Consider the following 144,179-nt stretch of genomic DNA (forward strand, 5'->3'; position numbering starts at 1 on the left):
ACGATGAGTTGGGTAGCTTTACCTACACACGTATATACAAACCACTGGTTGACATTTACCTTAACTTACTCACCTGATATATTTCTCTATAACAGCAATTCAAACTATCAAGCTCAGGATATACGTTTAAAATTTTTCTCATCGTTATTGTGTAGCGTTAAAAGTAAAAAATCTACCAGGGGGGCACCAATTATAAGTCATGAAACCCTGTTCCGTTCTATTCAGTAAGGTGAGGTGAGGTGAAATTGGGTTTAACGTCGCGTCCAAGATTATTGCACTTATATAGCGACGTGCATGTGTGTGTGTGTGTGTATGTGTGTGTGTGTGTGTGTGTGTGTGTATTTGTGTGTGTGTGTGTGTGTGTGTGTCTGCTTGTACTAGTCCGGACTGATGCCGATTTATAGTGCTAGCCCACTGAGATACCATGCCGCAATTTAACATAAATACCCCACTCAGACACAGTATACTGACTCCGAGCCGACCAGTCCTTGTTTTAGCCCCTTAATGCCGAGCTCCAGACAGGGTAACAACAAGTACCATCTTTTAACGTCTTTTGGTATGAGGCGGCCGGGAATCGAACCCCGCACCTTCCGCTCTCCGGGCGGACGCTCTACCTCTAGACCACGGAGGCGGTCTTGAGGTGAAACTGTCGCCATGTTGAAACTCCAAGTTACATTTCCGACATGGGTACAATATGTGAAGCCCCAATGTCCCCCACCGTGATACTGCTGGATTATTGGTAAAAGCGGCGTTAAACAATATTCACCCACTCTTCTTTTTTTAAGTGGTGGGCAGGGTGGTTGGTTCAGTTGTTTAATGCGTCCACCACTCAAGCTGAATACCCGGGTTCGATTTCCTACACCGGAACGTGTACACCTTTCCCTGCCTCCCGTCGTGGTAGATTATTACAAAAGGCGGCGTAAAACACCACTCACTCAAGCTACGAAATGGTATATGACCTACTGGCTCGAGACACCATTAAAAGTCTAATGACCTCAGTGCTTTTCTGGGTCAGCAGGTGTAAATCAGGGACATTGATATACAGTAGCATCAATAGGGACCTAACATAATCACTACCAGCCCCTACCAAGCATAATAAAACACTTTAACCTCGTCGCGGTCATGGGCACAAGCTAATAGCGCTATTTAGCATCAAGTCCACGGATCACGTTGTACGCGGGTTGAATCAAGGCGTCAAATACCTACGGGGCTAAGCTTGTCTGTACATGACAAAGCTGAACGCCAGGTGATGTTCAGACAGACTGTGTCCTGGCTTCAAAGGATGGAGATATACTTTGTCGCTCACATCCTTTGTGTCGTCTTGCCCAGCACCTGCTTCGTTTTGTATCCGTTTCAAGTTTTGCAAACACGTGTTGGTGCAGGTATATTTTTTAATGTTTCATCAAAAGTATGGGCACGTTTCTGTGGAATACATGAATGCGTTAATCTCGTAGGTAATGCCTAATGTGATCACATCTACAAAAAACAATGTTGATGATTTGAATACATTTTGTGACCAAAAAAACTCAAAACGAATGGCCATTGGTAATGTGTGTAAGAGTTCCAGAGGACACACGTATACCAATAAAATATTCAAGTTTCCAACAAGGCAAAAATTTAACAAATTTTATCATCTGTCCATCAAACAAATGTAAAGCATATATCTGTGTTCATTGTTAAAGCCATGTGTCTTAGACAGTCTTTGTTAAACATGTTAATGTGATCGTTGAACTTCAACAGTGCAGTGTATTATGAGCCAGTGGCCGGTTATTGGTCGGGAAAGCCTACAATACATTTGAATAAAGACAATACTACCACTATTCGAGATACATCTTGATGAACAAAATCAAGGTTTATTTTATTAAATGTATCATTTAACTGTATGCATGGGTGGTGGGGTAGCCTGGAGGTTAAAGCGTTCGCTCTTCACGCCGAATACCCGGGTTCGATTTCACACGTCACTACAATGAGTGGAGATCACTTCTAGTGTTCTTCGCCGTGGTATTGCTGGAATATTTCTAAAAGCGGCGAAAACACTCACTCACTCGCCGGCAGTTTAGATGCACTTTGCAGTAGTGTTTGTTTGGCCTTCTTTCCAATATGAATATGATTGAAAAAACATATAATTTATGTTTATTACATGAGGAAGATCCCAGGTAAAGAAAGGGAACACATCCCATTGGTTGATAAGAGCCCCAGGGCATTGCGATTGGTGGATTTGGTTATACATCCGCCTCACAAAGAAAGTCCATCTTCCGCGTCCACATTAATTGATCGTTCCTGTTTGAATTGAAAGCATGTTACCTGCTAACATAATTTATACTGGTCTGTTTCGATGTCTTCTGAAACAGAAGTTTAGTGATAATTAAAATCGCAATAAACATTCTACAATCTTACAATTTGATATTTGTTTGTTGGTTTGTATGTTGTTTAACGCCGCACTCGGCAATATTCCTCCAGCTATATGACAGCGGTCTGTAAATAAAAGAATGTGGACAATCCAGTGATTGACAGCATATTTGTTTTGTTGGTTTGCTTGTTGTTGTACGCCGTACTCTGATTGACAGCATATTTGTTTGTTGGTTTGTTGTTTTACGCCGCACTCAGCAATATTCAAGCAATATGACGGCGGTCTGTAAATAATCGAGTCTGGACCAGACAATGCAGTGATTGGCATCATGAGCATCGATCCACGCAATTGGGATCAATGACATGCATCAACCAAGTCAGAGAGCCTGACCACCCGATCCCGTTAGTCGCCTCTCACGACAGGCATAGTCGCCTTTTACGGCAAGTATGGGTTGCTGAAGACCTATTCTACGCCGGATCTTCAAGGGTCACGAAATTGGGATACGATCAACCATGTCAGCGAGCATGACCACCTAGTACTGTGTCTGAATGGGGTGTTCATGTTAAACTACTGGTATCTCAGTGGGCTAGTACTATTCAACCGGCATTAGACGTGCCTAGTGCATGCAGACTTTCCATTGTACGTATACCTTTTCTACTTAACGCATCTAAAACAAGAACGTTGGAAATAATGCATGACAATTCAAACAGAGATGAAAATCATCAAGTTTGCATTTTTTATTCTAAAGTATTTTTATCAACAATCGAAATTTTAAATTCCCCACCGCATATCAGAATACATGTACCATCAATACCTCGTAAATTATACTCATTAAAATGCTTTGACTCTTGAATGAATCAATAAATTAAATTAAATTAAATAATTAGCTTCAACGATGACGTACCTAGAATGCTACAATGAACCTCTTGTCCTCTCATAGTTGTGTGCTATAGCAAAACACATGTCTTTTGTGTGTCTTCTGGCACCCATATTGTATTTTCGTCCTTGATTGCATTTTATGCCCTACGTTGTACTTGTTTAACACTGGTTGAATCTAATTAGTCCCGAGTGAGTGAGTGAGTATGGTTTTACGCCGCTTTTAGCAATATTCCAGCAATATCACGGCGGGGGTCACCAGAAATGGGCTTCACACATTGTACCCATGTCGGGAATCGAACCCGGGTCTTCGGCGTGACGAGCGAACGCTTTAACCACTAGGCTACCCGACCGCCCCTAATTAGTCCCGAAGCAATGGGTACATTTACGATCAACAAGACGAAAGGTATGATTACTTGATTTTTATATCATAAACACAAATTATTGATAGTAAAAATGTTATAAGGAAAATATTGTTATTTATGTGGACCTGTGTGTATGGTACTTCATGAATAAAAACATGATATTTAACATATACTTCGAGTTATCGTGATAATTATGTACGCTGTATACACACAGGACAAATACAAATATTATGATTATATCTGCCTGTCGACAGGTTTTACAAACAAATAGAAGCTCATGATTGTTTTCACAATAGTACGTTTACCTATACATTTAGCGAAAACACACATGCAAGTACCATGCGTTTGGATAAATCGCGGATGATCAACAAGATGTTTTTTCACTACGCAAAACATCCATCGTGTGACGCTACAAATAACATATATGACGCTCAAGTTTACAGCGTTTACATACAGCATAGATAACATAAATAGACACGCATCACAGTTGTAGGCTTTTCAACTTCGCCTCACCCTCGACGCTCCCGTATTCCATATTACCTGTTCCACCAAAAGAGATCGATCCACGTACTTTACTTAAACTTTAAAAAAAGACATGCAGGTATATTTACAACGGCTTTACATGTTAGAACTATAACTTAAAAGAGATATCGATTTTGCTTTCCTATTGCAATGGTCTCACTGTAGCTCGCGCGTCCTCTGCAGGACTAATGGATGTATAAATACGTGAATGTGATAGCGGTTCTACGTATATGCGAGAGCTGTCGTTCATGTCGCATGCAGTGCTGACGTAGGGAATAACTTTTAACGTCACTGATCTTTTGTTTCTGTACAGAGTTTCAGACCGATGTGGGTAAATTGGTTAAAAAAAACGTTTCGTGTGTTACAGTATCTTAATGAATAATGACAACCCTTGAAATATATATTTAGCATTGTTTCCAAATGCAGCCTGTCTCATTAAATTTATTGGATGTGTATTTTTGTAGAAAGGATTACGCACAGATTTCAATTTCGGATAAGAAAGATGCACGGAACGGATTTAGCTAAAATAGAAAGTTGTACTTTGGGGAACGAATTGAATGTGGTATTTCTAGCTGATAGAGGTACGGTCCACTAGAAGATTCCGCTTGTCCTGATCGGGAAGGTTTTCCTTAAACGATAATGCATGAAACGAAAATTAGAGATAGCTTTGTATTCATTCTTCCTTGATGCCGGGTATAGGACACAGGTGAGTTTCCTTTTAGAAGGACTTTGTTCTTAAATACCCAGGAAACCATCCCTGTAGATGTATAAAGATTATTATTAAAAAATGAGTTAAGGCACCAATCCTAAATATGTCCTTAACGGAAATACCGGTCCCGATTCCTTCCTTAAAAATTGTCAGAACCTTTATGGAACAGCAGAAGAAAGCGAAACTAACCAACTTGACAATCAATAAAACACCTTCCTTCTCCTCCTTCCCCTGCACACCGAGTGGAGGTTTCAAGTTGTTGGACGTCTTAGGAGGAAACTTCTGTCCCTTCTCCAGAAAGAGTTCCCGGTGTCGCGGGAGGTCACACGTGACTTCCGGGTACGACCTCGTACTGGGATAGCGCTGAAAATTACACTGCATGCATGGTACAATGGGCGTGATAATTAAATAAGAACACTTATTGCACACGAGCATCAATTGTCGCTGTCTAGAGCAGGGATTAAACATCATTTTACGGACATTAATGAACTAGCGGTTATTCACATTAGCTGTAAGTTTAGTGGTAAGTATCCTATCCCACCGGTGGCGACCATCATAAACACATGCAAAGACAGGTCAACTGTCTACCTAAATAAGGGAATGTCGTGTTTTGTGATCGATTGAATGATGTTTTGTGTCGTCGGCAAATGTAAAGCATAACAATGCAATGCCCGCAACTGACTCACCACTTTCATCTTCGTCTTCATCTTTCACCTCTCCAACATACCCATCATCTCATCTACCATATATAGCATACCATTCTATCTCTTCCATATGTAGCATACCATTCTATCTCTTTCATATGTAGCATTACATTCTATATCTTTCATATGTAGCATACCATTCTATCTCTTCCATATGTAGCATACCATTCTATATCTTCCATATGTAGCATACCATTCTATCTCTTCCGTATGGAGCATACCATTCTATCTCTTACATATGGAGCATACCATTCTATCTCTTCCATATGTAGCATACCATTCTATCTCTTCCATATGGTGCATTACATTCTATATCTTCCATATGTAGCTTACCATTCTATATCTTTCATATGCAGCATACCAATCTATCTCTTCCATATGTAGCATACCATTCTATCTCTTCCATATGTAGCATACCATTCTATCTCTGTCATATGTAGCATTACATTCTATATCTTTCATATGGAGCTTACCATTCTATCTCTTCCATATGGTGCATACCATTCTATCTCTTCCATATGTAGCATTACATTCTATATCTTCCATATGTAGCATACCATTCTATCTCTTCCGTATGGAGCATACCATTCTATCTCTTCCATATGGAGCATACCATTCTATCTCTTCCATATGTAGCATACCATTCTATCTCTTCCATATGTAGCATTACATTCTATATCTTCCATATGTAGCTTACCATTCTATATCTTTCATATGCAGCATACCATTCTATCTCTTCCATATGTAGCATACCATTCTATCTCTTCCATATTGAGCATACCATTCTATCTCTTTCATATGTAGCATATCATTTTTTCTCTTCCATATGTAGCATACCGTTCTATATCTTCTATATGTAGCATACCACTATATCGTACATATGTAGCATACCATTCTATCTCTTCCATATGTAGCATACCATTCTATCTCTTCCATATGGAGCTTACCATTCTATATCTTTCAAATGTAGCATACCATTCTATCTCTTCCATATGGAGCTTACCATTCTATATCTTTCATATGGAGCATACCATTCTATCTCTTCCGTATGGAGCATACCATTCTATCTCTTCCATATGGAGCTTACCATTCTATCTCTTCCATATGTAGCATACCATTCTATCTCTGTCATATGTAGCATTACATTCTATATCTTTCATATGGAGCTTACCATTCTATCTCTTCCATATGTAGCATACCATTCTATCTCTTCCATATGTAGCATTACATTCTATATCTTCCATATGTAGCATACCATTCTATCTCTTCCGTATGGAGCATACCATTCTATCTCTTCCATATGGAGCATACCATTCTATCTCTTCCATATGTAGCATACCATTCTATCTCTTCCATATGTAGCATTACATTCTATATCTTCCATATGTAGCTTACCATTCTATATCTTTCATATGCAGCATACCATTCTATCTCTTCCATATGTAGCATACCATTCTATCTCTTCCATATTGAGCATACCATTCTATCTCTTTCATATGTAGCATATCATTTTTTCTCTTCCATATGTAGCATACCGTTCTATATCTTCTATATGTAGCATACCACTATATCGTACATATGTAGCATACCATTCTATCTCTTCCATATGTAGCATACCATTCTATCTCTTCCATATGGAGCTTACCATTCTATATCTTTCAAATGTAGCATACCATTCTATCTCTTCCATATGGAGCTTACCATTCTATATCTTTCATATGGAGCATACCATTCTATCTCTTCCGTATGGAGCATACCATTCTATCTCTTCCATATGGAGCTTACCATTCTATCTCTTCCATATGTAGCATACCATTCTATCTCTGTCATATGTAGCATTACATTCTATATCTTTCATATGGAGCTTACCATTCTATCTCTTCCATATGTAGCATACCATTCTATCTCTTCCATATGTAGCATTACATTCTATATCTTCCATATGTAGCATACCATTCTATCTCTTCCATATGGAGCATACCATTCTATCTCTTCCATATGGAGCATACCATTCTATCTCTTCCATATGTAGCATACCATTCTATCTCTTCCATATGTAGCATTACATTCTATATCTTCCATATGTAGCTTACCATTCTATATCTTTCATATGCAGCATACCATTCTATCTCTTCCATATGGAGCATACCATTCTATCTCTTTCATATGTAGCATATCATTTTTTCTCTTCCATATGTAGCATACCGTTCTATATCTTCTATATGTAGCATACCACTATATCGTACATATGTAGCATACCATTCTATCTCTTGCATATGTAGCATACCATTATATCTCTTCCATATGGAGCTTACCATTCTATATCTTTCAAATGTAGCATACCATTCTATCTCTTCCATATGGAGCATACCATTCTATATCTTTCATATGGAGCATACCATTCTATCTCTTCCGTATGGAGCATACCATTCTATCTCTTCCATATGGAGCTTACCATTCTATCTCTTCCATAGATAGCATTACATTCTATCTCTTCCATATGTAGCATACCATTCTATCTCTTCCATATGGGGATTGCCATTCTATATCTTTCATATGTAGCATACAATTCTATCTCTTCCATATGTAGCAAACCATTCTATCTCTTCCATTTGAAGCATACCATTCTATCTCTTCCATATGTAGCATACCACTATATGTTATATATGTAGCATACCATTATATCTCTTACACATGTAGCATACCACTATATGTTATATATGTAGCATACCATTCTATCTCTTCCATATAGAGCATACCATTCTATCTCTTCCATATGGAGCTTACCATTCTATATATTTCATATGTAGCATACCATTATATCTCTTACACATGTAGCATACCACTATATCTTACAGATGTAGCATACCATTCTATCTCTTCCATATTGAGCATACCATTCTATATCTTTCATATGTAGCATACCATTATATCGCTTACACATGTAGCATACCACTATATCTTACATATGTAGCATACCATTCTATCTCTTTCATATGTAGCATATCATTTTTTCTCTTCCATATGTAGCATACCGTTCTATATCTTCTATATGTAGCATACCACTATATCGTACATATGTAGCATACCATTCTATCTCTTTCATATGTAGCATACCATTCTATCTCTTCCATATGTAGCATACCATTCTATCTCTTCCATATGTAGCATACCATTCTATCTCTTTCATATGTAGCATACCATTCTATCTCTTCCATATGTAGCATACCATTCTATCTCTTTCATATGTAGCATACCATTCTATCTCTTTCATATGTAGCATACCATTCCATCTCTTCCATATGTAGCATACCATTCTATCTCTTCCATATGTAGCATTATCGTTTTATGTAACGCCGAATGTCACAGGCACCCACAGGCGCTTTGCATGAAAATCATTTACAGAAACGTAGAGTGGCACTAACGGTTCCACTGTGGTCAAGAATGGTATGTCCACCTCGGTATCTGCCTCATGCTATGTCGACATGTTCTTGCAGTAGTCTCTCTACACGGGACTAACGCTGTTTTCGACGAAAGGCCAGAAGATTTATTGAGATGTGGAGTTTGTTCAAGAGTACGGATGCTGCAAATTAAAAGAAGCTTTTTTATTGAGTTTTGTTGATTTGATGTTTACTGACATTTCCTTGATTTGTGACATCAGAGATAGTGGTGGAACGTGCAGTTGAGGACCGTTTAGGTATATTTGGATGTGGAGGTTTCGGGCACTTGTTGATGATGGTGACAGTGAGCAGTTGGAACGTGATTTGGTTTGCAACAGTATCCAGTGCAGCCCTCTGAAGACTGGTCATGATGTGCTGTCGTCTTGGTCACCTTGTTCTGATTCTGGCTGCTGTATTCTGACAGACCTGAAGACGATGAAGCAGCGAAGGCGGGATGCCATACAACAGGGAATTAGCATAATCCAGACGGGTTATCACGTGGGCTTGCAACAGTGTTCTTGGCTTCACAGATGTTAGGTAACGTCGTAGTTTGCTGATGATATGGAAGCGTATTAGTGCCACATTCTAAAAAAATTTATCATCAACGTAGATAATACTTGTATCTACGTAGATGATACATTTTTTTAGAATGTGGCACTAATATGCTTCCTTGCGATTATGTGCCGCAATATGCATGAAAAAATCTACACGCTCACGCTCAGTAGCACATCCGTGTACCAGATGACTTCCTGATGGTGTCACCTTTCCACTTAGATTGATGTTAACTTATGCCCACGTTAGGTTTAAAGAGAGATTCGAGACAATTGACAGGCTGTGAAAGTTTTTAAAAATATTTTGTCTGCAAGCTTTAACTATGTAATGTAAATCACCAACCTGGCAGATAATGATTATCCTTATTACACAGAGACAATGCCAAAGTTCCACACATGGCAATGATAACAACGTCTAGGCCTAACCTGGAATGGGTACCGAAAAGGGGAACATAGTCTTTTTTTTAAAGGTTCCCGATTTCGGTAATTTATTTGTTCTTTCTTTTTCCCTGTTTTGTCTTTCTGATTCTCCAGTGGACATCCCTGTTGAAACAGGGTTTATTCAACATCAGTATTCTCAATAACACAGCTGAAACCACGATAGTCCGGATGGTACTGCTCCTCATAAAATCGTTTGGATTAACAAATTTCCGAATTAACGAATCATTTGTATGAGTAATGTCATGTTTGTTCTGAACAAGATCGTCTGGTATGTGGAGTTTCCGGATTAAGAGAGTCTGGAGTTGTGAGGTTTCAATGTTTATGCATATAGAAATCTAAAAAAAGGCAGTCAGTTTGACACTTATGTAAACGTTTATCTCAGCAGTTTGTGTTTTTTTACAAAGCATGAGTTAGCTATTTACAAACACGTACAGCCGGAGGCTTTAATTCAAGGTCGGCTTTTCTCGACATCAATTTACAGCGACGCCGTCAGCATATGAAAATGTATAATGTTATAACGGATTAAACTTTATATTTCAATTAGTTCAAGGAGATAATGTAAAAATATACATTGAAAATTATCAATATGCTTGCTGTGAAAACGTCGGTCTCCCTTCATGGCTCCGTGGGCATATGGTTTACTCAATGTACGCATTCACGGCGCCGTCTCCTGGAGACCAAGGTCGCAACCACCAGGAAAACACTTCGATTGGAGATGCTGTTAACAGCTATCGCGTCTTCCGGGTTGTACTCGTTTCTTGCTCCACTGATAAAGAAAGTCATTATATAGTCGCTAATCTGCACAGGCTTGAGAAAACATGCGGACCTATTTATATGAATAGTTCTTTATTTCAACTGTCTCATTTACTAAAGTATGGGCGTTTTGTATATTTCGGTGTCTATTGACGACCATACAGCATAGAATTCGTTAATAAATTTGAAATGTTGGCAGATTATAATTGCACTGCAGGTTCTAGAGAGGGTGCAGGGGCGTATACCCCACCCCACCATTTCTTTAGATGCCATTCTTATCAACCTGTGACGGTCCATCTATCTTTTTATGTCATCTTGACGTCTTTGGGTGTGAACTTTCTTCAAAATTCTGATGTGTGTTTGTTGTTTAACGACATAATCAGCAATATTCCAGCTATATTGACGGCGGTCTCGACCAGACAATCCAGAGATTGACATCATGAGCATCGAGCTAAGCAATTGGGATGAGATGACATGCATCAACCAAGTCATCGAGCCTGACCACCCGATCCCGTTAGTCGCCTCTTACGACAAGCATCGTCGCCTTAACGGCATGCATGGGTTGCGGAAGACCTATTCTAACCCGGATCTTCACGGGTTAAATTCTGAATCCGCATCTAAACCGCCGATCCGAGTTTTAGTTAGTTGGTTTCAATTTCAACCAGCCTGTGTCTTCTGGCGAATATGCGAACACGGCAGATATTGCGACAAGTCTGTGACCCACGCATCCACAATTACTACAACGTTGCTGATCCTCAGTGGGTGGCCGCTGTCGATAGCAATCAATCAATAGGGTGTAATTCATTTCATCAAGGACAATTCAAACTCGCGCAGTATGACACTCAGATAACGCGATACAAGGCATCCAATATAACAGTCACGTTAAAAGCCCGGAGGTAGATCTGTGCCGTGGGGTGTCTCGGGGGCTGAGAACATCCCTTGAGAGCATATTGTTTAAAGTGTGACACGGGGAAGAGAGTTGTGGCAAATCGCCGAAGGGGTTATCTCACTGCCAGCACAAGGAAGTAGATGGGAAGGGGGACTTCCTACACCATATTGTATTGAGCAATTGCCGAGAGTGTCATTACCTACACTGAGACACGCGTCGAACATATTATCTATTGTGAAGAAGAGTAAGCTCCTCAGGGACATTTGAACGCTTGGGTCGGAAACCCATCACGATACTGACAGAAGAATGATCTCATGTAATGTTATTTAGCCTCATTAAACCGTTCTCTCATGACGGCATTGTCCGGAATAACGAGGTTCCGTAGTGAAGTAATACAGCTTATCTAAAACTTTGTATGACCTCAGTGAGTGAGTGAGTATGGTTTTACGCCGCTTTTAACAATATTTAAGCAATATCACGGCGGGGGACACCAGAAATGGGTTTACATATATTATGAGAATGGAACCCGGGACGTCGGCGTGACAAGCGAACGCTTCAACCTCTAGGCTACCCCACAACCTCACTGTGTCATTGTTACAGTTTAAGATAGCTGTCAGTATACTATGTAGTTATGAAATAACAGTTTTGATGAAGTTTGTAATTTGAGCCCAATAAAACGCCCACGATTACTTTGTAAATAGACGACCGCCTCCGTGGTCTAGTGGTAGAGCGCCTTCCTGGAGCGCGGAAGGTCCGGGGTTCGAACCCCGGCTGCGTCATACCAAGAATCGTTAAAAGATGGTACTTGTTGTTACCCTGAGTGGCACTCGGCAAAAAGGGGCTAGAACAAGGACTGGTCGGCTCGGAGTCAGTATACTGGATGGGGGTATTCATGTTAAACTGCGGCATGGTAACTCAGCTCTGGGCCAGCTCTATAAAATCGGCATCAGTCCGGGCTAGCACAAGCACACACACACACACACACACACACACACACACACACACGTGCATGCACGTCGCTTTATAAGTACAATAACCCTGGACGCGACGTTAAACCCCATACTGCCTTCGTAATCATTATTTGTAGCAAAATGGTAAAAAGTACGAATGTGAAAAAGACTCGAGTGAGTGTATTGTTACGCCACTTTTATCATATTACAGCATATCACGAAAGGGGATTGAAGAATGGACGAGAGAGCCAATATTAGGAATAGAACTCGGGACTTCCGCGTGGCGAGCGAACGCTTTAACCGGCCCAAAATACACTTGGTGTAACGTGGAAACAGGGATGAAGGGTCTAATAATGTCGAAACAATAGACCACGTGATGGATTTTCCAAAGTACATACCGCCTGTTTAGCTACATTTTATTGAAATCAAACAAAAGTGTAAATTATATTTAAAGATTGAAGATTGCAGATTTCCGTTTGCTAATTGCCATTTTTGTCATTGCACAGGGAAATGTTTATTATATGTTTTTTTATGTGGAGTATTAGAAAACAATTGATGGTAAATTCCGTTAGTCTCGCTTCACCATAACACTTCCCTGAGGCTGTTCAAATCTGAATGATATAGTGACAATAGCAAGTGTCAAATATCAAATGTCTTATTGATTAACCGTTTAGCACATACAATTGGAGTTATCTCCCCTTGGGTGTCCATTTCATCGTAGATGTTTAGGCCACCCGAGGGGTAGATCAATATGCTAGATAAACGTGCATTTGTATAATTCACACTCGGTATCCTTCTCCGATCGTGTTTGAAATCAGATAAGTTAATAACAGTAGATATGACACTAATTACAGCGTCATAAAACTGACATTTTGTAGAGAGAAAATTGTGACATTTCAAAAAATAGCTCAAACGTTAGGTTCATCGATTCATTCACGAGTAAGAACAAATAGGATATATGATAAGGGATTCTTCCTAGAATCGGTGACATGTAAATTTCATTCATCACTGTGTCAGTTCCTTCCTGGTTTAACTGCTGCAGGCGACCTAAGAGGACGTAGAAAATGTGTCACCGCGTTTCTCTCGGAGAACGACGAGTCTCGCTTACTATGACAATGTGCGCGATGACTAAATAACAGTTTATCACTAACGGTTACATAATACCGAAGTATCCATTTGTGTAACAATTACACATTGCATGCAAAAGTGGGGCAAGAAATAAATTAGCTTCTTCTTCTATATGAAGTCCACTATATACAACTACTACATGGTTGATATGACCAACGGGGTAGTGGGGTAGCCTAGAGGTTAAAGCGTTCGCTCATCACTCCGAAGACCCGGGTTTGATTCCCTCATGTGTACAATGTGTGAAGTCTATTTCTGATGTCCTCCGTTGTCATATTACTGAAAAATTGTTCAACGCGATTAAAACTATACTCACATATATGATCAACTGACATTTATCATTTAGTGCTAACGGTGTCCTTTTTTGTTTGTTGTTTAATCGAGTCTGGATCAGACAATCCGGTGACTGACATCATGAACATCAATCTACGCAATTCGAATACGATGACCTGCATCAACCAAGTCAGTGAGTCTGACCACCCGATCCCGTTAGTCGCCTTTTACGGCAAGCATGGGTTGCTGAAGACCCATTCTTACCTTGATCTTCACGGCTTGTCGTTTTTTAAGCTGCTTTGAAATAAAAACGTCATCTTCATCCTGTGATAATTGTGAACAAAACCTGCTAATAGCTGTTAAATTGACGTGTTAAGCCAGAAATGTTTCTTTCCTGGCGTGACGTCTACATGTTTATGAAGGGCATTGCTCAAAACTAACAATTCGTCAATCAGGACATATTCACACCGTCTGGATGAACGAGTTTTTTATTGTAATCTGTAAGTTCCTTTGCTTCGCGCCAACTGTCCGATCCTTTTTTAACAGGAGGACAATACGAAGTCAAACATAATCTTTTGCACTAATGATCCCAATAGTGCTCTTCGCTCATTCAGTTTCGGTATCGGCTTACCGATCGCGATGGGCGTCAACCGCCCAACAACCTTGCTACCAGATTAATTCGCCTAATTACAAACGCTAGGTATAAGTATCTCTTAATTAGCGTAACAGTTGTGTTGCCTCAAGGTCTGATATTAAGACAATCTATTGTCTATCGTGTCATTTGATGCATGGTGAACTATCGATACAGCATGTGTTGTTTTGCATTGAGCGAGTCCTTCGAAACGTGATTACACCCCAATGCCGTCGTTAGAGGGCTATTGTGCTGTAGGTTGAAATACTTGCAAAACAGGTTGTTTTTATACATATCAATTGCATCTTAGTGAAATAGGCTTACAGTTTGCTTGTTATTGAGACGGCGTTGTCAAAATACTGAATGGGGTGATTGCATGTTCTTGTACCAAAAAGAGCATTCATTGACGGTATTATTTGTTCATTTTGAATGACCATGTGACGAGGTACCATTGTTATAATTCACTAAAGGTGTCTTGCCCTTCCTGGTACGAGTAACACATGTAGTGTATATTCTATACCTGTCGAAATTAAAAGAATCTCCGTTTGCTGTTAACTAAATGTATACTTCTCTAATCACAATTTCATGAACTCATACGCCCGGAGCTGAACTTCTGTAGGCAAATTATGAGGTCGGGCGTTTATCCTCGAATGTCAACTGTCCGGTTTAACAAGGTTTTAAGAATTCAATCACAACAATCAATTTCAAGTTGGCATATTAATTATACCTTGAAGGACCCGACCCATAATTATCACATGCTTGCTGTATTTTCCCCATGTCGATCGAACAAAGGTACATTTTAATAGCTAACATCCTGTACATTTTGTTCCTTATTGTTTTAGTAGGGACCTAACTGTCGAAATTAAAAGCATCTCCGTTTGCTGTTAAGTTGCTTATCGGGAAATGTATGTGTTTGGTTTAATCAGTTTCCTGGCAACGTAATTCTCAGCATGTCTAGATGATGTCCGTTTTGTGACATCCGTATTCAATTTCTATTGAGATGACTATATATGGTGCTTGACTGAGATTGTACCATGAACTCAATGAACTGACAATTAGAAGGTATCATACCCCGCCGATAAGCGTTATTGGGCTTATTATTTAACTTCATGTATTTCAATAGGTGTATATAGTTTACCTTGTTTCTAAACACAATCTCTTCGTTCGCAACATAATCAATCACCTTTTGTTATCAACCCTTACCCTACTCGTGCATCACATGTTTTTCCTGAGAAAGTAGACCAAATATCTTTACTGCCATCAGAAAGTAAATCATGTCTTATTTCTGATCCAAGAAAGTTACAATATGTTGTGTATGCTCTAAGAAAAAAGACAGCGTTTCGTGCAGGCTCTCAGAGAGTAAACAATGCGTCGTCTACGCTCAAAACGTAGACACTGTGTTTTGCATCCTCCCAGAAAGTAAACACTGTGTTACCTATGCTTCCAGAAAGTTAACAATGTGTCGCCTAGGCTCCCAGTAAGTACACAATGTGTCGCCTACGCTCAAAACGTAGACACTGTGTTTTGCATCCTCCCAGAAAGTAAACACTGTGTTACCTATGCTTCCAGAAAGTTAACAATGTGTCGCCTAGGCTCAAAACGTAGACACTGTGTTTTGCATCCTCCCAGAAAGTAAACAATGTGTCGTCTATGCTCCCAGTAAGTACACAATGTGTCGTCTACGCTCTAAACGTAGACACTTTGTTTTGCATCCTCCCAGAAAGTAAACAATGTGTTACCTATGCTTCCAGAAAGTACACAATGTGTCGCCTATGCTTCCAGTAAGTACACAATGTGTCACCTATGCTTCCAGTAAGTACACAATGTGTTGCCTATGCTTCCAGTAAGTACACAATGTGTCACTTATGCTTCAAGAAAGTAAACAATGTGTCACCTATGCTTCAAGAAAGTAAACAATGTGTCACCTATGCTTCCAGAAAGTACACAATGTGTCACCTATGCTTCCAGAAAGTAAACGATGTTTCACCTATGCTTCCAGAAAGTACACAATGCGTCGCCTATGCTTCCAGAAAGCAAACAATGTGTCACCTATGCTCCCAGAAAGTAAACAATGTGTCGCCTATGCCCCCAGAAAGTAAACAATGTATCGCCTATGCTTCCAGAAAGTAAACAATGTGTCGCCTATGCTCTATGTATGCGCTCAGAAAGTAACAATGTGATATGAATGCTGAGCATCCAAGTGTTACTGTCATAAACAATACCCCAGGACTAAAATATAGTCACACATGATTTAATATGCGGTATAGAGCTGGCGATACATGCTTTTCTGTCATGTGGTTTTGCTTTTTCTGTGGGGTAACGCACATGCCAGACACCACCCGACACGCCACTACATGGAATGATAAACGTTCTGCTGCCTATATAGCGTATTGGCCATTTTGGGACAATCAGTGCAAGGCTTGACATTGAGACGTGGAATGTGTGCAATTAAGGTTATCATCACTGCTTGATTAATAACGTGAGTTAGCAGGCAAAGTGGTTTTTCAGTGAATTGATTCGAATGTGCTTGTTCCTCTTTAGTTTAGTTTTGTTTGTTTGCTGCTTAACGCCGCACTCGGCAATAATCAGTAATCAATAATCAATAATTCGACGGCGGTCTGTAAATAATCGAGTCTGGACCGGACAATCCAGTGACTGGTATCATGAGCATCGATCCACGCAATTGGGATCGATGACATGCATCAAGCCTGACCACCCGATCCCGTTATTCGCCTTGTTCCTCTTTAGGGTTGTATGGATGGCGACTATCCTAATTACGAAGTGCGCCATTTTCTAATAGGGTAACCAAGCCAATTCACCACTGTTACTCAGATCCACATCACTGTCATCAGAACATTTCGCAAACGTAAATGAACACATAAAATCAGCTTCTTTTCAAAATTTTATTTGAAACTATCGATACTAAGTAGCACAGACAGAAATTATTCAGGTCCACAATGAACACATATCAATCCTTCATTTATATATGGGATTGCTGGTGGTGGAATCGAAAGATGCGTGTAAGCATTGTTCATTGTAATAACAGTTCAATTTGTCGTCACAGTCAATCAGTGTGCCTCCAACGTTGAAAAATGTGGCACTTCCATATTAGGAGTTCCCGTTACAAAGGAAATACTTGGTTAAAGCCCGCTAATACGACGAGGAAGTCTTTTCCCGCCGCCCCCAGTCGGGCTTTACGAGCAGACGATACATGCATAGCGTCACGTGACTTGTCTGGGGCAGCTGCACGAGGCTGTGACCTTTCACCTGGTTCTGGTCACCCACGGATTGTGTGGTCGCCCACGGCGAGGTGGCAGTGTACACGTATTACCTGGAAAAGCGAAGAAAAGGTTATAGAAAATACCAAATGACATGGCATATGACAAGGCAGACGTTAGTCACAAGTTTCATATTGTAGCATTTTAGAACATTACCGAGTGAAGCACGTTGACATCAGGTGCAAAATCAAAGAACGAACACGATGCCAATATTTTATTATGCATTCACCGAGTGTAGCTTCATTATTTAAATTGGAAGGAAAAATAGCCTTTAATACAATATCAGTCATTAACTGGAGGTAGCTTCGTGATTTATTGAAGATGATTCTAATTACCTGGTCAATCTTTGAAGTGACATCTTGGTTGGGTGATCGATGACCCTCACTTGGCCAGGCCGTGCTCCTGGTCAGTCATCCGTCAGTCCTTCAGGCAGTTTAACAGAAAGCTCCTAACAAGCAGGTGATTCATGTGTAGGTGTTGCCTTTGGCTGTCCACCTTCTTGGTTGACCCCATCAGCATCTTGACCGGGCTCGTTGTCCACCTGGCAGCAGATGGTCATAACTTCTTGTTGACCCCTGGGCAGGTTTTGCTGACCCCCGGTCATTACAGTGGATGATTCAATATGGTCTTTGGCGATCTCAAGTCATGGGTCCCCCTTCCACCTCTCACCCAATCTGGCTGCCCTTTTTCGGTACTTTGCAAGTTGAGGTACCCGCAAAGGTTGAAGTTCTCTATCCCTCTTGAAGATGTAGAGAATAGGCATTCTGGCAGTTTAGAACTCGGTGCAGTGCTGCACAGAGTATGGAGTTCATTCTGGAAGTCGGATCACAGGTCTAGGATAAACGTCACTAAACGTCACGTGATCAATGTATTGGGACACCCGTTCCATCTCAGGGCTAAGATCTCCAGATGGAAACTGCAAAAAAAAAAGGAATAAAAATTTAAATTTCAAGTAAAGTGCACAAATAAAACATATTGTTAACCCTCGAATAATTCATAGTGACAAAAAATTCACAAAGAATCTAGTTCGGTAATCATCACATTGAAGAATGCTTACCTGAATAAGAGCGCACGAGACAGGTCCGCAAACCGCATCATTTGTAGATTTGACTTTCAGAAGGACAGCTAATTTGTCAACACTGTCAACCTGAAATACAACATAAACATATTTACTTCATTGGTTAACCGCAACGGCCTTGACATTGTTATCTATGAACATCCGGGTTGCGTAAACAGTCCTGTTTCATTGACTAACAGGACATGGCTAAGGGATACCTCCCTTCCAAGAATTGTTTATGATCGGATAAGTAACACATCTACGTGACCTAGTAAACGTTTACGAAAAGATTTATACTTCACGACCAGGTCTCACATACTCAACAGGTCATGGATGTAATAATTTGTCTAGAATATTTAATATTATTAGTAATTAATAAAATTATTAATTATAAACTATGATTACATACCTTAATCATTTGAATGTCGTTTTCCCAGCAGAAGGCTTGTATCAGTGTGTGTTGAATGTGCACTGTGACATCACAGTGGTCACTTGCATCTGGTAAGATGCACAGCATCACATTGTCTGGGTTGGTGGTCAGCAGGTCAGCACACTGGAACACCCCGTGGGTAGCTTGACCAGTTCTCACGGCCTCGCGAACTATATTGGCCAGGTCAAAGCCGATTCCTCTTACTGGGGTCCTGGAAAACAATACTCATAAATTAATACACAATCAAATTTTCAAAATTTAAAATTAAATTGTCTTAAAAATCAGAAATACTAAGAATGTCACATAATATGATCATGATCTGTGTAATCAGCATAACTTGATAATTAGATAATCTGCTTATATAACATTTTTTTTTTCTTTAGTGTTTTTATCATAGGAGTTGGCAAATTTAAACTATTTCTAGTACACTTCAATTCAATTGAGACACCAGCATCTCTTATCGGGATAAAAGGGAGTGTCTAGACGATGGAATTTGGGGCATTGCAAATATTTGCCTGTGGAAATTGCACTAAGAAAACTTAGGGGGAATTCCTCCCAGCCGCGCCTGTCTATGTCCTGACTCAGACTGCGAACGGCCCACTGATTGTATTGATCGCTCAAGGAATTCCCCCTCAATAAACAACTAGCGGCTTGATCTTGGTTGCAAGATTCCGTAAACATGTTGACAAGCACATGGTATGTGGTTCACAATGACCACTGATTTATGTGGCCTAAATCACAAGTTAGGACCCATGATTTGAAAGTTAGCTTGGTAGCGCATGACATATCATGAGACACCACAAGTCGGTCACACGATGAGCTCGCGTCAGTCGGTACCGCCCGCGTGTCAGCTGGTTCTCGGTAACATCTGCGTTTGCTGATAACGCACCATCAGCGAGAAAATTACTTACAAAACTACATTACAACGCATCAGTTAGAAATCTACATGTTTAAAGTCGACTTATAACATTACGAAATAAAAACGTCGGACTTAATTCCAAATTTGATGCACAAATGTAGTTAAAGGGCGATACAAATATTGACATAGTTTGTAACCCGCATGTGCAAAATGAGCAATATTGCCGAATTAAGTTAACATCACGATCTAGACTTTGTCAGGGCGGAAAACATATATAAATAGCTGCGGTGATTAATCAGTGACTAAGACCAGCTGAACGTGCAAACAAGTCCCCATACCTGTTCACATTGCATTAACATGAATACAAAGTAAAAGAAAAAGATGATACTTACTTTTCACACTTGTCTGTGTCTTTAGAGAGTGAAGTGGGCTTTCTAAGTTCCAGTTCACTTCTATACAAGTCAATACTCTCCGGAGCACAAGGTAAATCCTCAGAAATCAGTGGAGCCATTGTAACACGGACCTCTCTCAACGACAGCTAGCGCTAAACTGAACAGAGAGCGTGTCGAGCCCACACATGTACTAACAAAGAGGGGCTTTCCAGGAAGGCCGACGCTGATTGGTCAATCGCCGCACTCAGTTCCGTCTCATGTGAGGTCGCACAACTGGGTTCAAGTTCGCTACAGACAAAGTAAGGTTACATCTTACAGCCTCGGTGCGAGATCCCGAGTACGGGATGGTTTTTCTCGTTGACTAAAACCTGTTCAACAAAGGCAGTCGAAAGTACTCAGATGACTGACTGTTCGGGTGGTTGTAGTGAAGGAAATTAGGACTGAAGCGAACGCACCAAGTGGTGTGGGTGTACGCGATCACGAGTGCTGTAAACTCGCGATGGATGAATATATGTGATGGGCGTGTTGTTTTTGCATTAGACAAGGAAGCTCGTAGACATCATGTAATACATAGGTCGGATTACAATGTAGTTTTAACCATAATCCTACCTCGCTCTAAAAAAGCAAACGTTGAATTTACATGAAAACATCGCTGAGTGTTTGTATTTGAACAGATTCATCAGATCGACCTGTGCCATTGTAGTCATTTATATCAGACAGTGCATTTCATTGGCATCTCAAACGCTTAGTTCTAGGGTACAGTACATGTTTTGGTACGTGTTTATACTGTACGCGATTGTTTTCGAAGAAAAAATAACAGACGGTTAAGTACACCAATACCGATAAGGTATACAAGGCTTCACTCAAACCTATCTTACTTGGGCACCAGCAAATGAAAGTTGTATCTGTGTATCTGTGTAAATGATCTTTGTATGAAATACTAGCTGGTTACAAATTCATTGTTCCATCGATCTAAATAACGAGATATCAGCTGTCTTAAATTAAATGCACATATATATGACTATGTTAATATCAAAAACGCCCCCTCTTCCTCGGATAAACTGTAGAAACTTTTCAGAGAAACATACTACTCAATTGTGTGTGTACACTCACCGTTAGGGTACAACAATTTGTGAAGTGCTTAAGCCTTTAAATCTACAAATCCCAATCCATTAGATTTAGTATGCGTAGGCGTTTGTAATAAAGAGGGACTGCGACTAGCTGACGGTTTGTGTCAATCAACCTGTGACCAGCGCCCCAAATAACAATGTATATATATAAGCTCACATATATATTTCCACACGATGTAGATAGTTGATTTTTATAAGGATGATATTGGCTATATGTATGATAATAAGCAATACTGTGTTAAGTGTAACATATAGATATATTGCCCGTATATGAAACAAATGCAGACAGGATCAGGACAATGTTGAAATACATATATCATATATATTTACACCCATGTGTCTGCATGCACTCGAATACCTATTAGCATTTGTTTCTACTGCAGTAATAATACATACACGTGTCCGGCATTGTTGTTTGTGTTCAACTGCGTGTATTTTCGACAAGGAAGAAACTTCATTACCGCGTTTTATTATATATTTCAGAAATGAAACATGTCACTTTCCTGCAGTTTCTTTTTTGTACTGTCTTAACCTATAAAATCAAGCAAGTTTAAATTCCTAGCTCACCGAAATTCACTCCAAATGTATTTTCCATCATATAGGACTGGAGAAAGGGTGCTGGTTAAACGTTAAAATGTTTCAAGGGCTTAATACAAAAAAAAATATGTCAAAGGTGTTAAACGGGTAAATTTAGAACCATGAAAACCCTAAAACAATGGAAAGGTTAAACCGTTAAGTTCATTGTCATTGCCAGCTTGGACCCATAAACCCATGCATATATGTTCGAAGTATGTGGGATCTTGTCTTTCAACACAATGCCTTTGTGAGATATTTTTGCCGAGTCACCAAGCTTCAGTTTCTGTGTACTTTGTTGCCGAAGGTTCAAGGTATGCCACTATTAGCGTGCAGATGTCGAAAAGGCATTGGACCTTGTTCACAGCCACAGCGATTATAATCCGGATCACAAACAAAGCTCGTCGGACAAAACCAAATAAGTGTGGGCTTTGAATATTTCGAGAGGCGTTGGGATTATGCTTGTGACTTCTTTTATTGATGTTTCACGATAAATGTGTGTAGGTTGTTAAAATGTAGGTTCATGGTGTTTTTTTCTATCAATGATCTCTCTTGAAAAGCACGTGTTACAAAAAAATATTACATAAACATTTTTCGTCTTTATTTTCCAGATGTGTCCCGTGAAGTAAGTAAGTATATATATATATCCACAATTGTTTATGAAATGTTGTATATAACGATAATTCGTCAAAGGGGTCCAAGAAGGAGCCTTAGGTCAACAGACTGACCTACATATGGCATACAAATGTTAAACACCACTCCTTTTTTCATATCATCCTATTGACTTCTGTATTTCAATATCAATGTGTCACCGTGTAAACGAAAGCATGTGTTCTGCCAGAAAATAAGTACAGTATAAGTAAAACTATGCTGTTTGATAGGGAAATATATAGTTATTGGTGCTCAGTTATTATAAGTATCACGGCCCATCTTGTCATCTTTCATATTTTAAATTGAAAACTGTATATACACGAGTATTTCTCCTCATCGCCTCTGTATACCTGCAACCAAGTAAGTATATAGATGAATTAACTACGTATTGTGCTTATTGTCATAGCCTTTACATGGGCGGATACAGCTTTTTTGAAAAGGGGGGGTGCACAATTAAGATCTATTTATTGTCTTTGGTGGTAATTTATACAGAAATAAAGATGTTTTTCGAAATAAAAGGGGGGGGGGTGGGTGGTTGCGCACCCCCGCACCCCCACCCCCACCCCCACCCCCCACCCCCAACCCCCTACCCCATCTGTATCCGCCCATGCTTTACTTGTTTCGCAACTTCAAAACTACTAAAACATAACTTAGATTCTGAAGCTGATTTACTGACAACACAGTTAAACTGAATAACAGCAGTCATACTGCGCATTTTTATATTCATTGATAGCAGCTTTGACATTTGATGTTCACAATGTTAACCACAAAACACGATTTTAACTCCCCGTCTTCATCGGTAGTTTAATAACACTGATGTGATTCACGGCGATCGACGACATTTTGCTGCACAGCAAGCAATGTGACCTTTGACCTTTCAAGCCTCGCATTACGCAACACAATACTCCAGCCGTCACATCAACGAGAATCACGCTCGGCAGTGGAACATTTCTCCGCCCGCGGCCTGCTTCCATCGTGTGAATCGTGATTAAATAATGGTTATACCTTGATATATGTTTCCTTCATATATATATATTGATAAATATATTGATTATCTGAGCTTCTAATAAGGAAACACAAGTCACGTTTCAAACATATTTTCACTGTTTGTTTTAGATATAAACACAAAAACCCATGCAATAACATGTGACGTTTGCTGAAATTACCGTTATTGGCGGGCTCTTTGTCAGCTTTGTCTGATATAACATGTCTATGTTTGTCTTCACCTGAGTATTTATATTTTTTAAATATATATTCATTTGCTTAGTAATCGCGGATTTATAATTCATATATTACAATTTCATCTCAGAAGAAAATCTTATGAAACAACTTTCATATTCTATGAATGCTGCCCTATGGATATACTTGGAATATCTACCTATCCATTTCAAACAACAAAAAGTTACGTTTGAAAAATGTTCACACCTAACAACAACGTTTGTTTTCAGATCCACTCAAATACAACTTATACAAATATATTTTAATGGTCTCTCCCACGTCTTGTTTATTTCATCAGCAGGTGGAACTGATAATAACAGCTGGCCAGATGCTTGACTGTCCTTTTGAGTCATTTCGTTGTCGTTCCAGTTTACAGGTATACTTGACAACAAACGACATCTCGAACATATTTGTAATTTTCTTACACGTATGAAAAAGAACTTGTGCCCGTATGAAACTGTCAATATTTTCTACAATTTTTTTTTTTAAAATAGAATTTTAAGGCCCTGAATGAATACCTTTTTTAAAAACAATAATTACTTAAATCAACAGAAGGCCAATACACCATAGTCATAATTCACAACACAGAGCGTTAGGATATATGTATGAAATACTGCCACGTAGTCCCTGATATTGTTTTCACGCCCATATACCAACAACCAAATGTCCTTATAATGCCAAGTACGACACGGAGTTATCATCAATTATCCGCTCATCAACTCTGGATAACATAAACGGCCATTTGCTCAAAGCAACCGGCCTTTAGGAACCAGCAGGGGTGACCGTGGGTTGAAATCAGCCCACAAAAGGTTACGAAACAGTTTCAATACAACCGATAATTACAGTTCGACCGTTTGAGGGGGGCGAGGCATGCGACCCTAAAGTCAGTCCTGGTTGTATTTTCATAGCGGGTGGGCGAACGTGGTATGATGCCTATATATCACTAATGGAGACCCACCGTGCGTTATTTACATAATATTGAGAAGATGGGGGTCTAAGAACCCCTGTGGTTTATATCCGTTCATATCAAAGGCCTATATCTTCTCCCGCTAGCGCTTCTACGTGGGGGGAACCAGTTATGCGGCAGGTGAAACCATCCCGGAACATGTAATAAAAGAAAACTATGTTTCTTACACCCCCCGACCTCTCCCAGAGAAATCAGCGGGTGGTACACTATGAGAGGGGTCATGGGGAATGCACCTGGACGACGTCCGGTGATTTGGTTGGTTTGTTGTTGAACGCCGCACTCAGCAATATTCCAGCTATATGACGGCGGTCTGTAAATAATCGAGTCTGGACCAGACAATCCAGTGAATGATATCATGAGCATCAATCCACGCATTTGGGATCGATGACATGCATCAACCAAGTCAGCGAGCCTGACCACCCGATCCCGTTAGTCGCCTTTTACGACAAGCATAGTCACCTTTTACGGCAAGCATGGATTGCTGAAGACCTATTCTACCCCTGAATCTTCACGGGTCCGACGTCCGGTGAGTCAGAAACAGAAACATTGCCTGTCATCAGTGTTCTGTAGCAGTGGGATTTGTTTTGAGTTTCAGACTAATCGATATATTTTGGATATTTATAACTTTTTAAATCATCAATGTAAAAATTTGAGTCACATTTGCAAAAGCTTCACATTTTACATTGTTATGTAAACTGGCGGGCCAAAAAACAGCATACACTTGAAAGTTGGATTTCAACACATTACGTATGTTATGTAAACGTTACTATGCTGACAACAGTGGCCGAAACACGGCAAACGTAGGGGGTCCACATCACAGCTGTGTTACCCATACCAAATACATCACCGTCGAATATGTTTTTCTTGTTTGTTTAGGACCGCCTCCGTGGTCTTGTGGTAGAGCGTCCGCCCGGAGAGCGGAAGGTCCAGGGTTCGATCCCGGGCCGCGTCATACAAAAAGACGTTAAAAGATTGTACTTGTTGTTACCCTGTCTGGCGCTCGGCATTAAGGGGCTAAAACAAGGACTGGTCGGCTCGGAGTCAGTATACTGTGTCTTAGTGGGGTATTCATGTTAAACTGCGGCATGGTATCTCAGTGAGCTAGCACTATAAATCGGCATCAGTCCGGACTAGTACAAGCAGCCACACACACACATACACGTGCATGCACGTCGCTATATAAGTGCAATAATCTTGGACGCGACGTTAAACCCAATTTCACCTCACCTCACCTCTTGTTTGTTTAATGTTTAGCCACCTTCAATATGTGTACTTTCTTTTGACTGGCAGTTAGGTAGCTATTGTATTTCCAGTGCATTTAAATGTTGACAACCCAGGGAGTCTGGTCAGAATACCATCCCCGCTCCCATCCCCACCAACCCACACCCCCACACAAATCCCACACCGTCCCCATACCCAGTGCCCCTTGCTTGTTGTAATGAGGGTCCGGCGGCTGCAGTGTTGAGCTGGGTGTGTACATCAGTGTGCTGGCACTATAAATCGGCATCAGCCCGGACTAGTACAAGCGTCCACACACACACACACACACACACGTGCATGCACGTCGCTATATAAGTGCAATAATCTGGAAGGCGACGTTAAACCCCATTTTACCTCATCTCCGTATATGCCCAAACTTCCCATATTGAGGTATTTCCAAATTTACGCAAATATTTTTCGTTCTGAATATCAATACGTTCGCATAAATAGCTTGCAAATCCGTGGGTGCAATTAAATCGTGTCAGGGCTGAAATTTTGCTGACACATCGGAAACCCAGCTGCAGCATGCATGGTTAGTGCGCATGTCTGCTTCCCCTATGCCGTGGTGTGCGTGGTTATAAATACACCGTAATAGACAATGTGTCCCATTTTCGCATGTGCATGACTGTGGAGCAGGTGGAGGATATGCGTTTCTTGTCTCCACAGGTCTGTACAGATGGATGTATCTTGGAGCTTTCTGTTTTAACAGGATATGAAAACTCAAAAGCTTCCTCCCGGAAGTGTCTGACCCCTCCCGATCCCCACTGAAGAAAACAAACGTATAACGACAAGGCCAAGCTGCCTCCCTGTCCGAATACACACTTCACATAAGTTGAGGTGAAATGTGGTTTAATGTCGCGTCCAAGATTATTGAACTTACAGTAAAGTACGGTTATAACGAACACGCTTATAACGAACTGACAGATATAACGAACTACGTTTTTGGTACCGACTATTTGCTGTAGTTATGCTGTATATATGCTTATAACGAACTACGGTTAAAACGAACTAAAATAAGTAGTCCCTTTGAGTTCGTTATAACCGTATTTAACTGTATATAGCGACGTTCATGCACGTGTGTGTGTGTGTGTGTGTGTGTGTGTGTGTGGCTGCTTGTACTAGTCCGGACTGATGCCGATTTATAGTGCTAGCTCACTGAGATACCATGCCGCAGTTTAACATGAGTATAACACAGTATACTGACTCCGAGCCGACGAGTCCTTGTTTTAGCCCCTTAATGCCGAGCGCTAGACAGGGTAACAACAAGTACCATCTTTTAACGTATTTTGGTATGACGCGGTCTGGGATCAAACCCCGGACCTTCCGCTCTCCGGGCGGACGCTCTACCACTAGACCACGGAGGCGGTCCACTTCACAGAAGGCCCATATCTCTCGGGATGACCATAATCCGAGTAATGATGACATACATGCAGACCTTGCTCCCGGACGTGTGATAATGTATTTAGTTCTGCTCCAATTGTGCAGCCATGTGTAACAAATAAAAAGCTTCAGGACACCAGGACTTGCAACGCGCGTTCAGTGCACCATCTTTGTGTCGTAAAGTACAGCTTTGTGGTGCCTGGGTACGTTCGCCCGGACTGTCTTTGTTGGTTCGTCAGTTTGTTTGTTTGTTTGTTGTTTAACGCCGCACTCAACAATATTCCAGCTATATGACGGCGGTCTGTTAATATACGAGTCTGGACAAGACTGTGATTAATATCATGAGCATCGATCAGGATACGATGACATGCATCAATAAAAGTCAGCAAGCCTGACTTTGTCATCGTATCCCAATTACGTGGGTGGTTGCTCATGATATCAATCACTGGATTGTCTGGTCCAGACTCGATTATTTATAGGCCGCCGTCATATAGCTGGAATATTGCTGAGTGATGCGTTAAACAACAAACAAAACAAAACAGCAAGCCTGCCCACTCGATCCCGTTAGTCGCCTCTTACGACAAGCATGGTCGCCTTTTACTGCAAGCATGGGTTGCTGAAGACGTATTCTACCCCGGATCTTCTAGTTCGTTTGTACCATGCCTATATTTACATAAAGTCTCTGACGCAATACATTACACAATACACAATATATTTCCTTCCTTCCTCTGTTGTTTTGCTGATGCTATGACATTTTTTGTTACACGCTGCATTTCTCTTCTCTCAAAATGTTTCTGAGGCTTTTGTATGTGGAATAAAGCTGGCTTGGACTGCTTTTTTAATATAGACTTCTTCTTCTTTTTCATTAAATACATATATGCCACAGTCATGGTGCAGAACTACACTATGCCCATCTTTGCCACAAGTCGTAAACATGTAAGATCTGCATTACTTCGGGTTTTCTTCCCACATCAAGCTGACACTAGCGGCGTTAAACCAAACATGTCATGGCTACCCGGTAACGCTTGTAAAGTTAACTTTGGTTGTATACTCCCTGGGAGCTGAAAAATAAATTTGAGTGAGTGAATGAGTTGGGTTTAACGCCGCTTTTCCCAGTATTCCAGTTGTCAGCTTAATGTAGGAGGAAAGCCCGAAGTGATGCAGGTCTCAGACGTTTACCACTTCGGTGAAACTACGAGCACGGGTATGGTGATGACAAACCTAAAAACATAATCGGGGTGATTCGAACCCACAATCATAGGTTTCTGGCGTGTCCAAGGGACGCAACTCTGCACAGCGAATTGTGGCGCCTTAGACGACTGGGCCACCTGTGAACCCAAATGAATTTGAATACACACTGGTCAGTTGAACGGGATAGATATTGTGAAGTTGGAACAATACCTGCCACGTGGACTAAATATTTCATAAACTCTATGTAAGTGTACCGGGAAATATTAGCTTCATACATGATATCCATACAGGGATATGTCATTTTAGGAGCAAGTTCCAGACTACCCTGACAGAAACATAAAAACTGCACATAATTTCCTTGTTTTGCAATATAAGAAATATATTCACAATAACTTTATACACACGAAGCAAGCATGTTCGGATGTGGAGACAACGTCTTAGGGCTACGTCGTCATTAACATTTCCTTGTCATCGCCCATACCGCCTCTGTGGGCTAATGGTAGCGTCCGCCAGGAGAGCGGAAGGTCCAGGGTTCGATCCCAGCCGCGTCATACCAAAAGCCGTCATCATGGTACTTGTTGTTACCCTGTCTGGCGTTAGGCATCAAGGGGCTAAAACAAGGACTGGTCGGCTCGGAGTCAGTATACTGTGTTCGAGTGTCGTATTCATGTTTAACTGCGGCATTATATCTCAATGTGCTAGCACTATAAATCGGACTACACACGTGCATGCACGTCGCTGTATATAAATGCCATAATCTTGGACGCGACGTTAAACCCCATTTCACCTCACCTCCCCTGATGATCGCCCCCATATATGCCCGAGGTATTTCAACCCGTACTTAACATTGTTCTATCAAATGTTTGTGGTTTAAACTCGCCACACACGAGGTGGAAAGGCATCTCGTACGCTGTATGTTAAACTATTTCCGGACACGTATCCAAAAGCAATCGGTGCAAAATTTGACAATGACAAGAGTATAGCGGTGTTCGGTTAAGTATCAATACGAGTTTACCGTGTACCCTAACACCCAGCCAAGCGCAATACCCACAATGCATTGAAGCCACTTCCGGTATGCCAGCTATTTCCGTCATGCGTGGAATGTGGGGTATGCGGTGTCCATAATGTGAGTGATAGTCTTTGTGTTCAATATGACAAATATTATGTGTGGCGATAGCCCGAGATATGCTTATCTGGATATACGTCACGTGATACAGTCCCAGGCACGACTGAGGAGCGGGTTATTATATACGCTATGATACGTCTCAATTCAAGTCCCGCCGTAACTGGTCGAGACATGCGTGGGCCTCCTTGTGCGACACCGCGCTCGTTGATGCTTGTTACAAACTGACACGCGATCTGGTACAGGTTTTACGATTAATTGGATCAGTCAGTCACCGAAGTGTAGATAACATATTAAATTATGACCACGGTACCGTAGACCTACATACATGGCGACATCCCGTGTTACAGTCATTAAACTACAATTTTATGCGATTTTAATGAGTATGGTTTTATGTTGCTTTTAGCTATATTCCAGCAATATCAAGGCCCGGGATGCCAGAAATGGCTTCACACATTGTATAAATGTAAGGGCACAGGTGGCCCAGTCGTCTAAGGCTCCGCGATTCGCTGTGCAGATTTGCGTCCCTTGGGCACGCCAGAAACCTATGATTGTGGGTTCGAATCCCGGTTTGCTCCTTTTATGTTTCTAGGTTTGTCAGCACCATACCCGTGCTTGTGGGTTTCACCGAAGTGGTAAACTCACTCACTCACTTGTATAAATGTGTTGAGTCGAACCCTAGCCTTCAGCGTGACGTGCGAACGCTTTAACCCCTAGGTTATCCCACTGGCCCTTTATGCGAATGAAAAGACGCTGGCCTTTAAATGACCATATAGAATGAAAGGGCTTTAATTTATTGGGTAATTAAAACTTATAATGTCAACGTGTCGTCAATGTGTTTTTGCAGTGGTAAGAAGAATTACAACTATAAAACATTGGACTAATTTAATCGGCCCTAGTTTGGCAACCCAGTGGTTCATAATACCTTAGTCAATGCGATACGATGACACACATAGTTCCCCATTCGAACACTGTGCATACCCGACTGCTGCATCCGGTCCTAATTGTAGCGCCTGTTAAGACAAGCACGGGCAACTTCGGACTTAATTCTTGACTTATAACACCCGTAACGAAATAAATAATAAGTATGGCCGAATGAAGTAAGCACGTCATGGAAACTTCTGACCTATTAGAATATCGAGATAACCACATTGTGATTAATCACTACATTTACATTCAAACTGAAAAGTTTTTTTCAACATAGTAATGTTTGATAACTGGTGATAACAAAAGTAACGCCATCTGCTGGGATGCATATTACGCAAAATATCCAACCCCAACGCGTGTGAAATGAATACCCCTATTATGCTGTATTATGCCGTGAGGCTGCGCCCACCACGTGCAGACCGGGCTCCTCGTGGTATATATCAAGAGCGATGACGTCATTGCTGCGCACATCACTGGTCCTATAACATTACGTCACTTGGAGTGTGGTCGCTAATTAGTAATGAAAATTATCGCTTATTTCTATTTGAAAGTAATTTGCTGTCTTTAATCGTACGTGAATCAGGATAAATTATGAGTGTATTCAGATCAAATTACAAATGACATTATATGCAACTGCATGTATGTTCACATTTAATCACAAATAATTAACTACTGCGGGCAACCGCACTGATCTTCACATCAATGTCTTCTTGAGTCATCATCATCATAACCACGATGATATAGCGTCATTACTCACATAATAAGCCTTGCTACACTTACCGCAAACGTCCCTACTATAATAACGAATATATAGTCAATAAAAGCTGCCGTCAACGTTACAAATACTACTGCTACTATTGCTGCTGTTACTACTACAGCTACAACTGCAACTACTACTACCACTACACTACCACTACACTACACTACAGCTACACTACAGCTACTGCTACCACTACCACTTGTTGCTACTGGTGCTACTACTACCACTGCCACTACCACCACTGTGGCCACCAATACTACTACTACAACTAGTACAGTTTTGTTTATGCCCGTGAAGATCCGGGCTAGAATAAGTCTTCAGCAACCTATGTTTGTCGTTGGAGGCGACTTTATAACGGGATCGTATGGTAAGACTCCCTGACTTGGTTGATGCATGTCATTGTATCCTATTTGCGTACTACTACCACTACTACTACTACTACTACTATTACTACCACTACTAGTAATAGAGAGCGTATATTTAACTCATTTCATATATACTTCTGGGCCCCGTTCCACAAAGCGACTGTAGTGTTAAGGTGATCGTAACTCCCATACTTTAACATATACTTACGACTGTCGTAGCGCTTCGAACGCTGAGTGGAACGGGGCTCTTGTGTTTCTGATGATGAACAAACCCAAAGTGGCCAATGTACCAGGGGGTAATTTACAAATGTTTGACTTTAGATCAAATCTTATATCTTCATATTACTTGTACTGTTTACCAATATGAGTAAATAGGTATGCATGATGTGGTGTTTTGTCTTTTAATCACTCATCAACAACATCAGTTACGCTAAAACAGACCCAAGAGATTGTGCTTTGTTTTGGTTTGTTGTTTTACGCCGCACCCAGTAATATTCCAGCTATATGACGGCGGTCTGTAAATAATCGAGTCTGGACGGGACAATCCAGTGATTGACATCATTAACATCGATCCACGCAATTGGGATCGATGACATGCATCAACCAAGTCAGCGAGCCTGACCAGCCGATCCCGTTAGTCGCCTTTTACATAAGCATCATGAATATTTTGGGGGATATTTATATGATAGTGCCTGCTCAATCCAAAATGTTCATGATCCCAAACTCTTTTTGTTCAGTATATATCTCTTATGTATCAAAAAACGTTCGCCTGCGATCGTCGCACTCCTGCCAATTATTTCGTCACACGTTACCGTCAGAAGTGTATGGGGCCCTTTGTCTATGCGTTACAAGAATCTTACAAGAAAACCGAATTGCCAAGAATTTCTTACATCCCTAAGGCCCAGAACATTCATCGTTTTCATTCTACTTGCCAGCACAGGTTTTAAAGCACACTAACACGGTGACCGTGTTCCGTGAACCAGGTCACGAGCAACCTTACGGTTCTATATGACAACATATCTGACAATTTACCTTGATATGTGGTGATTGATATGTGCCTTTTTACATACACGTGACGTCAGACGCCGCGTATCGTGACGCAAAGAGGGATTCTGCCGTTCACACGCAACCGGCCAGACTCCTTTTTGCACACGTAACTAAAGGACGTTGAAATTCAAACCATGTTAAGTAACAGGGGTTCTTTGTGGAATCGAAGACTTATCCCAGTCAAAGCTGCTAACAGATACTTGTTTAATGTCTGCGTCGCGCTGCACATACAAGATAGTTTTCACTCACACACTGTAGGCTTATCGTGTGGTTGTTGCCAAGATGCATGTGGTATTCCCCTGGGAAGCAATGTCGTTCTCTCCACATGTCACCTAATAGTTGCGTCAGCCCAAGTGGAATGGTATGTGGTGAGAGCGTTAAACATTACGTTTTATTTGTTAGGTTAGGTTGGTAGCAATAGTGTCATTGGTTCAAGTTGGCTTGGAATTAATCGTAACCTAAGCTGATGTACATATATTAAAGGTAGACGCAGTAGTAAGTAGTAGTAGTAGTTGTTGTAGTAGTAGTAGTAGTAGTAGTAGTAGTAGTAGTAGTAGTAGTAGTCCCACCAATTTAGTCAGATGAAGTTGAAGTTGTAAAAATAGCAGAAGTAGCTGCAACAACAACAATTGTATGGATAGTAGCAGCGGCAATAGCAGTAGTGTCAATAGCCATATCAAATATAGTGAAAGTAGTCGTAATGGTATTAGCAGAAGTGGCTGCAGTGGTAGGAGTACTTTCAGTGTCCGATAAAGATGAAGTTGTAGTTGCAGTAGACGTTCATACAGAGGAGACGTTGACACGGTGACTGCTATTCGGGGCTTTATAACTATTGCAATAATTACAATACAGTTATAATAATCGATATCACGTCTGTAAATTATTGAGATAGTTTAAATGGTTTAAACACAAGCCTCTATGTCAGGGTGGAAAAACACACACACATCAGCACAGTCCATCCAATCTACGAATCAATGACGTTACAGCAGTGATGTCAAACTAACAGTAGTGATTGTATTAGTGAGTGAGTGGGTGAGTGAGTTTGGTTTTACGCCGCTTTTTGCAATATTCCAGCGGGGGGCACCAGAAATGGGCTTCACACATTGTACCCATGTCGGGAATCGAACCCGGGTCTTCGGCGTGACGAGCGAAAGCTTTAACCACGAGGCTAGCCGACGCCCCAGTGATTGTATTAACAGAAGCACCAGATACAGTAGCGGCGTGGAAGGTGGGCTCGTCATTGTGGACTCTGGAATTAGCATCACAATAGAACAAACTTCAGCTGCAAATGTCAGTGGCAGTTAGTAGAATCATAACCCGTACGTGATTAGTGCAGTAGCACTCAAGCTACAGTGGTAAGTCTAGTGGGGAATATGACTGGTTGTATGCGGTTTAATCTGTTAATGCGCAATACTACAGCAGTTAAACTGTCAGTATTTTTGGCATGCGTGCTGGACATTCATGCATTTGTGATACAAATAACCTGCTAATAGTTAAATTATTTCTCTGAATGTCGTTCATTGGGTGCTACAAGCCAGCATAAAGCGTATACAGGGTCTGCATGGTTTAAACCTATTCAGCCTACGGCCTGCATGATCTGAACTTAATAAACACGGTCTGTTTCATTACAAGTTTCACAAACGTTGACAGCAGTCAGAAAAAAATATCTACAACAAAATAACTTCATCGCCATGGTGTTCTTGTTTTATAAGAGTGTAAACAAAATCTGAACGTCACCAAGCGACTCTTTTGATCATCACAATGTTTTTAAATGCGTTAGATGCTTGTCAGTAAAGCGGCTTCGCCTTGTCTGGATGTCGTAAAAGGTTGAAGTGATGACAAAAGCTGCAAACATTAGCATTTTTATCTTTTTAAACCTGGACCCAGAATTGATGAAATGTTTTGGACATACTATTATAACAAATGTTTTCTTTGTGAAGGAGGTTACGTTTCCAATTATTTGAAAGAAGGATAACAGATGGAGTTGTTATTTGATTTATATTGTTGTAAATTTCATATGCGGATCCAAGACCAACCACCCACGCACACTTACACTTCTTATAATCCAAATGTATTATGTTGTGGGCAGTAAAAATTGACCGAGAGAAGATTTTTATACTTTAGACCCTTCCCTTTTAAAAATGCGGGATCCGCCCTTGAATTTGTTTGTTTGTTTTGGTTGCGGTGCAATGCTGTTCTTTTACCGAGAGGGTTGAAATCATTTGAACTCCCATTATATAACTGCCATTAAAACCAAGATGTTGTTCCCGATAGTGTGGCTCTTATATCGATTGGCGGTTACTGCATTTAATATGTTCTTCTGGTAGAAATCAAAACCACTATACTTTAAATTAAATTTGAGTGTGCGTGCGACATATGGTCGCCTCACAATTTCCACAAGGTGTTTCCATACTCATCACAACACTTTCACAACCTGACCCACGCCATTAATCCGCTCGGGCTGCCGCGCATATCCTGATAAAAATCGACCCCTCCAAACACCCAGCTTCACCATGTGTAGTTTGTTATATTCTTTTAACAGTAAATGTGGCGGTTCGTTGACGTGTGATCAGGTACGATTTCTTTGTTGGCTTTTCGCACGACGCGTCCTAAATGTAGACGACAGCAGGTGCGCTGGCCACACGCCGCACGGACTTCTCGGGATCCACACATCTGTCGTCCCATAGTAACAGGGATGACCGATCTTTCAACTACTACACCAGTTACCTCCCTTTCTATGATTACAGCCTGTTTAAAATAATGTGGACTAACTGTGACTATTCTGGTTGGGTGTCACTTTATGAATATTTTATAAATGACCTTAGAATTTCATTGTTTGTTAAACAGACTATGGGAACATGATTTAGAGGTTATTTGAGGTCACATTCCCACCAGAATCCCCACGTTACAATTAAATCAGCTGATTAATTATGTTGTCGAGGTGTTGCAACAAGGCAAGTTTCGCGTTATGCGTGTATTGATTTCAATAACAAAGGCACATGATGCGAATAAAGAATTTGGTCAACGTTTTGAACTAGTCAGTTGACATAGAATTGGTCGATTTAGGATGAGCTTTTCAGCGTGTGTCCAATCACGCATTGTCTAGATGGCAGACACCGCATGTTGTGATTTGTTTCATTGAACGGGGTGATGTAGTCTGTCGTACAGACCCTGAAACAAATATACCCAATATATGCAAGTCTACATGTTGGTACTCTAGTCTAGTTGGCATGTCGTGATTTGTTTCATTGAACGGGGTGATGCAGTCTGTCGTACAGACCCTGAAACAAATATACCCAATATATGCAAGTCTACATGTTGGTACTCTAGTCTAGTTGGCATGTCGTGATTACTGCATTTTCAGGTGATGGGATTCCTTACACGTGTTGTGAAATTCCAATTATTTGTAGCTCTGCAGATTCATTTAGTCTCCGGCTCCTATTCGTTATATTTTATTTTTAAAAAATGATTAAACGACTTTTCTTTCTGTAAAACATTTTCATTTCGAGACTAGATGTGGTTGGAAATCAAAGGTTCTGACAAACATTAAGTTTGCAGGAAAAAACAAAGAAGTATATTGCTAGTCCCTCGCAGAACAACGATTCTAATCCGTGTTATAGGATGGACAAATACCGTCCTCCGCGTGTTTGTTTAACAACTGATTGATCTGTTTGCGATCTGCATTCATTTACATACTCAACCAGACGAAAGAATGTAAACAAACAACATTTTTAGAAGATGAAACTTTTCTTGCGCTGATTTATTTAATAAAAACAAACTGTGTTCTTACCGAGACATTTATTTACATGACTGTTTATGGCGCTGTCTTGCAGCATTTATCCAGTTAAATGAGACCCATGTTTGTTGACAATGTACTCATCGAATCACGCAAAACCACATCCGGGTATTATGATGTCCCATTGAGTGACTGGGTGAGCTGGTTTAACACGCTTTGAACAGTATGTCACTTATATCACGGTTTGGCGGAAGGCCCGACGTTGAGCATGTCGTAGATATTTCTCGCCCCGTGAAGATCCGGGTAAGAAGACGTCTTCAGCAACCCATGCTTGACGTTAAAGGCGACTAAGTGAGTAAGTTGGGTTTAACGCCGCTTACCAGTATTATAGTTATATCACGGCGTGTCAGCTTAATGTGGGAGGAAAGCCCGATGTGATGCAGGTCTCAGACGTTTACCACTTCGGTGAAACCCACAAGCACGGGCATGGTGCTGACAAACCTAGAAACATAATCGGGGCGAACCGGGATTCGAACCCACAATCATAGGTTTCTGGCGTGACCAAGGGACGCAACTCTGCACAGCGAATCGAGGCGCCTTAGATGACTCGGCCACCTGTGCCCCCAAAAGGCGACTAAGCCTCTCGAAAGAGGCGACTAACGGGATTGGGTGGTCAGGCCCGTTGAAATCGTTGATTTCCTAACAAATAAAACGTAATGTTTAACGCTCTCACCACATACCATACCATAGACGTATCTATTAGGTGACATGTGGAAAGAACGACATTGCTTCCCAGGGGAATACCACATGGATCTTTGCAACAACGCGCGGCGTTAAACAACAAACAAATAAAGATATTTCTCCTTATGATGAAACCGACACTTACGGAAATGTGGCGTTTCCAGAGTGAGTGAGTACAATTTTATGCGAATGAGTGAGGGAGTGAATATGGTTTTAAGCTGCATTTAGCAATATCACGGCGAGGACACCATTGTATTTCACACATTGTACCAATGTGGGGAATCGAACCCGAGCCTTCTATGTGACGAGCGAGCGCTTTAACCACTAGCCTACCAAACCGCTCGTGCTATTAGACCAAGCAAATTGACACAGTGTTAACACCTCGTGCTCAATGTAGTGAGAACTGGATACTATATTCCTGTCACGAGAGAAGAGCAAGTTGACCAATTATATCAACCAGGTCACACATTGAGACCAACCAACCAACCCTCATTTAGAGGGCCCCGACAACGAGCATGGGGCACTGTGGACTTCTGTCTAAAATAAGAGATTGACCAATTATATCAACCAGGTCACACATTGCAACCAACCAACCAACCCTCATTTAGAGGGCCCCGACAACGAGCATGGGGCACTGTGGACTTCTGTCTAAAATAAGAGATTGACCAATTATATCAACCAGGTCACACATTGCAACCAACCAACCAAACCTCATTTAGAGGGCCCCGACAACGAGCATGGGGCACTGTGGACTTCTGTCTAAAATAAGAGATTGACCAATTATATCAACCAGGTCACACATTGCAACCAACCAACCAACCCTCATTTAGAGGGCCCCGACAACGAGCATGGGGCACTGTGGACTACTGTCTAGGAGGAGATCAGATTGCCCAATTATATCAACCAGGTCCCACATTGCAACCAACCAACCCTCATTTAGAGGGCCCCGACATCAAGCATGGGGCACTGTGGACTTCTGTCTAAAATAAGAGATTGACCAATTATATCAACCAGGTCACACATTGCAACCAACCAACCAAACCTCATTTAGAGGGCCCCGACAACGAGCATGGGGCACTGTGGACTTCTGTCTAAAATAAGAGATTGACCAATTATATCAACCAGGTCACACATTGCAACCAACCAACCAACCCTCATTTAGAGGGCCCCGACAACGAGCATGGGGCACTGTGGACTACTGTCTAGGAGGAGATCAGATTGCCCAATTATATCAACCAGGTCCCACATTGCAACCAACCAACCCTCATTTAGAGGGCCCCGACATCAAGCATGGGGCACTGTGGACTTCTGTCTAAAATAAGAGATTGACCAATTATATCAACCAGGTCACACATTGCAACCAACCAACCAACCAACCAACCCTCATTTAGAGGGCCCCGACATCAAGCATGGGGCACTGTGGACTTCTGTCTAAAATAAGAGATTGACCAATTATATCAACCAGGTCCCACATTGCAACCAACCAACCAACCAACCAACCAACCCTCATTTAGAGGGCCCCGACATCAAGCATGGGGCACTGTGGACTTCTGTCTAAAATAAGAGATTGACCAATTATATCAACCAGGTCCCACATTGCAACCAACCAACCAACCCTCATTCACAGGGCCACGACAACAAGCATTTATAGAGATATAAAAGTCAGCAAAGTTTAACAGTATAAGACCTCAGCGGTTAGTTAACATGTCATGGCAGGTTCTAGCAGTGTGAAAGACAAGATCCGGATGGGCTAAAATACGGATAAATATTACTCTATTTTTTAAAATGTCATAATCTGACCACATTTCTCAGCTAGCCTTTTTTTGCTGAGACCCCTGCGCTGATCTGTACAGAGAGGACATGTTAAGAGGACGTGGTTCTCATCTTCAATGGTATTCATACAGTTAAAACACAGTCTATTCTCTAAAGAAATGTTTTCATATCGTCTGGTTTCAATTCGGAGGGGCGCCACTCCACATCTAAACTTTGCCACAGCGCTTCTATGTGCTTTTGGTAGGGGGCAGCTGACATAGCTCTCTGTTGTCTAGCTTTTCTTGAAAGACTTGTATGTCCGAAGTTTGCTTCTGCCTGACCCGCTCGCTCCAGTTTCCGACTGGACGTTAGTTTCCCATGTGGTTATATACTTTTTAAAAGTAGCGTTTTGTACAGTCTGAGCTAAAAGTCGTTTTTCCGCAAGAATAGCTGAGCTTGTGATATCCGGTATAATATTCCGTAGATAAGCTCTGATTCTAAAGTTCAGTTCTTTCTTGTCGATTTATCCGCCCAGCTCCTCTCAGTGGCGTTCTTCATCCTTGCCCAATGTCCAGCAACGCTTGACCACTGACGGACCTCAGTTGGAATAGGTAAGGTATTAAAGATCCAAAAGAGTGAGTGAGTGATTATTGCTTAGACTCGTGAAGAATTGGTCGCCAGCAACCCATACTTGTCGAAAGAGGCGACTAGCGGGATCTTGTGGCCAGGCTCTCTCACTTGATTGATGTATGTCATCGAATCCCAATTGCGTGGATCGATACCCATGATGTCAGTCACTGGACTGTCATGTCTTATTTACAGACCGCCGTCATATGTAGTCCGGTGTATAACAACAAAGAAACAAAAAAAAGATTATTGCAAAACGCGCATCAGCAATCTTGCAGCTATTCGCGGCAATCGTATAAGAGGAACGTGCCATTTTGTTATCACAACGAATAATGCTAGCCATAGAAATACGCCCCGAATTTTGTCAATGGGCTGTAACGAAAAGGATATGTACAAATAGGTCAGTTCACATGTGCCTGTCCCGTTAAAGAAAAGCGGTCGCCAAAATATATATGGCCGGCATATGTGACCTGTGGATACAATGCCCGCTTTTAACATTAATAACACTGTAATACCGTGTGATTCCACTTACAGCGTCATGTTCCGTAATAAATTTGATTGTACATCTTATCAAATTAAAAGGATATTAATATATACTTGTACAAATGTCATTACCCGTCTAGGGAGTCCAGTTTAGAATTAGCCCCAAGGGGACGACATGGATCGTTGCTCACACTATCAATCACTGGATTGTCTATTCCAAAATCGATAATTTACAGGCTGACGTCATATAACAGGAATACCGCTGTGTGGGGCGTTAAACAAACAAATATCATTAAAGCAACAATTTCCCAGTAACACGACTTATCCAAACACATGTAAAACCTGTTCTAAGTAAAGATGATAACTTAAATCGTTTCTACCTGGCACGGTGAACCTCTATCATACGTCTACCATTCGGGGTAGAATACCCATCAGCAACCCATACTTGCCGCAAAAGGCGTCTATGCTTATGTAAGAGGCGACTAATGGGATCGGGGGGTCAGGCTCGCTGACTTGGTTGATGCATGTCATCGTATCCCAATTGCGTTGATCGATGTTCATGATATCAGTCACTGTATTGTCTGGTCCAGACTTGATTATTTACAGACCCCCGTCATATAGCTGGAATATTGCTGAGTGCGGCATTAAACAACAAACAAACAAAACCATTCTTGCCTAAACAAAGATTACATCGCATGGGAAGGTGAGGCCCGGTCCACAAAACCAGCGGCGGTGGTATAGACTGCTGGTAAAAGCCGAGGGTCGGGGTTCGATTCCCCACATGGGTACAATGTGTGAAGCCTATTTCAGGTGACATTGCTGGAGTATTGCTAAAAGGGGAATAAAACTATACCAACTTACTCACTCAACAAAGCTATCTTATCTTTAACATATACTTATGACTAAATTGTTTGATAGGCATTACTTAGAAGTTGACGGGTGACAAGGTAGACACAATTTTATGGATAACAACTTCTTTAATACTGTGAAAAGCGACGTTTCGGTATAGATCCTTATTCCGTTGTCAAGCAAGACAGTCTTGTTATCCATAAAATTGGGTCTACCTTGATACTTAAGACTGTCGTAGCGTTACGATCGAAACAAGGAGCAGCAAGGTCTCGTTCCGTAAAGCGAAACCCCTATCGTAAATCTTTGATAAAGATTAGGATATTCGATAGACGTTACGCTATATCGCCTTGTTGAATGAGGCCCGGCTCTATAGGGATCGTTCCCAAACTGATCTTAGCCTACGACTATCGTACGTAAGTCTATGCTGAAGAATTGGAGTTACAGCGACCGTAGCGCTAAGATCGGTCTGTAGCAGCCCCTTGGCCATACAGCGATCTAAGCGCTCCATTTGTCGTAAGTCTTTGTTAAATCGTCTTACCGCTAAAAGTCTATCGTTTGGGGGCTAAGATTGCTTTGTAGAACGGGTCCATGGCTTGTAAATCTTTGACCTAAATAACCATGTATAGGTAACGCTTACGTGTCTCACCTAATTCAGAGGATCAGTGAGGACCTGTCGCCTTTCTGTCCTAAATAGGGATATGTTAGTAGTAAACGTCTTCGCACTTTATACCAAAGACTGTGTCTATTCTCCATACATATACGACTTGTTGCGCCCATAACTGGTTTCCCTGTCGTGATATTTAAGGAGCATTGTAGACTAACATCTAGTCTCTGAAATGAACATATCGTACAGAAAAAAAACAGTTGTTCAGTTATCTTGATAAAAATTTAATAAAAAGGAGCCCAGAGACTCTCTTCACTTTTAGATTCCTGATACTGCAGTGATCTAGACTTGCCAAACAATATAGACTTGCATGGGATATATTTGATATATACTTGTATCAGGGTCTGTAAGACAGACTAGGAGCATTGTTAAAAGCGACGTAAAACTAACTTCGCTCACACACTACAGCATGCTGGGGTTCACAGTGATGGGATGTGTCATGCTTCGCAAAGGGCTTAATCGTGACCGGCGTGGTATCTCTGCATGCATGCGATACCAGATGCCTTGTATGGAATTTCATAAATTAAATCAGACAAATAAAGCCTCCATGTCACAAATCCAAACGATTTGGCAACGAGTGTCTATAGCCTCAGGTGATGATCCCTAGCCTGGTGCCAAGATCCATAGAAACTTTTATGTAATCTTCATCTTAATCAAATGCCCATATCCCAGAGTCCTTCAATGTTGGAATCCATCTTTGCATTTTTGTGGCTGTGCGTTATGGCGACGACAACACCGTGTTGACTGTGGACAACTTGTTCACATCTACGGAGCCCGGCGAGCCACAGTGATCTGTTTGATCAAGCTTCGGCTACGTGTTACCTTTGTTTGTTGCTATGATTGGCAAGAGAAAGATGTTTCGAGTCACATTCTTAGCTTCGTAAGTCAGTGACCTTGACTGTTTAAGCTATTTAAGGTATCTGTTTTGGCCTGCCATTGTCGTAGAACAGTTTTTTGAGGCAAATTGTTTGACATGCATTTTATTTGTTAATGTTTTTCGAGTTATGTAGTATTTCAGTTATGTCGGTGAATGCAACTGTTTGTATTTTATATTTGCGTTGTGAATTGCTTGGCTAAAGTCAATGCACATTCAATATGGAGATTAACATTTGTTACGACACGATTAAAAAACATGGAATGGATTATGCGATCAACCTTTTTACATGGCGGCCTTATTTTGTCTGCAGTTACAAAAGAAATATGAATATGTTAATTGATGAATGGATGAACAATTGTTTTCTTTAACTAAATAGAAAATTATAAGATATTTCGGTTTGAAGTATCCGTGTCTTCCTTGTTCAGTCAACCCCGTATGTCCGGAAACTCTATATTACGGACATTTACTTTGGATACGATTATATACATATATAACGGGACGTATCACCCATTAATCCTTAATCCAAATATATGATGCTCTGTGCGCTTTTTTCAGGACCGGTTTCTATGGGTTAATAGGGACTGAGTATGGTTTTACGCCGCTTTAGCAATATTCCAGATTTATCACCGCGGGGGACACCAGAAATGGGCTTCGCACATGTACTGATGAAAATCGAACCCCGACCCTCGGCGTGACGAGCGACCGATTTAACCACAAGGCTACCCCACCGCCACGTACGGATTAATAAGGTCCACTACATTAACCAAGTACTTTAATCTAGCAGTAAAAACGGCTTAACGTCACACGGGACAGTAAACACTTTGCAATGGCACAAATGTGTATTCTGAAACGCCCCGATTTCCAGTATTGTTGTATTTGTCAACTGGTTAAAAACGTGGTCGGGTCAGTTGTCACATATTTTTGTTTGTTTGGTTATTTGTTAATTAACGCCGCATTTATTAACATCGATCTACGCAATTGAGATACGCTAACATGCGTGATGCAGGTCTCAGACGATTACCACTTCGGTGAAACCCACGAGCACGGGTATGGTGCTGACAAACCTAGAAACATAATCATAGGTTTCTGGCGTCCCCAAGGGACGCAACTCTGCACAGCGAATCGCGGCGCCTTAGACGACTGGGTCACCTGGCCCTCTACTCCACTTAGAGGCAGAGAAACAAGTACAATCTTTTAACGTCTTTGGGTAACACCTGGCCTGGTGTCGAACCTCTGACCTTCCTATCTCCTGATCTCCTGGCATACGTTCTATCGACCAGACACGGAAGAGGTCTAAAGTGAATACTTTTGTTTGTTTGTTTGTTGTTTAACGCCGCACTCAGCAATATCCCAGCTATATGACGGCGGTCTGTAAATAATCGAGTCTGGACAGACAACCCAGTGATTGACATCATGAGCATCGATCCACGCAATAGGGATACAATGACATGCATCAACCAAGTCAGCGAGCCTGACCACCCCATCCCGTTGGTCGCCTTTTGCGACAAGCATAGTCGCCTTTTACGGCAAGCATGGGTTGCTGAAGACCTATTCTACCCTGGATCTTCACGGGTCCTAAAGCGAATACTAAGTACACAAGTAGCAACGGGGAATTGTATTAATGACAACAAGCCATGTAATATCAAGTTTTATTCTGCAACAACATCCTGGATACAATTTTCACATTATCCTTTGAAGGATGATATCCCGGCGAACAAGCTCACGAAAACGTGACCAAACTGACGAGAGTGAAACCTATTACTCTGGAAAAACAACGCCTGCAGGTCTCATCGACAAAGAAGTAACGAGATCCACTTAATTGGTGACCTCTGTGCACGTATTCTCATTAGCTCGGATGACGATGTACTTGTGGTCACCAGATAGTCCTTGGCGCATGCACCTGAGTCGGTCACAGCTAGTGTTTGTTTGTTTGTTGTTTAGCGCTGCACTCAGCAATATTCCAGCTATATGACGGGGGTCTGTAAATAATCGAGTCTGGACAAGAAATTCCAGTGATTGACATCATGAGCATCGACCCACGCAAATGACATACGATGACATGCATCAACCAAGTCAGGGAGCCTGACCACCCGATCCCGTTAGTCGCCTCATAGGTTGCTGAAGACCTAGTCCACCCCGGATCTTCGCGGGTTTCACACTGGACCTATACCTTGGTGCACGCATCCTGCCTTCTTTATACCAAAGAATTCACTATAAATCTGCAAACCATTGCAGTTTCATAATTAACCTTTAATGTGCAACGTAATCTTGAAGCTTGTCCTCTTAACACTTTCTTTGGATCGATATTCACAATGGTAGATTGAAATAATCGCAAACACAACAGTAATTGGACATTTTTACGAGCGCTCAAGTTACTGTGTGTATGTTATTATATGTATGTCGCTCACCGGCTAGCTGGCTCACTGATTTAGTCAAAACTGCTGGGACAATGTTTCCTTTTGAAAAAGAGAATTCGCCTATAAAGGAAGGATATTTCCATACAGGGAAGTAGATGCTTCTTTGAAGCAGACGACATTTCCACACAAAAACGGGGATGCTTCTTTGAAGCAGACGACATTTCCATATAAAGTAGTGGATACGCCTTGGAAGCAGGCATGTCCAGATGAATAATTGGACGCTTCTTTGAGGCAAACATTTCTATACAACGAAGTGGTTACTCCTTTGAAGCAGACGACATTTCCATACGAAGCAGTCGACATTTCTTGGAAGCAGTCGACATTCCCATACAAAGAAGTGGACACTTCTACGAAGCAGGGGATACTTCTTTGAAACAGACGACATTCCACAGGAAGCAGTGGATACTTCCTTGAAGCAGTCGACATTCCCTCGGGACGCAGTGGATACTTCTTTGAAACAGACGACATTCCACAGGAAGCAGTGGATACTTCTTTGAAGCAGACATCAGCCCTTTCAGTATACCATTGAACATCGTCGATATACCGTGTCTCTCTGTCTTCCTCAGTAATTCTGCTTCTCCGGGAAAGGGCATGAACGTTTCTGAAAAAAAAAGTTTAAATCCAAATGAACTACAAGATAATTAAACTAAACTTACGCACATAGAAGTTAACATTGCTGACACTCGGAATCTGTTCGCTATATCCGAAATTAGCAATTAATCTGCAGAACTAATTAGTTAGGTTCGTGAAAGTCGAATATTCGCTACATCCGGGGCAGTTCGAGCAGTTTGGTCAATGAAACAGCCACACTGTAGATAAAATTAGGAACAGATAAAGAAGGCTTGTGCAGCAACCGAAGAAAGAGCGAACTGTCGGCAAGGGTATTTAATTTTGTATGGATATCGGAAACACTGTCAGATATTTACGATTTTACTCCTTTTGCGTTTCTTTTTTTTCAGAGTATATATTCACCTGAGAGTGAATGTAGCTTTGGTGCATCAAGGCGGCACCTCCCTGGTCGCAGACAGCCTTGACCGCCTCCTCTCGCGACATTGTGACGTCAGAGAGACTGGAACTGGGCTCTTAGCTGATGGTTGCTGCAAAATATCGGATGCAAAAAGACACGGTTTGAAATACTGTTTGGTGTCTAACGCTGCACTGCATAGTTCAACTATATGACGGGGCTGTAAATAATCAAGGACGGGGTTCATTTAGACTTGAAGTCTGAAGTCTCTCAGCGAAAAATTATTAGTTTAAATCGTAATTTCTAGATTATATAAATAATAAGGACATGGTGTGCCTATAAGAGACTGGCGTCCTTACTGTCCACTTATTTAGACTTGCCTCTTATAAGGATAAAACACTATACACCCATGGACCTATCGTTCAGTACAGCCTTGGGGCAAGGCTAGAGGCTCATTGTACATGCAGTTATTTAAGCATTGTGAATACATGCGAATATTGTGTCATTGTGATTACATTGGGAAATTGAGTTTTAAGGATATTTGTGTCTTTGTTGTTTAATGCCACACTCAGCAGTATTCCAGCTATATGACGGACTGTAAGTAATTAAGGAGATCCGGGGAGAATAGGTCTTTAGCAACCCGACTATGCTTGTCCTAAGAGGCGACTAACGGGATCGAGTGATCAGGCTCGCTGACTTGGTTGATGCATGTCATTGTATCCCAATTGCGTGGATCGATACTCATGATGTCAATCACAGGATTGTCTGGTCCGGACTCGATTATTTACAGACAGTCGTCATATAGCTGGGATATTGCTGAATGCGGCGTTAAACAACAAACAAACAAATTAGGGCTGGATCAGGCAATCGAGTGATTGATATTGTGAGCAAGAGATCCAATCAATGCAGGTAGCAAGCCTGACCACCCGATCGATTTGGTCGCCTCTTACGATCAGCATAGGTTGGGAAGGGACCTATTCATTAACCCGATTTGGGGAAACCCACAAACACGGGTGCTGTGCTGACACACCAAAGATCAAACTCGAAGTACTGGATTCGAACCCATGGCCAACAGACCTTACAGACTTAGGAACGCCGCTCTTCACAACGTGTTAAGGTGTCTCAGACAGTTGCTTCCACTCGTGGTCTCTTCGTGACAGGAAGCTGGAGGTGGCACCAGACAAAGAGGCCCGTTAAGCTCAGCCTGATTCCCTGGGTATGCTGCGCTGGCGTTACACTGAGTGTAGCGCCAGCGCAGCATACCCAGGGAACCAGGCTGCGTTAAGCTAGACACGTTCCCGGTGAAATTGTCCGGATTACCAGACTTCCGAATTAATGAGTGAGTGAGTGAGTATGGTTTTACGCTGTTTTTGGCAATATTCGACCAATATCACAGCGGGGGACACCGGAAAATGGGCTTCATATCCGAATTAATTAACCATTGCTACGTTTATAATAGTAACCGTAGGTACACTGAGGTTTCCGGATTGACGAGGGGCCAACTGGGTTTTATGATATACTGAAGGGTTTCATTGTACGCTGAAGGGTTTCATTCTTAGGGTAAGAACATACATACCTGTATGAGGATGCAGCTCATATCAAATACGTCATCCTCGGCTGCGACGTCACAAGTAGCATTCTTTGACCCACACAACGTTGTGAATAACCTCTCTGTATTTTCCACCTGAAACACAAAAACAAGGATATTTTATTGGTGGGTGACATCTTCACGGCGATACATACAATCACTTATGTACATCAGCGGGGTTATGTGGATTGGTTGGTCCAAATGGTCGATGGCTGTGGATTATAATGTGTCTGTTGAAGCTTCAAATGAGTTTGGTTTAACGCCGCTTTCTTCAATATTTCAGTTACATAATGACGAGGGCGCCATACCGTGCTCGTGGGTTTCACCAAAGTGATAAACGTCAGACACCTGCATCACTTCGTGCTTTCCTCCAACATTAAACTGCCACCCCGTGATATAACTGGAATAATGTTCAAAGCAGCGTTAAACCCAACTCACTCACTCCAAATGTCTATCAAATATTAAAGCATTATTCATACCTTGAGTCAAGTATGAAATCTGGTCCCATATCGTCCACATAAAAAAGGACAACGAACGTCATTTCTTGACGCTTACAGATAAATCAAACCTCATTGAAACATTCCCAGCAGAAGGGAATCATGTGAGAACATGCACGTTGACTTCACAACGTGCAAGGAAGTGTTTACACCAAGCACTGGTAGCGCCTATATCTGATTCAAGTGGGTCAATATGGCTGTACATGACCAAAATAGATGCCAGTTCGAGGCGTGAATATACGCCAACTGCGGCTTGCAAATACAAAAATAGTTCCAAATCAACTTAGCGTTCAAGACATGTTTGTGACCACGTTCCTTGATTGCGTGCCTGCGTCATGAAAGGCACACAGATATGTGGGGGAAAAACGTGAAAAAATATCTGACTTCTAACGATGTCATTTTCAACAGCTTAAAAATGAGTTATATAAGATAGTTTGACGTCACAATGCATTGACCGTGAAATGGAAGCAAAGACGAATTATTGATTAATATTGAGTAACTGTTCCATTCGGATGTTACGGCCGTAGTTGGTTTAAAGGTTATACTTGTAAAACAGAATTGAGGTGGGAGTAAGACGGGGTGGTTATATAGGTGGGCAAGTGGATCCTGTTTTATGCCGCCAGCACCCATATTCTATCTATATCACGGGACTCTGACCAGACTCAGACCGATAGAAGCCATCAGGGTATAGTGACATTCAGTCAGCCATTTATACCACCCCATTTTGTTTTTTTTCGAAGTAGGGCGTTCAGCGCCTTTTCCCCAGTATTCCAGCCATAACAGGTGAGGTGAGGTGAAATGGGGTTTAACGTCGCGTCCAAGATTATTGCACTTATATAGCGACGTGCATGTACGTGTATGTGTGTGGCTGCTTGTACTAGTCCGGACTCATGCCGATTTATAGTGCTAGCCTACTGAGATACCATGCCGCAGTTTAACATGAATACCCCACTCAGACACAGTATACTGACCCCGAGCCGACCAGTCCTTGCTTTAGCCCCTAAATGCCGAGCACCACACAGGGTAACAATAAGTACCATCTTTTAACGTCTTTTGGTATGACGCGGCCGGGGATCGAACCCCGGAACTTTCGCTCTCCTGGCGGACGCTCTACCTCTAGACCAAGGAGGCGATCCCATAACAGGTGAGGTGGGGTGACATAGATTTCAACGTAGGGTTCAAAATTAAACATGTACGTGCGCGTATGACAACTTACCACCGCAGTTTAACCTGTATACTGACTCCGAACCGACCAGTCCTTGTTTTAGCTCCTTAATGCCGAGCGCGAGACAGTGTAACAACAAGTACCATCTTTAAAGTCTGTTTGGTATGACGCGGCCGGGATCGTCCTCTTGACCACGGGTGTGGTGCAATGATAACATATTGTGGGGCATCAAGAACGGTTGCGGTTCGAATCCCGATCTTCTGCATCACGAGCGAAGTTTAACTAATTTGGCTACACAATCAACCCAAACATGTGAAGGAACTTGTAGATTCGTCTGTTCGTCTCACCATTCGAATATTTACCTTAACAAGCTGGATCTCGTTCTCCCAGCAAAACGCCTCAATGAGGGTGTGTTGGATGTCCAGCGTGACGTCATGCTGTCCACTCGCCTCGGGCAGCACGCACAGCATCACGTTGTCAGGGTTACAGCTGAGGAGCTTGGCACACTCCATAACGCCACTTGTTACTCTGTGTGCCAGTATAGCCTCTTTTAACACGGGGGTCAAGGGGGGCGTGGTCTGCATGAGGGCACTGGAATAATCGAGAATCTATATATACTGTGTAAATACCGAAATACAGACAACTATATAGAGAATCTCACCCGAGTGTCTTTTGATATTAAATATATCAACACGAGTTGATAAAAGTGGAAAAACTCCGAGGCTTGCCGAGGATTTTTGCCACTTTTATCAACGAGTGTTGATATATTTGATATCATAAGACACGAGGGTGAGATTTTATTTATCATCCAACATCATTTTTCCAACTTGTTCAATTTGTAGACAGTAATTAGCAGTGTCTTCAGTGTAAAAAGTACTGCTAACAGCTTCAGTAGCAGAGCCATTAGTGATGTCATTTGAGTATGACGTCATGGTAACCAGTGACGTCACAATGGTCTGCAAAGCATTGTGATGTCATTTCATTGCAGCAATATCTACAGTGTAGATATCGCTTGATCTAATCCAAGCGATATCTCATGTGCGAGCCAGTTTTGGATGCTAAATAATAATTGCCACCACAAGCAAAAAAGAGTTTGTATATATACTACTCAAAAGATTGGTTCGTTGGTTGGTTGATTGGTTGTTTAACGCCGCACTCAGCAATATTCCAGCTATATGACGGCGGTCTGTAAATAATCGAGCCTGGACCAGACCAGATGATTAATATCATGAGCATCGATCCACGCAAATGGGATGGCTGACATGCATCAACCAAGTCAGCGAGCCTGACCATCCGATCCCCTTAGTCGCCTCTTACGACAAACATACTCAAAAGAAGTTAAGAACATCCGGTTTTTCACATGATTATGGTTAATCTGTTATGGTTACGGTAATACATCAAGGTTCCTTAACTTGGTATGAGTAGTATATAGTCCCTGTACATCGTATTCACAATACGAAAAAACATCATTTCGTCTATAAAATTGTATCCGAGACAGATGTGTGAAGTTCCCACCGTGACTAAGATGTGTTTTTTTCCTCGATATTTTTTTATATTGACAGACATGTAGTAAGTGGATGCATGTGTAAGATGCCGTTACGTGCGTGGTGCCAACTGAAGAGTGAGTGTATGAGGTGGACGTCGAGAGAGAGAGAGTGTGTGTGTGTGTGAGTATTCTCACTCACACACACACACACACACACACACACACACACACACACACACACACACACACACACACACACACACACACACACACACTCTCTCTCTCTCTCTCTCTCTCTCTCTCACACACACACACACACACACACACTCTCTCTCTCACACACACACACATATATATATCGTAAAAGACAACTATACTGATATATTAGAATTAGACACGCTCAGTTATTATACATATACACGCCAACTATACTGTCATATTTGACACGCCTAGTTATTCCAAATACACTGAACGAAAAGGGTACCTAGCATAGCACCATTCTCAAAACAGTTATTGAAACTTGTTTTCGAAAATGTATTCGTCTCTCCTGTTGAAAAGGTAAGTATATTTACCTGGCTTGGTATCCGTAGGTACTCGCGAGCATCCTTATCTTCGTCAGGAACGTTATGTGTGAAACTGGCGACGGATGTGGCTAATGTCCTGCTTTCTGGGAAGATGGGACATAAACACTTCAGTTGTATCCATTCAGTGACGCAAAAGGGTGTGATAACCTGTTACGTGACCCCACATCCGTTAGCACACCTAGTCACGTGATCTACCCGGCGCGTGCCTCCGATGTGGGGTGGTGGACAACATGACCCAGTTCGAGGGACAGGCGGGAGTTGGTTATTGCAGATTTATATTGATAAACACAATTTCTAAAATAACAGTATATTGAATGCAGGTGTCAAAACTGTACAGTGCTGTAAAAAAAATTATTATTTCTTCGTGTAACCAGTTGAATAGGTCCCGTGAAGATCCGCGTTAGATAGGTCTTCAGCAACCCATGCTTGCCGTAAAGGGCGACTATACTTGTCGTATGAGGCGACTAACGGGATCGGTTGGCCAGGCTCGCTGACTTGGTTCATGCATGTCATTGTATCCAAATTGCGTGTATCAATGCTCATGATGTCATTCACTGGATTGTCTGGTCCAGACTCGATTATTTACAGACCGCCGTCATATAGCTGGAATATTGCTGAGTGCGACGTTAAACAACTAACAAACAAACAAACAGCCTAGTAGGTGTTCAATTCGACACATGGTTACAGTTAGTTCAATAATTAGTGTCCCCAGTCGTGACATGCTGGAATAAGGCTAACAGTGGCATAAACATAAAATACTGCATGCATTCATATACTGTACACACATACTAGAATATACTGTACACACATACTCGTATATACTCTACACACATACTAGAATATACTGTACACACATACTCGTATATACTCTACACACGTACTCGAATATACTGTACACACGTACTCGAATATACTGTACACACATACTCGAATATACTCTACATACGTACTCGAATATACTGTACACACGTACTAGAATATACTGTACACACATACTCGAATATACTCTACACACATACTCGAATATACTGTAACACATACTCGAATATAATGTACACACATACTCGAATATACTGTACACACATACTCGAATATACTGTACTCACATACTCGAATATACTGTAACACGTACTCGAATATACTGTACACACATACTAGAATATACTCTACACACGTACTCGAATATATTGTACATACATACCCGAATACACTGTACATACGTACTCGAATATACTGTACACACATACTAGAATATACTGTAACACATACTCGAATATAATGTACACACATACTCGAATATACTGTACTCACACACTCGAATATACTGTACTCACACACTCGAATATACTGTTAACACATACTCGAATATAATGTACATACATACTCGAATACACTGTACACACGTACTCGAATATACTGTACACACATACTCGAATATACTGTACACACGTACTCGAATATACTGTACACACATACTCGAATATACTGTACTCACACACTCGAATATACTGTTAACAAATACTCGAATATAATGTACATACATACTCGAATACACTGTACACACGTACTCGAATATACTGTACACACATACTCGATTATACTGTACACACGTACTCGAATATACTGTACACACGTACTCGAATATACTGTACACACGTACTCGAATATACTGTACACATGTACACGAATATAATGTACATACATACTCGAATATACTGTACACACATACTCGAATATACTGTACTCACATACTCGAATATACTGTACACACATACTCGCATATAATGTACACACGTACTCGCATAATACACATATGTACTCACATAAAACATACACACATGTACTCACATAATATTTACACGTACATAATGTAATATTTCTGAGGAATTATTCTGTTGGGTTTTAATGCAAATACAGCAGCTGGTTGGACGTTTACGTCTATTTCAACTATACACGTGACAGTGAACGATTTGAGACCTTTGAACATTATTCAGTTATGTCACCTCGTGTCAGCCTCAAGTGGGAGGAAAGTCCAAAGTGATGCAGGGATGACTGCACATGCCATGCACTGACGGGACTGACATCAACCGAAACTGACAGTATATATTTAAAGTTTAGTTTTGTTTCATGTTAGTCTACTTATCGGGGCGGTCGGGGAGCCTAGTTGTAAAGCGTTCGCTCGTCACGCTGAAGGCCCGGGTTCGATTCCCGACATGGTTACAATGTGTGAAGCCCATTTCTGGTGTCCCCCGCCGTGATATTGCTGGAATATTGCTAAAGCGACGTAAAACAAACATACATACATAGTCTACTTATTGAGAAAACAAATTTCATCGTTTAAAAACAGATTAATTGTTAATAGTCAAGGCATATAATTAAAATTGATGCAGTATAGCCAGTCACTTAGATATGATGGTCGATGTCCACGTTTCTATATATTGTGTTGTGATGGTACGGTCCAGTCGTCTAAGGCGCTGAATTTCGCTATACATAATTACCTCCCTTATGTGACAGAATCCGATGAGCAATGGTTCGGATCCCTGATTATGATTCTTGGTATACGTCTGAGCCCAGATGGAAAAGTGGTGACTTATATTATGACGTTCCTAATCCTTAGTCATGCACCATAACTGTTGAATATACGTATCTTATTAAATCAAAACCAGTCTAGATTTATAATAAAAGCAAGTCTAGCCAGCTGTATGAAATAAGCATCAGGAAACTTAATTGATTCAATTTGAGATGAGAGAAATGTAATATGTAATGAAAGATTTCATAGATTATATGTTAGCCTACTAACTATTGCAAACTATTTGAACCTGTGATTAATATTTTGTTCTTCAGCGTATTCCTTCATCTTTCTTCTTAACAATAAACAAAATTAATTCGTATTTTAGGTATTTCATAAATATCTATAGAGATCGACCAAGCCAGTTACTTAGATATGATGGTCGATGTCCACGTTTCTATATATTGTGTTGTGATGGCACGGTCCAGTCGTCTAAGGCGCTGAATTTCGCTATACATAATTACCTCCCTTATGTGACAGAATCCGATGAGCATGGGTTCGGATCCCAGATCTCCCTGATTATGATTCTTGGTATACGGTATTTCATAAATATCTATAGAGATCGACCAAGCCCCCCCCAGACATGCACCCGGAATATGAATCCTGTTTATCACTTCAAACACAGTAGTAAGAAAGATAGCATTGTTATAGTCGTCAAGGGAACGTTAATGTCTCCTTCTGCACAGGTGAAACTCTAATGAGTCAGACAAGGAAAACAAAACGGATTTTCTAAAAACCAATATTTGTCAGTCTCGCCATAATGGCATCGAAACAAGCCAGAATACCAGACTAAACACGAGGGGGAGAGGGTGGGGGTTGGGGAGGGGAGCACGATGTCCGTGAAAGTCAAACACCTTGCAACTTTCTCAAGGTAAATTTGTTTGAGGGTGACACATTTCCTTAACCTCAAAACGAAACCTGTTTCAACATTCGACTCGTACGTATGTAGCTGCTGTTGGAGTGGGTGTCTGTTTGTATACAAACGTGTGGGAAAGTGTCGCAGCGCTAGCCAGCTGATACCGTGGGAGCGACAAGACACGAATGACGAGGCACCCACCCGGATTTACCCTTATATATGCGCTCTAAAAATAACCGAGTAGGTTATTTTTAGCACAAAGGAAGATAGCAGTGTAAACTCGGGTGATGTGTGCATTGACGTCAATACGAGTTTCTAATTGTCCAAAAGACACGAACAGGGAGATATAATTAAACTGCAGACCGCATTCGTTAAACACTTACACATAGGATTTTATTATCACGACTGTCTCAAAATAGTTCTTGATGACCTGGTCTTTTGATAACCCTTTATCTAAAACAAATTTTGGAGACCTATATGAATGGGTTACATTAGAAATAAGAGCGTACTTAAAATAGACTGGGATATTTAGGTTTGGTATTCGGGAATATTGCTGAGTGCGGCGCTAAACAACAAACAAACTAACTAAAGGAAGATTAAAGAGGGACTTGTATGGAATCCTAGAAGGGCCATTGTCGGACTTGGCTCGAGCAAATCGTCTGTCCATCAATTTATATCAAACTTTTCAAAAACTAGCATGCTTGTCTGCTAATTCAGATTCTATGATGGACGATAGTAGAGCAGGTAACGATTATAACGTACAGACAATCTCTGATTCACAGTGCAGGTGTTGCAGCATACAGGTCTCTACTCAACATGGCACCCGTGAAGATCCGGGGTAGAATAGGTCTTCAGCAACCCATGCTTGCCGTAAAAGGCAACTATGCTTGTCGTAAGAGGCGACTTACAGGATCGGGTGGTCAGGCTCGCTGACTTGGTTGATGCATGTCATCGTATCCCAATTGCGTGGATCGATGCTCATGATGTCAATCACAGGATTGTCTGATCCAGATTCGATTATTTACAGACCGTCGTCATACAGCTGGGATATTGCTGAGTGTGGCGTCAAACAACAAACAAACATAACTGAACATGGACTTGGTTCCTCTGTAAGTCAGAAAATATCTTGAAGAAATCATAACGTACAAATTCTTGGAAGATGCTTTAGACACATTTTACGCCTCAGAATCCATGGTGTATTAAGTCTATGTAGTGACTGTTGGTTCTGGGGCCATGAATGTATAGATTAAGTTTATCAGCCGAAAAAGTGAATGACTGCGGCAAACATCCTCACACGTTCAGGTCTGCACAATACACCGTGTCCATTACTCATGCAACATATTTTGTGCACAGCTCATGATTTAGATTCACGTTGTATAATGACATGGTCAACATGCCAATGGCTAACGTATGCAAACGCTTCAAAAGTAGCAAACATTCCCGCCTCACTCCATCGATTATAATTAGGCTTTTGGGCAAGACTTTGCGACAACAGAAAAAAACATGTGAAGCTGTTAACGACAAGATTATTCAAACTGAGGCAGGTGCGTTGAAGAATCGTTATGGACAAAGGGAGATAACCGATACAAACCCCGTTTCTATGTACCCCCTCATACAATTGCACAAACTTGGACATCTCGGTTGCGTTTGAATGTTTGAACTGCAAACATTGGTCTTCAATCAGCACAGTGGCTTCTGCTGTATTGATAAAGTCGATTATGTAAACATTCATAACTAGGTCATGAAGGAATATGCAGAAACGCGCATGAACTTCATTTTTTTTAATGAAGCGGGAAAAGAGAACACCGGATACCCAATTAATAATTTTCTATCAGTTTTTAGAAATATAATAAGGACACATTAAGAAAATGGATTTTCGTATGCATTAGAAAGTGCAGTTGATAATTAAAATATGGATTTTAGTATGTATCAAACCATGGAATACTGCAATTAAAGTTAAAAAGATCCCAATTGTTCGTTTCTGAATTTCTTTTTCTTTCTTTTTTCCATGTTCTTTTAAACTTTCAAATCTATATACCCATATTATACTACAGAGCAAATGCGTCCGAGTTTCTCTTCTGGAAACAGTGAGAGGCACTCTACGTTTTCGCCACGGTCAAAGGGAGATAATCCGACATTTTTGCTCTCACGCTGCGTTTCGCGAAACTAGTACATGTTGTTTGGTGTCGTTTTCCATTACATTAAGCAGGGTGTTATGATTTCATCAGAATACGAGTGTAAATACCCATACATAAACCATGTTTAATTCATACTTAATTTCTTTAGATCAGAAAATATAGTTTTAAACACCTCAATTCGGTTTATTTCGTAGGTGTAGGCCATCGGCCCATAGTTACCCTTGTGTTACAATGGACGTGATGTACACAGATCTTAATGTGCTGACAATAATGTACTACGAAGTGACATCGCTTGATAGATATAGATAGCTAGACGTTTAATTACTTTACAATCAGTTGTAGAGACAATGATATTAAATTTTTGTTTGGTCGGATATTTACAATATTTCTGTGGTAAGTGATCCACCCGTAGCTTGTTTTAACCAGGGCAAACTAACAGAAAATGTTACTCGTCCTCCACATATCCAGCATTACAAACACAACATAGTCTTCTGTCACGTGGGATGTACCAAACGATACCTTGAATAGTGAATATTTATATATAAGAATAGAGAAAGATTTACTACCCTTTTCCAGAAGACTATGCCAATCCTGTTCATAAGTACATTTAAGACGCGACATAAATTCTTTCAAAAACGAATGAGGATGACTTATACACTGGTTTTCCCATACAGAGCCAAAACCCAAACTGAACAATAAAGATTTATATTTTGATACAAAATTAATTTTACCCTTACTTTCTGCCTGAAGCATCACATAATAACATCACTTTGGATAGCGACAATCGCATATACTCAATACCCTTATCCAATAACCAATAACTCTTTTGTATGAATAAAGATATAATGGATACCGCCCACATTCACCTCGAACCATGTTGTTGGGTGTTGACGATTTGACACCTAGAAAGCGCTTGCATGCCAATGTATGTATGGTTTCTATTTCATCATTCTGGTGTAGACCCCAGACGTCGGAACCACAGAGCAAAATTGGTATTATTTTCATATCAAATACTTTAAAACATAAAGGCATGTCGAAGAGGATGTAATTTTATCAATGACTATAAAATTCCAAACATTTCATTTTTGCCCTGTAAACCATCATTAGAGAAATGACTTGACCAGGACAGGCTTCTCGTAAAAGTAACGCCCAAATATATATAGGAAGATACACACTCCAACTTTAGACCCTTATAGTACCAAATCTCTTTTCTTGACAACACTCCACCTTTCTTTAAAACAACCACCTTGGTTTTATCCAAATTGAAAAGAAAAGTCAATTGTCCATGTCTATTAATCCAACAAGGTCTGCATTAGATAAAAAGTTTTAAAAGTTTACGTCGGAAACTCTATTTACCAAACCAGATATATTCCAGAAGAGAAGTTTAGTAGATAATGATTGTTTTGGACATCGACGAGAATTTGCTTGGACTGGACCACACCCCTATTTGCCAGCACTGGCCGTGTTATGACCACCTTGCTCAGTATCATCAGATCTCTCACCACTGTATGCAGCATTCACTGCGTCATGGTTGGAGTCAGTAACAATAAGTACCCATTCTTGAAGTATCCTCGTTTGTTTTGTGCACGTAGTTCTTGTAGCTTATTCCGCTGTCTCTGTGCTGGCGATTCCATACCCTGAACTTTTGATGTCACTACGTCGACTAAGGGGACGTATTTTCCAGTCGATAGTGAGGAATTTGATAATAATTGGCCTTGAATGTGAAGAACGATGCCAAAGTCTGTGCACTTCGGTAATATCATGTGGACGTATCTAAACGATGTCATATGTTGTATTATCCGAGTTTAGAACGTCACAAACATCCTTACAACCAGTTTTGTTTTCATCACATTTTTCCGAAACTCCTAATAAAAAAACATTGTTCTGTCTACTATATTGTTCTAGTCTTTCTACTTCGTCCTGTAACTGTATCAGGGGCGGTCGGGTAGCCTAGTGGTTAAAGAGTTCGCTCGTCACGCCGAAGGCCCGGGTTCAATTCCAGACACGGGTACAATGTGTGAAGCCCATTTCTAGTGTCCCCTGCCGTGATATTGCAGGAATATTGCTAAAAGCGGCGTAAAACCATACTCACTCACTCACTGTAGCTGCATCACTGTAGCTGTCGGTTCTACTGGTATGCTTTGAGTCTGCTCTATTTGGTCCACAAGATGGTTTACTGCCTTAATATCTAAACGTAATATAGCCTGTTCACCCTTTAGGTTTTCAATATTACGCTTAATATTCTTCGACGGTAGCACCGAGTTTGCGAGTTTGGGTTTTAATTTCCCTAATATCACTGCAAGCTCACGTTTCATTGAACGAAGTTCCTGTATAATCTCTGATTTTAAAGCAGTAAGTTCAGAACTGTCAATACCTTTACCATTCGGTCCAGGATTAGTCTCCACGTCCCCCGAAAGTAGAATATGCGAAGCAGGTACTGATGATACAGCTCGCGTTGTACATACAGGTCAGTAACACCATGTAGCAAGGACCCGATATCCTACATCAACATACGGCGACCAATTCGAGTCATGGGAGTAGGGCTCAAGATGGCCGATTTGACGAGTCCTTTGTGGTGCTAAGAAATTACCAATCCTCGCCCTCCAGAGTTCCAAACAGATGCGCATTCTACAGCGGAACTGTTCAGCAACTTTGTGGAAAAAGATTTGTATTGCTATTGTTACAAGGTTGTCAAACATCAGTTGATGTGTAGGGCGCAAATAGATATTCTTTGTTGTTTGTTGTTTAACGCCGCACTCAGCAATATTCCAACTAGATGACGGCGGTCTTTAAATAATTGAGTCTGGACCAGACAATCCAGTGATTGACATCATGAGCATCGACCTCCGCAATTGGGATACGATGACATGCATCAACAAAGTCAGCGATCTTGACCACCCCATCTCGTTAGTAGCCTCTGACGATAAGCATAGGTTTCCATATCTACTTTGTGGTCTATGCCTCGGTTAAGCTAATTCTAGGGCAATTTGATCATGAAATCGACTGATGTGTCGCTTACTTACTGTCCCTGACTATATAGTGAAAAGGTCCGAGACATTCCTCCCTTATCAGGACGACGGGTCGTGACAGAACTGAAATCAAACCCAGCTCACACACCCCAATGCACATGTTGAACATTACTCATGTTTGAGTCCGTTGGCTTCTGTTTCAGCAGAGCGTAAACAAATTACAACTCACAGACTCAGAATCAGATTTCATTTACATCATGGCCTGTCACAATAAAATACCAGCTTAAAGCATGAAGTGAGACAAAGTTATACCAATCTAATACAAATGAAGACATTATACTCCGATTCAGTACCTGCTAATTTGTTTGTTGTTTAACGCCGCACTCAGCAATATTCCAGCTATATGACGGCGGTCTGTAAATAATCCGAGTCTGGACCAGACAATCCAGTGATTGACATCATGAGCATCGATCCACGCAATTGGGATACGATGGCATGCATCAACCAAGTCAGCGAGCCTGACCACCCGATGCCGTTAGTCGCATTTTACGACAGGCATAGTCGCCTTCTACGGCAAGCATGGGTTGCTGAAGACCTATTCTACCCTGGATCTTCAAGGGTCAGTAGCTGCTAACACAATAGCAACTAAATAAACACTTCCTGAATCGATGTGTGATCCTGTGCGGGGATAATAATCCTTGAGCAGGGATAATAATCAATGGCCAATCTCGGATCTGTCCTCATGGGCAGAGAATCCAAACACGACCAAGGTACTCAACTCTGTGCCTCAAACTAATGCATCTGTGACAACTGGGTTATTGATGCCTCAATGGTGTGGAAAACATCACATTTTGGCAGAGTACCTGGTGTGGATACCTTTACAAAACCCAAGTTGTTCCCAAGTATCAAAGGGCATTGGAGCATACTCCCTTGTGCCTGCTGGGTAAATAATGTGACACCAGCACTTGCAGTATCTCGGTGACAAGTCATATCTTTACCAATTTTGCAAAACCAACAGAAATGTCTGTGGGCGGCTAGTCCGAACTGATGACGATTTATAGTGCTAGGCCACTGATACCATGCTGCAGTTTAACCTGAATATCCCACTCAGACACAGTATACTGTTTTAACTCCCTAATGCCGAGCAACAGACAGGGTAACAACAAGAACCATCTTTGAACATCTTTTGGTATCGAACCCCGGACCTTCCGCTCTCCGGGCGGACGCTCAATCACTAGACCACTGAGGCGATCAATGACACATGGGCAATATGCACCAGAAGAAAATCCTCAAGTTGAGCTAGCTGCACATTCAGGCTGTGGCCATATCAAATAGAACCCAAACGTTCACTACAAGCTGCTGGCCCTAGACATTTTGTACAGGGATGTACTGTCACCAGGGCCCACTTGCACAAAGCGATCTTAGCACTAAGACTATTGTAAGCCTATGCTAAAGTATGGGAGTTAAGATCATCTTAGCGCTAAGATCGCTTTGTGCAAGTGGGTCCTGGTCTGGACCAGACAAAACCTGTGGCTGGACAATGACAAGTGTAGATTCATCCCACTGCAAAGAATAACAAAGGAATGAGGTTTCCATGTTTATTGTCCGTCATTTACATGTCTTTATGCGTCAGCAATGGTAACCTCGACCTCCACACCTGGTTCGATGCTGATGGAGGTGATCTGCTTCACAATCTCGGAGGGACTGTGCAGATCGATGATTCGCTTGTGGATCCTCATCTGGTAACGACTCCATGTCTTGGAGCCCTCACCACAGGGGGTCTTCCTGGTGGTGATCCGCAGCACCTTGGTGGGCATGCGCACTGGCCCCTTTACCTTCAGCTGCTTCTCCTTAGCCCCCTTAATGAGGTCAGCACACACTGGAAACAAGCATACAGGGAGTGAGTGAGTTGAGAGTAACACTGCTCATAGTATTTCTGAGTGCAAAACAAACTTTTTTTTATCTTTATACTGCAAATATTGTTGCAAATTCACTCCAAGGTTTTGTTTGTTGTTTAACGCCGCACTCAGCAATATTTCAGCTATATGATAGCGGTCTGTAAATAATCAAGTCTGGACCAGACAATCTTGTGATTGACATGAGCATCAATCCACACAATTGGGATACGATGACATGCGTCATCATCCAAGTCAGCGAGTCTCACCAACCGATCCCGTTAGTCGCCTCTTACAACAAGCATGGGTTGCCCAAGACCTATTCTAGCCCGGATCTTCATGGGTCTCACTCAAAGGTTAACGAACTAAGGACAGGTTAACGAACTAAGGACAGGTTAACAAACTAAGGACATGTTAACCTGTTCAGTTAACCTGCACCAATGGAGTCTTGTCCATGGGAAATCCCACCCTGTTGACAGGTAGTCCCCGATTTTCACTTTTGTTTGTTGTTTAACGCCGCACTCAGCAATATTCCAGCCATATGACGTTGGTCTGTACATAACTGAATCTGGACCAGACAATTCAGTGATTGATATAATCATGAACATCGATCCACACAATGTTAATGAATACAATGACATGCATGAAGAAAGTCAACTAGCCTGACCACCTGATCCCGTTAGTCGCCTCCATGACAAGCAAGGAGGCCTGACGACCAATTCTAACCCGAATCCTCACTAGACTCAGAAGGAGCAGCTATGTGTAATGTACCAGGGATGCAACTCTTCACTGGTCCAAGCCCGTTTGTGTCATGTTCAGATGCTAACAGCCAAATCACTGCACCGGACGCCCTTATCCAATAAGTCGCCTTGTATGACAAGCATAGTTTGGTGGGGACCTCCTCCAACCTGGAATCCCAAAGGTGGCAAATGCCTAACATAATTATAGAAAGAATCCAATACCCTTCTCCAGACTCTTGACATTTCTGCTGGTCAGGGTAATCCGGATTCTGTGAATCGGGGCCTCTTCTGTGGGAGCCTTTGTGTCCTTGTAAGACTGAAATCAAAGACAAAGAAATAATTATCAGATAAAGATCATTCTGGCTGGGAAGGAATACGAGTGTATGAGTGAGTGAGTGAGTTGGGTTTAACGCCGCTTTTAACAGTATTCCAGTTATATCGCGGCATGTCAGCTTAATGTAGGAGAAAAGCCCAAAGTTTTGGGAAGGAATATGATAAGCTACCATAGCAGGGGTAGAGATAAGTTAAATTCAATTTGTTCTCAGCTCATGCGCAGTGCAGCTTTGAAACAAGGTCCTATGGCCCTCACAAATTTAAACAACCATGTGCTTGATTATTTCTTGTTGAAAACATCCAGAGATTTACTTGGGTCTATCTATTTTTAACTCTAGGTGTGTCAGTTGTAACATTTGGGCATACAGGCTGGCAACGTGTCAATTGATTTCCGACAATCTTACAGGCATCTTATCAATCCACATACAGTAAACTTTGGTTGTAACTAACACGCTTATAACAAATGGACAGATATAACGAACTTACTTTTTGGGTCCAGACTATTTGATGTAGTTATGTTGTATGTATGCATATAACAAACTACAGTCATAATGAATTAAAATTAGTAGTCCCTTGGGTTTGTTATAATCTTAGTTTATTATACCAAGAAGCCTCTAGCCTAATATATACTACTGAAAAGAAGTTAAAGAACACCCCATTCTTTCATATTACTACAGTTAATCTGTCTTGGCATGTGAGATTAACTATAGTAATATGAAAGAATTGGGTGTCCTTTAACTTCTTTTCAGTAGTATACATGAGGAGTAATGAAATTAATCTTGTATTCATCGAAATTTTTTCATGCATGGGGCGCAATATATTCATACCCTGAAACAAAGGTGTTTGCTCTAACAAGCATCTCAACCATAAAGATCCACCAGCCTCAGTCTATTGGATTGCATAGCTATTGCACTCGCTTCAAGTTATGAACATAATACATTTCTAGTGTATGACTTTGAAAGTGAACTTGACCTACTCTGCAGAAAAAGACAATTTCATTAAAAAATTATCTTTTACTCCTATACAATAATTCTCGACGTAAAGATTTGAGGATACACTCAAAGGCCGTGTCAGGTGATTTCTGAGCAACAGCTGACAGTTGCATGGGGGCTTGAGAAAATCACATATTGGCTTTCAAATCGATTTGGTTCAAATTATTTACCACCTTGATTCTGAAATTTCAATTTTAACAAAAGGAAACCCGCACACAATACAATTATGCCTTCAATGTTACTCTTTTTTAAAGATGTAAATGGCACAGAAGGCAGAAAAAACATGGTGTTTAAAATATCAACTCCGCTATGAACATTCGGGAAGGTCGCTCAAGTTTCTTTTCAAAATATAAAACTTGCATGCCTGTGTGAATGTTTTGCACACTCATACCAAGAACTTGGAACCCTGGAGCCAACTGGCCGATCAGAAAGTTTACCTCCTATGCTTTGTGGTAACAGAATAAATTATCTGTTTTAAATGCAGGAAAAGGGCATTTTTGTGAAAAAGGCAAACATCTAACACTTCAGCTTGTACGTAAGCAAAGCAACTAACCACCAATTCTGATCACAGTCCGTTCATGAAGATGACATATACTAATAACCTGTTGTAAATTCCTTTTGAGTTAATTGTTAAAAAAAAATTCTTTTGTTCAGGTCTAAGAAAAACAATCCACAGCAAACACAGTCCTACAAGATATGACATCCTTGAGATATCAAGCAGAAGTACTGTGACAGTCAAATTCTGACCCCTTATAGGGCGCCTAGTTCAAATGGTAGTCCAAGCAAACCTAATTTAAGTCGCTAAAAAGCAGCAAAAGAAACAGACTGTTTTAGTTCACTCGTCCTTATAATGATAACATGTAGCTAAACCCTTATTAATGGCAAATTTCTACTAGTCCATATACCTTTACTATGGTTTGGAAAGGGTTATAGGACTAGTGCTAAGGACTAATAGGACTAATCTTGATCCCTTAATATATGTACAGTGTGACTGAGTTAAGTATGGCTCTAGGTCCCTTTCACCAATATTCAAGGAGTCATGGCACGGGACACCAGAATGGCCTTTCGCGCAACGAACAAACGCTTTAACCACTAGGCTACCCCACCCACCATCCATATGTATAGTGTCTCAATTTCTCACCTGGCACTATTTATATCCTAACCTAGACTGAAAATGAACTTGGATTTCAGGCCAAAAACCAAAGGGCTGCTTCTGCTTGATTATCAATCGCATATTCTGATTGTGAACATGAAAACATAGTAGGCCAAGAACTAGTCACGAATATTAGACGAAGTATGATTTATGGTTGGATGGAATGTTGAGTGTTGGATAAACGTGAGTGAAGTATCTTTGTAATATCGTATTATTTTATAAGTAACTTCAAACGGGAATCAAAGCAATGAGCAGGTGCCCGCAACTTAGATCAAGGGAGGCAACCCAAATACCTGTAAACACATTCAGCAAATTGACCACATGGTATTATTTCCAAGTTTATATGCTCTTTTAATTTGAATAACAATCGATTAATACTTTTGAAAATGATCATACCATATTTTATGATAATATCTGGCCGACTTAATCAAAGATTCAAAACTTTGAACAGCGGTGAGCCAGAAACTATTCTGACTGCACGAGGTTCGGAAAGAAAGAGCGAACGCCTGCGCGAACGGAAGTCATTGCGACTGGACTATTGAGAGGGGTGACAGGTTAAACTTGAAGCCGTAAAGAAACTAATAGTCATCTTACATGAGGATGTAGATCCACATGAACTAAATTAACGAGCGTTATTTTACTACAAACCGATGTGTCTTAACATTGCTAAGATTCTTTGGGTTTTTTGTTTCCATCGAGAAACGTATGATGATGCTTACACCCCTATGAATAAGTCTGCAAATAATGTTTGGTTTTCGTACGGGAAAATTACCTTTCATATTTTCCTTTAACACATGTATTTTGAAAAACGTATATCATGCTTGGTAAATAATTTTTCCGATAAGAGAAAATAGTCCTAGAATTTTTTAGAACCAACCAATCGGAAAACCGGTTGCCGTATTATAAGTTATTTTACAACATTTTGCCTTGGCGCAAGAGCAACGTGGAAGATAAGTTAGGTCTAGATTTAATACAGCCTCAAACGTGACGTCACGGGGTCCACGTTTGTAGCAAGATGGCGGCGCTGGTAAGTTGGTTGTTAGGTTGTTGAAACTGTTTATTTTCATGACTGGGCGGAATATTACCTATTCGATGGCTATGTTAACAGTAAATGGAGAGTTTAGGGCTTGAGTGCACCTTTTCTTTTGGTTGAAACGGCGAAGGTACCGTAGTTAGATTCTGATATGCCAAGTCGGAAGTCTCGAGACATCCTCGAATTGTATTCGATTCGTGTCAAAGCCGGTCTCGGGGCGGTTTTATTTCTGTTACTGTATCGCTAGATCATGTTTGTCATTTTATATTATAGTTCTCATATGTAATCCGTGATGCTGTTCGCGTTTAAATGTCAATGGCTGTCACCTCTGTTTGCTGTTTTTGTGTGTCTCACTGTCAGACTCTGCCTAATAGGCCTACTGAGGTTTTGTGAGTAGGTGTATATCTATAAGATCTAGTGACTAAACAGATGCTACACAGATCAAGTTGATATTAGAAATATCTGTTGTAGCTATGTCATTGATTTTCACAATCGATCAAACTACTGGCACTATTGCACTTACCTGGACATGCTGGAAGCAATGACAGATTCCAATTAGCACGATGAATTGGTTTGGTTGGTTTTGTGGTTTAACGTCGCACTCAGCTATATGACGGCGGTGTGTAAATAATCATGTCTGGACCAGACAGTGATCGATATCATGAGCATTGATCCATACAATTGGCATGCATCAACCAAGTCAGCGAGCCTGACCTCCCGATCCCGTTACTTGCCTCTTATGACAAGCATAGTCACCTTTTATGTCAAGCATGGGTTGCTGAAGACCTATTCTACCCAAGATCTTCACAGGGATAACACGATGAAGACACAAGACTATCAAACATGCATTGCATCGTTAGAATTTGCACTGGACGTGTAGTCCTTGCCAAAGTGCCCAATTGTTAAGGTTATACAAATTTCATTTTTTGTTATCCCTGGTATGGCACTGAAAAAAATTATTCATTGAGATTAAGAAGAAATGCTTTTATCAAGTTCAACGTCTGCCAACAGATGCAGTCCAACATCCAACATGCTTATCCATCATCATAATCATGTCCATAATGCTATGTGGTATAGATTTACTGATATATTCAGTGCAAATTTAGGTTTTAAACTCATATTTTGGGAAGAAATGATGGCCAGATGGTAAGCAATTACAGAACTAAGTTTACATCATGATGTACTTGGATTTATATTTATGCGTGAATTTGTCCCATGACATCCCTGTGTGTCTTTTCTAACGTTACATTTGAGCAGGGCACTTGTCTGATATGTGTTATTAATATTACCTACAAGAACTAATTTTGCTCATCTTTTTCGGATAAATATTTCTCTCTTCTAATGAAAATTAACAAAAGTAGAACAAATAAAAATTAAGCTTGGATCAATATACCAGGAGACCGGTACACATCAGTTTTTGATACCAATATAATATATCAATACAGTCTTGGCTAGCATTGGATAACTAAACATCATTTTACAAACACCATAAGTATCTTTGTGTTTTGGGGTTTTCATGCTCAGAAGAGAACTTTTTCTGATTATGTTTCTAATAACAATCCCAATACACTAAAATTAGGTCTTACCTTTGAGAGCATTTACTATGTCAACACTTGCATGGCCAAACGACCATGTTTTGTTAATTATTTTAGTCGTGATGCCTCGTGAGACAGGTCGATCAGGCGCTATCTTGTTACTTTTACATGATTTCAAGACCATCCATATAAGTTAAGTTAAAAATAGATGCACAACATTGTCAGTCACATAACATTAAAGACAGGAAGTTTACAAACAGCAGCCGATATATCTTGGTGCATACGATTGTTCTGATGCAAGATTAACATCAGATCCATTTTGATTAAAAGGTGAAAAAGTAGATACTTTTTTAATGTGAAGTTCACTGATAAGTAGCCTTTCCATTGGATGGGAAGCCAGTCACATGAACTCCACCAACCTGATGAAGATACACACAGGGCTTGAAAAGGTCTTGAATTTTAGGGATTGTCTTAAAAAGGCCTTAGATCAGTATTGCCTTAAAAAGGGCTCGACAATAAACAACATCATCAACATGACTTGAAAAGACGTGGATTACGGCCTTACTATGCATCAATGGTTTTTTTTTGCAATTTATATGTAAAAAAAATACAAACAAGTGAATTTTGAACGTTCTATAGAATGAATGTAATTGCAGTCTGGGATGAGTTACCTCCATATGTTATGACAGAACATGGAATGTTTGTATTTTGTATTTGATTTATTTGCCTTGTATTTGACTTAAAGTACCTTGAATTTGTTGAGGACAATTCTGTACCAACCCTGCAGATAATTCTGTACCAACCCTGCAGATATTCATAAGTATGTTAACATCAAATTGTGTCATTCATACGTTTTTCATAAGACTGTTTTCTTGAAATGATGTGAACACTAACCAACTACTTTCACATTCCTGGGAAAACCCTGGTAATTCCCTGCATGTTTAAATACAGAAGCTTTGGTTCTGATCATTAGACTCTTTTTCTTGAACTCAGCATTTTAGCATACACTATGACCCATCTTTGTGAATGAAAAATAAGAAATGCACATCCAAACAATCAACTCGATCAGTGTCGAGACTGACAGTGACAGTCTGCAGCAATCTGTGAATTTACCTCAACTATGCATGTCGTATAAGGCGACTATACTTGTCGTTAAGGGTGACTAACAGGGTCGGGTGGTCAGGCTCGCTGTCTTGGTTGATGCATGTCATCGATCCCAATTGCGTGGATTGATGCTCATGATGTCAATCACTGGATTGTCTGGTCCAGACTCGATTATTTATAGACCACCGTCATATAGCTGGAATATTGCTGAGTGCGGCGTTAAACTACAAACAAAACAACAAGCCTGACCACCCGTTCCTGTTAGTCTCTTGTGACAAGCATATGTACTTCATGTAAATGCATTACTAAGCGCTGTCACTGTGAGTGACTTACTGAGATAGTTCAGAGACCTTTCTCATCTTATATTTGAATTTACTTACTGAAAAGCAATTTGAGCAGACATACGCTCATGTCAGCCCTCCTTTTGAGGAACTATTTTATTCAACATTACAGCTGGTTGTTGTATAGCTGTCAGCATAAAATGAAGTCACACATACTAAATGAAATTGTGTAATACTTCCTTCAAGGTGTAAAATAGTGATATAAAAATGATAAGAATTGACATTCACTTTGTGTGTGTTCATTGGAGTTTGACCCTGCACAAAGTCAGGATATGACCCCCTCAAGGGTGATAGGAGTTTCAATGCTTGAGGCAGAAGCTGAGGGCATTGTGTCATCAAAAAGGGGGCACTGACCTACTTACAGTATGTTACACTTCATGGGCTTCAAACATGATGCACTCTACACACTAATTCAAATACCTGCACCAAAGCTTACCGGTACTCTCCTCCCATCTTAAGCAAATCGTCCAACCTTGGCGCATGCATTTACAGGGTAGTAACAGAAAACAATGACCTGCTGAAATAATAGACATGACACACCCTAGTGGTGTAAATTATGATAAATAAGCCTGACCCGTTCACTATAGCTGACTTTTGACAAGCAACTGGAGATCTATAAAGCAAAACTTAATTGGTGAACTTGAGTCAATTAAGCCAACAATGGCTTGAGGTCACTTGTACCCTGTGGCCTTGTGAAATTCATTGTCCTGAGGCTGGATAGAAATTAACCAAGAATGTCTATTAGCCCGAATTGAGATGACATGTAGCAGTCCTCCTGAAAATGTGTGAAAGCCTACAAGCCCTTGGGATACCTTCAACATCAACAAAACTGGACCGGCCAGTGCTGATTTCTATCCCTGTAAGGTTAAGTGTCTTGATGCGCTGGTGATGCTGGAAGTATGGTGAATTGTTACAACCCTTTTCTTTTTTAGCCCACCACTGTCATGCTCGTGAGAAGAGACCAGTAGATCTAACCTAAAACATTTTCTTACTTCCAGAGCATGTCTGTAGGGAGAGCAGTAGTCTTCCTATTGGCCATATCTTCTGTTGCAAGTTTCTATGTGCCCGGTGTTGCACCGGTCGAGTTCAGGAAAGGAGATGTTGTCGATGTCAAGGTAATGCTTTCAGAACAAGTTGACCATTATTTACAATACACATCATTAACATTTTTAAGCAATTGCCAAATGGGTACTGCAGAATTTTAGTAGAATTGTACATGTTGTAACTTGTATGAACTATGATTTTGAGGTCAGTTTGGTTCATGAATCACTGTAGGATTGTAGGAAGGGAAATTAACCAACATCTGTAACCAATGTTACTTTTGGATTAGAAAATGTTTGAAAGAATGTATATATATACAAAGAGCAAAGAATTATCTCACTTATGTTTGTTTGGGTATTTAGATGATGATAATTTTGTTTTATATGTTTTTAGTGATTAGAAATCTAAATGAACCAAGTTTCTGTGTGTGATACAAAGTGCCTTTCTAAAAATGACAAGAATTGACAGTGATTACAAGACTTTGCAAGTCAACATTCATAGGAACATGTGCCTTTATTTCAACATTATAAATCTATGTGGAAATGTGTGTATAAACTTTGTACAGAAAATCTGTGCTGAAGATTTAATGTTCAACAAAACAAAAACCTTAATATGGCAGGAAATTTAGTGCTAAGATCGGTTTGTGAAACGAGCCCCAGGGTGCCATTGTCCAAGCATGCCTTAACATAGACTTACAACAGTCATAGCACTAAGGTTGTTTTGAGCAATGACACCCAGCTTAGCCTGTTAAAGACCCTTTCCATATTCCTAAGTGTTCTTGTCAGTTCAGTCAGTGTCCTGTTCTGTGTTTAACCGACTCCATGTGCTGATTCCAGGCAGTGAAGCTGACCAGTGTGAGGACTCAGCTGCCATATGAGTACTATTCCCTGTCATTCTGTCCTCCACCTAATGGCATCAATCACAAGGCAGAGAACCTGGGTAAGTTGTAAGAAAATAGTTTGTGTATGCACAGTTTATAGTGTGTGAGTGTGGTTTTATGCCGCTTTAAGCAATATTCCAGCAACGTTGCGGCCAGGGACACCAGAAATGGGCTTCACACTTTGTGCCCATATGGGGAATTGAACCCATGCTTTCGGTGTGACAAGTGAACGCTTTAAAACCATTAGGCTACCCCACTGCCCCGCACTGTTTATACATAAACCTAGCGTTAAGGGTTAGAGATTAATGGGTCCCAGGGCATCCCTTAATTTCAAACACTGTTGTTAATTGCGTGAGAGACGTTGGGGTATCCTAGTGGTTAAAGCTTTCACATCACATGTTGAAGTCCTGATGTCAATTTCTTGTGTCCCCTGCTGGGATATTGCTGGAATAATGCTGGAATAATGCTGAAAGCAGGGTAAATCCATAATCGCTCACTCATTGTTAATGGCATGTGCAGCGATCCATGGTGGCAGCATGTGTCGATAAGTAGCTGTTTAAACCTCACTCACTCACTCACTCACTCACTCACTCACTCACTCACTCACTCACTCACTCACTCACTCACTCACTCACTCACTCACTCACTCACTCACTCACTCACTCACTCACTCACTCACTCATCTCATCTCATCTCACTCATCTCAACATGATGCTCACTTTAAGAGCGGGGCAGTCGGGTAGCCTAGTGATTAAAGCCTTCGCTCGTCACGCCGAGGAGCCGGGTACAATTCCTGACATGAGTACAATGTGTGAAGCCCATTTCTGGTGTCCTCGCCGTGATATTGCTGGAATAAAAGCTGCGTAAAACCGTTCTCACTCATCTAAAGAGACAGACCATCTTGTGTAGAGTTGCCTCCCTTAGGTGTGCCAGTATCCAATGATTGTTATCATTGAGGGCACCAACGGTTCAAATGATTCTATGACTTCAAACTAATTGTGCTCTTGAGTTGAACTCCTGGGTTTAATGAGAGTATTCATAATTTTATGTCATCTGCGTGATCAGTTTGAGCATATTATGTAATTTGTTGTTTTATCTGTTGTTCAGGTGAGGTCTTGCGAGGAGATCGTATCGTCAACACACCATACAGAGTATGTATTAGTTGGTCTAGTGGTTGTTGTTATTGATCTAGTAATTAGCCACTTGTTATCCCCCGCCACGAAGTGGAAGGGGGGATATAGGAATGGGTGCTCTCCGTCCATCGTTTTGTTTCCAGAGCAGAACTAAAAAAACATGAGAGATATCTTAACCAAACTTGGCACATAGATAGGTCTAGTGGTAACTGGTGCCTTTTGATATGGTGTCATGCTTGTTTTATTTGTTCTGCATGACTTCAAATGTTGATCCTTTATGCAAATGTATAGAAGATAGAAAAGGAAGTCATTATGGGCTGAGTTTGTTGGACATGCTGCAGTGAGACATTATCATGATTATTATGTTCTGTGATAATATTTCTCCTCAGGTAAACATGGCCCAGAATATCTCCTGCGAGACACTGTGCAACCACCCTACCAGTCCATCCAAACCGATGCAGATAAGTCAGAATGGTGCAGCCGATTTCATTGACAAGATCAAACATGACTACTTTGTCCATCTGTAAGTAACACATGGATTTACTTCACTATACCATGGGGTCTTGTTATTTACAATCTGCCGTGATATGGCAGGAATAGTCGGGGCTGCAGGAAACGAACACTATCAACAAAATCCTTAGAAGGAATTTTAACATCATGTCTCAATCCCCGACTTCAGCCACTCATCTGAAGCCTGAGGCGAGCGAAAGTCTGATGAGTTGAGCTCAGCTAATATCAGCCCATATGATAACGCTAAGATCTAGTGAGGTCATGTTAAGAGCCATGTTCGGGCTATTAGACTCAAATGTTTTTGACACATTCTGATCTCTTGTTATTACATCACTGTGAATAGCTGCAAGATGGCTGATGCGACGTTAAGCAATAATCAGTAATCACTTTTTGTTATTACATGTACGGTAAACTACGTTTATAACGAACTGACGGATATAACGAACTGTGTTTTTTGGCCCCAGGCCTTAACTTAATTTAGTGGTCCCTTTGAGTTCGTTATAACCGTAGTTTACTGTGTTTGATTTCAGAAATACATTTGACCATGTTCACATATGCTATCATTGGTGATTCCAGTTGATTTTGATGTCTGGATAGTTCACAAAGTTTATCTTGTCCAGCATTATATCATTTCAGCTCAGGGATGTTATAGCCACACCCTGTTCAAATTCTCCTTCTGCATAAGTCTTTGTTTGACAAACCAGTGAGATTGTCCTGCCATATCTGGCAATGTTTGATCTTGTAATAGATTAACTTTGTTATCATTACAGAATTGTTGATAATCTGCCGTGCGCAACCAAATTTGAACTGCTTGACAGCAAAGAAGTCCAGTACGAGCATGGCTACAAACTTGGATATGAGACTGGAAATGAGGTAATTACATTACCCCATAATACATACACTACTCAGAGAAGTTAGGGACCACCGATTCTTTCGTATTACTGTCATGCATGACAGATTAACTGTAGTATTATGAAAAAAATCGGGCGTTCTTTAACTTCTTTGGAGTAGTATATGTATATGTCAAATAAATACATTGTAATACATCAGCTGATTACTGAATAGAACCCGTCAGATCTGGACTAGAATAGGTCTTCAGCAACCCATGCTTGCTGTAAAAGGCAACAATGCTTGTCGTACGAGGCGACTTACGGGATCGGATGGTCAGACTTGACTTGGTTGATGCATGTCATCATATCCCAATTGCGTAGACTGATGCTCATGATGTCAATCACTGGATTGTCTAGTCCAGACTTGATTATTTACAGACCGCCTTTATACAGCTGAAATATTGCTGTGTGCGGCGTTAAACAACAAACCAACAAAACTGACTAAATAAACGGAATGATTTGTATTGCATTCTGTTGAAAGAGCATTACTGCATTTTGGGGGGAAATTCCTATGTTCATGGATGGTGCTGTTTTGTAGGTGTACCTCAACAACCATCTGCGACTTATCCTCAAGTTCCACACTGATGATGAGTAAGTAGCCTTCTCTGTAGCCACTGTCAGACAGGTTCATTATGTTGGGAGGGGCCACTTGTGTACTCGTGTCCTTTAGGCGTGCCAGAGTCGGATGATTGTGGGTTTGAGTCCCAGCTTTGCTCTGTGTATGAGTCTAGGGCACCATTCCCTGCTCAGGTGTTTCATCAGACCTGCACTGCTTTCCTCCTGCACTGAGCAGACAGCTGTGATAGTGACTGAAACCCCCTGTGTGTATGGACAATAACTTGATAAATACTGATAAATATTGATAAATATTGGTAAATACAGATAAATATTGATAAATACTGATAAATACTGATAAATACTGATAAATGTTGATAAATATTGATAAATGTTGATAAATGTTGATAAATATTGATAAATATTGGTAAATATTGGTAAATACAGATAAATACAGATAAATACAGATAAATATTGATAAATATTGATAAATACTGATAAATACGGCTAGATTTGGTGTCTAGAACTCTCAGGAGCCTGAGTAAGGTATGCCTTTGTTAATCATGGTAAGTGGATAACATAAATTTTCAAAGTAGTTTTTTTGTTATCACTATTCATACTAGTTTATAACTTTTGTGTTCGGATGTTGATGTCAGTGTTGTGAAAAGTGGACTCTCTTCTTTTTCAGCATCGTATTCAGAGTGGTTGCATTTGAAGTGGAACCACGGAGGTAAGAAACGAATAACTCCACTTGATGTCTGCATGGAAACAAAGCTAACACACAGATTCCATCGTGGGTCATTGCCTCCCTTAACCATGCCAGGATCCTCTGAATGGTTGAATCCCAGATTCACCTTGATATTGATCCTTGGTCTGTCAACACAACTTGTGCTCATGGGTTTCACCAATAATAATATGACTGTACTTATTTTGCGCTAGCCCTCATACAGTGGGTTCATGCTCAAAGTGCTACCCAAGGACAATAACAATACATTTAAATAGCACCTGTAAGCAGGCACTTACATTGAAAGTATTTACAGAAACATAAAGTGATGTGGCATGTGCCTCAAGAGAGTTCATACACTTACATGTCTGCCTCATGCAAGTCTTATTTTTAGTTGTGATTGAAAAGATTCAAAGATATATTTAAATAGGAAGAATATACCACAGAGGATGGCCAGTTGTGCTGCACGATCTGTATCCATAGCCTTTGAGGTTTTATTGTGGAACAGACTGCCTTTGTGGTCAAGTAGGAGAGCGTGCTCCTGGAGACCGGAGGGTTCGGGGTTCAATCCCTGGTCGCGTCATTCCAAAAGACAAAAAGATGGTACTTGTTGTTACCATGTCTGGCGCTTGGCATTAAGGGGCTAAAACAAGGGCTGGTCGGCTCGAGTCAGTATACTGTGTCTGAGTGCTGTAATCATATCTCATTGGGCTAGCATTATAAAATTGGCATTAGTCCAGACTAGTACAAGCGCATACACGCCCACATGTCGTTATATAAGCCAATAATCTTGGACGCAATGTTAAACCCCATTTCACCTTATTGTGGAACAGACAGTCGGTTTACACCATCTGATCATTGTGGCTTGTATCGATTGATAGGTAAGGTATGCTATTGTCAGGTCTTCTTCACACTTATTAGAGGGTCCTGATAGGTGGGTCCCATAAGCAGTAAAATTAAGGGTACTTTTTCATTAAGCAGTAATTTTTCTTCTTTTTCAATAAAATCGTCGCGAAAAATTCCTAAATCGGCCAAGGAGGGACATGGGACTTTTAATTCTGCTTTCGTTTCATCCTGACAATTCATATTTTTAATACCTGGTATAATCTGATTATCTCAAATCGCTAAACATTCTAGACTGGTCCCCTGCGTCAGTGACTTTCCTCCCTAAACTAACTGACCCACCGTGTCAAAATGTTCAAGTGTTGTGAGCAAGGTTCTCATTGGTCATCGGTCAAGTAGAGGGACTGTATTGTGATAAGATGGTTGGTTACTAACAGCACCAATACTTGATCAGGTTTCATATCCCTGACCTTGGACTTTGCTTACTTTGGTTAGTTTATTACCAGTGCTAACCCTTTATGTATTGAGATATTCCCTATCACTTGTACCTCTGTGATTTCAGTATCAACAATGGAGAACTAACTGTTGATGAGAAGGGTGTTTGTAAGCAGAAGAACCTTGACAGAAAACCTGCCCCCCAGAAAATCAACACCCAAGGTAGGTTTTCACTGTATGGTTTCACTGTTGAAGTAGCTTATAACATGGTTTCACCGTGGAAGTAGGTTATAAAATGGTTTCACCATGGAAGTAGGTTATGACCTATTGTTTCACTATGGAAGTAGGTTATAACATTGTTTTGCAGTGGAAATAGGTTATAACCAAATTATTTCACCATGGAAGTAGGTTTTAACCACATGTTTCACCCATATTTGTTGTCATTAGAGGCAACTAACGGGATCGGGTGGTCAGACTCGCTGACTTGGTAGATGCATGTCATCGTATCCCAATTGCATGGATCAATGCTCATGATGTCTATCACTGAATTGTCTGGTCCAGACTCGATTATTTACAGACCACTGTCATAAAGCTAGAATATTGCATTGTGCAGCATTAAACAACAAACAAACATAAATCTGGCCAAAAAGTAGTAGCTGAAATTACCTACTAGTATGTCACACCAGCAGATGCAAGGGATATCAGCAGAATTAAATGTCCTCAACAGTCAACACTGGAGCACCACATTTGTTTATGATCAGATACTTAGTTGATTTTGTAAGAATGCAGTGTCAACGAAATATTCATTTTACAATGAATTTGAAAAGCACTTAATACACAATAACCAGAACCATGTCTGATTGAAACAGCTGATTTAACCTCCTCATCACTGCGGAAGGTTATATTTATAGGAAAATACTTCTTTTTCAGTTATTGTCGGTAGGCATTTTGAAATACTGAAAAGTACAATAATAGGATTCAAAAGTTGCGCCGACTTCTAGCATGTGCGGCCATATATTTTTGGCATTTGACAATAATTTACACAGGAATTGTATGTAAAAAGACAGTATTTAAGCATATACACCACCATACTTTGTTGAAAGGCTATTGTTGTTGTTTCCTTTAAAAAAATCAACAACATATTGGAAATAGTTGACTATCCCATGCTGCTTCAATTAATATCTTCACGAGCACCAGCGAGTTTTATTTTCGTCAGAATGGAGATAAATGTACTGTGTTTTCAATGCATTTTGAGTCCGAAGTTCAATTTGGCACTGTTAAATCTCCAAATGACCTTGCTTTACATTGAGAAAACACAGAATGTTTATCTCCTAAATAAGTCGCATTGCTTTATGCTTTTCATCTGTTACATCTTCCCGAGGCAAGGGAGTTAACTGACTTTAAAAGTCCAGTTTCCACCCTTGCCGAACTAGGCTTTAATTACTGGGCTTGATCGTAGCGCCACCAGTGGCTATTACCAGTTATGTCCTTTCTAAGCCTCTCCTATGGACCAATCTCACACCACTTGCATTTGCTTCACACAAAATGGTGGTGCCCGGTCAGGACTATCTGATGGATAATCATGATATATATTGTGATAAAACGGGTCTAACATCGCGAAATGCATCAAATCACGTGAGCACCTTGATTAAAAACATGAAAAGATTTGGAAAATATCTGCTGACAACGAGTTGGCGGAGCACATGCTTTGCAAATCCTGCAATCGACCTAAATCTGCATGATAGTTAACAAACCGGATTTTGATTTCGGTGCACGAGTTTGATTTGACTATGCATAGACTTGTTAGTCCAGCCAAAATGTAACTCCATAATACCAGCCTAGTTCAGCAATGGGGGAAACTGGACTTTTATGGTCAGTTAACTCTCTTTCCTCGGGAAGATGCATCTGTTACCGATAACTGAGAATAAGATCAAAATAGTGGTTGTGTGATAAGCCAACGTTTGTTGGATATTTCTGCACATAAAAAGAATCGGTCCCAGCAGATGCAACCATAGTTGAAGTAGGGCTTTGTGTCAATCATTAACAGCTGTTGGCATGGTGGTATCACCGATCTGAGTTGCAACAGATGTTGCCATTTGTGTGCTATGTCAATAATTTCATCAAATTTGTTCATCACTTTTGTATTTGATATTTTTTATTGCTTCCGGAGCAGATCTTGAAAAACACAATATTTCTTCACCGAACTTGGCACATAGATAGGTCTAGCGGTGAACTGGTGCCTTTTGATAGTTTGTGACTTAAGGAAAGTTTATTTTTTTGAATTTCCATGGCAACAGTATATATACATAACTAGTTGACATATTCCCCGCAAGTCTTTTACCATTGGGGAGGATATCGATGACTTTATTTTCTGTTGATATCTAAACCTCACCAGAATAATTGATTGCTAGTTAAGCCAAATTTTAATACTGGGTATTGCCATTTCTATACCATTACCGGTCCACTTTAAAGGTCACCTGACTGGACCAATGAAAATGAGTAGGTGCCTCACTCTGGCAGTGTGGGTTCAAATAAGCCGCCTTATAAAAAAAATGGATATGTTGAATACTGAGAAAATTGTGGGAGCAGGAGAATGGGTAAATGCTCCTCACACTTTGATTCCCCACATGGTTATGACATAACAGGGTTGGAATTTAACCAAGAGCGTCAACGATCCGGAATAGTGATATCATATACAAGAGTGGATGAAATTTCTTTTATACTTGTATTTAAAAGTATACGCCTGTCACTTAGATTTCCTCTCAGTGATTGCCATGATTGAAATGGTAAAGACGAACAAACTAAGATTTATTTTATATCCTTCGTTATTACGCTTTCTAAACAATGAAGTTTCAATGGGTTTTTTTTTTAGGTGTCACGGTTACTCAAGTCTGGATTAAATACTGGAAGCCATCTGGGCAAGCGGTACACCAAGGAGTGTTTTGTCCAGGAATCACTGTATTACTAAAAGTAGTAAAATCCATACTCGCTTACTGTTGCAGGTGTGACGGACGTGGTGTTCACGTACGAGGTGAACTGGGTGAGGAGTGAAATTCGCTGGGCCTCCCGCTGGGACACCTACTTGTCCATGAGTGATGTCCAGATTCATTGGTTCTCCATCGTCAACTCCGTCGTTGTCGTCTTCTTCCTCTCAGGTGAGCCATCTAACTTCTTGAGCTGGACCATGTTTTATTTGCATCCTTTATTACGCCAGGGCTGGCATTTCGGTAAACCTACACTATCCCCTGGATCCATTCCCGTGGTTCTTGTGACCACCTCCGTGGTCTAGTGATGGAGCGTCCGCCCAGAGAGCAGAAGGTTCCGGGGTTCAATCCCTGGCCGCCTCATACCAAAAGACGTTAAAAGATGGTACTTGTTGTTACCCTGGCTAAAATAAGGACTGGTCGGCTCGGAGTCAGTATACTGTGTCTGAGTGGGGTATTCATGTTAAACTGCGGCATGGTATCTCAGTGAGCTAGCACTTTAAATCGGCATCAGTCTGGACTAGTACAAGCAGCCACCAACACACATATGTGCATCCACGTCGCTATATAAGTGCAATAATCTTGGACGCGACGTTAAATCCAATTTCAGCTCACCTCACCTCTCGGAGAATTTGCATGTTGGCATGGTTACATAACCACTCAACGACGTAATGAAGATTGGGATGTTTTTCACTTCCAGGTATCCTGACAATGATCATGGTTCGCACCCTACGCCGGGATATTGCCAAATACAATAAAGACGAGGATGTGGTAAGCTATCTCTACAGTATCTCAGCTCCAGATAACTTTTTAAGCAATATGAAATAATGTTTTAGATGTATATAACTGTTGGAAATATATAGGTTTGACTCTAAAAGTAAATTAGTTCGTAATTGTGTGTTCAGAAACAAGCTCCTTTGTACACATGCTGAAAAAGCGTCATTGGGTATTTACAAAAGCTGTTTGTGTACATTCAAGTTTTCATTTAATGCAGGCCTTTCTGTACGCAAGTACCGTATTCGACGTAATAAGCGCCCACGGCGATATTTGTTAATATACTTGCTAGTGAACAATCCTAATTAGCACCCCTTCCGATTGATAAATGTACACAAGGCTGTTTATTCGTGCATAATATGTTTGTTATATGCACCCTTAATTAGGGGCAATTAAATTCTGGATAAATATATCTGTCGTTTATAAACATTTCAGCATAAACCCCGAAACTTACGCTCTTTGAACTCTGTTGTTTTTCACCAAAATAATATTCTAATAAGAGCCCCCTATTTCTAATTTTGAGAGCGCCCTGGGCGCTTATAACGTCGAATATGGTATTTGAGTTTAAAATTAAAATTAAATCATGGTGTCTGCACCATAACCCAGATTGATTCAGATACTTTAGGAACAAACCTCAAGACCTGTTAATATCAAACACTACAATTTCTCAAGCTTGTTTGTGAAGAAAACACCTAACACATAATCTCAGATGCTATTGGGCCATTACCTCCCTTTGCCCTGCAAGGATCTGCTGATGTGGGGTTCTGATCAGATTTTCAATGAGTGTGACCCTTGTCAGCATTATGACTGTGCTGGTGTTGGTTCTTTCACCAATGGGGTAAATACACCCACATTAACAGACATGTGGAAAGCAGCATATACCTCCAACTCAATTACTCACTCAACTTGCTGATATAGCATCCAGACTGTGTTGATGTGACATGTTACCCTGATACCAGTGATAAAGCAATTGATTTTCATACTCTCTAATTATGGTTTGTCTACAGATTATGCTCTTCTATTACGCATTGATGTTGCCATTTTCGCTGAAAGCAGCATAAAATCTCACTTGCTAAAATAAGTTGAACCATTTTCAGGATGAGACTATCGAAGAAACGGGTTGGAAGCTTGTCCATGGTGACGTGTTCCGGCCTCCACGGAAGTCGAAGATCCTTGCAGCTCTGGTCGGCTCTGGCATGCAGATCTTCTTCATGGCTCTCATAACTATATGTAAGTTGGGAAGTAGTGTCCTTCCAAAACTTGTCATTCCCATGGGTTATTGTAGATATCTGCAGCCTGCTTGGAAAACCTCTGCCTTGAATTTGTGCTGGATCTTATTTTAGTCTACAAAAGTTAGTTACGTTTCAAAACTTCCAGTGTAGTTTAAAATTTGGTTTGAGTCTATGAGCATATATGCAATGGTGTTAGAATACAAAGCCATTTTTTTCATTTAACTGAGAACATAAGCCTTTGATGTAAAAACATGTTGAAATGTTTGTGTAAATGATGTTAAGGTTAGATGATTGTAGGTGTGATGTATTGTTACAGTTTTCGCCATGCTGGGGATGTTGTCTCCGGCTTCAAGAGGAGCTCTCATGACTGCTGCCATCTTCTTGTTCATGTTCTCCGGGTCAGTGTGGTTTGTTTCTGTACTCTGTCTGAAATAACTGCCTAACTTTTCTGTCGGGCTGCATGAAATTTTCCTCCACCTGCCCGACTGTCTGGCGGATAATTTTAAGACTACTTACGATACAGTTTTATTATAACTCCTCGTAGATTATCAAGTAATTGTTTGCAATATTTCAACTGAATCGACATATGTCTGAATGCAGGCAAGTATCTTTGAAGATGTTCAATCAACAGTTATGGATCACCTGCCTGACTGTCTTGTTGGGTCTTAAAATTATTACAAACACTTAACATGGGTACAACAGAGTCTATCACCACAGAACAGTGTAAAGTGTCTTAAACAAGACTGCGGTCTAGTGGTAGAACATCCGCCTGGAGAGCGGAATGTCCAGGGTTTGATTCCCGGCCGTGTCATACCAAAAGACGTTACATGGTACTTGTTGTTACCCTGTCTGGCGGTCAGCATTAATAGGCTAAAAACAAGGACTGGTCGGCTCGGAGTCAGAATACTGTGTCTGAGTGGGGTATTCATGTTAAACTGGTGCATGGTATCTCAGTGAGATAGCACTATAAATCAGCATCAGACTAGTACAAGCGCGCCAGCATGCATGCACGCATGCACGTCACTACATAAGTGCAATAATCTTGGACGGGACGTTAAACGCCATTTCACCTCAACTCACCTTAAACATTGTATCCAACACCCCATTTCACCTCAACTCACCTTAAACAATGTATCCAACTGTGATGTCCAGTGGCTGCTGATGGGGCCCTGCCAGGGCTATGGTGATCCACCGTATAGGCAAACATTGTGAAATTTGACAGAAATGTTCTGATATGATTCCTGGGTATATTTTGCTGTATTCAGTGATCTGTAGGAATAATTGGAGAAAACACAAAACACATCAAATGCACTTTAATCTAGTAAACTGACGATAACATGAAACTCCAGGGATATACTGTGAGAAAACAATACAACACATGTCCTAGGTTCACTGTGTTCATGGGGGGGGGCGGTCAGGTAGCCTAGTGGTAAAAGCGTTCACTTGTCACACCGAAGACCCGGGTACGATTCCCGACAAGGGTACAATGTGTGAAGCCCATTTCTGGTGTCCCCTGTCGTGATGTTGCTGAAATATTGCTAAACACGGCGTAAAATCACTCACACACCTTGTATACATGTAAGATTAAATTTTAATACATGATCCAATCGTACTGGTACGTCACTCGTATTTTGAGACAGCTACTTCATTGAACTGTTACTGCCCTAGAACTGGCTAATGTACTGTAAAGACCTTCTCACAGATGACTCAGTGCCTAACCACAAGCAAGGTGGTACCATGGAGCTTGTTGAGCCCACTAAAATTACCAAAGCCGTCCTAATGTTTAAGCATAAGTTTTTTAGAAGGTGTACGCATCCTTTTTTTGTGATTGTACTCCTTGGTGCATTCTTCCCAACATTTCCTATATTTACATGTAGAATATATTCTTCAACTTTCACTTCTTTGTTTTTCAGTTTATTTGCTGGCTATTTCTCAGCCCGCATCTACAAAACCTTGAAAGGTCTCCAGTGGAAACAGGCTGCGTTACAAGTAAGTAGATATATGATACTGGTGGTGGTTTAAGTTATCAGTTGAGCCAAATAGTATGAGGTTCAGATGGTTACATATGTTATTGATTATCCAGTGTATTATAGCCCCTTTCTATGACAACAAATATGCACATGCAGCAGTAGACACTAGCATTTTTAGTCCACTAGTCCTTTTAATAATAACATGACAGAACCCTTAAAAATAGCAAATTTCTACAAGTCTACTATTGGGCAGTTTGGCAAGTACTATGGCACTAGTGCTAATGTCTAACGCTGACCTGTGTAATTTGTGAACAGCCATTTTTAGCATTGTACAACATATATCACCCCAATTATTTACGGAAGCCAAGAATATATTCCCTCTCAGCCTGAGGTCAACTAATACTGGTTTCTCTTCAGACTGGCCTGCTGTTCCCTGGAGTTGTGTTTGGTATTTGTTTTCTCCTCAACTTCTTCATCTGGGGCAAGCATTCGTCCGGCGCTGTGCCGTTCACGACCATGATAGCGTTGCTGTGTATGTGGTTCGGCATCGCTCTACCGCTTGTGTTCCTGGGATACTACTTCGGGTACCGCAAACAGGTCAGTCAGCGTCAGGAATGGTGTGAAAATAAGGTCGAAGATGTTTCATGGATAGATGGCAGATGTTTATGTACAGTGTAGAAATTTGGAATAGGTTAGTTTTGTGTAACGACTACATTCATACCATGACAGATTAACGACAGTCATGTTAAAGAATTGGACCCCATGACAGAGTAATTATAGCAATAATATTGAATATGGAAGAATCAGGTGATCCTTAACTTCTTTTCATTAGTGGGCACAGGGGGCCCAGTGGTCTAAGGTGCCACAGTTAGCTGTGAAGAGTTGCATCCCTTGGGCACACCAGAACCTTATGATTGGGGTTCAAATTTCCAGTTTGCCCCGATTATGTTTCTAGGTTTGTCAGAACCATGCCCGTGCTCGTGGGTTTCACCAATGTGATAAACTTCTGAGATCTGCATCACTTTGGGCTTTCCTCATTAAGCTGACACGCCATGATATAACTGGAATACTGTTCAAAGTGGCGTTTAACCCAACTCACTCACTCACTCACTCACTCACTCACTCACTCACTCACTCACTCACTCAATCTTTTGAGTAATATATATGCATGTATTTTCAGGTCATCATTTCTGGTGTCCCCCGCCGTAATGTTGCTGGAATATTGCTAAAAGCGGCGTAAAACCATACTCACTCACTCATCATTTCTGCTTCATCATATATAATATATTTAAAGCAAAATTTAAAAAGATGTTTAGTATTTTGTTCTCTTTCTGATGTGACTGGACATGAATTGTTTCAAGGACAATGACCATGACTGTTATCATTTCAGCCCTATGAGCACCCTGTCCGAACCAACCAGATCCCCAGACAGGTGCCCGAGCAGACCTGGTACATGAACTCCTTCCTCGGGTAGGTGTCACAGTGTGGCTTAAACAACGCCAGTTGCTCCATGTAACCATCATTCATAGACCCTTGCTCTGAGCCAGGAAAGTGCAGAGGTGCACCTCTCAGTCAGGGTCCATGATGTGCCCTGATTATGATCTTAGTAGTCGGAACATACACACAGATGTGGATGTTATTTTGTCATCATAAGTCTTTTATATACAAAGAAAAGAAACCATTTGTTGTCCCACTTTTCCACAGCAAATAATCAAATACTTTTCAATGGACCTACTCATTTTTGTGGGTCATGTTTTCTTTTAGAGTTTAGGGGGCACGGATGGCCCAGTCGTCTAAGGCGCCGCCATTCGCTGTGCAGAATTGCGTCCCTTGGGAATGCTAATAACCTATGATTGTGGGTTCAAATCCCGGTTCACCCCAGTTATGTTTCTAGGTTTGTCAGCACCATACCCATGCTCTTGGGTTTCACCTAAGTGGTAAACGTCGGAGACCTGCATCACTTCGGGCTTTCCTCCCACATTAAGGTGACACGCCGTGATGTAGCTGGAATACTGTTAAAAAGCGGCGTAAAACCCAACTCACTCCCTCACTTTTAGAGTTTATTATAGCAGGGATGCAAATTTAGTTTGGCCCTCCAGCTCAGGTCAGTTTGTCTGATGAAGTTGTCTAGATATCTTGTTGAATGTCAGGGGTTTGGGAGGTGTCCTTGTGTGCTGTCACTGTTTTAAATTGAAAATATTTCAGGTTACGTTGTGATATTCCTTGCCAGTGTGGCCAGCCTGTGTATGAAATCTCTTCCATTCTCAGAACCCTGATGGCAGGTATCCTGCCTTTTGGAGCTATGTTCATAGAACTCTTCTTTATCTTCACTGTAAGTATGCGATTCTGGTCGTGATACAAAGTGCGCGTTCTAGTGAATGTAAGGAGTGGGTATCACTGATTTGTTTTCATCGTTTGGAAATATTTTAGTTTAAACATATTGATGTTATTATGATATCAAAATGAATTTTTTAAATCCTCAACCAAGACTTGAATTAATTCCTCAAGGGATTCATAGTTTATCGTCCATTACTTGTCTTGACACATTTCAAGAAAGTTCGTAATAATAGGAATAGTAAAGGATGTTCGATCAATATTGATAGAATCACTGATATGACTTAGGTAATTTGTCAGGAGACAAACCCCCGTACTTAGTGATGTTGGTATTTTTGGATGATAGTTATGACATCTTCAAACAATGTATGTCTCCTAGAAATTTGGTATGTGTGAGAGCCATGCACTAGGTGCTGGCTATGGGGAGTCTGTTTGTATGACTAAGCTTTAAGCTTTATTCTTTGTTACAGGCCATCTGGGAGAACCAGTTCTACTACCTGTTTGGTTTTCTCTTCATTGTGTTCATCATCCTCATCGTCTCTGTTTCCCAAATCTCCATCGTCATGGTCTACTTCCAGCTGTGTGGCGAGGTAGGCAGAGTTTGCAAAGTCCCACATCGGTACAACATGACAAGCTATACACGATGCATAAATGTGCTTACATTATTCACAAATGCACAATCCCACATCGGTACAACATGACAGGCTATACACGATGCATAAATGTGCATCCAGTATTCACATATGCACAGTCCCACATCAGGACAACATGACAGGCAATACACGATGCATAAATGTGCATCCAGTATTCACAAATGCACAGTCCCACATCGGTACAACATGACAGGCTATACACGATGCATAAATGTGCATCCAGTATTCACAAATGCACAGTCTCACATCGGTACAACATGACAGGCTATACACGATGCATAAATGTGCATCCAGTATTCACAAATGCACAGTCCCACATCGGTACAACATGACAGGCTATACACGATGCATAAATGTGCATCCAGTATTCACAAATGCACAGTCTCACATCGGTACAACATGACAGGCTATACACGATGCATAAATGTGCATCCAGTATTCACAAATGCACAGTCCCACATCGGTACAACATGACAGGCTATACACGATGCATAAACATCTATTGTTTGTGTGCGACATCTATTGTTTATGTGCAACATCTATTGTTGTGTTGTGTGACATCTATATGTTTGTATGCGACATTTATTGTTGTGTGACATCTATTGATATGAAACATCTACTCTCTTGTGTTAGATTATATGGCTCAATCTGTTTTTCAGGACTACCACTGGTGGTGGAGATCGTATGTTGTGTCCGGAGGTTCTGCTTTGTACATCTTTGCTTACTCTGTATTCTATTTCATAACGAAGGTAAGTCCATGATCCTCTCTATTGTCAAATAACTTGAGAGAAGTGGGTCCAGGTCGTGAGTCAACTGCAGGAAGTCCCTTCCTTGCAGTTTGGACAGCCTCCGTGCTGTAGTGGATAGAACATTTCGCTCAGGTCGGTGGTTTGATCCCCGGCGTTATTTGTTACGCTGCCTGGCGCTCGGAATTGAAGCAAGAGCGCACGCACGCACGCACTCACGAAAACAGAAGGAAGGGAAGGATATTTTACATGTACTATTTGGAGTTTTCAGAACCATTTATTATCTGCTTTTTATCAACAATAGTCAAATGTTTAATCACATTAATAGAAACGCACAAATGATTAAAGTAGAATAAAGATGAAAAGTATTTGTCTTTAATTATTACTATGGTCTTTGTTATTCCTAAAAATGGTGTTTAGTTTTAGATAAGCCTCTTAATCCAAAATAAAGAGCTAAAAATCCCAGTTGGGAATCTGAGATTGAACAGGTCCCCAGTGATCAGTGTTTGTTGTTCGAGTTGACTAAAGTTAATCTTGAGTTTCCTGCTTGGTGAGGGGCGGTAGGGTAGCATAGTGGTAAAAGAGTTCGCTTTGTGTTCACGCAGAAGATCCGGGTTCGATTCCCCCCTTATTACTATGTGTGAAGCCAGCCCACTTCTGGTGTCCCCTGCCATGATATTGCTGGAATATTGCAAAAAGCAGCGTAAAACCGTACTCACTTAGAGTGTGGGTTCGAATCATGGACAGAACTCAAACCCCAAAAGTACAAGAATTTATACTTTACTAAGAAAGTGTGATCCCAGATATAACATTTGTTATACTCAGAATATGAAGAATATGATGAAATATTTGCTTGTTACTTCAGAATATGATGAAATATTTGCTTGTTACTTCAGAATGTGATGAAATATTTGCTTGTTTCTTCAGAATGTGATGAAATATTTGCTTGTTACTTCAGAATATGATGAAATATGTGCTTGTTACTTCAGCTTGAGATCACGGAGTTCATCCCCACGCTGCTGTACTTTGGTTACACTGGAATCATTGTGCTCACCTTCTGGGTGCTGACTGGCACAATCGGCTTCTACGCAGCCTACTGGTTCATCCGCAAGATATACGCTGCCATCAAGATAGATTAAGGGTTGTAATTTTAGGTGTATTCTAACTTTGAATGAGGTTATGTGTGGTCAAGAGTGAGAGGCGTAATCTTTCCGTGTATTCGGTGAGGAAAGAGGTGATGACACTCCTACATACGGGGCTATTTTATTGTGGTGATGTTACAAAGGTATTTTTATTGGATTTACTGGAAAATATTGTGTTCTTTGAAATGCATTGTGCACAATATTAATCCATCTTTTCATTTTTAGAAGATAATCCTGGTACGAGGTCTCCTTATATCCTTGAAATACCCTGAACAATGTTATTTCCATCTCTCTCCGCCAGACCCTATGAAAAAAAGATATTTTGTGAAATGATTTTGATAAATAAATTGAATTTATTCATATTTATTTGATTTGTAATCTGAAAATCAGTTTTGTTTCAAGAAAAATCAATTGGTAGTTATTTAACAGCTATAAGGAATATTTGGACCATTATGTGAACAAATATCTTACAGTAATGAAAGCCTTCGAGCTTGTGGTGTAATTAATGTTTATACTGTATTATAAAACACTGTCCGACATACTGTGTACATATCTGTGTATATATAAGTGTTTCATTAGCAGATCAATATTTCATTGTGATTAAACAGAAAGTGCTTCTAGATATATATATCCTGTTCATTTGAGACAAATGCACAAAGTAATTAAAAAAGGTTTACTAACTTGAAATATACAGCGTTCATGATAGTGTATTAATTGGGAATTTGGAAAAATGGTGTTGCATGAAAGCTTTGGTGCTATCATTCAAAGTATTCTATACTTATTTACAAAATTGAAACAGGGATTTACTGGGGTAAAGGTATGTAGGATGTGAGAAGGTCCTGCCTGCATCATTAGACAAAGAATGCTGGTGGCAGACCATACAGCAATCTAGCAGACTTGTTCCCTTGTATTCCACACATGCACCCTTGGAAATAGCTTTTAGCACAGAGGAGCTAGCCAATCTCAATAGTTCATGCTTCTTAAGCTTAAACTAATGACCTCCATATATAAATGAAAATGCAATGTCATGAACAATTATTACCTGTAAATGGGTGAGGAATACATATGTGTAATGTGTTTTACTGTTTGATTTTGGAGAGCCACTTGTTTTTTCTTACTCTGGGGTTAATAGTGGTAATATGTTGGGTTTATGTTAAACTCAAAATCCTCCAGTTCTAGGTTTCAAGAATGCTTGTAGACATTGCATTTATGAAGTCACTATTCACGCTTTGTCAAGATGGTTCAGATGATTTTCAGGCAGTCCTAATATATATACATTGTATTCATAGGCTTTAGTCAGTTTTATTTTGTTTTTTGTGGGTGTGAAATATTTAAGGAAATCTTATTCAATAATTGATGTATTTATTTAATTCCAAGCAGCTTCATTTTGCTATATCCCTGGTATGTGTTGATTCTGACAAGTATTCCTTCATAAATAGAATCATTCTTATACTCCTTCTTGTGGTTTAACCATTTGTTAAGAATGCGCATAATTTAACAAGTTAGCTCCAGGTATGTAGCAAGACATCCTGTCGTCAGTGGCCCTCTGAACGCATCCCATTCTGCATAGCAAGCTTTGAACTTCATGCATCATCATCATCATCATCATTTATTTATGTTCGTCTTGTTTACATATGTTATGTAACCTTGTTTTTGTTTTGATTCAAAAATGTTTTTAACCATAAGAGTTTTGTTAAAAAACTTCAGTTTGTTAGCGGAGTCCTATTTAATTATTGTAAACTTGGTCGAGGCCAGTTAGTTTCTCAGACTGTCTGTCATGTTTAGCACCACTGCCAACAGTTTGTGTTAATATTTCCTAGAATATGTTTATGATCAGTTAAATATTCCACAACATAGACTGACTGAAACCAAATTAGCTATTCAACACTGTGTTTTTATTAGTTTTGAATATTTGCGCACAGAATCTTTTTCTTCTGGATTGTATGTGAGATTATTATTATATGCTACTCAAAACAAGTTAAGGAACACCCACATAGGGGTAGATTTAACACAATTTGTATGGCGCCAGCAGGGCTTGCTCCTTTTAAAGGGTACTGGCCCTTCTCCGAACTAACTGGCCTACAACTAAATGGTGGAGTCTGCGAAGTGGCCCAACCTGTGGTCACGTAGCCACCTGGCAGGGCTCTGAACAGTTTAGAACTCTTCACCGTTTCATCCTGCATTCCGAGATAAAAACAAAAGTGAGATTACAAAATGGCAGCCAGTTGTCAATCTACCGAGAGGATCCAATTAAACAAATTAATCATGTACGGAGAAGGGGTGAATTTTTACTAGCCTGATGGGCCATTTACTTTACGTTTCAGCAAGCCCTTTGTAGTTTTTTCTGGCCAAGGGCCAATGGACCAGCAGTTAAGTCGACCCCTGCCCCTGAAGACTTCATGTTGCATACCCATCAGCCATGACAGATTAGCTATAGTTATATGAAAAATTCAGGTGTTCTTTAACTTCTTTTGAGTAGCATATATGTTTATAATAGGTGAGGAAATATATTATTATTTCTAATAATACTGTAGACTTGAATGTAGACTTGTTTGGAATTATATACTAGATTTCATGATGGTTTGTGGATGTGGAACTGTCCTCTTGCCAGAGGGCAACTGGTTATAATATTCTTGCCCGGCGCCAAGATTAATGGTCCATGGATTTTAGTCCCAGCCACCTTTCAAGTTATATGTTGGTCCTTATCAGATGAAATCAGCTTAATGACATGACGGACAATATTTAGGTGTATTACAGTAGACCAACAAGTAAATCATGACACAAAATCACTACATCACAGACAAGTGGAATGACTTGAATAATATGTGGCCTGTCTGGATTCCACTGTTGAAAAATTTGATGTTTGAAATTTGTCCACAAACTTTAAGATCAACAATCTACTTGTCAGGTTGTCATGGTTACTGAATTGTGCAAGTAGGTTTTCAGCTCCCCTGAGAATAAAGGTTGTTATGATCAATGTTAAATGGTGATTATATCCGATATCAAGATTGTTCAGCCAGCTAGCAGTTAACAAGGCCTGCAATATGGGTCTGTGTGTGTGTGTGGGGGGAACGTGATATATAGTTATGTTCACGACAGCATGACATTTCATTGATTGATCTTGTATATTTTGATTGTCAAGTTATTTGACTAATTTAAGGGATACTCATCATGTGACACAGCCCTCAGCACGGAAGTGTCATGTGTTTGTAAATAGAAATTACGAATCATCGATGTTTGTGATCTTGTTTATCTGTGAAGTAATTATGTAACCTGATATTTTTTCTGCTGTTTTGAAAAAAAACCACTTTAACATTTGATTACTTGGTACTTAAATTCATGAATTTGTTTTACCTCAAATTTCCTGTTATAACATCTTTGGGTGAAAAACACAAATATATTTAAAACTGTTATCTGTATGAAAAGCTACCATTTGTAAGACATTGATTAGATTAGATTTAAAAACAAGCAATTATGAGCTGAAACTGGGGATAAGACATAAGCTAATATATCTTGAGTGAAATGTGAATAAGTGCTGGAAATTACCCTTGAGGCAGTTTCTGCCATTGTACACCATATGTTAGCCATGTTAGAGGATTGTAGTCGCACACCTTTATGTTCAGTTCAGTGTTTCATTACAAGTTTCCATTTCATTCTCTGTAAGTATGTACGTATGCCTGTCAGGAGCATGTTAATACAGTTCACCTGTCTTTGGAAACTAGCAATGTATATATTTGAAGGTATCACTATGAGGATGTACTATCTATCTTTGCATCCATGTTTCCTTGGTTTGGGGAACATGAATGGCAACTTGAGGGAAATAAACTTGTATTTTCTAGAGAGCGTCTTTGTTGTATGTTTCATTTTATGTTTGTTGTTTAACGCTGCGCTCAGTATTATTAAAGCTGTATGACCCTGACAGCGGTCTGTTAATACATGTTATCGAGTCTGGACCAGACAATCAAGTGATTGACATCATGGCATCAATCTACATGATTAGGATATGATGACATGCACAAAGCAATCTGACCACCCGGTCCTGTTAGTCGCCTCCTACGACAAGCAAGGGTTGCTGACGATCAATTCTAACCAGGATCTTCACAGGATGTTGTAATTCACATCAGTTGGGTGGTTTTCACCAAAGCATAGATGTGTAGCAGTATGTGATATTTAATAATATTTACCATAGCCTTTGGGTCATGGTAATTGGAGACACATACAAGATGCAGTGTGGGTTTGAACATGACAATTTTTGACTGATTCGAAAGTTTAATTCTGTGAAGTGTTACTTTAGCCAGGACTACAACCCTGAATTGAGAGCTGTTTATTTTTGCATCTGGGGTCACACGTGGCCCAGTCATCCAAGGCACCCCATTTCACAGTGCAGAGTTCAGTCATGCCAGAAGCCTTTATTTACAAGTTTGTAAAGCTGTAGTCACCAAATTGTCAGCATTATCACAATGACCAGTAAATAATGAACTGTGGTGGATAGCATGAACAACAATCCACATCAATCTGGTATGGCAGGCAATCAACCATGTCAAACAACCAACAAAAGTTGGCTCATGACAATCAACCAGGTCAAACATCAACAGTTGGCTCTTCTACTCTGGAATCCAAATATAAATAACATACAGTGCAAAGCTTCCGGTCAAAGGTTTTATATTCATATTATCATTACATAAATAACATACAGTGCAAAGCTTCCGGTCAAAGGTTTTATATTCATATTATTTCATTACATATTTAGTTATATATATATATATACATATTCAACTGGAACAATAGTCCAACGGTCCTATATAAAAAAACTGTCACCAAATCAATTTGTTTTCTTTCAAAATTAAGCTAGATGTGTTCAAGGTAACATTGTGGATATTGTGATCACACTTGAAGATGACTCCTTGTAAAGTCCACTTCATGTTTAGTTGCTGTGAGAACCAGTGAGTGAGTGAGTTGGCGTTTACGCCACTTTGATCAGTATTTCAATAATATCAAGGCAGGTCAGTTTAATGTGGTAGAAAAACCCACTCCAGGTTTTGACATTTATTGAAACTCACGAGAATGTTCTGACAAACAGATCAAGGTGTAAATGGGCTTCCAACTGACGATCATTGGGTTCTGGCACGCCTAAGGGACATAACTCTGCACAGTGAATTGTGGCATCAAAGTCAAGGGGCCACCTGTGACTGTCACTAGTTACCATGGATGTCTGATGCTTCATCTCGTTGTCATGGCTATATGTACAATGAGATGGGCACATTTTATAACTGCTATTTTTGCTTGCATGTAGCTCCAGACAAAGACAGTAGCCTGTATGTAGGTCCAGACAAAGACGGTAGCCTGTATGTAGGTCCAGACAAAGACGGTAGCCTGTATGTAGCTCCAGACAAAGATGGTAGCCTGTATGTAGGTCCAGACAAAGACGGTAGCCTGTATGTAGGTCCAGACAAAGATGGTAGCCTGTATGTAGCTCCAGACAAAGACGGTAGCCTGTATGTAGGTCCAGACAAAGACGGTAGCCTGTATGTAGCTCCAGACAAAGATGGTAGCCTGTATGTAGCTCCAGACAAAGATGGTAGCCTGTATGTAGCTCCAGACAAAGATGGTAGCCTGTATGTAGCTCCAGACAAAGATGGTAGCCTGTATGTAGCTCCAGACAAAGACAGTAGCCTGTATGTAGCTCCAGACAAAGATGGTAGCCTGTATGTAGCTCCAGACAAAGATGGTAGCCTGTATGTAGGTCCAGACAAAGACGGTAGCCTGTATGTAGCTCCAGACAAAGATGGTAGCCTGTATGTAGCTCCAGACAAAGACAGTAGCCTGTATGTAGCTCCAGACAAAGATGGTAGCCTGTATGTAGCTCCAGACAAAGATGGTAGCCTGTATGTAGGTCCAGACAAAGACGGTAGCCTGTATGTAGCTCCAGACAAAGATGGTAGGCTGTATGTAGCTCCAGACAAAGATGGTAGCCTGTATGTAGGTCCAGACAAAGACGGTAGCCTGTATGTAGCTCCAGACAAAGATGGTAGCCTGTATGTAGGTCCAGACAAAGACGGTAGCCTGTATGTAGCTCCAGACAAAGATGGTAGCCTGTATGTAGGTCCAGACAAAGACGGTAGCCTGTATGTAGGTCCAGACAAAGACGGTAGCCTGTATGTAGCTCCAGACAAAAGATAGTTGTAACACTACTGCTCCTCCTTGTGTTCAGTCCGGGACTTTGATCATCTCTGTTTAATGCCACAGGCCTGGTGCTGTATCACAATGTATCACTTAGTAACAGCGGTGACAGGAGTCTCAGAGAAGTGACTTGGACATGTAGGGGCCTTCCAACTCATAGCCAATCTTGCGGTAATAGTTCCTTGTACCAACACCTGTGGAAATCATTGGTTAATCATTAGTCTCGTTTTAATATGATTAAATCATTTTTCATTATTTGCAGGCAACCTTGCATGTTTCAGAAGGAGACAAGTAGTAACCACTAATTCAATTCGTGGAATGCCAGAGTGAGTGAGTGAGTGTGGTTTTAATCTGCTTTTAGCAATATTCTAGCAATATTATGGCGGGGGACACCGGAAATGGGCTTCACACATTGTGCACGTGGGGAATTGAACCCAGGTCTTCAGCATAACGAGCCAATGCTTTAACCACAAGGCTACACTACCACCCCTTGCCAGAATGAAAATCTAAAGATTATCTTCTCACAGTCTTCAGAATTATTTTTATCTAGGCCTAGTCAAATTCTATCAAGCATTCTTAACTCGTAATTTTCTGTTTTGCCATTTTTGTCAACATTATTGATACTGAAATGTTTGTTTCCTCTTTTCCGTAGTCTTCTTGGTAGATTGCCTAGACATTGTGTAAAACTAGGAACAAACATAACCTGACCATGTGTTATCCATAACAGAAGGACAATTGTGTGTGAGGACTGTAATGGATATCGGGTAACAGACCTGAGATGACGGCCATCTTGTGGGAGCCATGTTCTTCACGAGCGATCCTCTCTGCTTCCTCCATCAACAACATGCCAAAACCCTGAAGTAGAGTCAGTATTAGTCACATCATCATCATCATCATCATCATCACTGCATTACCACCACCACCACCAATCATCATCATCATCATCATCATCAAAACCATCATCACCACCATCGTCGTCGTCGTCATCATCGTCGTTGTCTTTTGTTCATGAGAGTAGCATGAGTTTCTAGACCGTCTGACTACTTCTGCAACTGGCATGATACAGTGACTACTTCCAGTCTTTGTCTTTACATAATGTCAGTATTCTTCAGGGATTATAATGCCTGAATACACATTCTACTCAAATACTAATGCACTTTGTTTTGTTGGAGGAACTTCTAGAATTGTCAAGATACCCCATTTTCATCCCTATACATGCACAAGGTATCCCAAGTTCAGGAAACTCTGCCACCCAAGTTAAAGAATGGCATCCTGTGTTCTAGGTAACTCCAGACCTGTCGCAATTCCCTGGGGACAGTACAAAACAGAAATATTCCTGCTATATCTCAACAATAATTAAATCTCAGACAGAAAAACAGTGGTTGACATCATGAGTTAGTGAGTTGGGTTTAACGCCACTTTTAACAGTATTCCAGTTACATCACGGCCTGTCAGCTTAAAGTAGGAGAAAAGCCCGAAGTGATGCAGGTCCACTTTGGTGAAACCCACGAGCACGGGTATGGTGCTGACAAACCTAGAAACATAATCGGGGCGAACCGGGGATTCGAACCCACAATTATAGGTTTTTTGGCGTGCCCAAGGGACGCAACTCTGCACAGCGAATCGCGGCGCCTTAGACGACTGGGCCACCCATGCCCCCGGTTGACATCATGAGCAATCTAACATGTCGTCAAGCAACGATGACACACAATCCACCCAGTCTCTTTAATCAACCCATTAACCCAGGTCCCGCTGGGTCTGTACAGGAAGTACACACTCATACTAACCTGATGCTGAAACTTGGTGGGATCCCGTGCATTGACCGGAACAACGCTGCCATACACGTGCAGCTCCCGCACAATGGAACAGCCGCCCTTCAACTCCGCACGGAACGTCTCCTCAGAACACTTGCGCAGCCGAAGTAGGCCAATCAGAATATCCTGTTCCGGGTCCTCGTATGACAGGAACGTCTCCCAGCCACCATTAGCTACATAGTCTCGACGTATCAGCTCCGCCTGACAACCAGGTGCAACACATTTTAAGGCACATTGGGAGCATCAGCGAATTGGATTCAAATTATTCAAAACCCACTTTGTGAGTTGACGTAAATTTCATATCGTATATCAACTAGGAGTTGAAGACTCCCCTACTTACACACATACAATGTCTCCGTTTCGCCAATATTTACAATGTCTAGACCTAGGGCACAAGATCGTGGAGAATGGTGAATCTGGTGAATGAGAGAGTGTAGCCTGTAAACAATCAAGTCTGGACCATGCAAGTAAGTGACTGGAAATATATGCAACAAACCATGCCGAAATATCTGCTAGAAAACCACAGTAAATTAGAGTAGGTTTTCACACTTTAATATCGCAAATGTTCTACTAATATCTGTTTACAAGACTCAAGCTTCCGACAAGAGGCTAAAGTTGCAGATTGATATGAATACAACTTCTTTCTTTGAATGTCACCATTTTCCATCACTTTACCAGCTGATTGGTCCCTCATGAATAACACCCCACAAGATTGTACTGCACTGAGGTGTAAAATATATTAATTATATTAATAGTAATGTACTACTGCTGAGAACACTGTTACATAAGAAGCTGATATGGTAATTTAAGTTATTGAACGGTATAACAGTTTCTAGAACCAGCTAATGATTTTGAAAATCTCCCTGAAGTGGTCACATGTTGCATGCCCATGCGGTCCTCCTCCTGACTATGACTGACACTCACCTCATACGGCTTCACTTTGTGGTGTATCTCCTGTATGCCCACCTCCCGTGTGCGGACGTCCCGACACTGGGTGCCAAGGTCTTTCATCCTCGCCAGCGCCAACTCTCGGAGATTGCCATGTTCCACACCTGATGTGACTAGCGGCATGGGGATATCTCTGTGGGGGTCAGGACGGTGACATGTTTGTTGCTCAACTCAATCATGTTTTCAACAGGACTCTATTCACTTTCATCAGTTGCTATTGCTTAACATATGAGACTTTATTCTTAATATTTACACACAAGAGAGAGAGAGAGAGAGACCTGCATCAAGTGGGCCACATCATTTTCTAGAGAGAGAGGGGGGACTGTGAGGGAGCGAGAGAGAGGGGGAGGGAGGGTGGGGAGCAGTGAGGGGGAGAAAGAGGAGAGAGAGGGAGGGAGGGGGCAGTGAGGGGGAGAGAGAGAAGGAGAGAGAGTGATGGCTTCATGCCACTTTCAGCAATATTCTAGCAAGGTACACAATTAATGGACAATCGAATCCAGCCTTAAACGTGACGAGCCTATGTTTTAGCCACTTAAACTAGCATTGTGTTTTCCATACTATAAATCTCAACATTAATTCAAATGCCCAATTGGGGAATTCAGTACATTTTGTATAATTACTATATGACAGCATACCTCTGCACTCTGTACACTCTTGTCCAGGGCGGCACCAGGGCCAGGATCCTGGCAATCAGGTCAATAAGTACACTGGGGGGATAACTCTTGTATCGACCTGTCTTCCATAACTCGTACAGACCTGTGAAAAAACATTGAATGTTTTATCTTTGAGTTTTCCCTCCACATTAAAAAATGTACTTAACATATGTGATTGTCAGTTGATTATCCAGGGCCCTGAGTCCAATCATTCTCAAAGTAGCTTTACATATTTTACATACCAACATCCCAGGCAGCATTACACAATTGGGCCAATGCTGGCTGAGCGTTGCCAGTATCGCCAGTGCCGGCATCGCTCTCGCAGCACTGGCCCATCAGCGGGCCAACGTGGGCCAGCCAATGCCAGATAACAACTCAGCTGGGTTCCGCTCACACCCTCGCAAGGCGACAGTAGCCCCATACAGTGCCACGCTCTTATCAGTAATCTGCCCTGAACACTCAAAGTTGATATTAAATACCATCTTTTATAGGAAGAAAAAAAATGATATATATATAAATTGTTTGGTCATGAGTACTAAAATAAGGAATATATGCCTCTGGTAATTATTTAGAGAAATCAAATAATTATAATAAGGAATAAAAACTGTTTATGTATCACTTTACCGCGGATCAAGCTAACGGTTACATTCCATTCTACAAGTGGGTCATTCTTCCTGTTGATATCTTTGTCTCTAAATTTCCCCATTTCAACAACAGTAAGTATGATTTTCATCAATCTACAGAATCCTCCTAACAGATAACCACTTTGGCGTAAAATAAGTATAATATCCTTAATGTTCTTGAGGAAGAAAGAGCTATATTAATGAGATAATTAATTTCATGAAATCTGATATACTGGCGCCATAGTAAAAAAGTGTGATCTGTACATTGGTCTACTTTTGTTCGTGTTAACATCTGTGAATTCAGTGTAAATGTAATTGTTTCTCATGTAATAGTTTCATATGTCTGTGCCTCAAGATATGATTTGAACTCAATTAAATAGCTGGGCTATACTGCGAACCAATGTTATTTTCATGAAAACAAATATATTACCGATAACCAGTATTAATTTGAGCATTTTTAGTTTGTTTTTCTGATTTCTTTCAAAGTTCTGCAAAGTTTAAAGTGATAATTAAGAAACAAATATATAGACCAAATTATTCCCTAATTACAACACATGCACTGACGCATTTACAGCAGATTAATTTAAAATCAAACCAGACTGTAGTACATTCCCACGAAACAATAGCTAGTTTCTCATAACTATGAATGATTCGTACTGGACAAAGCGTCGTAAGGTAAGGGACAGGGTAGCCGAACATATACAAGCCATAACATCAGCACCACACAATGAGGATTATCAGGAGGATTATCAGGGAGATACAGAACAAGAAGTTACCAGTGATACGTTTGCCTACGCAGTAGATGACTCGGATCAATTTGATGATTCCTTGAACAGATATGTTACCAATACAGATGACTTAGAAACGACATATAATGACATGCCATTGATGACTGATCATAGTTTCCAACAAGCTCATGCAAGTATACACCCTGAAGGTATTATTACAGACAGTAGTGAAAACGAGAGCACTGAATCCGACTGTGAAAGCTCAAAGGATAACAATATGCGGAGTAAACTTGGTGAATGGGCTGTATCATATCAGATAACTCAGAAATCCCTGGCAGCATTATTGGAGATACTTCGCACTGATTATCCAACTCTACCAAAGGACCCAAGATCATTACTACATACTCCAAAACATTATGATGTAAAAGACATATCCGGGGGCAAATATTTTCACTTTGGGATCGCAAATGGCATTTCACATCAACTTTCTTGTAGTTGTTTGTCAGATGTACATGCATCATCTTCAGTCACATTTCAAGTAAATATTGATGGACTACCTGTTTTTAAAAGTACTTCCATGCAATTCTGGCCAATACTTGGAAGAATAGTTAGCCCTGATGTTGGAGAGCCCTTCATCATTGGTCTTTTCTATGGCTGTTCCAAACCAGCTAAACTTGATGAATATCTTGAAGATTTTGTGGAAGAAATGAAATTACTGGAGCGCGATGGGTTTGATTATTTAGGGACAACTATGGAAGTTGTGTTGTCGTGTGTCATTTGTGATACACCAGCTCGGGCCTTTGTGAAGGCAGTTAAAGGACACAGTGGTTATTATGGATGTGACAAATGTACGCAAAGCGGGATCTATATAAACAAAATGACATTTCCTGAAATAAATGCGGCTTTAAGAACAGATATCAAGTTTGATGAAATGAGGGATGAAGAACACCATGCACATGGCAGGTCACCATTCAGTCGATTATCTGTTGGAATGGTTTCACAATTTCCAATCGATTACATGCATTTAGTGTGCCTTGGTGTCATGAAGAAGTTACTCATGTTATGGATGAAAGGCCCGGTATCTCTTGGTTGCAGGATAGGATCAACTGCAGTAAACATGCTGTCTGAGAGACTAATTGAATATAGCAGCTACATTCCGCGGGAATTTTGTAGAAAGGGGAGATCATTACATGAAATTGATAGGTGGAAGGCAACAGAATATAGATTGTTTTGTTTATACACTGGTCCTGTAGCGTTAAGTGAAATTTTATCTCCTCATGTTTACGCGAATTTCTTACTTCTCTTTGTTGGAATTACATGTTTGGCAAGTCCTCAGCTCGTAAACAATTTCTGTAGTTACGCGAACGAAATTCTTTGTATTTTTGTGCAAAATTTTGCCCAGATATATGGGAACGACATGCTCGTATACAATGTACACGGGTTAGTACATTTGTCTGAAGACGTCAAGAAATTTGGTCCATTAGATAATTACTCAGCTTTTGTATTTGAAAACTACTTGGGAAAGTTGAAAAGATTGCTACGTACACCAAACCGCCCCCTTCAACAAGTAATAAGGAGAATATATGAGCGGCAGTTTATTAAGCGGAATAATGACTCTATCATCAAAACAAGAGAACCTAAATATGAACACACACATGGGCCACTGCTTCGTGATTTAGATTCTGTTAAACAATATAAGGAGCTACAAATGGATGATTTTCTGATATCATGTTCCAGAGGAAATAACTGTGTAAAATTGGACAATGATGTGGTAATCATCAAGAATATTTTGTTACATTCCAATCAGGACATTAGTATAATTTATGAGAAATTTATGGACAAGAGTGATTTTTTTACATATCCTATTTCTTCATCTATCATTGGAATCCACAAAGTTTCACGATTAACGAGACACATTTTTGTCGGAAAATTGACACTCATCAAATGCAAATATGTTCTTTTACCAAAACATGATTCATTCATAGCAATACCCGTTATGCACAGTGAGAAATAAATTACAGAGTTGACATGAAGAAACAACTTGAGGAATAGTTATATGTAACTATCTGAGACTGTACCTGTTTACACTTTGTATATTGGTAGATTTATATGACAAATGTTATCACAGGAAAATGCACTGCATTGTGAAGTTCTTGAAAAGTGATGAAATCGGCCTTATTCCTGATACGTGGTTGGAAGGGGATAGGTTCTGCTACTGGCCGAAATACAAGAACTCCAATCAAATGGACAGAGCCGTAAAATCTTCAATCGAACCAGATAAGGATACCTGGAAGATTTATGAAATATCCATCATGTACAAGAATGGTAAGTTACTTTATATATATTACTAGGAAAATAGAAGCTAAGTTTTTCATTGCCATCATAACTGATATACTAGTAGGTAACAAAGGCAACATTTTTTTACATGGTGTATTTGGTGTCAGTACAGAATATCAAGCAATTCCAAAATAGATCACATGAGTTTAAAGTTTTCTTCAGTAATCATGAACCTATACAGTTTGTATAATAATCTATTATACATGATGACAATTACATTTTATCTGACGACCAAACCTGTCAATATATTATATTTTAGCATCATATGACAAGGCTAGGAGGAAGTTGCCACTAGCTGAAGAGACATCCAACCTGGATACAGAGATGGAGGAAGAGGGACAGATAGATACAAGGAAAAGAAGGTATTATAATGTCAGATACATATTTATCTTCTTTGACAGTAATTTTACAGAGATAAAATAAAACTGAATATGCCGTAAATAATTCTCTGTTTCTGAAATGTATGTCTTTGTGATTGGCTTTATCATAATGTTTTACATGATTGAATGTACATGTTTTGTCCATTCAGCAGTTTGTGCCAAAGCTTCTTATAGAAAAATGGTTTCAATTTGATAATTGCTTGTGTAGGCCACCTACTAAATACCTGTCAACTGACAGTGAGGACGAAGAGGAAAGGCAACCCCATACCCACACCAAAAAGACCAAAATTATGGACAGGAGTGGCATGGTTAGAAGGCTGCCTACACCACCTCCTGTTCCGACTGAGGTTGATAACGAACCCCTGGTTCTGCGACGATCTCCAAGGAAATCGGCGCATCAAAAGGAGCATGCATATGTTACTTCAAACTCAAGCCTAACAACGCCCACAACAGACAGAAGTTTGTCATCTCCTTGGCCATCAGCAACCAGGGCGAGACTGGTGACACCTTCAACCTCTTCACACAGCCCAATGCCAGATTTCCCTAGTACACCAGCCCGACCGCAAACTAGTTTTCCATCAAGAGCAACAGGTTCATTGACATCTGTTGGTACCAGCAGAGGTAAGAAATTTATCAATGGTATTCTCTGCAAAAGTCAATGACGGTATATGACAAGAATGAATGAGTGAGTGAGTGAGTGAGTAGTGTATAACGCCACTTTTAACAATATTCCAATTATATCACGGCGTGTCAGCTTAATGTGGGAGGAAAGCCCGAAGTGATGCAGGTCTCAGACGTCTACCACTTCGGTGAAACCCACGAGCACGGGTATAATGCCGACAAACCAAGAAACATAAAGGGAACGAATCAGACCCCACACGCATAGATTTCTGGCGTGCCCAAGGGACGCAACTCTGCACTGCGAATTGTGGCGCCTGCAGGCGATTTGGCCACCCCTGCCCCCGTATATGGAAAGAAGTAACTGACATGTATGATGCTAAAAAACAATTCCATTTTAGTTGGGCTGATCACTAACCTCAAATGAACTAAAGCATGTTAATGTTGCAGTATTGTGGAAATATAATGGAACAATATATCCGGAATAATTTTGAGATATAATTTATTTTGCTATTTTTCTTTTTATAACAGAGGTTGTCCAAATAATCAGAGCCATCGAAACCAACACAGCGACCACGATGGAAAACAACAGACTGCTTAACCAGTTGTTGTTATTGATGTCAGCTCCAGCACAATCAACATCTGAGCAACCGTCCTTAGACCTGCCTCTTGACAATATTCAAGACCTGGAGGAGGCAAACACTTCTTTGTCGGATGCTACTCTATTCAGGAGTGTGGTAAATATTCCAGCCCATTGTTTTAAATTGCGAAACGTCATTTGTAATAATACGATTTCAATGGTCTTAATTTTATATATTACATCCTACAACAAAGGCACGATTAAAAATACGTGTTCATTTCTGTATTACGGCAGCTGAAGTTTTTAGCTAATTTCCGTATTGTCATAATTTATATAAAATAGAATAAAACATAATTACTTTCAACGTTTCTACAAGCGTGTTTTTTAAAGGAAACGCTAACCATCCCAACCCAGTTAGGCTTTCATACAATATTAATTTGACTTCATTCGTAATCCGTAACTATACTTCATTCAAATATAAATGTTCGTTCGTTCATGTTATGTTATTTTAAGAAAACAAACTATAAAAGCTGTCTCCATAATACGAATATGTAATTGTAACTATACCATGCATGTTTTACATATAATTTAGGTCTCACAACTTGGTGTCATCGGGGGCATGAGCGCTGCAGACACGGTGAGACGCATCCTGTCGGCGGCCATAACAAACAAGCTGGCAAAACAAATAAATTGGAAAGGGACATCCGGGAAGAGGGCCTTTAAAGATATGCCACTAAAGGATGTTATCATTAGTAAGTACAGCTTCAATCTTAATTCGCCTCAACATATTCCTTGATAATTGCTAAGACATGAAACTGTCTTGAAAACAACTTGAAACAACGTCACACTCATTTTTAGTCTTTCAGTGTAAAACGTCGCAATCCTTGTACATTTACCAGCATAAACATATAAATGTGCCTAAAACTGTTTGTGTGAAGTAATTAACACATTTATGTCACGAATCAGTGTTATAGATTTCAGTAGCTTGTATCATGTCAACTATGTTGCAGAAGCCACCCGAAAGAACCCACTGGTCCAGAAAACAAATAATGAGATAGAAGATCATATAAAATTGTGGTTTCGCTATGCCCCTGACAGGGACGGAGGAAGAAAGGAGAGGATCCTTAAGGCCTTACAAAAGAAGGCAGCAGCTACCGCAGCTGCACCAGCTACTCCCAATGGAGAGTAGTTTGCTGAACCAGACTAAGAACACATATTACTTTTATACGTGTGTTCAAATTCACATCATTAATGTTCTGGGAGGCATATTTATTCAAATATTAGCTATTTACATGTAAATAAACAAGGAGATGGATCACCTGGTTGTTTGTTACATTTTTCCGACTATGCAGGACTTGATGAATTGGATTTGCATTATACAGTTTTGTGGTAGACTGACCAAGAATTTCTTTATTTTAAACACTGTGGTGACACTGCTAATGAGTTTCTTTGAAAATCATCGTTAAGTCTTCACTGTCGCTTGCATAACCTTGAACTACTTACCATAGTCTGAAATTACAGGAAAGGTAATTTTAAACTTGCCAACATTGGACCAACATTGGACCAACATTGGACCAACATTGGACCAACAGTGGGCCAACATTGGGCCAATGATGGCTCACAAATGACAACCAATGTTGGCCCAATGCTGCCCCATCGTTGATAAACAGCATTGGCCCATTGCCGGCAAACGACATTGGCCCAATGTTCAGTGCGGCATTGGCCCACTGTTGGCCCAATTGTGTAATGCTGCCTGGGATGATCCACTGGAATTCTATTTGTCCCATTGCCAGCAATGCCTGGACCATAGGTGTAACAATATAGTAGGATCGTGATACAATATCCCTATACTGAGGGGGCGATACAATTCGTATACCAATACAGTACTTTTATTTCTTAAGTTGAAGTAGCCAGACACTGTATCACAGACATACAGTCTCACCTGTGCCTCGAATAACAAGGGTGGGGTAAATCTTCAAACCATCTGGTCGAAATGCTGGATTTTCAAAGAACTCCTGAAACAAAATAAAAGCCACAACATGAATTATCACCCCCTTGATGTTGTGGTCATATCATGTTTTTTAACTATTTTTAAATACTATTTTCATGTTTCTATTTCTTTAAGTAGCATTTAGAAGCTGAAGAAAGAATCAAAAGTTTAAGTCTATCAGCCAATCCCGTCTGTATTATTGTTGGTGGTGTTATCATTGTTACTTGATTTGTTCGTAAGGCTACAAAAACTTACAGTCTTGGTTCTCAGGCACCGCCCGCATCATCATATAGTTTGTCGCGTGTTTTGTTGTTATTTATTTATTTGTTAAAAAAAAAATTTAAAAATATTATTTAAAAGAGTCCAACAGTAGTCAAATACTGTATTCCAGTATTTTACTTGTCACGGAATACAGTTATTTAGGGAAGCCATTTCCCAGGTTGATTGTACACAACTGTTTATTTTGTTGCACAACTGTTTATTTGCTTACATACTAATTTGAACAGCCTCCCCCCCCCCACACAAAAAAAAGACACTGTTCGTCTGCACGAAATTTTTAAAACCCATTGCCTGAGAACCAATTCTTTCTGGGGTTTTAAAGCCTTATGTGCCCTTAATCGTACACATCAGTGTTTAATATATACCAGTGTTCGAAATACCTGCCTGCCCGACCGTCCGAGACGGGTTGATTTCAACTCGGGCTGCCAGATTTTCAAATCCCCCTGCCCGACGGTCGGGTTATATTTCATATGTGAAAATATTCAAAATATTTCCCGATGATAAGCATTAATTCACATGTAAAGATGAATGATAAAATGTAACCAAAAAGAAACCCCATTAGCTTATCCTGAGGAACATGATTATAGTGGGCAGGCAGGTTTTGGTCAGGGCTGGCAAGTATTTCAGCTAGCCAGTCCTGTGGTCTGGCTGAAAATTTTGGGAGTTTCATACCCTGTATATACACCTGCCCATTCTACTGTCCATGATGGGCTGTTTGATAATGACCTGATAATCAGGACTGGCAAGTCTTTAACCAGACTGGCTTTTCATTAGACATGCCAGCCCTGGTGTCTGGCTGCCCCTTATCTGAATTTTAAACAAATGATTATTGCGTCAACTCACAATAAACTGTTCGATGTCTCTCTCCCATCCCACATTGGGGAGATCCGGCATCATGTGAACCACCACTTTAAACCCTGCGTCTTTTGACATCTGAAATGACTCGCACACCGCCCGCACTGTGTGACCTCTGGACAAGGAAAGGTCAAACAATATGCAAAGAATGATTCTCCTAGAACATTTTCGTAAGACTGAAATATGAAGTACAACCATCAAACCATAATTGCAATTTATCATTTAAGAAATAAACGACGAGTAGGAGTTGTTTATCATACCGACTGTCATATCTCTCCTGCTTTTGGATGCGATCGTTTGGCAATCGCGTTTATCTCTTTATCCAGTTATATTTATAGGGAACAACTCGCTGGACACTCCCCTATCAAAAATAATGTTGTCCAATATACATCATCAATTTGCGAGCAAAAGTTCAAATCTCCATACAATGTTTTGTCGTGAAATAAACCACACTTCATTCTTCATTGTTCTTTGCAAATTATTGCGTAGCTATTATATATTATTCAATCACCCAATTTATAACAAAGTACAAAATCCCACATTGACATGACATTGCAATTAAGAAGCAGACTACAATCTTGTCCATGGCTTCTTCAGGAATCTATGACCCCTAAATAAGAGTATCAGATAACAAGTGTAGAAAACCATAAAAAACATCAAATGAGTATTCATACTCTTCATCTCTACACATGTTCCCAAATTGTAATACATGAACAACTTAATTTGGTTGCTAACTTGCTACATAGGATTTTGAAAAAGACACTTTCACAAATTAGTATGAAACACGATCCTGGCACTTTATCATTACTAGATAGGCCTGCATGTTTTCCCCACCCTATAGGAACTGTCAGTTCTTGTCCTCATGATGCACATATGGGCTGTGCTTAATTTCCTATGTACAATGTCTGGAACTGACTCCTGGACTTGGATGAGTCTGCATCCTCTCACCTGTTTGTGTCCCGTGCCACATCTTCATACACGCTCTGGACACCAATCTCAAGCCTGGTGCACCCGTACTTTAACATATCACTGTAACATAGCATACAAGACATTACAAACCTTTGGGTACCAGGGTTAGAAGAGATCGCCAAGGCCCCGATCCACACATCGATCTTAGCGCTAAGGTGATCGTAACTTTAACATAACCTTACAATAGTCTTAGTGATATGATCGCTTTGTGGAACAGGACCCTGCACCCTACTGCTTGTTGTTAGAGGCAAGTAAATCATGGGCTAGGCAGTGACTTGGAAGTTGGCATGTCATCTGACCCAACTTTGCGGACATGAATCACTGGCTTATCTGGCCCAGATTCTGTTCTTGCTGCCATATTTAGCTGGAACTTCACTGGTTGCGACATAAAACAACCAACAAACATAAAAATCCTATTTTCAAAATACTTAAAATAACTTAAAAGACAAATCTACATCCTCATCATGTAGTTTAGCAATGAAACATGTTGATGCAGATATTTTGAGTAAGTGACTGAGTTGAGTGAATGTTGTTTTACGTGACAGTCTACAGTAGTCCCTCTACATTATGTGGAAAAGTGGCCTGTAAATAATCAAGTCTTCGCCAGGGAGACCAGTGCGTGACAGCAGGAGGTGAGGTGAAATGGGGTTTAATGTTGCATCCAAGAATATTGCACTTGTACAGCGACGTGCATGCACGTGTGTGTGTGGCTGCTTGTACTTGTCCGGACTGATGCTGATTTATAGTGCTAGCACACTGAGATACCATGCAGCAGTTTAACATGAATACCCCACTCAGACACAGTATACTGTCTCCGAGTCAACCAGTCCTTGTTTTAGGCAGGGTAACAACAAGTAGCATCTTTTAATGTCTTTTGGTATGACGCCAGTGGAGGTCAAACCTTGGACCTTCCGCTTTCCAGACACTCTACCACTAGGCCACCCAATCCTCATTAGTCATCCCTTAAAGATTTGCAGGGAGACAGGGGATCAATTCTGACCTTGAATCCCAACTTCATCTTGACATTCGCATTCAACAATCTACACTGAAAGGATGCCATGGATATTTAGATATTTGATAACTTATTACAACTATTGGTAAGTACTGTGCGAGAATTGTCATTTTCTATCCTTTCAAAAATTTCATACATACACACTGAGATCTTAATACACTGATACAAATATTCTTAATGATCAATGATTTATTTTTTTTAAATCATTTTAAAGTGTCCTTTAAGACAGCATCAGTGAATTATCAATGTTAAGGATCTGATGACAAATCTTACCTCAAGTGCTTCCTAAGGCAATAATCAGGTCTTGTTTCAATTGTGATACCAATACATTTTGTTTTGCTCTTCTCTGAGTATCTGCAAAATATGAGAAACTGTATCAAAAGCAATTTCATGCACGTCAAAGATAGTTTCCATCATGAAGATGTGGAAGGGAGCTAACTCTGACAAGGTGGAAAGCATCAACACCATACAAAAAACAAATACAAAGTTACTGTTGTGTACCAGTATTTACAAGACATAAATATCATTGCTGCATGTATGAATGAGTAAAATCAATATTCACAGAAACATACAGAGATGGAGCGTGATAATATATTCTTTTGTATAACTTACTTGACAGCTTCATCCACAGAACTACTTGTATGGCCTGATAACGCATCATGGAGATTTCTGATAAAGTAGTCCCTGTATTCATCAGCAAGACACATGAAAGTCCCGCCCATCACAATGAACTCTACCTTGTCTACGCTGTGTCCAAGCTGCTTCAGCTATAAATAGAATAATCGGTTTACCATAGTTACCAGGAAGCAATGCTACACCAAACATTCCTGCAATCCTGTGTGTGTGTGTGGGTTGTGTGTGGGGGTGGGTGGGTGGGGGGGTGGGGGGGTGGGGGGTCTGTGTGATCTGTGTGATCTGTGTGCGTGTGCGTGTGCGTGTGCGTGCGCGTGCGCGCGTGTGTGTGTGTGTGTGTTTAACGCCTCACTCACCAATATTCCAGCTACATAATGGCGGCCTGTAAATTATGAAGTCTGAGTGAGTGAGTGAGTTGGGTTTAACACCGTTTCTAACAGTATTCCAGTCATATCACGGCGTGTCAGCTTAATGTGGGAGGAAAGCCCAATATGATGCAGGTCTCAGACAAGTTCGGTGAAACCCACAAGCAATATCAAGTCTGAACTAGACAATCCAGTGATAGATATAATGAGCAAAGATCCACATCGTCCGGGTATGATGACACACAATCAACCAAGTCTCCAGGCCTGATCACCCAATCCATTAAGGCGCCTCCTATGTCCAGCATAGGTCACTGGGGACCAACTCTAACCCGGAACCTCAAAAGGATCCACTTATATGATACTGAGGACCCAAGACTTTGTCCCACACATGGCACCCATGTCACAAATCAAACCAAAGATTTTGGTTGGTTGGTTGGTTGGTTGTTTTACGACGCACTCAGCAATATTCCAGCTATATGACGGTGGTCTGTAAATAATTGAGTCTGGACCAGACAATCCAGTGATTGACATCATGAACATCGCAATTGGGATAGATGACATGCATCAACCAAGTCGGCGAGCCTGACCACCCGATCCTGTTAGTCGCCTTTTATGACAAGCATAGTCGCCTTTTATGACAAGCATAGTCGCCTTTTACGGCAAGCATGGGTTGCTGAAGACCTATTCTACCCCGGACCTTCACGGGTCTAAAGATTTTGGTAGTAAATGCTTCAAGAACTGGAGTACCCAACAGCTCCCCCTGCCTTGGAATCCAAACACTGATGATATGTAACTGTTGCAACAATCTTTAGCCACATTATAGTAAATCAGGCAAAACAAACAGCAGTGCAACAGGCACTGTGTACTGTAGCTCACCTGCTCCACTCGGTGCCGGGTCTGGAGATACGGGTTGTATCGGGCTCGGATTGCTCTCATGGACGTCGGCTGAAACCACAGGCGGTCAAACTGAACATGTGCAAAGTAGACACAATTTATGGAAATCAACTTCTTTGATGTACTATTATAGTGACGTTTTGGTATAGATCCTTATACCGATAAAGAAGTTGGTATCTATCAATTTTGTCTTTTTGTCATTTATCAACTTCTAAGAAATGCCTCTCAAACAATGAACATGTGCATCCTATCAGCATCATGAACACCACAATATGTGATGTATTGTAACACATATTTGCCAAAACCATGGAGACTACAACTGTAGTGTTCTGCAGTCAGGAATAATTCAGCTACATCATGGCTTCTGTAAAAAACTAAATCTGGGCCAGACAAACCAGTGGTCAATATTATGAGTGAGCAGTAAACAAAGATGCCGCCAAGTCACGACGACGGCCCACCTGATTCAATCTGGCTGCATGCTGTTGTTTGCCTATCGACGCACTCAGCATTCAGTGAGTGAGTGAGTTTGTTTTTTTGCTGCTTTTTACCAATATTCAAGCAATATCATGGAGGGAGACACCAGGAATGGGTTTAACACTTTGTACCCATGTCAGGAATCGAACCTGGATCTTTTGCGTGACAAGCGAACGCTTTAACCACGACGCTACCCGACCACCCCTCAGCATTCAGAAGTATGATAGTGGTCTGTACATATTGGACCAGCAGAATCACTAATTGATATTACACCTACTCTAACATGGATCCCTACTGGGAGTCAAGCATCTGGTTGCTGGGGACCTATTCCAACATGGATCCCTACTGGGAGAAAAGCATCTGGTTGCTGGGGACCTATTCCAACATGGATCCCTACTCACCTCATATCCTGTATATGACTGTGTGGAGTATTCAAAGTCTGAGTCCGGACCACCGGGACAGTACCTGAAAAAAACATCACACAAAGTCCTTTATATAGACTCTATATTCAACATAATAAACACCCTGCCGCAATAAGTGGTCCCACATTGTTTGAAAACAAAATGTTAAGTGTGTTTCATGAAGTTAACACAGAGAGATTACTTGTATTTTAATCCAGTATTCAGAAACTAGCTAAACCCAAAAGGAATAGGCAGTGTATAAAATGGCAAAAACACAAGAATGGGCATGTTTCCAATTTCCTGACCCTTTTGCAGCATTGTCTGTATTTTTTGTGACTAGCAAAAATTGCCAGTCATTTAAAGTAAAAGCTACAAAAACAAACCTAGCCACCTTATTTTAGGACGGTCATAATGGGGGAAAGGCTCATAAGACTAATCCTCTTGGTTTTTGACAAGTGTCTAAGAAAATCAAGTTCCTCACCTAAAGTGATTGGGTATGGCTTTATGCCGCTTTTAGCAACATTCCAGAAATACCAAGGAAGGGGACACCAGAAATTGTAAATATTACATTAAATTGCATATTTATAAACCTATCCAAATTCACACTATGCATGCTGAAAACTTTGTTCAAGCACATTTTCACAGAAGGATGGAAAGAAGAAGGAAGAAATGCAGAGTGTGAGATAGGAAAAGTATTAAATTTGTGCTTTACACATTGTACCCCTGTGGAGAATCGAACCCAGGTCTTCGGAGTGACGAGCGAACGCTTTAACCACTAGGCTACCCAACCACCCCTCATCTATAAGTGAGAGGCTAACTAAATGTACTGCAGCTTGTGACTTACACACAGATGTTCCCTGTCATGGCGATGTGAGGGCAGCGGTGAGGTTTACACATCACAGCAACCACAGCAATCTACAACAGCAACATGTCTCTCTATCACAATATGCTTATCGTAAGAGGCGACTGACGGGATCGGGTGGTCAGGCTCACTGACTTGGTTGATACAGGTCATTGAATCCCAACTGCATTAATCGATGCATATGATGTCAATCACTGGATTGTCTGGTCCAGGCTCGATTATTTACAGACCGCCGTCATATAGCTGAAATATTGCTGAGTGCGGCATTCAACAACAAATAAACAAACAAACTTTATCACAAAGAAGTAGTGCTGCAATGGTTACCCTTATCATGATTCATGACATATCTCAATGGTAGTAAGTTTGGGATACCAACATGAAGCTTGACACTTGAAGTGAGCCATGACGATATGAAATACATGTATAGAATGCAATCTTCCATGGTGACTCAGCTGCTAGAAAGCAGAACGACAATATGAAATACATGTATAGAATGCAATCTTCCATGGTGACCAAGCTGCTAGAAAGCAGAACGACAATATGAAATACATGTATAGAATGCAATCTTCCATGGTGACCCAGCTGCTAGAAAGCAGAACGACAATATGAAATACATGTATAGAATGCAATCTTCCATGGTGACCCAGCTGCTAGAACGCAGAACGACAATATGAAATACATGTATAGAATGCAATCTCCCATGGTGACCAAGCTGCTAGAAAGCAGAACGACAATATGAAATACATGTATAAAATGCAATCTTCCATGGTGACCAAGCTGCTAGAAAGCAGAACGACAATATGAAATACATGTATAGAATGCAATCTTCCATGGTGACCCAGCTGCTAGAAAGCAGAACGACAATATGAAATACATGTATAGAATGCAATCTTCAATGGTGACCAAGCTGCTAGAAAGCAGAACAACAATATGAAATACATGTATAGAATGCAATCTTCCATGGTGACCCAGCTGCTAGAAAGCAGAATGACAATATGAAATACATGTATAGAATGCAATCTTCCATGGTGACCCAGCTGCTAGAAAGCAGAACAACAATATGAAATACATGTATAGAATGCAATCTTCCATGGTGACCCAGCTGCTAGAAAGCAGAACGACAATATGAAATACATGTATAGATAGAGAATCTCACCAGAGTGTCTTTTGATATCAAATATATCAACACGAGTTGATAAAAGTGGAAAAATTCCGAGGCTTGCCGAGGATTTTTGCCACTTTTATCAACGAGTGTTGATATATTTGATATCAAAAGACACGAGGGTGAGATTTTATTTATCATCCAACATCATTCTTTCAACTTTTTCAATTTGTAGACAGTAATTAGCAGTGTCTTCAGTGTAAAAAGTACTGAAAACGGCTTCAGTAGCAGAGCCATTAGTGATGTCATTTGATTGTGACGTCATGGTAACCAGTGACGTCACAATGGTCTGCAAAGCATTGTGATGTAATTTCATTGCAGCGATATCTACAGTGTAGATATCGCTTGATCTCATCCAAGCGATATCTCCTGTGGGAGCCAGTTTTGGATGATAAAATGCAATCTTCCATGGTGGCCCAGCTGCTAGAAAGCAGAACAACAATATGAAATACATGTATAGAATGCAATCTTCCATGGTGACCCAGCTGCTAGAAAGCAGAACGACAATATGAAATACATGTATAGAATGCAATCTTCCATGGTGACCCAGCTGCTAGAACGCAGAACGACAATATGAAATACATGTATAGAATGCAATCTTCCATGGTGACCCAGCTGCTAGAAAGCAGAATGACAATATGAAATACATGTATAGAATGCAATCTTCCATGGTGACCCAGCTGCTAGAAAGCAGAACGACAATATGAAATACATGTATAGAATGCAATCTTCCATGGTGACCCAGCTGCTAGAAAGCAGAACAACAATATGAAATACATGTATAGATAGAGAATCTCACCAGAGTGTCTTTTGACATCAAATATATCAACACGAGTTGATAAAAGTGGAAAAATTCCGAGGCTTGCCGAGGATTTTTGCCACTTTTATCAACGAGTGTTGATATATTTGATATCAAAAGACACGAGGGTGAGATTTTATTTATCATCCAACATCATTCTTTCAACTTTTTCAATTTGTAGACAGTAATTAGCAGTGTCTTCAGTGTACAAAGTACTGAAAACGGCTTCAGTAGCAGAGCCATTAGTGATGTCATTTGATTGTGACGTCATGGTAACCAGTGACGTCACAATGGTCTGCAAAGCATTGTGATGTAATTTCATTGCAGCGATATCTACAGTGTAGATATCGCTTGATCTCATCCAAGCGATATCTCCTGTGGGAGCCAGTTTTGGATGATAGAATGCAATCTTCCATGGTGACCCAGCTGCTAGAAAGCAGAACAACAATATGAAATACATGTATAGAATGCAATCTTCCATGGTGACCCAGCTGCTAGAAAGCAGAACAACAATATGAAATACATGTATAGAATGCAATCTTCCATGGTGACCCAGCTGCTAGAAAGCAGAACAACAATATGAAATACATGTATAGAATGCAATCTTCCATGGTGACCCAGCTGCTAGAACGCAGAACGACAATATGAAATACATGTATAGAATGCAATCTTCCATGGTGACCAAGCTGCTAGAACGCAGAACGACAATATGAAATACATGTATAGAATGCAATCTTCCATGGTGACCCAGCTGCTAGAAAGCAGAACGACAATATGAAATACATGTATAGAATGCAATCTTCCATGGTGACCCAGCTGCTAGAACGCAGAACAACAATATGAAATACATGTATAGAATGCAATCTTCCATGGTGACCCAGCTGCTAGAACGCAGAACAACAATATGAAATACATGTATAGAATGCAATCTTCCATGGTGACCCAGCTGCTAGAAAGCAGAACGACGATATGAAATACATGTATAGAATGCAATCTTCCATGGTGACCCAGCTGCTAGAACGCAGAACGACAATATGAAATACATGTATAGAATGCAATCTTCCATGGTGACCCAGCTGCTAGAACGCAGAACGACAATATGAAATACATGTATAGATAGAGAATCTCACCAGAGTGTCTTTTGATATCAAATATATCAACACGAGTTGATAAAAGTGGAAAAATTCCGAGGCTTGCCGAGGATTTTTGCCACTTTTATCAACGAGTGTTGATATATTTGATATCAAAAGACACGAGGGTGAGATTTTATTTATCATCCAACATCATTCTTTCAACTTTTTCAATTTGTAGACAGTAATTAGCAGTGTCTTCAGTGTAAAAAGTACTGAAAACGGCTTCAGTAGCAGAGCCATTAGTGATGTCATTTGATTGTGACGTCATGGTAACCAGTGACGTCACAATGGTCTGCAAAGCATTGTGATGTAATTTCATTGCAGCGATATCTACAGTGTAGATATCGCTTGATCTCATCCAAGCGATATCTCCTGTGGGAGCCAGTTTTGGATGATAGAATGCAATCTTCCATGGTGACCCAGCTGCTAGAACGCAGAACGACGATATGAAATACATGTATAGAATGCAATCTTCCATGGTGACCCAGCTGCTAGAAAGCAGAACAACAATATGAAATACATGTATAGAATGCAATCTTCCATGGTGACCCAGCTGCTAGAAAGCAGAACAATTGTGTGCTACTTACACCACTGGCTGTTCGGACGGGCTTCGCCTTCAGTTTGGGCAACAGAACCTGCAACAATATGGACATGATAGACACAAAATGATGAATTGGTGATTTAATAAATGCATACTGGATCCCTCACAAGAGGAGCTTGCACTGATTACCAAGGTGCCGTTGTATAATGCAATCTTAGCACTAAGGTGATCGTAACTCACACACCTTAACACATACTTACAACAGTTGCGGGTTGAAAGGTTGTCGTCCCTCTACCCATGGTAGTGGTCAAATGGGTTTTAATGTCTTGTTCAAAATTATAGTGCATGCGTCTGTCTGTTTGTCTGCATGAACTAGTCGGGACTAATGCTGTTGTTAGTGCTAGATCACTGAGATACCATGACACAGTTTAACATGGATCTCCCACCCAGGCAGTGTATACTCTGAGACAACTAGTCCTTGTTTTATCCCCATAATAACTAACGGCAGGCAGGGTAACAACATGTAACATCTTTTAACGTCTTTTGGTATGAACCACCAACCTTCTACTCTACAGGCAAATGCTCTATCCATTAGACCACAAAGGGGGTCCTAAACCTATGGTATGTCATTTAGGTAGGATTTTGAAGGCAAAGTTAGGATCATCTAATGCCCCTTAAAATGGTACTATATTTCAACAACAAAAATTCAAAGTTGTGACCAATGATACTTGATACAATATCTTAGCCAGCTATGATACAATGAATGTACCTGTGAATACATGTTTATCCAGTACCAACCAACTTACTTTTTTATGTTGATGTGGCACTGCAGCAATGATATCAACAAGGCGTGGCTGACTCGATAATCCATACTTGCTGGAGATCTGGGTCTTTACTCTGAGGAAATACCATTTCACAATCTCGTTGAAATCAGATCTTAGTTCTGGCTACCGCTAAACAAAGATCTGAGGACATCCCATTACGGGTCGCGTCAGACCGACCTTGTGCGAACTTTGACCGACCAATTGAATGACCAATCAGAAGGCAGCTTTCTCGTGCTTTACGGCACTTTTCAAATTGGCGACTAAAACATATTTTGACAAATTCTCGATTACAAATTTGAAACCTGAACAAAAGAACATTCTGGAATGGCTAATAGATGGTCTAGATTCTATGGATTCGGTCGTTAAACCCATAACTATCGTTCGGAGTTAAAGTTTTCGAGGTTGCATGTTTAGAAATCACATTCCAACTGTCACTTTCATAATCTGGTAAGCGATGCTCTGATTGATCGGATGAAAGGTCGTTCTGACGTGACCCCTAATGGGATGTCATCAGATCTTTGTTTTGCGGTAGCGAGAACTGAGATCTGATTTTAATGAGATTGTACCATTACACAACATAGTGCAGAGAGAATTATGATGATCAAGTCACATAAGGAGAATGATCCTGATCTGGCCATAGAAACAGGAAGAAAAACAGATCAAGCTAGACAAAAGACAGACTATGCCATCTTCACAAACATATCAAAATACCAATTCTCCATTTGTTCCAATCATGTCAAAATATGTATATAAAATACAAAGCCTATCTATGTATGTATTCAATGCCATGTTGTACAAAAGAGCAAATCTGAAACAACATGCTATACTATCCTATCCTTGGATGCAACTTGGCACGGTGATTCTTAACATATTTTTGGTCATATATGTTATCGGGCTAGTCAGTGTTTTAGGTTAATTTCCATCCCTGCTTATTCTCTGCATACTGGTTTACTAAATATTATTGTAGTGAGTGAGTAAGTGAGTATGGTTTTACACCGCTTTTAGCAATATTCCAGCAATATCACGGCGGGGGACACCAGAAATGGGCTTCACACACTATACACATGTCGGGAATTGAACCCGGGTCTTCGGCGCGACGAGCGGATGCTTTAACCACTAGGCTACCCGACCACCCCAAATATTGTTGTAGCCACTTTAATGAGTTTAACAATATTCCAGCCTCTGCATGACAATAAAAACTTCTTGGCTACCCCAACACCCTTGCTTGTCAGGATGTAAATGTACTCACTGACCTTTTCACCAGCTTTTAGATATATATATTGTTTGGAGCTTCTGACAGAGGTTCTTCCACTAAATCAATCTACAAATGACTTAGCCTTAATCTTAACCATGTTAACACATGCAACCATCATAGTTCATATTTGTTTCATATTTTGATAATTTTACATATTTTACATATTTAGATTGTTTTGTTTGTTTATTGTTTGAAGCCACCATCAGCAATATTCTAGCTAGGTGACGGCGGTCTGTAAATATTCAAGTGATTGATATCATGAGCAATTATCTACGCGAAATTTTACATTTATGACCTCTAAAACATCTAATGGCATGTCAACATTATTTCTGCTTAACATGATAAAGACCACTTTTTACCAATAACATTTCATGACATCAAATCATCGTGACAGTGACATACTTGTTCAGATTGATATCTCTGCCCTCTTGATGAGCTTTGATCAGCTGATTGATAATCTCTGTGACCGTCATCACCATCAGCTCCTCACGGGAAACATCCGGCACTGCAACCATGACAACAGAAAGATGTACATTGTGCCTTTCATGTTCGTCAGGGGTGTGAAAATTAAAACATTGTCTACTTAATTACTTAAACGCTGATATTTGTGACCATGCATGGTGACACACCATGTGGGGAATCAAACCCAGGTCTTCGGTGTGACGAACAAACGCTTTAACCACTAGGCTACCCCACCACCCCTATAAGTATGCACTTATGCGTCATCATTCTCACTAGGTATTTCAATATACACAACGTTTCTGGAACACTTTCATACAGTACAGTGTTCCTAATCTCACACCAGAAAGACATATTTTAAGCATTCATTAGAACACTAATCTGTTTCAATAAAATTCCTTTGGTACATAGTGGTTCTAATCATACACATCATATTTGCGGATATGTGTTTCTTTTTTTTTTTTAGAAAACATGGAAAAGTAAAATCTCAGGGAAACCTCCATAAACATGTTAAAGGGAAACAACCAACACTTCAAGTGTGCAAGTATTGAAATATGGATGGGCTTTTTCTTTGCGGATTCAATAATTGCCAATTATGAATAAAATTTTGACTGGTACAACTTGTGTTCAGCTCTATTCTTGTTGCGCTGCGCAAAGCGAAACCTATCGGAGGCGTGAAGGAGAAACCATATATAACAATGGTATACAATAAATTATGAGTTGCAGCCAAACCGACATGTGTTTTTGTTGTTGATTAACATGATCAGTGCATACACAACTTTAAAGGGTGAAGCTATTAATCAACATATATTATGTACAAAAACAAACAAGTGATTACAACCTTGGTCAATAAAAAAAGTGAAATTTGAGATAAATTATCACTGGTCTGAAACCCAGTTAGTTGGGTTGCTGACACTATTTGGTATCTGATGATTATGAAGGCTAATTAAAACGGTGCCAACTGAACAACTGAGAGTTGGAGTGATGTTTCCCTTTAATCTGAACCACAGTTAATTATGTCCCCTCAAATGATCTCCCTCAACAGGTATCATGGCAGATATGTGCTTAGCTAACCGAGAGCCATGATGGTGTCCAATAGTCAAGACAGGACGGTTATATATATACACATTAAGAACAACAAATGTTCAAGTGGTAAGAGAAACACAGTACATAGATTATGATTTACTAGCGTTGTGGTAATAACCTTGCATTGACCATGTTGACAGTCATACATTTAACATGTTTAAGATTTAAGGGTGTTTAATAATCACTTAATGATCATTGGTCTATTATTGTCTACATGCATGTCCAATCCTAAATATTCCAGAATTATTGTTTAATGACCCAAGGAAGCTGTCTTGAGTTATGTGGACACAAGTGAAAGTAGTAAGCTAGAATATCTACAATTAAATCAATTATCAATCTTAAAAGTTCATTCAGCAACAAATTCTGCACACGCAACCATGACCACTTGACTACAGTGTCTGCAGCTGTCATGAATGTTTAGCCTGCCTAACCTGGCAATGGCATCCAATTTAAAACCACAGAATTTCTCCTATTGCAGTATACTCTATTTGATATGAATTAAGAGCTGAAATACTTGCCTTTCTTTCTATTCTTCACCATGATAACGTTGATTTTCAACCTCTACACACAACCATCAACAACAGATAATTGCAACTACCTTGCGTGTACACATGTTCAACGACCTTCACCTTAAATCATAACATAAAGCTACACAAGTTAGTTTCGAATATAACGAAAATATTTTGCGACATAACATGAGACTGCATCCCATTAAGACATAAAACCCAATATAAAGATTCCATTTGACTATTTATATTCATGGAATGCTAACGTAAGAAACTATAACGATCGCAAATGATGTCAACGGGCACCTGATTTGGAAAACCGAATACTTCCGGGTCAAAGGAGACTCTCTTACGTTCATGAGTTGGGACAAATGACTCAACAGCTGGCTAAGATTTGACAGGGGTGACATTTGAGGTCGATATGGAACATTTTTAAGCACCACATCACCACCATGTATTGTTTACAGTGGTTAATACCTGTCCTTCTTATCCCGAAGCCGCTAAACCCGGCTTTTATCTACAACCATGCAATGTTTATTGTTTTGTATTTGACAAGTTTCTTTCTGGTGAGGAAACCCTGCACGATATGCAGCATCGTGTTCCTGGCTGCGGTGTCCCTCATCTGCTACAACTGTGTCGGCAACTGCATCTTGTGGCGGTGTGCTGACGACGAGTGCGACGGGGCAGAATGTCGGGACTGATTGAAGTGAATTCCTGAGAATATTCCCGTGGGAAAACTGATTGTGCGGTGTATGTTCGTGAGCCATCATGAACACATGGTCATGTACTGGGTCTAGCGTGTACAGACATATTAGACCAAAAAAACATATATGTTTGTTGCTCTTCTACTGAATGAATTAATGTTTCAGACCGTGTAAGTGGACATTGGTCAAGTGTACATAAGTACGTGATCAGAAATGATGAATGTGTGTTCAAGAAAATGCTGGTGTCAATAACCCAATGATATAACCATGGATAAATCTCAAGTTATCACATTCTTGGTGTGAACATATTCAGCTGGATGAAATGTCTCAAATATTAAGAACAGAAGAACTGGACGCTATTCCATGCTATTCAGGACTGTATGATCATAATGGTCATTATGATATTGTTTCCAAACCAGCATTGTGTGGACTGTGCAATACATCGTCGATCAAATCATTTCTTTCATTTCAAACTTCATCACAACCCAAATGTCTCTGTATAATTTAATATTTTAATTGAAGAAACAGCAAGAATGACTTGTTAATATACTTACATCCAGATTCCAACAATCAACACATGAAACCAAGAGGTGAAGAAAGAAGAAATCGAATATGTTTCAGTGCTATTTTGTGGACAAAAGTACTTACCTTACCATCAAGGAAATCTCATGTTTGTTTGTGCTGCCGATATGTTTGAAATGCCAACAGGAGTCTGTGACTTGATGCCAAAGATGAAGCATGCTGCTGATGACAGTTGATGTGTGTAGAGTAAATGCACAATATGCAAAGTTGAGCCGTAGTTTGATGACTGCTTTTGGAAGACTTCATGCAGACAACGTGGCCTTGTTAGATCAGAAATCTTAACCTGATGATTCTATATAATATATATATAAGTACATATCATGTTTATCCATCAAAACAGATGTAATGTATCATGAGACTCCAGACCATCATCACAAGCCAAGCATGTATATCAAGATTTGATCAAGTATATGTACAAATTCACAATGTGTTTAACACATGGCATCTTCATTGTAATGACCGTAAAGGCATAATATGTAGTGTACACCAACTATGTATTTTTAACCACTTTAATATGTTTCATAAGCAGGTCATGGTTACTTTTTTTTAATTTTTCCATAAAACCACTGGATCACTAAATTCTAAATGTTAAGGTTTAACTATTTTAAGGTTCCAAATGATGAGACTGTAGTGTAGCTAGGAAGGCAGGGTGTTGGCTTGTGTTGTACATAGTGTGAGATCAATGCTAACCACCAATGCTTTTTAAGATCTTTATTTATGTCCCCGTCTACTGAGAATGTTCATCAAATTTAAGAGAGGGCTTACTGTACTTACCTAGCTTTGACATTTCTAAAAGTTGCATCCCTAAGGCATACAGAGATTCTATGACTCTTCGTTGCTGATTCCAGATTCTTGGTTTGTAAGCACATACCCTTGCTCATGAGGTTTTAGAAAAGTGGTAAAGGTCAAAGACTTTAACATGTTTAAGCTTTAAGCATGTCAAGCTGACACACCATGACATATAACCATGGTAACTGAAAATGTGTTCAAATTAGATTTTTTTTTTTGTTTAACACCGCTCTATAGGTAAGTACAAATCTTTCAATTCTAAATATTTTGTTGGTTTAAACATGTTAAATATGTAAGAATTCAAAATGAACTGATAGTGATATATAATTTCTTTCCTTTTAAAGAATTATTTTTATATATGTGGTACTGGTAACACTGGAAAGTACAATCATTATTTAATGAAAATATAAGTTACAAACTGGGATACTGGGCAGTAAGGTAGCCTTAAGTAATCCTCACCCAGTTGTTATTCCCCACATGGTGTGTTCTTCATCTTCCTGAGGCAAGGGCATTAACTGACTATAAACATGATAAAAGTCCGGTTTCCACCCTTGCCAAACTGGGCTGGAATTTCCAGGCTTGATCATAGCACTGCCAGTGGCTATTTCGAGTTATCATGGTTATGTCCCTCCTTTTGACCAATCAGATTCCATTTCTCATATCACTTGCATTTACTTCAAACAAAATGGCGGCACCAAGTCAAGACGATGATCGATAATCAAGATCTATGTTGTAATAAAATGGGTCTTACCCTGCAAAGTGCATCATATCACTTGAGCACCTTGATTAAAAACATTAAAAGATTTTCAAAATATCTGTCCAGTTGATGGTACACATGCTTTGTAAATCCTGCAGTCGACTGAAATCTGCATGTTGAAACCATGTTTACAATCTGGATGTCTAGTTGGTAACGCGATTTTAATTGGACTATACATACACTCATAAGTCCAGCCAAATTGTAACTTCTGAATTGCAACCTAGCTCGGCAGGGTTGAAACTTGACTTTTATAGTCACATAACACTGTTGCCTCGGGAAGACGGGTGTTTTTTGACATGGTGGTGCTGGAACCATTTCTAAACCTTCCTCACTCACTTGACAGCCTCCGTGGTCTAGTGGCTGGAGCGTGCGCCCAGAGAGTGGAAGTTCATGGCTCTACCCCTGTCCGCATCATACCAAAAGACATTATAAGATGGTACTTGTTGTTACCCTGTCTTGCGCTCAGCATTAAGGGGCTAAAACAAGGACTGCTCAGCTTTGAGTCAGTATACTGGTTCTGAGTGGGTATTCATGTTAAACTCCAGCATGGTATCTCAGTGGGCTACCACTATAAAACCAGCATTACTGTGGACTAGTAGAAGCAGCCACTCACATACGTATACATGCATTCACATCACTATAAGTGCAATAACCCTGACTGCGACGTTAAACCCATTTCACCTCAATCACCTCCATCCCACTTTCCAAAAATACGATAAATTTCACAGTCATGGTATGTTGTGTTGAACTTGTTCCTTCAGTCCTTGTATAAGTGAGTGAGTATGGTTTTACGCTGCTTTTAGCAATATTCCAGCAATATCACAGCGGGGGACACCAGAAATTGGCTTCACACATTGTACCCATGTCGGGAATCGAACGTGGGTCTTCAGCATGGCGAGCGAACGCTTTAACCACTAGGCTACCCGACCGCCCAAGTCCTTGTATAAATGTAAGTTGTGCACTTCTGTCACCACAAATACAATGTACTTTGCAAGGTTAACCAGTACAAAAGACTTTAGCACTGGATGCATTGACAGCATTTAAGGTTGACCTTGTGATGTTCTGACCTGTTTGGACTTAACATAAGGGGCACCAGTGATGAATGTTGTCATAAAGTAATTTGATGATATGAAAACTTGTGTGGTCCTTCCTGAAATGTTAACCATAGTCAGTACAAGAACTGACGGTTTGTGGATTGTTTTTTTAATTAATTTCTGCATGTATATTTTTGGTACAAGCCATGGTTGTAACATACTTGACGTGAAGAAATGTTACATTTGTGATAAACTTCTTTTGTTGTATGACGGTAATTGCCTTGATTGACTTGTATCAAGAAATGACTATTGCCAGCTATTAGCCATGATATATTCTGACATGTCTTATGATGTAATTATGCTAATTATGCCTGGGACTTGTAAAGTTCTAAATTTTGTAAATGTAGTTTTGTGTTATCAGTTATTTTGTTACCATGGTTACAGACGAGTGTAGTAACTATTTGGTGACTTGTTGGTTCCTGGGTATATTTTGTGCCACAGTGCGACTGTGAGTGTGGTATTAGGATGTTATGCATGTGTTGACAGAAAATGAACCATGTATACTACTTAAAACAAGTTAAAAAACACCTGATGTTTTAATATTGCTACAGTTAATCTGTTGCCATGATTCTTTCATTTTGCAGTGGTTAATCTGTCGTACCATGACAGATTAACTATGGTAATATGAAAGAATCGCATGTTCTTTAACTTCTTTTGAGCGGGATATATAGATATAGATACAAATACCACTCAAAAGAAGTGGTATATATAAACTTTAAGTTCTTTTGAGTGGTATATATATACCACTCAACAGAAGTTAAAGAACACTCGATTCTTGAGCCTGATTCAAATTACATGATGCTAAGAATAGCCATCCAATTAAATTACTCTCATGGGCAAGAGAAATTCTTTGCCAAGTTATATTAGAGATTGAGATGGTAGTGTAACGTCTGAAACAAAGCTTTGGTGATGAATGGGTCCAGGGTTTTTATCTCAGTGGAATCTGTCATACCCTGGACACTTGAGGATGGATACTTTATCATGTTTATTGTAAAATACTATTTTCTGAAAGTATGAACAGAGTAATCAAGCCTTTGCTAGTTCAGCTGATGCGAGTACACTGAACATGTTGAATAGTTAGTTCAGTTGTCTCTCTAGTCCTTTTATTACTTTATAAAGAAGGTTTCTTGTATTTTGTTGGAATCTTACAATCATAGCTTATGTAATCAATGGTGACATGTGTTACTTACACATTAATTGTCTCAGTGATACTTGTGACTATGGTGACCATGGTAACGAATGCCCACAGTGGTGGGGTGTCATGGTGGTTAAAGCATTCAGCCAGCACACCGAAGACCTGGGTTCGATTCTCCACATGGGTAAAATGTGTGAATTTCATGACTGTTTCTTGTGTCCCCCTCCAGGGTATTGCTGGTATTTTGCTAAAAGCTCACTCTCTATTACTTAGAGTGATATGATAGGCCAGGGCTCGATTTAGCTATGTAACCGTGGAACAAGTTATTGAAAAGAGCATGTAAGAAAAGGTCAAATTTGTGTCTGACTAGCCTGATACAACAGCGATGTTTTAACACACTCAATACCTCTAAGCTCTATGTACCACACTACGTTACATATCCCTGTGTTGTGTAACTTGTCATGCCTTCTTGGGCTTGATGTCATCAAACTGTGGGTACTTCACAATTATGTTCCTGTTACATCTTACACGGCAAATCGTCATAAATTTATGTAAAATTATGACACAGTCATCAAAGATCTGAGATTTTATTTATTTAGACTAGTTTACGCATCTGTGTATCAACTTTGATAAATTTATGGGACAGTGTGCAACTTGGTTTAGTCTGGTGCAACTTGGTTTAGTCTGGTGCAACTTGGTTTTGTTTGGTGCAACTTGGTTTAGTCTGGTGCAACTTGGTTTAGTCTGGTGCAACTTGGTTTTCATGTCAACATGCACCTGGTGCAAGTTAAATCAAGTTCCTTAAATCAAGCCCTGTATGCTGGAAAACCATGACCCACATCCATGTGTGGTTTGTTTATTTAAATTATAGCTGCTTAATAGTCAGTTCTTTCTAGAGATTAATATTGGGACATCTCATTTGGTATCTAGATATGGAGTCGCCAACTATCACTGAGTTAATATTATGATTATAGAATAATCACTCGATAGGCAACCAAGTTAAGGGTGGGTTTCCGTCGTTGTACCAGAGTCAACTTATTATTGGTTTGAATCCCAGGTTTGTGTCGATTGTTGTGGTTTGTCTGCACCATACCTTTATTCACTGTTTCAGGAACGTTGTAAACATCAACACCAGGGTCTTGTTCCACACAGCAATCGTAGGGCAACGACAGTCGTAAGTCTATGTTAAAGTATCGGAGTTACGATCGTCTTAGCGATACGATAGCTTTGTGGAATGGATCCCTGTATCATTGTAGAGTTTCATCCCACGTAAATTTTGACTGTAATGGCAACGTTTTGGTATAGATCTTTATACCGTTGTCAAGCAAGACTGACAGACGGACCAGTCCTGCTTGACAACGGTATAAGGATCTCTACTGAAACGTTGGCTTTACAGAATTAAAGAAGTTGTTATACATAAATTGTGTCTACTTTGTCATCCGTCAACTTCTAAGTAATGCCTATCAAACAATTCATAAAATATTACACTGTGATTTGACTGAAAGACTGTTGAAACTAGGTGTGTGATGACACTCCCAAAGTTCAGTGCATTGCTGTACTCTGCGCTATGATGTGAATATATGTCAGTAAGTTATGAAACGATACAAAACAGTACACGTTTCATGATGTATATCAGATATGTAAAGGGGACTTGTAAAATTGTTAAAAATTAGTCGTAAAATACTAATTTTTTTCAGTTTATAGGTCTCACTTTAGAGGCCTCTTTAGAGGTCTCAAGTAACTGTTTTATTGATGAACTCATTTCTACTAAAATAGGATTGGGTGTCTTTATATTACATCGATGATGATATATATACCGGTATGTTTTGTAACATGTCAAACATGGAGTTTCGTGTATCATATTTTAAGCTTACTATCAAGATATGTTTTGTTTAACGATGTATATAGTTATTGACTTAACCAGTTCAACTAAATATCGCAGCATTAATTGATAATGGTTTGTATATTACAATAACTTCACTGTGTGATTTTTCCCCATGATCTTTATCACTGGAATTATTCTTCATGTTTTAAGCTGAAAGTGAAATGTTTTGTTAAAACTCAAATACTGTTCAGGGCAGTGTTAAAACTAAACTCACCAAAAATGACCAGATATGCGATATCGGAATAAACAGACTATTTCATGTACCTGAAATGAATGTTTTGAAAGAAAACCATCCTGAGAGAAGGGAGTCTGGATCCAGACTGTCTGGCCTCACAGGGGAAAGATATGCGTCTGCTCCATGCTTGTTATTTTGTCTTGTGTTTAAATCATTGAACATTGGCGTAATCGAACCCATCTAGTCATTGACAAACTTGATAATCATGGTATGACAGATTAACTATAGTAATATGAAAGAAGCGGATGGTCCTTAACATTTTTTGAGTGGTATTAGTGTTGGGCAGCGTGTAACTGTAAGAAACTAATCTAACTGATTTGTTAATCGTATACACGCCAACTATGTACTCTTAAGAAACAGATAAAGAAGCACATATATATCAGGGGTTTTGTAAGCTGGTATAGATTGATTTTCTTTTGGTGGAGGAGGCACGGGTGGACCAGTCGTCTAAGGTGCTGCAATTCGCTGTGCAGAGTTGCATCCCTTGGGCACGCCAGAAACCTATGGTTGTGGGTTCGAATCCCGGTTTGCTATGGTTATGTTTCTAGGTTTGTCAGCACCATACCCGTGCTCATGGGTTTCACTGAAGTGGTAAATGTCTAAGACCTGCATCACTTGGGGCTTTCCTCCCTCATTAAGCTGACACGTGATATGACTAAAATACTGTTAAAAGCAGCATTAAACACTACACACTCGCTCACTCTTTTGGTGGATGCTGGAAACCCGCTGCAGTGGAAATGAAGAAGTGCTGTTTATTTGAAATTCAAATTGCCTCCAAACATTTTGGTCGGAGTGTAAATGAAGAAGTGCTATTTATTTATTATAATTCAAACTTTCTCAACATGCTAAACCCAAAGACCTCAGCTACCCTCAATCATTACCGACCTGATCAAGTTACTCCAAGACACAGAACGCTTTGCCATATATTAATCCCAAGTTTACAGGGAGTTTATTTTAATATGTTTAATTAGTTTGTTTAACTTTAAATAACCTTTGGATGTATTTATGTTATTAATATCTATATGATCTAGTCATTACTTTGAGTGCTAGTTATAATCGCTTTACCAAATCAACTGGTGGTTTGTAAGTTAGGGTAAACAGATTGACACCATCAGTGACAGTGTGATATTACAGTGGCAAGTGTAAAGGATATAGCCTATTATTTGCCTTTTCAGCATATTTGATACAATGTGTGTTAGGTGTGTATATTTGTTATTATACAACCGCTGATAATTAGAGGTGGGGTGATAATAAGTTTGGATATGGTATATGCACTGTATTGATTGTTATTGATGGACTTTTGTGAGAACAACTATTTTGTTGTTTACTTTGATAGTGTTCAAGTTGTATGACTTGTATGTTGAGAGTACTGGAACTTTATCGTTTTTTCTCAATGCTTTGTCCATGCACTCTGCGAATACAGCTCCGGTGTAATTGTATTGTTAAAAGCACATGGATAACAAACATTTCAGTTTCATTTGCAAGTCAGCTTATGAGATCTGTCTGGGTCTTGGACTTTATGTTAATATATATTTTTTCCAAAAGAGTTAAAGAACACCCAATTCTTTCATATGACTGTAGTTAATCTGTCATGGCATTGCAGAACAACCACAGTATATGAAAGAAATGGATATTCTCTAACTTCTTTTGAGTAGTATGCACCAGAGATAAACATACTGAGTTTTCAGTGTAGAGTTGTCATTGCTTTATGGAGATTTGACCAGCTATGTAGATTGTTTCCTAAAGATATTAGATTTCTCAGTGATTTATCTGCCAAATCAATTGTTTCTAACATAGGCATGTCATTGTGATTTAAAAAACCTCGGATTGACCAAAAAGAATCAAGTATTTACCATTGTCGTGGAAGAATATGTTCATATATGGCTTCTGTTTATTAGTACTGGGATGTGAAGTTTGTTTTGAGTTGAGAGAATGTATGAGTTTCCACTGACTACCCGGTAAACCAGTTTTATGAATCAACATTTAAGCTACACAAAACTTCCAAGCATCACTTAGTATAGATATTTTGTCGGGAGAGACACATCATCAACATTTTGTGAGGATGATGAAAGATACATTTTAAATGACCCGTTTACTTTACTTTTGAAATGTATTTGCATTTAATTTCATGATAAATTCAATGTCAATTTGGTGCCAAAGAATGACCTTGAAAAGTAGGGACAACGACCTTGGGATGATTATGTTTATTGAATAAACGTCACTGTCCACGTCTCCCCCTTTAATTCATAACTTGTTCCCAGTGCTGTATGGCTGCAATATTGCCAATGAGAAGTAACATTCACTCACTCACTTCACTCATTGGTACAATTATTTGTTGGTGGGTTTATCATTGATGAAATCATGGCTTGTTTCACCATCATGTGTTGTTATGGTGAAACGGGTTTTGAGAAGTGTTATTTTGCTTACTTTCAAAATTTATATTCTCAGAAAAATAAACTGCTTTTGAACTTTTTTTTAACATTTATGCTTTACACAGAGCCTGACCTCACATGCTAGAACAGTCAGTGGTTTAGTCTCCAGTACCTGTAGGCAGAATGCATTGCCTTGTGTTTTAGTCATCACATTTCACCAATGGTTACCTCCCTTGGCTCGCATTCATAATCACCAACACTGGTCTTGCAGACACAAAGCCTTGTTCATGGGTTTTACAGAGGTAGTATGTCCACTAGAATTATTTGGTCCTTCGTCCATTAAGCTGAAACAATATGAAAATGAAATTCTGTTCAAAGCGGCATTAAACCTCCTCAATCAAATTAGGTAGCAAAAATTATCTAGATTATTTCTTGTTGACATATCAGTCTAAAGATTCTTGGCACTGTGTGTTAGCTCATTGAGCCAAAGTCCTAGGTTTGAATCCAATGTGAGGACCCAAGCATGTCCTTTGCTGTAATTGTGATGCCTGTGTGTCTGGTATGAGCTCTGTTGAGTCTTCATTTTGTTGCGACCCGTGAAGATCCAGGTAGAATAGGTCTTCAGCAACCCATGCTTGCCGTAAAAGGCGACTATGCTTGTCGTAAGAGGTGACTAACTGGATCGGGTGGTCAGACTCGCTGACTTGTTCGATGCATGTCATTGTATCCAAATTGCTTGGAGCAATGCTCATGATTTCAATCACTGGATTGTCTGGTCCAGATTCGATTATTTACAGAACGCCATCATATAGTTGGAATATTGCTGAGTGTGGTGTTAAACAACAAACAAACAAAACTCATATTGTTGTTCCATTTGCTATGAGCTATGTTTAACCTTGACTGGAACCTATTGTTATGTATCATATTAAATATATCCCACCATATATTGTGTCAAATGTCATTAAAAGTGAGTTAAGGCACATTTCAGAGTCGAATTCAAAGTTGAATATTTTATGCAAAAATAGATTCAATCTTCAAAAGAAATTTGACTCCAGATCATTTTCAAGGCAATGCACTGTGTACTTATGCCTGTTACTTATTATGCTGCTTATATCAGCTGTCAGTGCTACTGTTATGTGTTGATACAATGACATATCATGTTGAGAGGACTGTGTCTATATGTATATAGTGAACACCTGTTATGCTGTGTACAGTTTCTCATGTGTCTCTTGTAGAGGAAAGTTATGGGGATGAATTAAAATACTTTTAGACATGCTTTGTTGTTGTTGTTGTTGTTGTTGTTTGTCTTTAAAAAAAACATAAATTATAAAAATATATCGCCAAGTTGTCATGGCCTAGGGCCATCATCCTTTGATGTAAATATTTCTGGTCCAGACTTGTTTATATACCACTTAAAAGGAGTTAAAGATCACCTGTTTTTTTAGTATTACCATAGTTAATCTGTCATGGCAAAAGATGTTAAGGAATGTGATTCTTTTTTAATATTACAACAGTTAATCTTAACTATATTAATATGTAAGAATCGAGGATTCTTTAACTTCTTTTGAGTAGTATATATACATGGCATGAGGAAAACAATGAAGCACTACTTGCTTTTTATGTATTTTCATGTATGGCTACTTTAACAAATTGGATACATTGTAATTTTCGGATAAAATACATGTGCCATTCTTGTATCGAATTACAGGTTCAGTAGGGTAGCCTTGTGGTTAAAGCGTTCGCTCATCATGTCGAAGACCCGGGTTTGATTCCCCAAATTGGTACAGTGTGTGAAGCCCAATTTAGGTGTCCTCTGTCGTGATATTGCTGGAATATTGCTAAAAGCAGCATAAAACCATACTCACACACACTCCAACACCTTACATGTTAACTGACCCCTCGGCCAAGTCCCCTTTTTCAAATACTCGGTCTGCTCCTGCATGGCAATAGTTGTTGCCTATCGTTTAATTTGTTTCATCTGCTTCTGATATGAAAATATGAAAATAAAGAAGGGGTGGTATTTACCTTTCTTCCAGGTGTAGATTTAGTCAGCTTGCTAGTTCATCAATGGGATTTAACCACTGGCTCCGAAGGAGAAATCTGCACAGTGCTGTTAGCAAGGGAGTGAGCGAGTTGGGTTCAACCCTGCCTTTAACATTATTGCAGTCACATCATGGTCAGCTTAATACGGGAGGAAAGCCTGAAGTGATGCAGCTGTCAGACATTTACCACTTTGTTGAAACCCAGGAGCCCGGGTATGGTGCTGACAAACCTAGAAAATTAACCAGGATTCGAACCCACAGTCGTAGATTTCTGGCGTGCCCAAGGGACGCAATTCTGCACAGCGAATCGCATCGCCTTAGACGACTGGGCCACCCGTGCCCCCCACAGTGCTGTGATTTTATACTGGGTGAGTAAATGTTGTTTAAAGCCTCAGTCAACATTTTCAGCTTTACCACAGCGGCCTGCTGAATATCAAATCTGGGCAGGTAAACCAGTAACTGAAAGCATGCGCATCATTCTGCACCATTTGGGCAAATGACATCAAGTTAACGAAGTTGGAGAATTTGGCCCCCCAAGCACATAAGCAGGACCCAGGTTCTTGCCTCACCATATTCTGTCAGCCCCATACTTGCAATCGTGTTTCTCGTTTAATAAGTGAGTGAGTTGGGTTTAACACTTCTTTTAACAATATTCCTGTTATATCGTGGGATGAAAACCCGAAGTGATGCAGGTCTCGGACGTTCACCACTTCGGTGAAACCCACGAGCACGGGTATGTTGCTGACAAACCTAGAAACATAATCGGGGCGAACCGGGATTCGAACCCACATTCATAGGTTTCTGGCGTGCCCAAGGGCCGCAACTCTGCACAGCGAATCGCGGCGCCCTAGACGACTGAGCCGGGCCACCCGTGCCTCCCGTTTAATAAGTGGTAATGGATATCTACAATTTGGCCAGACCATGATCTTTGGTATGTCAGCACTATATACCAGGGGTGATTGATAACTTCTCAGCCTCAATTAGAAAGACTTGACCTAAAGGCATTAAAATGATTTATTTTTCAGCATGATCTCTACCCACATTCATACACTTTTGCCAACGATGTTGGAGGGATTTTATCCTAGTTTCGTAGAAGTTCTTCTCATGTCTGTCCATACAGTTCTCCGCAGCTGCTGTGACGCCGTCGTTCGAGTCGAAATTGGCACTGTTTAGAGTTTTCATCATGTTTGGGAACAGACGAAAGTTTGACGCAGCCAGATCAGGAGGATAAGCTAGGTGCTGAAGAAGTTTAGAGCCACACTATCAAAGATAGTAGCCATGGCAATAACTGATTTGCGCATGTGCTGATGGAAGAGCACACCCTGTGACCCTGTCACTGCTTAAAACTCCCCTTAGTGTTTATGTGCTCCCATAATTTCCTCAACATGCATCATTATATGTTCCGTTTATCATCTGGCCATTTAAAAGATAGTCCATCATCATGATGCCACCCGTATCCCAGTTCACGGAGGTCATAACCTTTACAGAGACTCAGGCTGGAAGTGGTGGACCAAGGTTTCATCCATAGTCACTAATTGTTGCAAGAACCTTTATGGATCAGCTCCAAACGGCCAGTTTATCATGCGACATGCTTTCTCATCAGATGTCTGAAGCTTTAGAATCCAACGAGCTGATACTTTCTTCATTGCTTCAAGTTACTGTGATAGTAGACCGCCTCCGTGGTCTAGTGGTAGAGCGTCTGCCCAGAGAGCGGAAGGTCAGGGGTTCAATCACCGGCCGCGTCATTAACAAAGATGCCTGGGCTAAAAGGGCTAAAACAAGGACTGGTCGGTTCTGAGTCAGTATACTGTGTGTCAGGTGTTCATGTTAAACTGCGGCATGGAATTCCAGTGGGCTAGCACAATAAGATTGGCATTAGTCCGGACTAGTACAAGCAGCCACAGCCACAGCCACACACACACACACGCGCGCGCACACACACACACACACACACACACACACACAAACGTGCTTCCACGTCGCTATTAGTGCAATAATCTTTAACGCGCCGTACCATGACGCTCTTAGTCATTTGGCGGTCGGTCATCACTTTATCGTGGATCATCTGGATCATTTCCGGTATTGTTGAGGTGACAGGTCTTCCAGGATGGGGTCGTCTTCAAGATTTTCCCTGCCAGGTTTAAACCCTGCTGCCCACCTATTTACGATGGGATAGGAAGGGGCATCCTCGCCTAGTGTTGTATTCATATCTTCATGGATGACTATTGGTGTTAAGCCCTTTTTCGTAAGTACTTGATCACTGAACGTTCCTCATTTTTTCGCCATTTCAAAAAGGTCACAAACCTAAAAGCGGCGTAAGACCTTGATATAACTGTAATAATATCCATGGTGGCGTTAAACCTAACTAGATCAGCCTATCAATACATCGGAACAGTCCCAGAATGGGAGAGATGTTTCTTTGTTGTTTAACGCCGCACTCAGCAATATTCCAGCTGTATGACGGCGGTCTGTAAATAATCGAGTCTGGACCAGAAAATCCAGTGATTGACATAATGAGCATCGATCCACGCAACTGGGACACGATGACATGCATAGAGCATCAACGCAATGCAAGGACTGATTCGTCCAATAACTAACGCCAAGTGTGTTACCATACACTCATCTCCGTGGCAATTCTAACTTAGGATAGGTCCTCAGCAACCTATGCTGGTTGAAAGAGGCGACCAAATGGATCAGCTGGTCAGACTCGACTTGGTTGATGACTTGTCGAATCCGGATGGCGTTGATCGTTGCTCACAATATCACTGGATTGTTTGGTCCTGACTCGATTATTTACAGGGCGCCGTCATATATCTGGAATCTTGGTGATTGCAGCGTTAAACAACAAACAAACAAACAAACCATAGATTGAAATAAAGATGTGAACACTGAGTGATAGATAAAATTTAATGCCGACAACATCATAGATAACCATGATAACAGTACATACAAGGAATGAACACATGACTCAAAGTGTAAGTATAGGGTGATGTAGCTCTATACAACAGACCCACACGTAACGCCCTGCTGCTAATGTGGTATAAAAGATCAGTACACAGAGTTGCTTCGTTATATACCGCTCAACCTTTATAGCAATAGTGAAATCTGTCAATCCGGATGTTATATTCATATAAGTAATAACTTGATGTATCATTGAACGATACAGATGTCCTTATCAAATGTCCCAATCACAATCGCCAATAGTCTGTCTTACAGACCCTGATACAAATATATATCAAATACAGCCCATGCAAGTCTATAATGTTTGGCAAGTCTAGATCACTGCAGTAAAATGAAGAGTCACTGGGCTCCTTTTTATTATATTTTTATTAAGATAACTGAACAACTGTTTTTTTTATGTAAGATATGTTCATTTCAGAGACTAGATTTTAGTCTAAATCGCCGACAATAGGATAACTTACGCATGTTGTATTATCGCAAAACGAAGTTACCAGTCACTAAATATCAGTTAGTTATAGGAACAATAAGCTACTAAGTAAGTTGTAAGTTTTGATCGAGGTTGAGATTTGATTGAACTCGTACCTAAAATGTTAAACAAGAGGCCCTCTACACATGCTTCCTCTGCGTGGACCACATAGTCCTTTTTGGATGAAATATGGTGGCCGAGAGGATTCATCGCTTTCTCGCGAGAACGCGATAACACGAGACGAGAAAGCGTTGTTGCTTTCTCGTCTCATGCTATCGCTTTCTCGTCTCGTTTTATCGCATCCTCGCGGCCGTAATTGAAGGCGAGAAAGCGATGTCCCCTCTCGGCCACCATAATGGATCATGTTGAAGGTATATGAGTACGTTGAAGGTATATAAGTACGTTTTCACCATTTGACGACCCTTGGGATTTGTTTAAGAACCACCTACTTGTATATATGACTACGGCAGTGAGTGAGTTGGACCTGACAATAAATATTCAAGTATTTTCAGGCACAAAATATTTTAGAAAACTGAAAACTGCTATGAATAGTAAAAGAGAGTGAACTGTTTTTAACAGTATTCCAGTTATATCACGGCGTGTCAGCTTGATGTGGGAGGAAAGCCTGAAGTAATGTAGGTCTCAGACATTTACCTCTTTGGTGAAACCTACGAGCACGGGTATGGTGCTGACAAACTCAGAAACATAATCGGGCGAACCGGTATTCAAACTCAAGATCATAGGTGTCAGTATTTCAGTTACTTCAAGGCGTGTCAGCTTGGTGTGGCGAGGAAAACCCGAAGTGAATCGATGCATGCCTTGGGCGTTTACCGCTTTAGGGATCCCACAAGCATTGGAATGTGACTTGTTCATATTTTGTACTGAAGCACCTGGTATGGTCGATTTAGGGAATAACAATATCAAGACACATCAGGTCTGACCAAAGAGTCCCTATATTCACCAACCTTGTCAGTAAACAGCACAACGTAAGAACAGTTTGTAAAATGAAGGAAGACAATATATAACAACAAAACCCACAACAAATTAATTCAAGGGGTTACTTGAGTAAGACACAACATAGCTGTCAAAGCGCACTGGATAAACCCAATGGGTCTGACAAGGCTCAGGAAAAGAGCGAGAAAAAAGATCTGTGGATAATTACATGTAATTTCAATCATGGCTTTCAAAACATTATTCATCAACAACCTGCCTTGTTTTTCGAAAAAAGTGAAAAAACGATGAAATATGTATTGTGACCCAAATAATATCTTTCATCATCAGAGTCTTATACAATACGGGGATAATCTCATCGCCGACAGAATGAAAACATGGTCGGTAGTGCTTCTTTTCAGAAGGTCTTTATGTCCATCAGATAATGCCATATATGCTGGGTCGAGATGGTCCTCACATACTCACTGAAGACTGACTAGCTGACCCACCTCCACAGACAACTGAAGGTCCTCCGTCACGGCTAGTGTGTGACCCACCTCCACAGGCAACTGAAGGCCCTCCGTCACGGCTAGGGCTGACCCACATCCACAGACAACTGAAGGCCCTCCGTCACGGCTAGTGTGTGACCCACCTCCACAGACAACTGAAGGTCCTCCGTCACGGCTAGTGTGTGACCCACCTCCACAGGCAACTGAAGGCCCTCCGTCACGGCTAGGGCTGACCCACCTCCACAGACAACTGAAGGCCCTCCGTCACGGCTAGTGTGTGACCCACCTCCATGGACAACTGAAGGTCCTCCGTCACGGCTAGGGCTGACCCACCTCCACAGGCAACTGAAGGCCCTCCGTCACGGCTAGGGCTGACCCACATCCACAGACAACTGAAGGCCCTCCGTCACGGCTAGTGTGTGACCCACCTCCATGGACAACTGAAGGTCCTCCGTCACGGCTAGTGTCCGACCCTCTTCACAGACAACTGAAGGCCCTCCGTAACGGCTAGTGTGTGACCCACCTCCACATGCAACTGAAGGCCCTTCGTCACGGCAAAGGGCTGACCCACCTCCAGACAACTGAAGGCCCTCCGTCACGGCTAGCGTGTGACCCACCTCCATGGACAACTGAAGGTCCTCCGTCACGGCTAGTGTCCGACCCTCTTCACAGACAACTGAAGGTCCTCCGTAACGGCTAGTGTGTGACCCACCTTCACAGACAACTGATGGTCCTCCGTCACGGCTAGGGCTGACCCACCTCCACAGACAACTGAAGGTCCTCCGTCACGGCCAGGGCTGACCCACCTCCACAGACAACTGAAGGTCCTCCGCCACGGCTAGGGCTGACCCACCTCTACAGACAAATGAAGGTCCTCCGTCACGGCTAGGGCTGACCCACCTCCACAGACAACTGAAGGTCCTCCGTCACGGCTAGGGCTGACCCACCTCCACAGACAACTGAAGGCCCTCCGTCACGGCTAGGGCTGACCCACCTCCACAGACAACTGAAGGTCCTCCGTCACGGCTAGGGCTGACCCACCTCCACAGACAACTGAAGGTCCTCCGTTACGGCCAGGGCTGACCCACCTACACAGACAACTGAAGGTCCTCCGTCACGGCTGGGGCTGACCCACCTCCATGGACAACTGAAGGTCCTCCGTCACGGCAAAGGGCTGACCCACCTCCACAGACAACTGAAGGCCCTCCGTCACGGCAAAGGGCTGACCCACCTCCATGGACAACTGAAGGTCCTCCGTCACGGCTAGGGCTGACCCACCTCCACAGACAACTGAAGGTCCTCCGTCACGGCAAAGGGCTGACCCACCTCCACAGACAACTGAAGGTCCTCCGTCACGGCTAGGGCTGACCCACCTCCACAGACAACTGAAGGTCCTCCGTCACGGCTAGGGCTGACCCACCTCCACAGACAACTGAAGGCCCTCCGTCACGGCAAAGGGCTGACCCACCTCCATGGACAACTGAAGGTCCTCCGTCACGGCTAGGGCTGACCCACCTCCACAGACAACTGAAGGTCCTCCGTCACGGCTAGTGTGTGACCCACCTCCATGGACAACTGAAGGTCCTCCGTCACGGCTAGTGTGTGACCCACCTCCACAGACAACTGAAGGTCCTCCGTTACGGCTAGTGTGTGACCCACCTCCATGGACAACTGAAGGTCCTCCGTCACGGCTAGGGCTGACCCACCTCCACAGACAACTGAAGGTCCTCCGTTACGGCCAGGGCTGACCAACCTCCACAGACAACTGAAGGTCCTCCGTTACGGCCAGGGCTGACCCACCTACACAGAAAACTGAAGGTCCTCCGTCACGGCTAGTGTGTGATCCACCTCCATCGACAAGTGAAGGTCCTCCGTCACGGCTGGGGCTGACCCACCTCCACAGACAACTGAAGGTCCTCCGTCACGGCTAGTGTCCGACCCACCTTCACATATAACTGAAGGTCCTCCGTCACGGCTAGGGCTGACCCACCTCCACAGACAACTGAAGGTCCTCCGTCTCTAGGTTCTGACGTCCTTGGTCTTATACATCATTACAAGGAAAAGTCACTGTATAGAAAATACTGGATTGACACATGTCAAACAGGACCGATAAATAAGGGTGTTGGTCCTTGGGGCTTGATCCAGAATTGTGTAAAATCACTTGATCTAATAACGTGCGAAATCGGATCATTTGGGAAGCGCTCGTAAACTCTCCAACATCATCATCTCATTAATACGCCGAATAAAGTGGTGCAATTCATATTGCATTGTATTGTATATTGTGTTACAATAATCATATGGCAAATATATATAAGAGAATGCATGTTACATATATCAAATATAATAATACATTTTGAAGTAAGGGTTATGTCCAGATGAAAGCAATTTTATTGCTTAAACATCACGTGACCTTATTTCCTTTATCATTGAACGTCCATCTTTGATTACATCTGTAAGCTTACTACAGTAACAAAGGCAGGATTGACTAACGGATTTCAAATCCTTTAAATATGCGACGTTTCCGTACAACTCTTCGTTAATACTAAATCTTCTAACTGCCACTTTGAAATAACTTTAATAACAATGGTCAAATCATGCCAATAGAAGCGACAAACCATTTCCATAATCATAAGAAATATATGCCAAAAGCAGATAATGTCATGATCTTCTCTCCTGGAAATAGGCCACCATGGAAGTCATACAAGACGGCACAATAAGAAAACCCGAAAATGATAAGGTCTGTATACAGATATTAAAATAGACACAGTGTTTCTACAATTGCACAATATTTAAATATTTTACCAAAATATACGCTTTGACTAAAAATACAACTGAAACGATAAACAAGGACAGGGTAATAAATAAACGTGATTGGGGGATACTAGTATTATAATCCGATTCTTCATTTAAAAGATATATACGTTATACATTTAGTAGTATAAATAGGCATACATAAATGTATCTTTATATTTGCATTGTACGAAATATACTTTATATCCAGTTTTCATCAGAGAAATATATGCTTGGACTGAAAATATATAATTAATGGTGGCGTAAAGAGGTGTTCTTGAAACATAACTAACAATATTGTTGTTGTCATAATTCGAATTGTTACATAATATAAAAAAAAAATCGCTAACGCCAGAGAATAAACAGTCTCGATTATCTGCCGATATTTCATTGGGCGTAGAATTCAAAATAGTTGTGAAAATTATAAGAATGGATCACTGAAAATCTTTAGTTACTCCTGCAATACGATAGCGAGTATACTGATTTGAAATGAGTCAGCAGTACATATATTTATACATACATGCATTGTTAAGACCACATGGTACGCCCAGTGTTCGAAATAGCTGCCTGTCGGTTAGCCAAATGAAAGTAACCTTTATATTGGGCTAGTAACAGTTAGTAAAGCTGGTCCGACTGTCCACTTGAAAATTCAATACATACCCATATTTATACGAATCATCAAGTTTTCATTTTGTAGTTTATTGTTTTGGGCTAATAAAATATGATGAGGGCTTGCAACATTTTTGCAACAAGCCCTCCTGGCCAGTGAACTTGGAAACTAATTAACAGAGGGTTCGCCACACAATATCAATCTGCCAGTCCCGCACAAGATCAGAGAGAAAAAAGTATAATATTTGTATAGACTATAGATGTTATAGCAGCAAACACTGTCAATAGGCGAGCATCCTATGGATGTACCAGTAAGTCTGTTCCCACTAGGGTGTTGCCACATTCCTGCTAGGCCCACGGTTTAAAGGCAAGGCTCCTGGAGTGTGTGACATTGGGGCAGAGGCCGAGGTATATTCCTCACGGGTCTCAAATATATCCTCCCCCTGCAAGACACGCATGGTTATATTCAGTATTAATGCAAATGATTCAACCATCAAATATGCATCCATGCAAACTGTTATAGTCAAAACTTCTTTCAGGCCAACCAGGTCGACCTGAAACGACTTATATGGCCCGTCTGTACGCATTGCTGCTCAATGTCTGACAGATCAAATCGAGGTTGTCATTTCTCTTTGGTTATATGGGAAACTCCTACAATGAATAACTGCACAATTTGTGTTTGTCACCCCACCTACTGGAGCGGAACAAGTGAGTCAGGATCAGCCCAGAGTTTTGCATCAACATACCGTATGAACACAATGGGTTCGTATGAAGTTTATGCTATCGAGTAGGTCAAGACGTGTGATGTAAGTGTTCGTGAATGCAGACCTTTTAATTCCATGTATACCGGGACCAGAAAGAAATGTGCGTGGGATAAAATGACATGCGCAGTTTCTTTCTTTCTTATTATACTCGACATTCAGGAGTTGTTTGTCGAAGGTTAAGATAACTGAAGTTGAGTAGACGGAAATTTGTAAAGTTGCATAGTGATATTCTGAACAACATAAATGTGCTCTCGTAACCAACCATTGGTCTGTGAAAACATACATTAGGCATTTTGTGAAACCATGGAGCACACAATAGGGTCATTGTGGTACGTTCGTACTGTACGTTATAAAACTAGAATGAGTATATCGTGTGATTTGTTTTACATATAACAGGAAAGCAGCTGCCACCAGAGGTTCATATCCCATAAGAAAATATGTTAAATACATCAAATAAATATTGCATATACTTGTACGTAAGATCGCCCCTTCTAAACAAAACCTAGTTGTCAGTCGTGTAGCTGAAGGAGGTTTTGATCATCACCTAATGTGTCCTGTCCATGTGGAAAGTCATCAATCTCCATCGATTCCTGGCCCAGCTCGGAAAGTTGTTCCATGTCGTCTGCTTCTTGGGAAGCTAATCTTTCATCCTCAGCTGCATTCAAGATTTGCTGAATCTGACCTTGGCTGGGTATATTCGTGATCTGCTCTTGACTGGGTATATTCGTAATCTGCTCTTGATTATGTAAATGTTCCATATGCTCTTCACGATGTTCCCTAGCCGAAAGATTCTTCTTCAACTCAAACAGATACGACCCATGGCCCTTCGTACCACCAAATACAACGACAACACAATCTTTACTTCTATGGGCAACGAATATTCTGTCTCTACTAGGAGAGGTCCCAACCAGCGTCTTGGAGTTGCCCTGAAAGCAAGTATAGAAGTTATTGTCCATGTGTATCCTTGTGACGGACTTTGCTGGGTCCAAGATGCTCCTAACCAGAGCCTGTCCTTCCTCCACGGATACCTGAAGGTCCTCCGTCACGGCTAGCGGTTGACCGTCCTCGGCCAACACTGCTGCTTTCTGTATCTTGTGGGTCGTTGCCAGCATGTGCTTGATAAACTCAGGCCAAGTCATGGTGGCTGAAATGAGAACACAGTTGATGAAGTCAGTGACTGAACAGGGTTGATGAAGTTAGTGGCTGAACAAGATTGATGAAGTTAGTGGCCGAACACGATTAATGAAGTTAGTGGCTGAACAAGATTGATGAAGTTAGTGGCCGAACACGATTAATGAAGTTAGTGGCTGAACACGATTGATGAAGTTAGTGGTCAAACACGATTGATGAAGTTAGTGGTCAAACACGATTGATGAAGTTAGTGGTCAAACACGATTGATGAAGTTAGTGGCCGAACACGATTGACGAAGTCAGTGGCCGAACACGATTAATGAAGTTAGTGGTCAAACACGATTGATGAAATTAGTGGCCGAACACGATTGACGAAGTCAGTGGTCAAACACGATTGATGAAATTAGTGGCTGAACACGATTGACGAAGTCAGTGGCCGAACACGATTAATGAAGTTAGTGGTCAAACACGATTGATGAAATTAGTGGCCGAACACGATTGACGAAGTCAGTGGTCAAACACGATTGATGAAATTAGTGGTCAAACACGATTGACGAAGTCAGTGGTCAAACACGATTGATGAAATTAGTGGTCAAACACGATTGACGAAGTCAGTGGCCGAACACGATTGATGAAGTTAGTGGCCGAACATGATTGATGAAGTTAGTGGTCAAACACGATTGATGAAATTAGTGGCCGACCTAGATTGATGAAGTTAGTGGTCAAACACGATTGATGAAGTTAGTGGCCGAACATGATTGATGAAGTTAGTGGCTGAACACGACTGATGAAGTTAGTGGTCGAACACGATTGATGAAGTTAGTGGCGGAACATGATTGATGAAGTTAGCGGCTGAACACGATTGATGAAATTAGTGGCCGAACACGATTGATGAAGTCAGTGGTCAAACACGACTGATGAAATTAGTGGCCGAACACGATTGATGAAGTCAGTGGTCAAACACGATTGATGAAATAAGGGGCTGAACTAGATTGAAAAAGTCAGTGGCTGAACACGATTGATGAAGTTAGTGGTCAAACACGACTGATGAAATTAGTGGCCAAACACGATTGATGAAATTAGTGGTCAAACACGATTGATGAAGTCAGTGGTCAAACACGACTGATGAAATTAGTGGCCGAACACGATTGATGAAGTCAGTGGTCAAACACGATTGATGAAATTAGTGGCCAAACACGATTGATGAAGTCAGTGGTCAAACACGACTGATGAAATTAGTGGCCGAACACGATTTATGAAGTTAGTGGCCGAACACGATTGATGAAGTCAGTGGCTGAACACGATTGATGAAGTTAGTGGTCAAACACGATTGATGAAGTTAGTGGCCGAACACGATTGATGAAGTTAGTGGCCGAACACGATTGATGAAGTTAGTGGTCAAACACGATTGATGAAATCAGTGACCTTTGTTACTGAACCTTGAACAAAAGTAACGGTTAAAAAAAAAGTTTCGCCTGATCATTTTTTTACTGACACTGAACATTTCAAGGCGTATTAGTAACAATATGCGTGTGATGCACGTGGAATATTATTAACATCATGCCTGTGGTGCACGAGGCATTTTATTAACATCATGTCTGTGTGCACGAGGCATATTATTAACATCATGGTTGTGGTGTACGAGGCATATTATTAACATCATACCTGTGGTGCACGAGGCATATTATTAACATCATACCTATGGTGCACGAGACATATCAGTAACATCATGCCTGTGGTGCACGAGGCATATCATTAACATCATGCTTGTGGTGCACGAGACATATCAGTAACATCATGCCTGTGGTGCACGAGGCATATTATTAACATCATACCTGTGGTGCACGAGGCATATTATTAACATCATACCTGTGGTGCACGAGACCCTATTAACATCATGCCTGTGGTGCACGAGGCATATTATTAACATCATACCTGTGGTGCACGAGACATATTATTAACATCATGCCTGTTGTGCACGAGGCATATCAGTAACATAATGCCTGTGGTGCACGAGGCATATCAGTAACATCATGCCTTTGGTGCACGAGGCATATTATTAACATTATGCCTGTGGTGCACGAGACATATTATTAACATCATGCCTGTGGTGCACGATGCATTTTATTAACATCATGCCTGTGGTGCATGAGGCATATCAGTAACATAATGCCTGTGGTGCACGAGGCATATCAGTAACATCATGCCTTTGGTGCACGAGGCATATTATTAACATTATGCCTGTGGTGCACGAGACATTTAATTAACATTATGCCTGTGGTGCACGAGACATTTAATTAACATCATGCTTGTGGTGCACGAGGCATATTATTCAGAGAATGTACGACTACTGTGGTATATCATAAACCTTTTAACGTGATGAACTTGGATTACTATTAACAATATGGATGATTGATGCATATGTCATATTATGAAAACCAAGCATTAGTGAGGTGAGTCACTTAAAATGTCACGTCACTTGGCAATATGTAGACTAACATTTATTCTATGAAATATTATATCACACAATACCTTTCTTGACTCTAAAAATAAAATATATATTTTCCCTATACTGTGGAGTACAGCTAGCTGGAGCTGGCTAGACTTGCTTTATTATGCGTTTCTAGATTGTTTTTCGTTCATAAAATAAATACATTCCACAGTCATGGTGCAGGACTAGGCAATATGTTTCTGCCATATTAGCACGAGATAAACGTGGTACGTTATAAGCAATACACGTGTTAATACACATGCACGCCGTATATTACCCCATGCATCAAATACACGTGTAATACTATCAACACAATACATGTGAGCTGCGTGGTTTATTATTAACTCGAAGCACGTGATGCACGTGATTCAAATGGTCAGTCTGAATATCATCTTCAGTACCATCCGTTTGTTCGGTACAGACTGTAAGATACAGACATCCCATGTTAGTGA

At 40.6% G+C, this 144,179-nt stretch overlaps 7 protein-coding genes across 11 annotated transcripts in view; 2 read left to right on the forward strand and 5 right to left on the reverse strand.

Annotated features, from left to right (window-relative positions):
- Nucleotides 1-10,414: 10,414 nt before the first annotated feature.
- On the reverse strand, nt 10,415-51,763 carry LOC124143501 (growth arrest and DNA damage-inducible protein GADD45 alpha-like). 2 transcript variants are annotated; one of them, XM_046512504.2, is made up of 5 exons: nt 51,606-51,760; nt 49,910-50,138; nt 47,874-47,981; nt 46,306-46,430; nt 44,554-45,934 (listed from the first exon to the last, which is right to left on the reverse strand). In XM_046512504.2, the coding sequence occupies exons 1-4, from the start codon at nt 51,635-51,637 to the stop codon at nt 46,332-46,334; spliced, it is 468 nt and encodes a 155-aa protein (XP_046368460.1). In that variant the 5' UTR covers nt 51,638-51,760; the 3' UTR covers nt 44,554-45,934; nt 46,306-46,331. The 2 variants fall into 2 exon arrangements, with proteins under 2 accessions (XP_048256115.1, XP_046368460.1); XM_048400158.1 differs by lacking the exons at nt 44,554-45,934; nt 46,306-46,430 and adding an exon at nt 10,415-10,724 and having other exon boundaries at nt 51,606-51,763.
- Nucleotides 17,469-20,780, reverse strand: LOC124140601 (growth arrest and DNA damage-inducible protein GADD45 gamma-like). The gene is made up of 5 exons (XM_046508251.2): nt 20,596-20,780; nt 19,324-19,555; nt 18,915-19,004; nt 18,193-18,773; nt 17,469-17,910 (listed from the first exon to the last, which is right to left on the reverse strand). The coding sequence occupies exons 1-4, from the start codon at nt 20,712-20,714 to the stop codon at nt 18,666-18,668; spliced, it is 549 nt and encodes a 182-aa protein (XP_046364207.2). The 5' UTR covers nt 20,715-20,780; the 3' UTR covers nt 17,469-17,910; nt 18,193-18,665.
- A 9,970-nt stretch (nt 51,764-61,733) lies between the features above and the next one.
- LOC124140623 (40S ribosomal protein S20) lies at nt 61,734-65,793 on the reverse strand. The gene is made up of 3 exons (XM_046508283.2): nt 65,659-65,793; nt 63,007-63,100; nt 61,734-62,028 (listed from the first exon to the last, which is right to left on the reverse strand). Exons 1-3 carry the CDS (start codon nt 65,659-65,661, stop codon nt 61,772-61,774), a joined length of 354 nt encoding a protein of 117 aa, XP_046364239.1. The 5' UTR covers nt 65,662-65,793; the 3' UTR covers nt 61,734-61,771.
- A 377-nt stretch (nt 65,794-66,170) lies between these two features.
- LOC124140629 (transmembrane 9 superfamily member 4-like) lies at nt 66,171-91,959 on the forward strand. Its single transcript, XM_046508296.2, has 20 exons — nt 66,171-66,289; nt 70,274-70,390; nt 71,153-71,255; nt 72,304-72,347; nt 72,719-72,852; nt 73,610-73,712; nt 74,268-74,320; nt 74,973-75,014; nt 76,414-76,508; nt 79,289-79,441; nt 79,971-80,041; nt 81,142-81,274; nt 81,593-81,674; nt 83,190-83,265; nt 83,664-83,843; nt 84,637-84,716; nt 85,515-85,578; nt 86,051-86,170; nt 86,893-86,982; nt 87,969-91,959. The coding sequence occupies exons 1-20, from the start codon at nt 66,278-66,280 to the stop codon at nt 88,116-88,118; spliced, it is 1,902 nt and encodes a 633-aa protein (XP_046364252.1). The 5' UTR covers nt 66,171-66,277; the 3' UTR covers nt 88,119-91,959.
- A 1,170-nt stretch (nt 91,960-93,129) lies between these two features.
- Nucleotides 93,130-119,643, reverse strand: LOC124140636 (elongator complex protein 3). Its single transcript, XM_046508309.2, has 17 exons — nt 119,494-119,643; nt 117,833-117,935; nt 116,158-116,248; nt 115,398-115,445; nt 111,699-111,769; nt 110,855-110,918; nt 109,962-110,030; nt 108,700-108,854; nt 108,361-108,441; nt 107,055-107,135; nt 106,095-106,221; nt 104,925-104,997; nt 97,699-97,819; nt 97,040-97,196; nt 96,089-96,316; nt 95,075-95,156; nt 93,130-94,495 (listed from the first exon to the last, which is right to left on the reverse strand). Exons 1-17 carry the CDS (start codon nt 119,513-119,515, stop codon nt 94,419-94,421), a joined length of 1,650 nt encoding a protein of 549 aa, XP_046364265.2. The 5' UTR covers nt 119,516-119,643; the 3' UTR covers nt 93,130-94,418.
- LOC124114342 lies at nt 97,967-104,645 on the forward strand. 2 transcript variants are annotated; one of them, XM_046474855.2, is made up of 7 exons: nt 97,967-98,432; nt 101,196-101,392; nt 101,664-101,766; nt 101,993-102,405; nt 102,934-103,139; nt 103,575-103,734; nt 103,993-104,645. In XM_046474855.2, exons 2-7 carry the CDS (start codon nt 101,200-101,202, stop codon nt 104,169-104,171), a joined length of 1,254 nt encoding a protein of 417 aa, XP_046330811.2. In that variant the 5' UTR covers nt 97,967-98,432; nt 101,196-101,199; the 3' UTR covers nt 104,172-104,645. The 2 variants fall into 2 exon arrangements, with proteins under 2 accessions (XP_046330811.2, XP_048256116.1); XM_048400159.1 differs by lacking the exon at nt 97,967-98,432 and having other exon boundaries at nt 101,190-101,392.
- A 14,326-nt stretch (nt 119,644-133,969) lies between the features above and the next one.
- The window catches only part of LOC124140643, an 18,354-nt gene continuing 8,144 nt past the window's right edge, over nt 133,970-144,179 (reverse strand). The window contains exons 3-5 of one of the 3 annotated variants that reach the window (XM_048400160.1): nt 140,650-141,249; nt 136,038-139,784; nt 133,970-135,942 (exon numbers count right to left, since the gene is read on the reverse strand). In XM_048400160.1, the coding sequence (XP_048256117.1) occupies nt 139,768-139,784; nt 140,650-141,249 (617 nt within the window). In that variant the 3' untranslated portion in view covers nt 133,970-135,942; nt 136,038-139,767. Of the gene's footprint in view, nt 135,943-136,037; nt 141,250-144,179 lie in introns of those variants that run through there. The other 2 variants (XR_007222314.1, XM_046508338.2) reach the window with 2 other exon arrangements.

Source organism: Haliotis rufescens, unplaced genomic scaffold, assembly GCF_023055435.1.
Source record: "Haliotis rufescens isolate VD_foot unplaced genomic scaffold, xgHalRufe1.0.p SCAF_2, whole genome shotgun sequence".
NCBI lineage: Eukaryota > Metazoa > Mollusca > Gastropoda > Lepetellida > Haliotidae > Haliotis > Haliotis rufescens.

Excerpts from the sequence above, each read along its gene's own strand:
- LOC124114342 (XM_046474855.2), top strand. The coding sequence starts at position 101,200 with ATGCACTGCATTGTGAAGTTCTTGAAAAGTGATGAAATCGGCCTTATT. Across the intron at positions 102,406-102,933 it reads ATCTGTTGGTACCAGCAGAG|AGGTTGTCCAAATAATCAGA; the intron begins GTAAGAAATTTA and ends TTTTTATAACAG. Across the intron at positions 103,140-103,574 it reads CTACTCTATTCAGGAGTGTG|GTCTCACAACTTGGTGTCAT; the intron begins GTAAATATTCCA and ends CATATAATTTAG.
- LOC124143501 (XM_046512504.2), bottom strand. The coding sequence starts at position 51,637 with ATGCTCGCGAGTACCTACGGATACCAAGCCAG. Across the intron at positions 50,139-51,605 it reads ACCTACGGATACCAAGCCAG|TGCCCTCATGCAGACCACGC; the intron begins GTAAATATACTT and ends CGATTATTCCAG. Across the intron at positions 46,431-47,873 it reads TGAGCTGCATCCTCATACAG|CAACCATCAGCTAAGAGCCC; the intron begins GTATGTATGTTC and ends GATATTTTGCAG.
- LOC124140623 (XM_046508283.2), bottom strand. Across the intron at positions 62,029-63,006 it reads TGTCAAGAGTCTGGAGAAGG|TGTGTGCTGACCTCATTAAG; the intron begins GTATTGGATTCT and ends GCTTGTTTCCAG.
- LOC124140601 (XM_046508251.2), bottom strand. The coding sequence starts at position 20,714 with ATGGCTCCACTGATTTCTGAGGATTTACCTTGTGCTCCGGAGAGTATT. Across the intron at positions 19,556-20,595 it reads GACACAGACAAGTGTGAAAA|GACCCCAGTAAGAGGAATCG; the intron begins GTAAGTATCATC and ends ATTGTTTTCCAG. Across the intron at positions 18,774-18,914 it reads TCTCGTGCGCTCTTATTCAG|TTTCCATCTGGAGATCTTAG; the intron begins GTAAGCATTCTT and ends TTTTTTTTGCAG.
- LOC124140636 (XM_046508309.2), bottom strand. The coding sequence starts at position 119,515 with ATGGTGAAGAATAGAAAGAAAG. Across the intron at positions 107,136-108,360 it reads TGCCTTAGGAAGCACTTGAG|TGATATGTTAAAGTACGGGT; the intron begins GTAAGATTTGTC and ends GCTATGTTACAG. Across the intron at positions 95,157-96,088 it reads CCACCAAGTTTCAGCATCAG|GGTTTTGGCATGTTGTTGAT; the intron begins GTTAGTATGAGT and ends ACTCTACTTCAG.
- LOC124140629 (XM_046508296.2), top strand. Across the intron at positions 70,391-71,152 it reads GAGATGTTGTCGATGTCAAG|GCAGTGAAGCTGACCAGTGT; the intron begins GTAATGCTTTCA and ends TGCTGATTCCAG. Across the intron at positions 83,266-83,663 it reads GGAAACAGGCTGCGTTACAA|ACTGGCCTGCTGTTCCCTGG; the intron begins GTAAGTAGATAT and ends GTTTCTCTTCAG.